General features: G+C 43.3%; 3 protein-coding genes across 3 annotated transcripts; 1 reads left to right on the top strand and 2 right to left on the bottom strand.

The window, feature by feature from the left end:
• Window positions 1–6,247: 6,247 nt before the first annotated feature.
• LOC110528750 (homeobox protein GBX-2-like) lies at window positions 6,248–10,138 on the bottom strand. The gene is made up of 2 exons (XM_036951829.2): window positions 9,092–10,138; window positions 6,248–7,650 (listed from the first exon to the last, which is right to left on the bottom strand). Exons 1-2 carry the CDS (start codon window positions 9,603–9,605, stop codon window positions 7,139–7,141), a joined length of 1,026 nt encoding a protein of 341 aa, XP_036807724.1. The 5' UTR covers window positions 9,606–10,138; the 3' UTR covers window positions 6,248–7,138.
• Window positions 10,139–45,963: 35,825 nt separating this feature from the next.
• Window positions 45,964–100,636, bottom strand: LOC110495609 (dynein regulatory complex subunit 11). Its single transcript, XM_090207599.1, has 19 exons — window positions 99,912–100,636; window positions 97,596–97,923; window positions 97,288–97,410; window positions 96,780–96,974; window positions 94,674–94,745; window positions 92,821–93,029; window positions 90,032–90,116; window positions 89,787–89,936; window positions 84,152–84,227; window positions 77,459–77,565; window positions 74,226–74,324; window positions 67,102–67,169; window positions 65,974–66,056; window positions 62,505–62,612; window positions 57,700–57,899; window positions 56,092–56,178; window positions 51,075–51,252; window positions 47,200–47,438; window positions 45,964–46,372 (listed from the first exon to the last, which is right to left on the bottom strand). Exons 1-19 carry the CDS (start codon window positions 99,920–99,922, stop codon window positions 46,223–46,225), a joined length of 2,568 nt encoding a protein of 855 aa, XP_090063725.1. The 5' UTR covers window positions 99,923–100,636; the 3' UTR covers window positions 45,964–46,222.
• A 2,342-nt stretch (window positions 100,637–102,978) lies between these two features.
• On the top strand, window positions 102,979–112,200 carry LOC118941094 (atypical chemokine receptor 3). Its single transcript, XM_090207600.1, has 3 exons — window positions 102,979–103,442; window positions 108,492–109,328; window positions 109,601–112,200. Exons 2-3 carry the CDS (start codon window positions 108,550–108,552, stop codon window positions 109,944–109,946), a joined length of 1,125 nt encoding a protein of 374 aa, XP_090063726.1. The 5' UTR covers window positions 102,979–103,442; window positions 108,492–108,549; the 3' UTR covers window positions 109,947–112,200.
• Window positions 112,201–144,179: the final 31,979 nt, after the last annotated feature.

Below are 144,179 nucleotides of genomic sequence, written 5' to 3'. Positions count from 1 at the left end.
TGCTGTGGGGAACAGAGAGGGAGGGGGGCAGAGTGGTTACTCTGTAAACAGTAATGTTGTGGGGGGGCAGAGTGGTTACTCTGTAAACAGTAATGTTGTGGGGGGCAGAGAGGAAGGGGAGGGTGGGGGGGCAGAGTGGTTACTCTGTAAACAGTAATGCTGTGGGGAACAGAGAGGAAGGGGAGGGAGGGGGGGCAGAGTGGTTACTCTGTAAACAGTAATGTTGTGGGGGGCAGAGAGGAAGGGGAGGGTGGGGGGGCAGAGTGGTTACTCTGTAAACAGTAATGTTGTGGGGAACAGAGAGGAAGGGGAGGGAGGGGGGGCAGAGTGGTTACTCTGTAAACAGTAATGTTGTGGGGGGCAGAGAGGAAGGGGAGGGTGGGGGGGCAGAGTGGTTACTCTGTAAACAGTAATGTTGTGGGGGGCAGAGAGGAAGGGGAGGGTGGGGGGGCAGAGTGGTTACTCTGTAAACAGTAATGTTGTGGGGGGCAGAGAGGAAGGGGAGGGTGGGGGGGCAGAGTGGTTACTCTGTAAACAGTAATGCTGTGGGGAACAGAGAGGGAGGGGGGCAGAGTGGTTACTCTGTAAACAGTAATGTTGTGGGGGGGCAGAGTGGTTACTCTGTAAACAGTAATGTTGTGGGGGGCAGAGAGGAAGGGGAGGGTGGGGGGGCAGAGTGGTTACTCTGTAAACAGTAATGTTGTGGGGAACAGAGAGGAAGGGGAGGGAGGGGGGGCAGAGTGGTTACTCTGTAAACAGTAATGTTGTGGGGGGCAGAGAGGAAGGGGAGGGTGGGGGGGCAGAGTGGTTACTCTGTAAACAGTAATGTTGTGGGGGGCAGAGAGGAAGGGGAGGGTGGGGGGGCAGAGTGGTTACTCTGTAAACAGTAATGTTGTGGGGGGCAGAGAGGAAGGGGAGGGTGGGGGGGCAGAGTGGTTACTCTGTAAACAGTAATGTTGTGGGGGGCAGAGAGGAAGGGGAGGGTGGGGGGGCAGAGTGGTTACTCTGTAAACAGTAATGTTGTGGGGGGCAGAGAGGAAGGGGAGGGTGGGGGGGCAGAGTGGTTACTCTGTAAACAGTAACGTTGTGTGGGACAGAGAATGTGTGCATATACATAATTACATTTGTAATGTCTTTATTCTTTTGGAACTTGTTTACTGAACTAATGTTTACTGAACTTTTATTGTTTATTTAACTTTTGTTTATCTACTCCACTTGCTTTGGCAATGTTAACACATGTTTCCCATACCTTTAAAGCACTTGCATTGAATTGAGAGAGGAGGGAGGAAAGAGATGGGGGGTAGAGTGGTTTCTCAGTAAAAGGTAATGCTGTGGGGGAGAGATGGGGGGGCTTTCCAGATGACTGGGGTTCTATTGGATATCAGTTTCCTCATATTTAAATACTTTCAAATGCCCATTTAGCAGTTTACTAAGTAACGGCTCCGGAAGTACATTTCAAAGGGCAAGTCAATGTAAAGCGCTGCATTCGGTCCCAACCCAGGCATTGTGTTGTTGGGAATCAGTATGAACTCAGTGTTTATTGTTATGGCCTCAACGAGAGGATAGACACACACACGGTGCACCAGATGAGTCGGACGGTGTCGTAGAGCAGAGGACTGGGTAGCACAGACCGCTCTGCTCCGAGAGACACAACTATTAGGAATGCAAGGGGAGTGGCCGAATGAGGCGTGAACAGTAGCTAGGTGCGGTGATGGTGTGAGCCTGATGCAGCGCGATCCAGAGGACAGATGGCTACAGGGGACCTGGCCAAGGAAACCTTCCAGCAGACTGACCAGTAGCTAGGTATCTGACTGTGTCCCTGTTTGGTTATGACATTTGTCTCCATGGTGAACCATACCGACAGGGCATACTATGGATATAGAGACCGTATAAATGACTAATGCTTTACTCTGGGTTAAGGTTGTCAGTTTCTTCAATAAACTTATCAATTAATGAATTCAATTTAAATATAATTCAGGAAATGCGCAATGAATAAAAAATATATATATTTTTCAATTATTGTGTGGAATTGCAATTAATCTGCTGGATAGACTGAATTTGTTTTGGAATTGTCTCAACCCCAATTCAATCTGAAATGATGTTCAATAAATACATTTTCATCCTCAACACACAATTTCCATAGATATCTAACACTGAAAATAATTAAGAAATAAATCAATTAAAATAATTACTTGAAAACGACGTAGCCTATACACATGTCTTTTTCTCGGTGAAATGGAAATGATCGAATATTATTTTCCCAATAGTTATTTTCATGGTATTTTTTGCTAAAAGTGGTGGACAAATTAGGACAATATAATAATTATATTTCATGCCTGAACCTGAAATAACCAACTTAATGTAAAATGCTGAATCTACAAAGCTATTTTCATTTGCATTTGAAATGACTTCAGTGTGGATTAAATCTTCCCGCAAAACGTAGTTTTAGTGTTTTAATGAAGTCCCTCTTTTGAAGGAACACGTTCTCCAAGCAAATAGTTGATTATTTCTCAATAATAATAATAAACTATTATGCAGTAAAAAAACATGTTTTTAATTTAGATACAAATTAGATGATCACTCTAAAGATTCCTGTGGAATGTTAAAGTTGTATAAAAAAGATGTAGGAACACGTTCAGAAATGTGGATGTGAATGATGTGTTTTCTGACTCTTGCAAATGAAGAATTTAAGTTATTCTGAACATTTACTATATAATGGATTTGATTGAGATGGTAACAATTTATAAAAGAAAATGTATTTGTCCTTAGCAAAGTCAAACCTCTTCAGTGAGACTATTTGCATTGAGGTACATTAAATATTGTTGCAACAATTACTGGTAATCATTGTATAATTAAATCATGAGATGACCTGTATCTTTCTGTTGATATTAGTAGTGTATTAGTTCCTGTATCTTTCTGTTGATATTAGTACTGTATTTGCTATATGTTGGCCTGCACCTACAGTATGAAAGAGATACTGAAGGTGTAACGGCAGATGTCCTCTTCGTCTGAAGAGGACTAAGGATCGGACCAAGATGCAGCGTGGTAAGTGTTCCTGACGATTTATTAAAAACGAACTGAACACTGAAATACAAAACAATAAACGATGTGATGAAAACCGAAACAGTACCATGTGGCGACAAACACTCACACGGAAACAAACACCCACAAACCAACAGTGAAACCCAGGCTACCTAAGTATGATTCTCAATCAGAGACAAATAATGACACCTGCCTCTGATTGAGAACCATACTAGGCTGAACACAAGAACCAACATAGAAAAACAAACAGACTGCCCACCCCAACTCACGCCCTGACCATACTAAATAAAGACAAAACAAAGGAAATAAAGGTCAGAACGTGACGGAAGGAGGGAGAGAGTGTAATGTTTACTGTACATTTTTTATTGTTTATTTCACTTTTGTTTATCTATTTCACTTGCTTTGGCAATGTAAACCTAACTTTCCCATACCAATAAAGCCCTTAAATTGAATTGGGGGAGAGAGAGAGAGAGATGTGTGTGTAGCTTGGTGTATGTGGGGTTTATAGAGTATTCATTTCCAGTAACAGCATTCTCAAGCCAGAGCCTATTAGGTCACGAGAGTCTCATGGCTCGCTTTCCATCAGAATTAATCATTGGGGGTTCATTTGAAGCTTCGACAAGTTGCTGTTAATTTAGTGCAGGGGGGACATGCTAGAGTGAAAAGCGGAGGTCCCAACCAATCCCCCTGGGCCTCATTTATCAGCCAACCGCGACGGCCCGGCTTGATTACAATTTGCAAAAAAATTCATTAGAGTTAGCGGGGCAATTGTCAGATCTCTCCCTCTCACCTCGATACTCATATCGCTTTCTCTGTCAAACATCCTCCTCAAGTAGGCTACACAAATTGCTCAGTGTGTGTTCTTTCAATACAATCTAATCTAGCAAATCTGTATTTGAGTAATTGTGTAATGGACATATTTTGTTGTAAGTATCCAGTAATCAAATGCCTGAGTGGATCTCTGTCGGGGTGTGCACGAGTTTGTGTGGAATAGAAGACAACATACAGACACACACACACTCCTCTAGAGCGGGTCATGAGAGCTCATCTTGTAGCCAGGCCTGTCAGTGATGCTCAGCCAGAGCGCGAGCTGCCGCAATAAATCTGAGTAATTCACTCTTTCTGCTACTATGACGAGTTGGGATTTCAGTTTAATATTCAAAAAATGTGCTTGGGGAATTTCCAACGATGAATCAGTAGGGAAAATACATTTTACGTGGGTTGAATAGAGGCGAGTGTAAACGTTAGGATTTGGATAGGTGGTAGGCCTCATAATACAAGATTAATTCCATAAATTGCCTGTTTTTATGTCAGGATCCATAGCCGATTTCCTCTAGTTTATTTTGAAGATATAACAGCGTTATTTGTGCGTTATCATGGCGTGCGAATTACAAACGATGACTGACATCAAAATATTGTTCAGGTGCGTGACGTGCGACGCTTGCCTGGGTTAAATGATGCGCGTGACAATAATAGCGTTGTTGTTGCCGGGGGGGAATAGCGCGCTGTCTAAATGCTGCCAGAGAGACGGAGAGGGGCTACACGACAGAACGATCGTTAAACTACTGCAACAACATCTTGGAGGATGCTTTAGCTGTGAAAGAATGATGGTTGTCTTATTTGAGGACACTTGTGGGCTTAATCAATACTCATTGGAATAGAAGGTTTTACTTGTGTCATGTATATACAGTATGTCTAGTAGACAATATTATTTAACTCCAAATGTGTTTGTTAAAAACATTTTTTTGACAAATTGCTTTTTAGAACATTGTAAAAAAAAAAAGTTATTTATTTAAATAATATATTTGTCCTAAAATGTGTAGCCTAGTCTATTTAATATCCAACCTATTTCAAGAAAGGCGAATTATAATAACCAATATTGTTTTAAATTCGTTTATATAACACCGATAAATACATTATCATAATGGATTATTTTATAATTTAGCCTAGTGACATTTGAAACGGTTTAATATGTTTAGGGTAGGCTATAGACCTACTGTGGTAGCGCTGACAGATGGAGCTTAACGCAGGCTATTCATGTGCGGAACATGACAGAGACCAACAAGATGTCCTTAGAGATCACAAGGGGAAAGTCCTGCAAGTAGGCCTGCGTTGTATTTTAGTCGCCAATCTTATCAAAATACATTTATGAAATTGTCCACCTCAATAGATGTAAATATTAAATGGCAAAGCAATTGGCGCGCTGGGAGGCTTACACGTCACCTCTTTGTCCCAGTAAATGAGGCGCTCTGGGCCCGGGGCAAGGTGAGGCCGAAAATCAAGGCTGACACCAGGCCGCGACCTTCTTAAACAGCCGTGCTCGTGACGTTTCACTCGGATGGGAATTGGTGTTCCTCACAGCCTTGGAGGAACCTTGGAGTTTCATTCACCCTGGCTGATAGGACCCACCCCCTGTCATAACACGAGATTGCGTCGCCGAGCGAGATCTTCTTACATATTTGTTGTTGGCATGCATCAGGTTGATTTGCTCCAACATTCGCAACGAGGTTGGCCTTAATTCCAGAGGGTGGCTGGAGCAGAGGGGCAGAGCTGTAAAACTGTCACCTCCCTGGCTGACTGCATGGCTCTACTGTCGGAGAGATAAACAGCATTACCTGTAAACCTCACAGTTGCTCCTGCCTCTGCATTTACCTGTAAACCTCACAGTTGCTCCTGCCTCTGCATTACCTGTAAACCTCACAGTTGCTCCTGCCTCTGCATTTACCTGTAAACCTCACAGTTGGTCCTGCCTCAGGAATATCTGCACAACTCACAGTTGGTGCAGGAAAAATTATATAATTCTGAAAGTCATTAATTATAATAGTATAATGACATGGTTATTGCAAGTAATAGTCTTAATAATAATAGTATAAATTGTGTTGTAAATGAAATCTAAACGAAATCGTGTCGTTAATCACCCTTAATTCAAAGATAAAATACATACGCAATTATCTTCCAATTATCTTCCTTAGTGGATTGTGAAAATAATATTTGTCACTTGCAGACAACAAATTGAATAATCCCAAATGAACATTTGATATATTGGTGAAAATAATAATCAACCAAGGAATTCAAATATCATGATCAACTCGAAGCCCAGCACTCAAGAAAGCACCTGTAAACCCGCGCATGCGTAATTTCGCTAAAGATTTCAAATTCAAATAGAATTGCACAAAAATGGAATGACAATAAACAAACTGACAAATTGTTGACAATTGCTAATGGTTCATCTTTAATGCACACTTTATTATTTACTCAATAAGTCATGGAATGTTAGTTACTTTTTGCACAATATTAAATAAATTAGCAGCGTGCTCCTTGACTGTTGAAAAAGTCACAATGAAGAAAAATCATTCAAGCAACCATGGAATGAAACAATGGAAACAAACTCAAACTGAGAACAGAAGTAGGATGGTTTTACAGGGCCACTCTTTGCTTTTTGGAGGAGATGATTGATGGTTGAGATGTCTGAGCATATTTGTAGGCTATGTGTACAATATGTGTACTGGTTTTGGGGGGGGGGGGGGGGGGGGGTGATAAAATTAGAATAAAATAAAAGTGCTCCTTTTGGGACAAAGCTGTTCATTCTGATCTGATTTGCGCCTGCTGCAAAAACAACAATAATACAAGCAAGGTCCTTCAGAATCGGCAGCACAAACCTCAAAGAAAATCTAACAGACGTAAAAGTAGGTTATCTTTTTAATCAACATCTCGGAAATGTACAATTGGATGTATTGTTGTCTTGTTGTAATGTCCTCAATTTGGTCCCATGGCGGTTATAGTTATGGCCCATCTCGGTATTTACACTAGTAACCAAGGTGATACATGTCACCATTTCGAGTTTTTTTGTCTTGGTATTTAATCAGTTTACCATCAGTGGATCGATTCAGCAGTAATGCAGAGGAAAAGCAATGTACCATCAATTCATTTGCTCTCCTCTGTCTTACAAAGATTTACAAAGACTCACCAAAGGATAAACTTGGTTTGTGATTATCAATAGTCCAATTCCAAAATAACGTGTGTGCTGTTTTTCTGTTTTTAAACAGTGTTATTAACTTAATCTGTATTTCGTCCATCGGTTTAACATAAAGAAATGTTATGGTCTGGCTTGCTCTAACTGTTGGTGCTGACTCCTTATTGCAAACCGGCTGACGTGCACGGGGATAGGCACCACGATTTTAGGGTTCCTAGAGGGCTCGCCGGTTTTGGAATTGACGTTACCAGCCTTTACGCGCTTCCACTTGGCCCTCCGGTTCTGGAACCAGATCTTGACTTGAACTTCGCTGAGTTTCAAGGCATGCGCAATCTGAGAGCGTTCCGTTAAAGACAGGTATTTCTTACAATGGAACTCCTTCTCCAGTTCCAAGAGCTGCTCGCTCGTGAACGCCGTTCTCCGCCGCCGGTTCTTACCGGTAGACGTGGTGCTGCCAGTGCCGTTGGACCCGTGGACGCCCTCATCCACGTTACCCTCCCCATCATCTTTCTGACACATCGAGTTACCCGTCATGTTGTCGTCGGAGCTGTAGTCTAAATCGCTGTCCATTGAGAAGCTCTCATCTCTTCTATTGCATTCGTCCTCTTTCGGGTCTTCTTTGCCGTGGGTTCTGGCTGTGTGGGTAAGGAAATAGAACAGGTTAGTTTAGGTTATATTGACCTCAAAATAGAAAAGTAAATGACAATGTGTAACCTATAACGGACTGATATGCAACAGTTTATGAGTTTATGTAATGGATAACCGCAATTATACTTTTAAAGAAATATTTTGCTTTAAAAAAACAAGCAACTTTTCTTCTACATTTGATTCATCACTAACGTTGTGTGTATTGTATCAACATTTCGTTTCATGAGTAAAAACCCACGAGTAGACTTTACATATTGTGTTACAGGAAAACAATAGCCTATTATATTATGGAGCAAATTAGGAACAAATTATATTATGTCTCTGGACGTATTTAAGTGAAGTGAAAGTTATTTTAGTAAACATATATTTAAGTAAATATTTATCGAATTAGGCCCATCGGCTGTATCATGACACATATCATGTATGAAATAGGCCTCGCGCTTACTATAATTCCATTCATTTTAGAGACAAAATCAATTGATTTATATTATACAATATCTTAAACGCACTTCCGGAGTTAAAGCGTTTCTTACATGTATTTCATAATACATACAGACCCTCATATAAATGACTCGGTCGACGTTGAATTCCGATCACAAAGTGTTTCTTACATGTATATCATAATACATACAGACCCTCATATAAATGACTCCGTCGGCTTTGAATTCTGATCGCAGTTTTATAGACATTCAAATACTGCAGGCGCTTTCCCATCCTTCAATTAAAATAGGCTAATTTAGTCATTTAGTTTGCCCCCAGGCACTATTCATTGAAAAGCCTGAAATAAACGTATTTGATATGCGGATATCATGTCAAGCTTCTCACGACAAAATATGTAAGCGTCCATGTAAAGAATTTGTTTAAAAAAAAAAAAGAAGAAATTTTTCACTCAGGGGCAACTGCCACTTTCTCTCACTATACTTTAATCGTTGTCATTTGATGTGAAATGCACAGGATATAGCCTACGCCAACACTGAGGGAGTAGAACTTTTAAGTTATCCTCAAATGGTACTTGGGTCCTTTTTTTGTACATTGATGACGTAGGTCTATTGATAATATTGGTCCGTTAGCTAATAGGCCTAATAGCATAATTAATGAGATAAAGTTTAGAGATCGAATTACTTCTTATAAGGAACCTCGCAAATGTGCACTATTATTTATTTATTTTTATAATAGGCCTAATAAATACGAGTATTCGATTTGAACTTCTCTTTTACAACTTACAAATAATATCTAATTTATCCAAGAACATTAGGTTACATTTTAGTCATTTAGCAGACGCTCTTGTTCAGAGTGACTTACAGTTAGTGCATCCAAGCACAAGACAGCCACACATCCCAAACACAGACTAACGTTTCCTCAATAGAACCTTACGTCAAGTAAACAACCCTGTCCAGCAGAGTCCAGACAAAACAGAGTTTACTGTACCTGTGGATGACTGCAATGGCTCTGAGTCGTGGTAGGAGGGGAGCGTTGCGGACTCCTTTCCTAGAAATGTCTTTCCGTCATCCCCATCCAAACGAATGTCCTGAGATTTATTGAAGGCGGCGTGGAGAGACTGCGAGCCGAACTTCCTCGCCGCCTCCTGGTGCTGCTGTGAAGCCGAGAACCCTCCAGGCAGGCTGGCCATCAGGGTGGAGGTGAGCGCCATGCCCTGAGCCAGGCTAGAGCAGAAAGAGTTCTGGAGGCTGGGGATCTGGTGGTGCGGATGGGTAGCCGAGAGCCCCTGCTGCAGGGCGGACTGGGGTAGGGCAGGGGGCGGCGGAGGGTGCGGTGGGAGCACCACTGACCGGTACGGCATGAACATGGGGTAACCGGTGTAGACGAAGTGTCCCGGGCTGGGCTGAGGGGGACCGCCGATCAGAGAGTCGATACTGAAGGCAGTGGTGCTTCCCAGTGGGCGCTGCATCATCATAAACGAAGGGCTGAACGCTGCACTCATATGATCTGATGGAAGGAATGTCAATCAAGGAAATGTTACTGGAGAAATGGAAGGGAGCGATGACACCTGCAGTCTTCCTTGGGTTCGGAAGTCACCAACTTCACAACGTTGTTATTCGACAGACAACCGACCTTAGAAATGTCGACGTTTTGGTAATCCCGTGATTATTTGTTCGTTTCTCGCGATTAAATAAAACCATTCCATCAACATTGCAGATGGTCGACACACGATACTGGAGAGTGGAGATGTGTCCAGATCAACAGAATTAGCAGTCAACTTGGAGCCGTGGTGGTTTCCGAATATAGCAGAACTCATGTGGCCCCTTTTGGTTTACCTTGCGCTCCGATAGCGGGAGCCAAAGCCCATTCCAAGTGCCAATCAATATCCTCGAGTTGTAGCTGACGTTCTGACCATTTGACAACAACAATCTTATATTCGATGATACTCGGTTTCCGCACGTCTGTCTAACTCACTCTAGAGAGTAGAGTGATGCTACTCCGTTCTACAACATCCAGATGTTAAGCATGGAGTTTAAATTACGCTCCCTCTGTTTGATCGGCTCTTCCACTCGCAAGGACCACCCTCTCATCGCACTCTCGCATTTCATTGGTCGCTGTTAAACTGTTGGGCTAGCCTAGCTGTCATTCGTCACATAGACCTGTGAGGGCTGTCTTCGGTCTGGGTCTAGGAAATAAATGCCAATTATGTGGATTTGTAAAGCGTAGGCTATACACATCCTAAGGGACCATAATGCAAATGGGAATTAGCTAGGCTACACATGCAATATGCACGCACACATATTGACTACAACTGTCTTCCTTACATTAAATGTATAAAACATAAAAATAACTATTTGTACTGAATAGGGTTTCAAAATTATGTGAACTGTCAATAAATTCCCTGGTTTTCCCAAAGTCCGGGTTGGAGGAAATAAGTAGGAAATTCGGAATCTTCCAACCAGGATTTTTGGAAAACCAGGAAAGCTATTGAAAGTTAACGGACTTTTGCCACCCTAGTACTGAATGTGTGTGTGTGTGTATGCGTCTGTTGTTGCTTTGTGTGTGTTGATAAAAAAAATCCTGTTCCACCTTTTCAGAATGACGAAAAGACTGTTCCCTGATATTATGTCCTCTTGTACCTAAAGGAAGCTTAGATCAAACAGTGGAAGGTCCCCATTCACTACCGACCAGGCTACCAATGGGCCTTCAGATGAAGTGAGAGCTGGAGAGGAGATGGAGGTTAGAAGGAGAGATGGTGTGGAGATGGAGAGAGGGAGGGGAGATGAAGATATGGAGGTTAGATATAAAGATGGAGGGTAGATATAGAGATGGAGGGTAGATATAGAGATGGAGGGTAGATATAGAGATGGAGGGTAGATATAGAGATGGAGGGTAGATATAGAGATGGAGGGTAGATATAGAGATGGAGGGTAGATATAGAGAGGGAGGGTAGATATAGAGAGGGAGGGTAGATATAGAGATGGAGGTTAGATATAGAGATGGAGGGTAGATATAGAGATGGAGGGTAGATATAGAGAGGGAGGGTAGATATAGAGAGGGAGGGTAGATATAGAGAGGGAGGGTAGATATAGAGATGGAGGTTAGATATAGAGATGGAGGGTAGATATAGAGATGGAGGGTAGATATAGAGAGGGGGGTAGATATGGAGATGGAGGGTTAGATGGAGTGATGGAGGGTAGATGGAGTGATGGAGGGTAGATGGAGAGATGGAGGTTGGATATAGAGATGGAGGTTAGATATAGAGATGGAGGTTAGAGTGATGGAGGGTAGATGGAAATATGGAGGGTAGATGGAGTGATGGAGGGTAGATGGAGTGATGGAGGGTAGATGGAGAGATGGAGGTTGGATATAGAGATGGAGGTTAGATATAGAGATGGAGGTTAGAGTGATGGAGGGTAGATGGAGAGATGGAGGGTAGATATAGAGATGGAGGTTAGATATAGTGATGGAGGTTAGATATGGAGGTTAGATGGAGTGATGGAGGTTAGATATACAGATGGAGGTTAAAGATGGAGGTTAGATATAGAGATGGAGGGTAGATATAGAGATGGAGGTTAGATATTGAGGTTAGATATAGATATGGAGGTTAAATATAGAGATGGAGGTTAGATGGAGTGATGGAGGTTAGATATAGAGATGGAGGGTAGATATGGAGATGGAGGTTAGATATAGAGATGGAGGTTAGATATAGAGATGGAGTGATGGAGGGTAGATGAAATATGGAAGGTAGATGGAGAGATGGTTAGATGGAGGGTAGATGGAGAGGAAGATGGTCAGATGGAGGGTAGATGAGTGATGGAGGGTAGATGGAGAGGAAGATGGAGAGATGGAGGGTAGATGAGAGATGGAGGGTAGATGAAAAATGGAGGGTAGAGGAGAGATGGTTAAATGGAGGGTAATGGAGAGAGAGAGAGGAATATGGAAAGATGGAGGGGAGATGGAGAGTTTGAGGGTATATGGAGAGAAGGAGGGTAGATGGAGAGATGGAGGGTAGATAAAGACATGGAGGGTAGATGGAGAGATGATGGAGAGATGGTTAGATGGAGGGTAATGGAGAGAGAGAGAGGAATATGGAAAGATGGAGGGGAGATGGAGAGATTGAGGGTATATGGAGAGAAGGAGGGTAGATGGAGAGATGGAGGGTAGATAAAGACATGGAGGGTAGATGGAGAGATGATGGAGAGATGGTTAGATGGAAGGTAGATGGAGAGATGGAGAGATGGAGGGTAGATGGAGAGATAGTTAGATGGAGGGTAGATGAAAATGAGATGGAGGGGAGATGGAGTGATGGAGGGTTGATGGAGAGATGAAGGGTAGATGGAGAGATGGTTAAATGGAGGGTAGATGAGAGATGGAGGGTAGATGGAGAGGAAGATGGACAGATGAAGAGATGGAGGGTAGATGGAAAGATTGAGGGTAGATGGAGAGATGATGAGGAGATGGAGGTTAGATGGGGAGATGGAGGGGAGATGAGGAGATGGAGGGTAGATGGAGACATGGAGGGTAGATGAGGAGATGGAAGTTAGGTGAGGGTAGATGGAATGATGAAGGGTAGATGAAAAGATGGAGATGGAAGTTAGATGCAGGAGAGATGGAGGGTTGATGGAGGGTAGATGTAGTGATGAAGGGTTGATGGAGGATGATGGAGAGATGGTTAGATGGAGGATAGATGAAGAAAAGAAGGGTAGATGGTTAGATGGAGAGAAAGATGGAGAGATGGAGATGGAGGGTAGATGGAGAGATGGAGGGTAGATGGAGAGATGGAGGGTAGATGGAGAGATGGAGGGTAGATGGAGAGATGGAGGGTAGATGGAGAGATGGAGATGAGGATAGATGGGTAGATGTAGGGTAGATGGTTAGATGGAGAGCTGGAGGGTTAGATGGAGAGATGGAGGGCAGATGGAGAGATGACTAGCTGGAGAGCTGGAGGGTAGATGGAGAGATGCAAGAGATGGAGAGATGCAAGGTAGATGGAGAGATGGAGGGTTAGATGGAGGGTAGATGGAGAGATGGAGGGTAGATGGAGAAATGGAGGGTAGAAGGAGAGGAAATAGAGACATGACTAGATGGAGAGCCTTCCATGACACCCTTTTTGGTTCCAGGTAGAACCATTTGTGGAAAGGGTTCTTCAAATGGTTATCTAATGGAGACAGCTGAATAATCCTTTTTAGATTGATAGCACTTGTTGTTTTCTAAGAGTGTACTCACAACCTCTAGTGTGTTGATACAGCTGGAATTAAATGAGTTGAATCAACATCAGGAGAATATATTTAGGAAGCTGAAAGGACGTTGCTGATAGAAATGTTATGTATAGAGCTGCCGTGAGTCCTTATTCTCCATAAGAGAGAATCATACTGTATCGGCTCTACAGTAATGTATTTCTATCGGAACGTTGGTTAATATTGCCCTTACTGAACAAACCCCAGCAACTCCGGCTGGCTAAGCTTTATAATACATGTATAATAATACATATGCCATTTAGCAGAGGCTTTTATCCAAAGCCACTTACAGTTGTAAGTGCATATACATTTTGGTAAGCTTTGATCCATCTAGTAGAATGAGAGCACTGTGAGTGATTTGTGATGTTTAGTGACTGTATAATGTACCAGGTTAATAACATGCATGGACAAACCTCTGCTTGATGTGAGACCTTCGTATGGTGCCGTCCCATCTCTTGTCGCTGCCATAGTTCATTCACTGCTGCTAGCTTCCTATCCAGATATTGTTTGTGCATTTGAATAACAGTCTTGATACGAGTCAGTAGCCACAGTGCCTATTGATGTTCATGATGACCAATAAATGTCCCTCATATGAATAACTCAAGTCACTGCTGTGCAAAAGGCAGCCTCTCATAGCGCCACCATACTTTACTATTAGGTGAGCTGTCAGTTAATATTGGGGGGGTGGGTGCTCCCCCCTAACCGCTAAACCCGCCTAAATCCAGATCCACTCCTTGAGCCAATCCAAGGGAATGTGTGGGAGCCCAGGCTCCCTCCAGCCCCAGCCCCAACCCCCCAGTCCAGGGTCCCCCAGCCGCAACCCCCCCCCAGCCCAGGTTCCCCCCAGCCCTAATGCACCAGCCCAGGTTCCCCTCAGCCCCAACCCCCCAGCCCAGGGTCCCCCAGCCGCAACCCCCCCAGCCCAGGTTCCCCCCAGCCGCAACGCCCCAGCCCAGGGTCCCCTCAGCCCCAACGCCCCAGCCCAGGCTCCCCCAAGCCCCATCCCCCCAGCCCAGGTTCCCCCTATCCCAACCCCCCAGCCCAGGTTCCCCCTAGCCCCAACCCTCGAGCCCAGGCTACCCCCACTCCAACCATGTAGCCCAGGCTCCCCTACTCCAACCCTGTAGCCCAGGCTCCCCCCACTCCAACCTTGTAGCCCAGGCTCCCCCTACCCCAACCCCCCAGCCCAGGGTCCACCCAGCCCTAACCCCCCAGCCCAGGGTCCACCCAGCCCTAACCCCCCAGCCCAGGCTCCCCACTACACCAATTCCCCCAATCCTCGGCTCCAGCTCCGACCCCTCACCCCCAGCTCTCATCTACTCCCACCCCCTTCTCCCTCCAGGGTCATAAGGACACCATCTCATTAAAGGCTGCCTGATCCACAACTGCAATGCAGACATTAAATAGCAGTATTTTTCAATTAGGGCTGACAAATTCAATCAAAATTCCATAGATTAGGATGAAATGAGGCATGGGTCATTTACAAGGGAATTTAATTGCACAGCCATTAGACAATAGTACAGCAGTCACTGTCTCATTATCAATCATGTGGGGACATCAATAGTAAAGGGTTGTAAAGGGGGGGGGGGGGGGGGGGGAGAGGAGAGGGAGATAGAAGTGTGTGTGTCACTGTGTGTGTGTTTGTGTGTGTGTGGACCGTGTGTGTGACCGTGTGTGTGTACACCGTGTTTTTGTGTGCGTGCGCTCTCACTAATACACTGCAGTGCCACCGCTGCAGAACAGCCACTAAACATCCCTCTTTTATACTTATAAATTATCCAGTTTAATTAACAACATGGATTATGATTGGAATATGATTTAATTAAACCTTTCCTGCATGCTAGTGATCACCATCATCCATTATACTGGGGACAGGGGAGTATAACTGCAGACTAAATGAAGCTGAGGCTTGTTAAGGAGCTGCTTACTGCTAGGACTTAGAACAATAACATCAGACTGCTACTACTTCCACAACGAATAGAATGAAATAATACTTCTGAACTGAACTGGGATACAATCAAACAGTGTATTAATCACAACGATGCCAAGAATGGCCCCTACCCTAGCATTTATCTGTTATCAAACGGAGCATTCGCCGTGAGCCTACACTGATATGTGGATTTAAGTGGAGGGGGTGTGGTGGGTAAAGCAATTACAAAGGTGTTTTGACTGAAGGCTGCAGTTGGAGGGAGGTAGAAGGAGAAAAATTGGATTTGAAAATGTTGCCTCCAGCGTTCGACCATTCAACATTATTTAGTTGGAGTGTCTCGGTCGGGCTCAACCTTTTCAGAAAGATCTAAATGTCAGCTATAATTTATTCTGCTCAGTTCAGATTTCTTTGTGAAAACACATATCTTGTTGTTTGCCTTACTTTTCGATTAGACTCCATTACTAGGACTGAAAAAAGTATGGAAAAGCACCAAACTCACCTCCCAGATTGAGTTTCCATTCACGTCCCCCCCAATCCAAAATCAATGAACATTTAGAGTTGCCATAGGATTTTTGATTATTAAAGCTTAAACGAATCCAATTGATTTACCTTTAATAAGTCTGTCCCCGATGATGACCAATCACACAGAAGGAAGCCTGATCCACAACGGCGACTTTGACTAGAGCAGAACCTGGCGTCCGTTCCAAATCGCACCCCTTTTTCCCTATTTAGGGCTCAGAGCGCTCTGGACAACAGTAGTGGAGTATAAAAGGGTGCTATTTGGGATGTACACAGGAAGGAGCCTGTCTTCAGCCAGATCTCCAGAAACACAACAGCCTAGCTATTGATCCTGTAGCCATTCCTCTTCTTTCTCTTTAGGCTCATCACATCATCCATTCTAGTAGCGATCAATGCCCCCAGAGAGGAGAGGTTTAAACTATTCTGACATTCTCTTGTGGCCTTTGTGCATAATCTTTTACCCCACCGCTATTCAATTACTTCAAATCAAAGTTTATTGGTCGTGTACACAGTTTAGCAGGTGTTATAGCAGATGCAGTGACATGCTTATGTTACTAGCTCCTAACAACCCACTGTGCACAGACGTCAATTCAATGTCTATTCCACGTTGGTTCAACATCATTTCATTAAAACGACGTGGAAGCAACATTGATTCAACCAGTGTGTGCCCAGTCGGAATGTAAGAAAAAAAAAGTGAAATCATGAAATCTAGAACGGCGGAACAAATCTGATTAACAGCCCAAATAGCCCTGCAGTAATCAGATGCAATGCGTACTGTAGGCCCTATGTAGCTACACGGGGACAATTTAGACACAATCAACTACCAATGATACGTACAACAGTAGAGATACAGTACCAGTCAAAAGTTTGGACACACCTACTCATTCCAGGGTTTGTCTTTATTTTTTACTATTTTCTACCTTGTAGAATAATAGTGAAGACATCAAAACTATGAAATAAAACACATGGAATCATGTAGTAACCAAAAAAGTGTTAAACAAATCAAAATATATTTTATATTTGAGATTCTTCAAAGTTGTCACCCTTTGTTGCCTTAATGACAGCTCTTGGCATGGTGTGGAGTTGCCATAGGATTTCTGGTCTGGTGTGGTAAAACCAAACAACTGACAGAGTTGGCAGTGAGACTGACAGGGCAGTGAGACTGACAGGGCAGTGAGACTGACAGGGCAGTGAGACTGACAAGGCAGTGAGACTGACACGGCAGTGAGACTGACACGGTTCAATTCCTCTTGGGGAGATTGGCTGAAGCATCAGTGATCAGCACCTTTAGGGGCAGCTTGATCTTATAGCCCAGTGGTTCCCAAACTTTTAATAGTCCCGTACCCCTTCAAACATTCAACCTCCAGCTGCGTACCCCCTCTAGCACCAGGGTCAGCGTGCTCTCAAATGTTGTTTTTTGCCATCATTGTAAGCCTGCCACACACACACACAATACATTTAGTAAACATAAGAATGAGTGTGAGTTTTTGTCACAACTCGGATCATGGGAAGTGACAAAGAGCTCTTATCGAACCAGGGCACAAATAATAATATAATAATATTTAGCCATCTTACATGTAAAACCTTATTTGTTCATCGAAAATTGTGAATAACTCACCACAGGTTAATGAGAAGGGTGTGCTTGAAAGGATGCACATAACTCTGCAATGTTGGGTTGTATTGGAGAGAGACTCAGTCTTAAATAATTTTCCACACACAGTCTGTGCCTGTATTTAGTTTTCATGCTAGTGAGGGCCGGGAATCCACTCTCACATAAGTATGTGATTGCAAAGGGCATCAGTCTTAACAGTGCGATTTTCCAAGGCAGGATACTCTGAGCGCAGCCCAATCCATAAATATGACGGTGGCTTCTGATTAAAATTTTCACAGAACCGCTTGTTGCAATTTCAATGAGGCTCTCATGTTCAGATATTGTTAAGTGGACTGGAGGCAGGGCATGAAAGGGATAACAAATACAGTTGTTTGTATCATCCATTTCGGTAAAGTACTCGCGTAATTGAGTACCCAACTCATTCAGGTGATTCGCTATGTCACATTTGACATTGTCCGTAAGCTTGACTTCATTTGCACACAATAAATCATATAATGATGGAAAGACCTGTGTGTTGTCTCTGTTAATGCAGACAGAGAAGAGCTCCAACTTCTTAATCACAGCCTCAATTTTGTCCCGCACATTAGTTATAGTTGCGGAGAGTCCCTGTAATCCTAGATTCAGATCATTCAGGTGAGAAAGAACATCACCCAGGTAGGCCAGTCGTGTGATAAACCCGTCATGATGCAAGCGGTCAGACAAGTGAAAATTATGGTCAGTGAAGAAAACTTTAAGCTTGTCTCTCAATTCAAAAAACGTGTCAATACTTTGCCCCTTGAAAACCAGCGCACTTCTGTATGTTGTAAAAGCGTTCCATGGTCGCTGCCCATATTATTGCATAGTGCAGAAAATACACGAGTTCAGAGGCCTTGCTTTAACAAAGTGAACCATTTTCACTGTAGTGTCAAAAACATATTTCAAGCTGTCAGGCATTCCCTTGGCAGGAAGAGCCTCTTAGTGGATGCTGCAGTGTACACAAGTGGCATCGGGAGCAACTGCTTGCACGCGAGTTACCACTCCACTATGTCTCCCTGTCATGGCTTTTTCTCCATCAGTACAGATACCAACACATCTTGACCACCAAAGTCCATTTGATGTCACAAAACTGTCCAGTAATTTAAAAATATCGAAAGTCGTCTTAATTCTTGCTCAAAAAACTCCTGTGGCTTATTTTTCAAATGGGCATGTTTTGTTTCTAAATGTCTGCGCAAGAGTGAAGGTTTCATCAAGTTGTGAGATAGTACTTTTGCACATATAACACACCGTGGCTGAGGAAAGGCACTACTCCCAATATAAGTGAACCCCAAATCAATGTATTGTAGTTCTCATCATATTTGCGCCTCTTCGATGGTCCAACGTCCCTGTCTGTTGTTCGGTGTTTTCCCAGGTAAGGGGGCAGTAGCTCTTCGGGTGCATCAGATCCACAACTGTCAGTGTCCATGCTAGCTGGGCTAACAACAAATGTAGAATTACTGATGCTAGCATTGGATGTGCTAGTGGAAGCAGACCAACTTGTTGTTGACAGGTGCAGGTGTAGTACTGCTGGTAGTAACAGTACTGAGAGAGTAACGGTTAATGTGATTGGATGTTCATTATTAAACTAGGCTACCTGTATTTGACATTGTGTTATTTCATTTTTGGTAGTGAAACGAGGCTACTCAGGTGAGAAAAAAACCTCACCCAAATGTATAGCCCCGTTGGAAAATATAAATGGACTGTTTGAAAATGTGAAGATTTCATAAAAAAAAAAAAACATTCCTCCCGGGTGGCGCAGTGGTTAAGGGCTGTGCCATCAGAGACTCTGGGTTCGCCTAGCGTCGTCCGGGTTAAGGAGGGTTCGGCCGGTAGGGATAACCTTGTCTCATCGCGCACCAGCGACTCCTGTGGCGGGCCGGGCGCAGTGCGCGCTAACCAAGGTTGCCAGGTGCACGGTGTTCCTTCGACACATTGGTGCGGCTGGCTTCCGGGTTGGATGCGTGCTGTGTTAAGAAGCAGTGCGGCTTGGTTGGGTTGTGTATCGGAGGACGCATGACTTTCAACCTTCGACTCTCCCGAGCCCGTACGGAAGTTGTAGCGATGAGACAAGATAGTAGCTACTAAAACAATTGGATACCACGAAATTGGGGAGAAAAAGGGCTAAAAATAAATATATATATATACAGTGGGGCAAAAAAGTATTTAGTCAGCCACCAATTGTGCACGTTCTCCCACTTAAAAATATGAGAGAGGCCTGTAATTTTCATCATAGGTACACTTCAAATATGACAGACAAAATGAGGGGGAAAAAATCCAGAAAATCACATTGTGGGATTTTTAATGAATTTATTTGCAAATTATGGTGGAAAATAAGTATTTGGTCAATAACAAAAGTTTGTCTCAATACTTTGTTATATACCCTTTGTTGGCAATGACAGAGGTCAAAAGTTTTCTGTACGTTTTCACAAGGTTTTCACACACTGTTGCTGGTATTTTGGCCCATTCCTTCATGCAGATCTTCTCTAGAGCAGTGATGTTTTGGGGCTGTTGCTGGGCAACACGGACTTTCAACTCCCTCCAAAGATTTTCTATGGGGTTGAGATCTGGAGACTGGCTAGGCCACTCCAGGACCTTGAAATGCTTCTTACGAAGCCACTCCTTCGTTGCCCGGGCGGTGTGTTTGGGATCATTGTCATGCTGAAAGACCCAGCCACGTTTCATCTTCAATGCCCTTGCTGATGGAAGGAGGTTTTCACTCAAAATCTCAAGATACATGGCCCCATTCATTCTTTCCTTTACACAGATCAGTCATCCTGGTCCCTTTGCAGAAAAACAGCCCCAAAGCATGATGTTTCCACCCCCATGATTCACAGTAGGTATGGTGTTCTTTGGATGCAACTCAGCATTCTTTGTCCTCCAAACACGACGAGTTGAGTTTTTACCAAAAAGTTATATTTTGGTTTCATCTGACCATATGACATTCTCCCAATCTTCTTCTGGATCATCCAAATGCTCTCTAGCAAACTTCAGACGGGCCTGGACATGTACTGGCTTAAGCAGGGGGACACGTCTGGCACTGCAGGATTTGAGTCCCTGGCGGCGTAGTGTGTTACTGATGGTGGGCTTTGTTACTTTGGTCCCAGCTCTCTGCAGGTCATTCACTAGGTCCCCCCGTGTGGTTCTGGGATTTTTGCTCATTGTTCTTGTGATAATTTTGACCCCACGGGGTGAGATCTTGCGTGGAGCCCCAGATCGAGGGAGATTATCAGTGGTCTTGTATGTCTAAAATTTCCTAATAATTGCTCCCACAGTTGATTTCTTCAAACCAAGCTGCTTACCTATTGCAGATTCAGTCTTCCCAGCCTGGTGCAGGTCTACAATTTTGTTTCTGGTGTCCTTTGACAGCTCTTTGGTCTTGGCCATAGTGGAGTTTGGAGTGTGACTGTTTGAGGTTGTGGACAGGTGTCTTTTATACTGATAACAAGTTCAAACAGGTGCCATTATTACAGGTAACGAGTGGAGGACAGAGGAGCCTCTTAAAGAAGAAGTTACAGGTCTGTGAGAGCCAGAAATCTTGCTTGTTTGTAGGTGACCAAATACTTATTTTCCACCATAATTTGCAAATAAATTCATTCATTCATTCATTCTCATTTTGTCTGTCATAGTTGAAGTGTACCTATGATGAAAATTACAGGCCTCTCTCATCTTTTAAGTGGGAGAACTTGCACAATTGGTGGCTGACTAAATACTTTTTTGCCCCACTGTATATATATACATTCTGGGGTACGGCATTGCGCGTACCCCTGTTAGGGAAAACTTGTTCTGGCCAAATGAACCACAGGAGATGGTCCTCCAGGATGACTCCAGACTCAGAATCACAACAACACACAGACATTATGTGCATATCTCAGCATAGAATCACAACAACACACAGACATTATGTACATATCTCAGCACAGAATCACAACAACACACAGACATTATGTACATATCTCAGCACAGAATCACAACAACACACAGACATTATGTACATATCTCAGCACAGAATCACAACAACACACAGACATTATGTACATATCTCAGCACAGAATCACAACAACACACAGACATTATGTACATATCTCAGCACAGAATCACAACAACACACAGACATTATGTACATATCTCAGCACAGAATCACAACAACACACAGACATTATGTACACATCTCAGCACAGTAGAACAACAACACACAGACATTATGTACATATCTCAGCACAGAATCACAACAACACACAGACATTATATACATATCTCAGCACAGTAGAACAACAACACACAGACATTATGTACATATCTCAGCACAGTAGAACAACAACACACAGACATTATGTACACATCTCAGCACAGTAGAACAACAACACACAGACATTATGTACACATCTCAGCACAGTAGAACAACAACACACAGACATTATGTACATATCTCAGCACAGTAGAACAACAACACACAGACATTATGTACACATCTCAGCACAGTAGAACAACAACACACAGACATTATGTACACATCTCAGCACAGTAGAACAACAACACACAGACATTATGTACATATCTCAGAACAGAATCACAACAACACACAGACATTATGTACATATCTCAGCACAGTAGAACAACAAGACACAGACATTATGTACACATCTCAGCACAGAATCACAACAACACACAGACATTATGTACACATCTCAGCACAGTAGAACAACGACAACACAGACATTATGTACACATCTCAGCACAGAATCACAACAACACACAGACATTGTGTACATATCTCAGCACAGAATCACAACAACACACAGACACCATGTACACATCTCAGCACAGTAGAACAACAACACACAGACATTATGTACACATCTCAGCACAGTAGAACAATGACAACACAGACATTATGTACACATCTCAGCACAGTAGAACAACGACAACACAGACATTATGTACACATCTCAGCACAGAATCACAACAACACACAGACATTATGTACATATCTCAGCACAGAATCACAACAACACACAGACATCATGTACATATCTCAGCACAGTAGAACAACAAAGGTGACAGTTATTTCAGTCAAGACCTACTATACTGTCTGTACCACAAGATATGAATGAATGTTTTATCTTACTTAGACACAATTATACTGACTTATTAATTTAAAACAGAATTAATTAAATAAAAAACTGTTTAACTTCTTCTGAAAACATTCAGTATTTACCATGAGCAAGATGAAACAATACAGGCCTAATCATTTGCTCCAGACAAAATGAGGATCCAAGTGCAACGGCTCCCTGACCCATTGTAATCGAATTAACCCACAGCGCCCTCTGCAGTTCAGAGACGGAACTGCACACAGAGAACAATGAAACAGCAATCAGAAAATCCTTATTCTAGCCACACTACTCACTTCAATATGAATACAATATGTTAAACTACACTGACATCAGAATAACTAACGCCATCTCAGTCTCAGGACAGGGCCTGTAATTGCTGAGGGACTTTGGAAGAGTCCCTGGTCTGTGGGGGGGTGTCTGACAGTTTTACAGAGCCCTAGGAGGGGGATCAGTGTGTGTGCCAACCACTGCTGTGATGTGATTGAAGCCGTGTTTTCTCCAGACAGCTTGAATAGATGGCACCCTGAGGCGTCTGCGAGAGGTGAGGAGCACTGGGAGAGAGTGAGAGCGACGGGGTGAGCAGGTTAAATACAGGTCTGGAAGTGTCACTGTGAGAAAAAACACAGACAAATCCACAGGTAAACACGGGATAACGTGTATCCCTGTCCCATAGGTACTTATGCAGGTCTGACAGGATTGCACCAGTGTATGTGGTCCGAAACGGGGCTTGGCGGAGGAAAAAGCACAGCTACAACCATCTTGGGGGAGGTCAGGGCCAGGGGTAGTTCCTGACTGGACCAGACCTATGACACTCCAACACATGAATCATATGCCCCTGAAGACAGAGCCCCAGATGTTCAGGGCTCGCTAATGATAGTCATCAGACACACAGCCAGCCTCCCCTCTCTGTGACCATGGAGTCAGACGGTTAAAATCACACACAACAGAACACACAGCCAACATGTACACTCTGTGTGTCCCAAATGGCACCCTATTCCCTATATAGTGCACTACTATGGGCCCTGGTCAAAAGTAGTGCACTATACATTAATGGGAACAGGCATTGACATGACCACCCCGTTTCTCAGAAAAACATATGAAGAACAGACAGAGACAGACACGGGTTCCTCTGTCCAGACGGTCACTTTGGTGTCATGTTAGAACCCCCAACCCCCACCTCCCACCTCCTTACATTCACCACGAGACGAGCGCTTCAGACGAACAGCTAATTACATCATCTAGTGAATGTTCACCTCCAGCCTCCCTCTCCCACCAAAAAGACAGTTATTTAATAACTACAGCCTTAATTACCGTTCCAATCAACGGGACAGAAACAGAACAAGAGTAGTGTCGTCTGACTGCGACTCTGAGGCTAAACTGGGTTAGTGAGAAGAGCCTGGTCTTCATTTCCCTGCTCTCCCTCTAGACCTAGACGGTGTTAACTGTGTCTGCTCGGATTAGGGACTTGAAGGGACACTAAAATCTACTTGTCTCCTTGTCTGGGAAAGAGGAGCAGAGGGTTCTTTCATCCCCAACAAGTGTCTATAAGGTTGAACAATTGATGTCTTTTTTCTCATGAGGTGAAGAGTTCACTGCGTTCTCTTAGGGATGTGATTCTCCTGCGTCTCTGTTGACTAGCCTCGCATCTTTTTAACTCACATTTATTCCTTCATTATATTCAGATTACAAGTATCGTTACATGTCATCTTAACATCTCAAATAAGCCCCTTTTTGAATGAATTGTAGGGCTGAATGGCTTGCCTCAGTCAGTGTTCAGTGTCTGTAGGGCTGAATGGCTTGCCTCAGTCAGTGTTCAGTGTCTGTAGGGCTGAATGGCTTGCCTCAGTCAGTGTTGAGTGTCTGTAGGGCTGAATGGCTTGCCTCAGTCAGTGTTCAGTGTCTGTAGGGCTGAATGGCTTACCTCAGTCAGTGTTCAGTGTCTGTAGGGCTGAATGGCTTACCTCAGTCAGTGTTTAGTGTCTGTAGGGCTGAATGGCTTGCCTCAGTCAGTGTTCAGTGTCTGTAGGGCTGAATGGCTTGCCTCAGTCAGTGTTCAGTGTCTGTAGGGCTGAATGGCTTACCTCAGTCAGTGTTCAGTGTCTGTAGGGCTGAATGGCTTGCCTCAGTCAGTGTTCAGTGTCTGTAGGGCTGAATGGCTTGCCTCAGTCAGTGTTCAGTGTCTGTAGGGCTGAATGGCTTACCTCAGTCAGTGTTCAGTGTCTGTAGGGCTGAATGGCTTACCTCAGTCAGTGTTTAGTGTCTGTAGGGCTGAATGGCTTGCCTCAGTCAGTGTTCAGTGTCTGTAGGGCTGAATGGCTTGCCTCAGTCAGTGTTCAGTGTCTGTAGTACACTGTAAGGTAGAAAGAGCTGTGACAGATATCTGGCCGGAGCGCACGGCACCATTTAGTTCTGCTTCATTGTGTCAGGTAACAGCTTCTAATGAAGACTGAACAACTGTGGCTGAGTTACAGCAGACAGGGAGGGAGAGGGTGGGGGGGAGAAGGGGGGAGGGAAGAAGAGAGTGGTAGACGGAGAGCGCGGAATGAGAGTGAGAGAGATTGAGAGAATGAGAGAGAGAATGAGAGACAGCGGGAGAGAGAGAGAGAGAGAGAATGAGAGAGAGAGAGAGAATGAGAGAGAGAGAATGAGAGACAGCGGGAGAGAGAGAGAGAGAGAGAATGAGAGAGAGAGAGAGAATGAGAGAGAGAGAATGAGAGACAGCGGGAGAGAGAGAGAGAGAGAGAATGAGAGAGAGAGAGAGAGAATGAGAGAGAGAGAATGAGAGACAGCGGGAGAGAGAGAGAGAGAGAGAATGAGAGAGAGAGAGAGAGAATGAGAGAGAGAGAATGAGAGACAGCGGGAGAGAGAGAGAGAGAATGAGAGAGAGAGAATGAGAGAGAGAGAATGAGAGAGAGAGAGAGAATGAGAGAGAGAGAGTGGAGAAAAGCGAGATATATTATTATTATTGTATTATTACAATGTATATTGTTTACATTGTTGCTTTGGCAATATTGACGCAATGTTTTTCATGCCAATTAAGCAGCTTGAATTTGAATTAGAATTTAGATAGAGAGAGATGGAGAAGTCAACAGCAGCATTAACCCTGTTCAGGCAGACAGAGTCAGACGTCTGATGAAGCGGTGTCTCTTACGACTCTCTCCCCGCTCTCGCTGCACGGTGGATCCAACATCATTAGCAGCGAGGGAGACAGTATGTTTCGGCCTGTTCTCCTGGTAATGAGCCCTCTCTCCTCATCCTTCACAGTAATTAGTGCCCAGACTGAGACCCAGTACGCGTCCCAAATGGCAAACCCACTCAACGCTAATGGAGTGAGCCAGGCAGAAAAAGAGCACTATTATGTTGGGCCATGTAGCCACCATATCACAGTGAATGTCCTAACCTAAAACCTCCTTTCTTCATCATTTAGCTCTACTTCTGTTTCCCCACCTCCCTGTCTGTCTACCCATCTCCCTGTCTGTCTCCCCGCCTTCCTGTCTGTCTCCCCACCTCCCTGTCTGTCTCCCCACCTCCCTGTCTGTCTCCCCACCTCCCTGTCTGTCTCACCACCTCCCTGTCAGTCTCCCCACCTCCCTGTCTGTCTCCCCGCCTCCCTGTCTGTCTCCCCGCCTCCCTGTCTGTCTCCCCGCCTCCCTGTCTGTCTCCCCGCCTCCCTGTCTGTCTCCCCACCTCCCTGTCTGTCTCCCCGCCTCCCTGTCTGTCTCCCCACCTCCCTGTCTGTCTCCCCGCCTCCCTGTCTGTCTCCCCGCCTCCCTGTCTGTCTCCCCACCTCCCTGTCTGTCTCCCCGCCTCCCTGTCTGTCTCCCCACCTCCCTGTCTGTCTCCCCACCTCCCTGTCTATCTCCCCGCCTCCCTGTCTGTCTGTATTTTGTAGGACCAGTGTATTGTCTTAGAATTCCGATCAAAGCTGCACAAACCGGATGATTCCCAGCAAGTCTTGTCTCTTCAGCCAAGAGAGAGGCTTCAAAAAGATCTAGCGAGGCTGGTCTGTCTGTCTGTGCACTAGAACATTCCCAATGACATGGTTTAATGGTGCGTTTTCAAGTGGACCTTCACAACATTCTATTGTGTGAATTTCAAATGTTATAACAGACCATGTTCATACCTTCATACTTAAGACACTGTTTATTTTCATTTATGACATACAGACTTCCAGTGGTATTTCTCTCACACTGCCCCAGTAGGGACCAATATGGACCGTCTGAACATGATGTAACCATGTCACTATACAGTAGTATTTCTCTCACACTGCCCCAGTAAGGACCAATATGGACCGTCTGAACATTATGTAACCATGTCACTACACAGTAGCTACATGTGATGTCACACAGGTAACACATGACCTGTGATGTCATGAGGGGAGAAGACAAACTCTTTTACAGTTATTAAAGACAGACGACACTTTCTATTACAGTGTCAAAGTGAAAATGGTGGGTTGTGTTGTCCTGGGTTAAAGGCATGGGTTGTCTGTCTCCCAGGAGTCAAATGGTGGGTTGTGTTGTCCTGGGTTAACGGCATGGGTTGTCTGTCTCCAAAGAGTCAAATGGTGGGTTGTGTTGTCCTGGGTTAACGGCATGGGTTGTCTGTCTCCCAGGAGTCAAATGGTGGGTTGTGTTGTCCTGGGTTAACGGCATGGGTTGTCTGTCTCCCAGGAGTCAAATGGTGGGTTGTGTTGTCCTGGGTTAACGGCATGGGTTGTCTGTCTCCCAGGAGTCAAATGGTGGGTTGTGTTGTCCTGGGTTAACGGCATGGGTTGTCTGTCTCCCAGGAGTCAAATGGTGGGTTGTGTTGTCCTGGGTTAACGGCATGGGTTGTCTGTCTCCCAGGAGTCAAATGGTGGGTTGTGTTGTCCTGGGTTAACGGCATGGGTTGTCTGTCTCCCAGGAGTCAAATGGTGGGTTGTGTTGTCCTGGGTTAACGGCATGGGTTGTCTGTCTCCCAGGAGTCAAATGGTGGGTTGTGTTGTCCTGGGTTAACGGCATGGGTTGTCTGTCTCCCAGGAGTCAAATGGTGGGTTGTGTTGTCCTGGGTTAACGGCATGGGTTGTCTGTCTCCAAAGAGTCAAATGGTGGGTTGTGTTGTCCTAGGTTAACGGCATGGGTTGTCTGTCTCCCAGGAGTCAAATGGTGGGTTGTGTTGTCCTGGGTTAACGGCATGGGTTGTCTGTCTCCCAGGAGTCAAATGGTGGGTTGTGTTGTCCTGGGTTAACGGCATGGGTTGTCTGTCTCCCAGGAGTCAAATGGTGGGTTGTGTTGTCCTGGGTTAATGACATGGGTTGTCTGTCTCCCAGGAGTCAAATGGTGGGTTGTGTTGTCCTGGGTTAATGACATGGGTTGTCTGTCTCCCAGGAGTCAAATGGTGGGTTGTGTTGTCCTGGGTTAATGGCATGGGTTGTCTGTCTCCCAGGAGTCAAATGGTGGGTTGTGTTGTCCTGGGTTAACGGCATGGGTTGTCTGTCTCCCAGGAGTCAAATGGTGGGTTGTGTTGTCCTGGGTTAACGGCATGGGTTGTCTGTCTCCCAGGAGTCAAATGGTGGGTTGTGTTGTCCTGGGTTAATGACATGGGTTGTCCGTTGTCCTGGAGTCAAATGGTGGGTTGTGTTGTCCTGGGTTAATGACATGGGTTGTCTGTCTCCCAGGAGTCAAATGGTGGGTTGTGTTGTCCTGGGTTAATGACATGGGTTGTCTGTCTCCCAGGAGTCAAATGGTGGGTTGTGTTGTCCTGGGTTAATGGCATGGGTTGTCTGTCTCCCAGGAGTCAAATGGTGGGTTGTGTTGTCCTGGGTTAACGGCATGGGTTGTCTGTCTCCCAGGAGTCAAATGGTGGGTTGTGTTGTCCTGGGTTAACGGCATGGGTTGTCTGTCTCCCAGGAGTCAAATGGTGGGTTGTGTTGTCCTGGGTTAATGACATGGGTTGTCTGTCTCCCAGGAGTCAAATGGTGGGTTGTGTTGTCCTGGGTTAATGACATGGGTTGTCTGTCTCCCAGGAGTCAAATGGTGGGTTGTGTTGTCCTGGGTTAATGACATGGGTTGTCTGTCTCCCAGGAGTCAAATGGTGGGTTGTGTTGTCCTGGGTTAATGACATGGGTTGTCTGTCTCCCAGGAGTCAAATGGTGGGTTGTGTTGTCCTGGGTTAATGGCATGGGTTGTCTGTCTCCCAGGAGTCAAATGGTGGGTTGTGTTGTCCTGGGTTAACGGCATGGGTTGTCTGTCTCCCAGGAGTCAAATGGTGGGTTGTGTTGTCCTGGGTTAACGGCATGGGTTGTCTGTCTCCCAGGAGTCAAATGGTGGGTTGTGTTGTCCTGGGTTAATGACATGGGTTGTCTGTCTCCCAGGAGTCAAATGGTGGGTTGTGTTGTCCTGGGTTAATGACATGGGTTGTCTGTCTCCCAGGAGTCAAATGGTGGGTTGTGTTGTCCTGGGTTAATGACATGGGTTGTCTGTCTCCCAGGAGTCAAATGGTGGGTTGTGTTGTCCTGGGTTAATGACATGGGTTGTCTGTCTCCCAGGAGTCAAATGGTGGGTTGTGTTGTCCTGGGTTAATGACATGGGTTGTCTGTCTCCCAGGAGTCAAATGGTGGGTTGTGTTGTCCTGGGTTAACGGCATGGGTTGTCTGTCTCCCAGGAGTCAAATGATGGGTTGTGTTGTCCTGGGTTAATGACATGGGTTGTCCATTGTCCTGGAGTATACTGCTACCTTGGGCTGGGGAAGAAAAGACACTCTGCCTTAGAGGGAGGGGAGGAGGAAGCTATGTAGATAATTACCACGAGCTTCTGTTTTGGACAGCCATAAAAATATACATTCAAATTAACTCCGTCCCAGCCGTCCCACCCCTGCCCATGACGGCCGCGGCTGCCCTGTGATTTCCCAAAGTGCCCTGCTGGAGCTGTGACCTTCGCTGGACGGACGCCAATTAGTGTGGCCTGACGCAGTGTAATTGAGGAGTGGAACATCTGGGGTTTAACGGCGTCTTCATCTGGTTCAGAAACACAAACCGTCTCACAACAAAAGGTCTGGTTGCCCTGTGTATGACCCAGGACCCAGTCAAGTCTACTAACCCTTACTGATAGCCTTTTACAGGTATTTAAAAGTGCTGGACTCTCTCTCTCTGTCTCTCTGTGTGTCTCTCTCTCTCTCTCTCTCTCTCTCTCTTTCTCTCGCTCGGTCTCTCTCTCTGTCTCTCTCTGTCTCTCTGTGTCTCTCTGTCTCTCTCTGTCTCTCTCTCTCTCTCTCTCTCTCTCTCTTTCTCTCTCTCTGTCTCTCTCTCTGTCTCTCTGTGTCTCTCTCTCTCTCTCTTTCTCTCTCTCTGTCTCTCTCTCTGTCTCTCTCTGTCTCTCTGTGTCTCTCTCTCTGTCTCTCTGTGTGTCTCTCTCTTTCTCTCTCTCTGTCTCTCTCTCTCTCTCTCTCTGTCTCTCTCTCTCTGTCTGTCTCTGTCTCTCTGTCTGTCTCTGTCTCTCTGTCTGTCTGTCTCTCTCTCTCTCTCCGTCTCTCTCTCTCTGTCTCTCTCCCTCTCTGTCTGTCTGTCTGTCTGTCTGTCTCTCTCTCTCTGTCTCTCTCTCTCTCTCTCTCTCTCTCTCTCTCTCTCTCTCTCTCTCTCTCTCTCTCAGTGAAGGGTCTGTGGTCTCTATATTCTGGTGTCCATCCTAGCCCTACTTGTCCAACTAAACCACTGTGATGATTGCCTGTCTACTCAACACGCTAAAGGCCCTTTAGGCAGATTTCTGGGATACGTCAAAAATAACATGTGTCCCTTGCAGCAATGCATTTATATTCTTATATGCAGTTGAGTTTCTTTTCCTACCGTAAACATGATTTGGTTATAGAGTCTTCTTTTCAGTGTGTATGACCCAGGGCAAGGTAAATGATCCCAGTGGATGAGACCAGGCACCCCAGGACTATGGTAATGATCTGTCATAGGAGCGAGCAGAGGATGGTAATAGGACTATCACTGAGGGGAAAGGGGAGTAGGGGACCTTCATCCCACTCAACATCTGAAATTCAATTCCATCCCAGACCTGCATGGCTGTCCCCAAGGAGAGAAAGCAAGCAAGCAATCATCCTCATTAACACATTTAATGTGACAAACAACCTAGTTGAATCAAGGAAAAAAGGACATACAGTATCTTAGAGTTAGAGGATCCCACAGTAATGAAATGTAGGCTAGATAGTGAGTATTACGCTGCTGTCGCTGAAGGTTTACATTGTCCCAGAGACCTCGTGTGTTGTCCCACAGACCTCGTGTGTTGTCCCAGAGACCTCATGTGTTCCAGAGACCTCGTGTGTTGTCCCAGAGACCTCATGTGTTGTCCCAGAGACCTCATGTTGTCCCACAGACCTCGTGTGTTGTCCCAGAGACCTCATGTGTTGTCCCAGAGACCTCATGTGTTGTCCCAGAGACCTCATGTGTTGTCCCAGAGACCTCATGTGTTCCAGAGACCTTGTGTGTTGTCCCAGAGACCTCATGTGTTGTCCCAGAGACCTCATGTGTTGTCCCAGAGACCTCATGTTGTCCCAGAGACCTCGTGTGTTGTCCCAGAGACCTCATGTGTTGTCCCAGAGACCTCATGTGTTGTCCCAGAGACCTCATGTGTTGTTCCAGAGACCTCGTGTGTTGTCCCAGAGACCTCATGTGTTGTCCCAGAGACCTCATGTTGTCCCACAGACCTCGTGTGTTGTCCCAGAGACCTCATGTGTTGTCCCAGAGACCTCATGTGTTGTCCCAGAGACCTCGTGTGTTGTCCCAGAGACCTCATGTGTTCCAGAGACCTTGTGTGTTGTCCCAGAGACCTCATGTGTTGTCCCAGAGACCTCATGTGTTGTCCCAGAGACCTCATGTGTTGTCCCAGAGACCTCATGTTGTTCCAGAGACCTCGTGTGTTGTCCCAGAGACCTCATGTGTTGTCCCAGAGACCTCATGTGTTGTCCCAGAGACCTCATGTGTTGTCCCAGAGACCTCATGTGTTGTCCCAGAGACCTCATGTGTTGTCCCACAGACCTCATGTTGTCCCATAGACCTCATGTGTTGTCCCAGAGACCTCATGTGTTGTCCCAGAGACCTTGTGTGTTGTCCCACAGACCTTGTGTGTTGTCCCACAGACCTCATGTATTGTCCCAGAGACCTCATGTGTTGTCCCAGAGACCTCATGTGTTGTCCCAGAGACCTCATGTGTTGTCCCAGAGACCTCACGTGTTGTCCCAGAGACCTAATGTGTTGTCCCACAGACCTCATGTTGTCCCACAGACCTCATGTTGTCCCACAGACCTCATGTGTTGTCCCACAGACCTCATGTGTTGTCCCACATACCTCATGTGTTGTCCCAGAGACCTTATGTGTTGTCCCAGAGACCTCATGTGTTGTCCCAGAGACCTCATGTGTTGTTCCAGAGACCTCATGTTGTCCCAGAGACCTCGTGTGTTGTCCCAGAGACCTCGTGTGTTGTCCCAGAGACCTCGTGTGTTGTCCCAGAGACCTCGTGTGTTGTCCCAGAGACCTCGTGTGTTGTCCCAGAGACCTCGTGTGTTGTCCCAGAGACCTCATGTGTTGTCCCAGAGACCTCATGTGTTGTCCCAGAGACCTCATGTGTTGTCCCAGAGACCTCATGTGTTGTCCCAGAGACCTCATGTGTTGTCCCAGAGACCTCATGTGTTGTCCCAGAGACCTCATGTTGTCCCAGAGACCTCATGTGTTGTCCCAGAGACCTCATGTGTTGTCCCAGAGACCTCATGTGTTGTCCCAGAGACCTCATGTGTTGTCCCAGAGACCTCATGTTGTCCCAGAGACCTCGTGTGTTGTCCCAGAGACCTCGTGTGTTGTCCCAGAGACCTCATGTGTTGTCCCAGAGACCTCGTGTGTTGTCCCAGAGACCTCGTGTGTTGTCCCAGAGACCTCGTGTGTTGTCCCAGAGACCTTGTGTGTTGTCCCAGGAATATGATACACTAGAGGACATGGTTGTAAAAGTGTCTCAATGGAGTTTGACTTTTCATAACAGCAATTACGATCACAGCAGGAAGGAACAGAACTCTCAACTGCTGCCGAGAGAGTTTGTTAAATACCAGAATCTGTCTGTTCATTAATCTCTCATAAATTGATGCACTAAAAAGTCAGACTAATTAACAAATAATTAGCAAATGATCGACAATTGCTGGAAATTCGACTTATTAGCATAACATTAATTGCTTTGTTTTATAATACCCAGCTGGCTAATTGTTCTTTTTTCCACTCCATAATTATTCTGGAATTGAGGTAAGCAGTTCTCTCCTCCCCGCCAACACGATGGAGTGTGTGACTACACTTGCTGTGACACACACACACACACACACACACACACACACACACACACACACACACACACACACACACACACACACACACACACACACACACACACACACACACACACACACACACAGAGAGAGAGAAAGAAAGAGATAAAGAGAGAGAGAGATAAACAGAGAGAGACACACAGGGAGGTTGTGGGCCTGTAGAGGGAGGGCTAATGTCCTTGGACTGGAGGCCATAACAACAACAGGTGAGTGTTACAACCAATCAATTTCTGTCCCCAAACCTCTGATCTGTCATCAAACCAGCAGTAACAATACTGTCCCCAGACCTCTGATCTGTCATCAAACCAGCAGAAACAAGACTGTCCCCAACCAAATAATACTAACCAACCAAATAATACTAAAATCCAGAAAATACTAACAATCCACATAATACTAACCAACCAGATAATATTAACCAACCACATAATACTAACCAACTAGATAATAGTAACCAACCACATAGTACTAACCAACCACATAATACTAACCAACCACATAATACTAACCAACCAGATAATACTAACCAACCACATAATACTAACCAACCACATAATACTAACCAACTAGATAATACTAACCAACCAGATAATACTAACCAACCAGATAATACTAACCAACTAGATAATACTAAATCAACCATATAATGCTAACCAACCACATAATACTAACCAACCAGATAGTACTAACCAACCACATAATACTAACCAACTAGATAATACTAACCAACTAGATAATACTAATCGACCACATAATACTAACCAACTAGATAATACTAACCAACCAGATAATACTAATCAACCACATAATACTAACCAACTAGATAATACTAACCAACCACATAATACAAACCAACCACATAATACTAACCAACCAGATAATACTAACCAACCACATAATACTAACCAACCACATAATACTAACCAACCACATAATACTAACCAACTAGATAATATTAACCAACCAGAAAATACTAACAATCCACATAATACTAACCAACTAGAGAATACTAACCAACCAGATAATACTAACCAACCACATTATACTAACAATCCACATAATACTAACCAACCACATAATACTAACCAACCACATAATACTAACAATCCAGAAAATATTAACTAACCAGATAATACTAACCAACCAGAAAATACTAACCAACCAGATAATACTAACCAACCAGAGAATACAAACCAACTAGATAATACTAACCAACTAGATAATACTAACCAACCAGATAATACTAACCAACCACATAATACTAACCAACCAGATAATACCAATCAACCACATAATACTAACCAACCACATAATATTAACCAACCAAATAATACTAACAAGCCAGATAATACTAACCAACCACATAATACTAACCAACCAGATAATACTAACCAACCACAAAATACTAACCAACCACATAATACTAACCAACCACATAATACTAACAAGCCAGATAATACTAACCAACCACATAATACTAACCAACCAGATAATACTAACCAACCACATAATACTAACCAACCACATAATACTAACCAACTAGATAATACTAACCAACCAGATAATACTAACCAACCAGAGAATATTAACCAACCAGAGAATACTAACCAACTAGATAATACTAACCAACCACATAATACTAACCAACCAGATAATACTAACCAACCCCAAAATACTAACCAACCACATAATACTAACCAACCACATAATACTAACAAGCCAGATAATACTAACCAACCACATAATACTAACCAACCAGATAATACTAACCAACCACATAATACTAACCAACCACATAATACTAACCAACTAGATAATACTAACCAACCAGATAATACTAACCAACCAGAGAATATTAACCAACCAGATAATACTAACCAACTAGATAATACTAACCAACCACATAATACTAACCAACCAGATAGTACTAACCAACCAGATAATACTAACCAACTAGATAATACTAAATCAACCATATAATGCTAACCAACCACATAATACTAACCAACCAGATAGTACTAACCAACCACATAATACTAACCAACTAGATAATACTAACCAACTAGATAATACTAATCGACCACATAATACTAACCAACTAGATAATACTAACCAACCAGATAATACTAATCAACCACATAATACTAACCAACTAGATAATACTAACCAACCACATAATACAAACCAACCACATAATACTAACCAACCAGATAATACTAACCAACCACATAATACTAACCAACCACATAATACTAACCAACTAGATAATATTAACCAACCAGAAAATACTAACAATCCACATAATACTAACCAACTAGAGAATACTAACCAACCAGATAATACTAACCAACCACATTATACTAACAATCCACATAATACTAACCAACCACATAATACTAACCAACCACATAATACTAACAATCCAGAAAATATTAACTAACCAGATAATACTAACCAACCAGAAAATACTAACCAACCAGATAATACTAACCAACCAGAGAATACAAACCAACTAGATAATACTAACCAACTAGATAATACTAACCAACCAGATAATACTAACCAACCACATAATACTAACCAACCAGATAATACCAATCAACCACATAATACTAACCAACCACATAATATTAACCAACCAAATAATACTAACAAGCCAGATAATACTAACCAACCACATAATACTAACCAACCAGATAATACTAACCAACCACAAAATACTAACCAACCACATAATACTAACCAACCACATAATACTAACAAGCCAGATAATACTAACCAACCACATAATACTAACCAACCAGATAATACTAACCAACCACATAATACTAACCAACCACATAATACTAACCAACTAGATAATACTAACCAACCAGATAATACTAACCAACCAGAGAATATTAACCAACCAGAGAATACTAACCAACTAGATAATACTAACCAACCACATAATACTAACCAACCAGATAATACTAACCAACCACAAAATACTAACCAACCACATAATACTAACCAACCACATAATACTAACAAGCCAGATAATACTAACCAACCACATAATACTAACCAACCAGATAATACTAACCAACCACATAATACTAACCAACCACATAATACTAACCAACTAGATAATACTAACCAACCAGATAATACTAACCAACCAGAGAATATTAACCAACCAGATAATACTAACCAACTAGATAATACTAACCAACCACATAATACTAACCAACCAGATAGTACTAATCAACCACATAATACTAAACAACCACATAATACTAACCAACTAGATAATACTTACCAACCACATAATATTAACCAACCACATAATACTAACCAACCACATAATACTAACCAACTAGATAATATTAACCAACCAGAAAATACTAACAATTCACATAATAGTAACCAACTAGATAATACTAACCAACCAGATAATACTAACCAACCACATTTACTAACAATCCACATAATACTAACCAACCACATAATACTAACCAACCACATAATACTAACAATCCAGAAAATATTAACCAACAAGATAATACTAACCAACCAGAGAATACCAACCAACCAGATAATACTAACCAACCAGATAATACTAACCAACTAGATAATACTAACCAACCAGATAATACTAACCAACCACATAATACTAACCAACCACATAATACTAACCAACCACATAATACTAACCAACCAGATAATACTAATCAACCACATAATACTAACCAACCACATAATATTAACCAACCACATAATACTAACCAACCACATAATACTAACAAGCCACATAATACTAACCAACCACATAATACTAACCAACCACATAATACTAACCAACTAGATAATACTAACCAACCAGATAATACTTACCAACCAGAGAATATTAACCAACCAGATAATACTAACCAACCAGATAATACTAACCAACCAGATAATACTAACCAACCAGATAATACTAACCAACCACATAATACTAACCAACCAGATAATACTAACCAACCACATAATACTAACCAACCACATAATACTAACCAACCACATAATACTAACCAACCACATAATACTAACCAACTAGATAATATTAACCAACCAGAAAATACTAACAATCCACATAATACTAACCAACTAGAGAATACTAACCAACCAGATAATACTAACCAACCACATTATACTAACAATCCACATAATACTAACCAACCACATAATACTAACCAACCACATAATACTAACAATCCAGAAAATATTAACTAACCAGATAATACTAACCAACCAGAAAATACTAACCAACCAGATAATACTAACCAACCAGAGAATACAAACCAACTAGATAATACTAACCAACTAGATAATACTAACCAACCAGATAATACTAACCAACCACATAATACTAACCAACCAGATAATACCAATCAACCACATAATACTAACCAACCACATAATATTAACCAACCAAATAATACTAACAAGCCAGATAATACTAACCAACCACATAATACTAACCAACCAGATAATACTAACCAACCACAAAATACTAACCAACCACATAATACTAACCAACCACATAATACTAACAAGCCAGATAATACTAACCAACCACATAATACTAACCAACCAGATAATACTAACCAACCACATAATACTAACCAACTAGATAATACTAACCAACCAGATAATACTAACCAACCAGAGAATATTAACCAACCAGAGAATACTAACCAACTAGATAATACTAACCAACCACATAATACTAACCAACCAGAGAATATTAACCAACCAGAGAATACTAACCAACTAGATAATACTAACCAACCAGATAATACTAACCAACCACATAATACTAACCAACCACATAATACTAACCAACTAGATAATACTAACCAACCAGATAATACTAACCAACCAGATAATACTAACCAACTAGATAATACTAAATCAACCATATAATGCTAACCAACCACATAATACTAACCAACCAGATAGTACTAACCAACCACATAATACTAACCAACTAGATAATACTAACCAACTAGATAATACTAATCGACCACATAATACTAACCAACTAGATAATACTAACCAACCAGATAATACTAATCAACCACATAATACTAACCAACTAGATAATACTAACCAACCACATAATACAAACCAACCACATAATACTAACCAACCAGATAATACTAACCAACCACATAATACTAACCAACCACATAATACTAACCAACCACATAATACTAACCAACTAGATAATATTAACCAACCAGAAAATACTAACAATCCACATAATACTAACCAACTAGAGAATACTAACCAACCAGATAATACTAACCAACCACATTATACTAACAATCCACATAATACTAACCAACCACATAATACTAACCAACCACATAATACTAACAATCCAGAAAATATTAACTAACCAGATAATACTAACCAACCAGAAAATACTAACCAACCAGATAATACTAACCAACCAGAGAATACAAACCAACTAGATAATACTAACCAACTAGATAATACTAACCAACCACATAATACTAACCAACCAGATAATACCAATCAACCACATAATACTAACCAACCACATAATATTAACCAACCAAATAATACTAACAAGCCAGATAATACTAACCAACCACATAATACTAACCAACCAGATAATACTAACCAACCACAAAATACTAACCAACCACATAATACTAACCAACCACATAATACTAACAAGCCAGATAATACTAACCAACCACATAATACTAACCAACCAGATAATACTAACCAACCACATAATACTAACCAACCACATAATACTAACCAACTAGATAATACTAACCAACCAGATAATACTAACCAACCAGAGAATATTAACCAACCAGAGAATACTAACCAACTAGATAATACTAACCAACCACATAATACTAACCAACCAGATAATACTAACCAACCCCAAAATACTAACCAACCACATAATACTAACCAACCACATAATACTAACAAGCCAGATAATACTAACCAACCACATAATACTAACCAACCAGATAATACTAACCAACCACATAATACTAACCAACCACATAATACTAACCAACTAGATAATACTAACCAACCAGATAATACTAACCAACCAGAGAATATTAACCAACCAGATAATACTAACCAACTAGATAATACTAACCAACCACATAATACTAACCAACCAGATAGTACTAACCAACCAGATAATACTAACCAACTAGATAATACTAAATCAACCATATAATGCTAACCAACCACATAATACTAACCAACCAGATAGTACTAACCAACCACATAATACTAACCAACTAGATAATACTAACCAACTAGATAATACTAATCGACCACATAATACTAACCAACTAGATAATACTAACCAACCAGATAATACTAATCAACCACATAATACTAACCAACTAGATAATACTAACCAACCACATAATACAAACCAACCACATAATACTAACCAACCAGATAATACTAACCAACCACATAATACTAACCAACCACATAATACTAACCAACCACATAATACTAACCAACTAGATAATATTAACCAACCAGAAAATACTAACAATCCACATAATACTAACCAACTAGAGAATACTAACCAACCAGATAATACTAACCAACCACATTATACTAACAATCCACATAATACTAACCAACCACATAATACTAACCAACCACATAATACTAACAATCCAGAAAATATTAACTAACCAGATAATACTAACCAACCAGAAAATACTAACCAACCAGATAATACTAACCAACCAGAGAATACAAACCAACTAGATAATACTAACCAACTAGATAATACTAACCAACCAGATAATACTAACCAACCACATAATACTAACCAACCAGATAATACCAATCAACCACATAATACTAACCAACCACATAATATTAACCAACCAAATAATACTAACAAGCCAGATAATACTAACCAACCACATAATACTAACCAACCAGATAATACTAACCAACCACAAAATACTAACCAACCACATAATACTAACCAACCACATAATACTAACAAGCCAGATAATACTAACCAACCACATAATACTAACCAACCAGATAATACTAACCAACCACATAATACTAACCAACCACATAATACTAACCAACTAGATAATACTAACCAACCAGATAATACTAACCAACCAGAGAATATTAACCAACCAGAGAATACTAACCAACTAGATAATACTAACCAACCACATAATACTAACCAACCAGATAATACTAACCAACCACAAAATACTAACCAACCACATAATACTAACCAACCACATAATACTAACAAGCCAGATAATACTAACCAACCACATAATACTAACCAACCAGATAATACTAACCAACCACATAATACTAACCAACCACATAATACTAACCAACTAGATAATACTAACCAACCAGATAATACTAACCAACCAGAGAATATTAACCAACCAGATAATACTAACCAACTAGATAATACTAACCAACCACATAATACTAACCAACCAGATAGTACTAATCAACCACATAATACTAAACAACCACATAATACTAACCAACTAGATAATACTTACCAACCACATAATATTAACCAACCACATAATACTAACCAACCACATAATACTAACCAACTAGATAATATTAACCAACCAGAAAATACTAACAATTCACATAATAGTAACCAACTAGATAATACTAACCAACCAGATAATACTAACCAACCACATTTACTAACAATCCACATAATACTAACCAACCACATAATACTAACCAACCACATAATACTAACAATCCAGAAAATATTAACCAACAAGATAATACTAACCAACCAGAGAATACCAACCAACCAGATAATACTAACCAACCAGATAATACTAACCAACTAGATAATACTAACCAACCAGATAATACTAACCAACCACATAATACTAACCAACCACATAATACTAACCAACCACATAATACTAACCAACCAGATAATACTAATCAACCACATAATACTAACCAACCACATAATATTAACCAACCACATAATACTAACCAACCACATAATACTAACAAGCCACATAATACTAACCAACCACATAATACTAACCAACCACATAATACTAACCAACTAGATAATACTAACCAACCAGATAATACTTACCAACCAGAGAATATTAACCAACCAGATAATACTAACCAACCAGATAATACTAACCAACCAGATAATACTAACCAACCAGATAATACTAACCAACCACATAATACTAACCAACCAGATAATACTAACCAACCACATAATACTAACCAACCACATAATACTAACCAACCACATAATACTAACCAACCACATAATACTAACCAACTAGATAATATTAACCAACCAGAAAATACTAACAATCCACATAATACTAACCAACTAGAGAATACTAACCAACCAGATAATACTAACCAACCACATTATACTAACAATCCACATAATACTAACCAACCACATAATACTAACCAACCACATAATACTAACAATCCAGAAAATATTAACTAACCAGATAATACTAACCAACCAGAAAATACTAACCAACCAGATAATACTAACCAACCAGAGAATACAAACCAACTAGATAATACTAACCAACTAGATAATACTAACCAACCAGATAATACTAACCAACCACATAATACTAACCAACCAGATAATACCAATCAACCACATAATACTAACCAACCACATAATATTAACCAACCAAATAATACTAACAAGCCAGATAATACTAACCAACCACATAATACTAACCAACCAGATAATACTAACCAACCACAAAATACTAACCAACCACATAATACTAACCAACCACATAATACTAACAAGCCAGATAATACTAACCAACCACATAATACTAACCAACCAGATAATACTAACCAACCACATAATACTAACCAACTAGATAATACTAACCAACCAGATAATACTAACCAACCAGAGAATATTAACCAACCAGAGAATACTAACCAACTAGATAATACTAACCAACCACATAATACTAACCAACCAGATAATACTAACCAACCACAAAATACTAACCAACCACATAATACTAACAAGCCAGATAATACTAACCAACCACATAATACTAACCAACCAGATAATACTAACCAACCACATAATACTAACCAACCACATAATACTAACCAACTAGATAATACTAACCAACCAGATAATACTAACCAACCAGAGAATATTAACCAACCAGATAATACTAACCAACTAGATAATACTAACCAACCACATAATACTAACCAACCAGATAGTACTAATCAACCACATAATACTAACCAACCACATAATACTAACCAACTAGGTAATACTTACCAACCACATAATATTAACCAACCACATAATACTAACCAACCACATAATACTAACCAACTAGATAATATTAACCAACCAGAAAATACTAACAATTCACATAATAGTAACCAACTAGATAATACTAACCAACCAGATAATACTAACCAACCACATTTACTAACAATCCACATAATACTAACCAACCACATAATACTAACCAACCACATAATACTAACAATCCAGAAAATATTAACCAACAAGATAATACTAACCAACCAGAGAATACCAACCAACCAGATAATACTAACCAACCAGAGAATACAAACCAACTAGATAATACTAACCAACTAGATAATACTAACCAACCAGATAATACTAACCAACCACATAATACTAACCAACCACATAATACTAACCAACCACATAATACTAACCAACCAGATAATACTAATCAACCACATAATACTAACCAACCACATAATATTAACCAACCACATAATACTAACCAACCACATAATACTAACAAGCCACATAATACTAACCAACCACATAATACTAACCAACCACATAATACTAACCAACTAGATAATACTAACCAACCAGATAATACTTACCAACCAGAGAATATTAACCAACCAGATAATACTAACCAACCAGATAATACTAACCAACCAGATAATACTAACCAACCAGATAATACTAACCAACCACATAATACTAACCAACCAGATAATACTAACCAACCACATAATACTAACCAACCACATAATACTAACCAACCACATAATACTAACCAACTAGATAATACTAACTAACCAGATAATACTAACCGACCAGATAATACGAACCAACTAGATAATACTAACCAACCACATAATACTAACCAACCAGATAATACTAACCAACTAGATAATACTAACCAACTAGATAATACTAACCAACCAGATAATACTAACCAACCACATAATACTAACAAGCCGCATAGTACTAACCAACCAGATAGTACTAACCAACCACATAATACTAACCAAACAGATAATACGAACCAACTAGATAATACTAACCAACCACATAATACTAACCAACCACATAATACTAACCAACCAGATAATACTAACCAACTAGATAATACTAACCAACTAGATAATACTAACCAACCAGATAATACTAACCAACCACATAATACTAACAAGCCGCATAGTACTAACCAACCAGATAGTACTAACCAACCACATAATACTAACCAAACAGATAGTACTAACCAACCAGATAGTACTAACCAACCAGATAATACTAACCAACCAGATAATGCTAACCAACTAGATAATACTAACCAACCAGATAATACTAACCAACCAGCTCAAATTGGCATAGCTTCCTGAGTTTGTCTCAAATGTCATCAGCACAACGTTTCAACTATAAAGCTATGTATATGGTATACATCTATTTTATTACAATAGAACAGTGGAATACAGGAAAGATCTCAAACATTATTTGAAGGTTTCATGGTTTTAAAGTGGATGCTGCCTTGAAAAAGAGTATAGGAACTTTGTGATAGTATGTGACAGGCAGTGAGGTGGAGGGGGGACCCCCCTGAGCATGTGTCCCCCTCCCACCCAGGGAGCTCCTAGCTGTCACTCTGTCCCAGTACAGGGCCCCAGTAGACCAGGGGATCGCAAAGCAAATGAGCCTGTCAGAGCATCACTCCCCCTGGGCTACAGAGGAAGGCTGGTGCTGGGGTTGGGACTAGGAATGGAGCTGGGACTGGGGCTGGGACCTGAGCTGAACATTTTCTAGGTCATATCAGCATTTCTTCCCACCTCTGGCTGAGGACTGTGTGGAAAGACTGGATACATCACCATAAAAAGGAACACTAGGTCAGGGGTTGAGAGAGAAAGTTTGGGTGTATGGAGAACTGGGCCCTCAAGCCAAGAGACAGGGACATAAATAGGAATTGCAAAATAATGGTTAAAAGTCTCCAAGAGTCGACAGTGGTCTTGATTTTATTACTGCCATGACCACAGGGTTGAATCACCCTTGACTCTGTCATCACAAAACACAGAAATTAAAGAATGATTAATCTAATCAAATAATGATTCATTATCATCGCCACAAAATTGCGGAGAGAAATCCAGTCTTATGGAAATTAAGAAATGAAGCATGAAGGAGGAGAAGATGGGCAAAATCAAAAAAAATAAGTCTGCCTGAGATACAGATCAGCTGATAACAACGCTAGTAACCATCACACTGTGAGCAATTAACCAAACACAATGCTGTCTTTCCACATTTGCTAATTATCTGTGCATTAAGACATTGTGAATGTGTTATTCTGGATAAATGCACGGCGTGGTTCACCTCAGTCATACCACAGTAAATAGATCCCAAAGGGATCACCACTGGAGTAAAAACAGCTTGGTCGTCACATAAAAGACTGCTGAAGGGCCTTTTCTTGGGTGAGAAGGCGGTGGTCCACACACATGAATAATTCAATTAGATGTTGGTTTAAGCTACAAGGAGCAGGAAAGGTGACAGTGTTTGTCACGCTCTGTAAACCCACCTGGCAGGAGGAGAGATGGGACGGAGAAGAAGAAGAGAGAGATAAAGAGAGAAAATGAGAGAGCGATGGGATGTGACAGTGAGAGAAAGACAGACAGAAAGGGAAGGTAGAGGATGACTATAAAGACAGGGACAAGAGAGTGTGTGGAGTGTGTAGACCCAGACACCCAAAAGACAAGAGGGGTACAGATGCATGGTTAGGGTTATGCTGTGGTGGACAATGGGGATCTGGTTTCCCATTGACTAATACTTGATTAAAGATGGCCAGTGAAGGGGGGTAGTTGGTCCTTGGGGACCTAGGAGGCTTGCTGGAGCCGGGAAGTGGGTCAGCCGCTTGGCAGGGCAGGCTGGCTTGTTAGCGCTAACTGGGTGTAAACAGTAACACAGGGCGACCTGGGACAAGGTGCTGCTACATTGCACAGTGTCTCTCTGCCTGAAGCCCCCTGGCTGTAACTGGCAACAATGACAATTACACAGGCTAATTAACAGACTCTTATGGCACAGAAGCCACGCAAACCCAACGATGGCTGAGGAAAGGGAGAGAGTGAGAGAGAGAGAGAGTGAGAGAGAGAGAGAGAGTGAGAGAGTGAGAGAGTGAGAGAGAGAGAGAGAGAGAGAGAGAGAGAGAGACGGAGAGTGAGAGAGAGAGAGAGAGAGAGAGAGAGAGAGAGTGAGAGACGGAGAGTGAGAGAGAGAGAGAGAGAGAGAGAGAGAGAGAGACGGAGAGTGAGAGAGAGAGAGAGAGAGAGAGAGAGTGAGAGACGGAGAGAGAAGAAGAAGGAAGACGGACAGGAAATACAAGGCACCGTTGCTGTGTTTTTTCATCATTACGGTTAGAAGCTAACATTTGAGAGGAATCCCTCCATCGTTGCACGGTCTCGTGGTTCTGGGGATGGTTAATGATGATTTGTCTCAGGACAGGGGAGAGAGGGGAGCCCGGGGCTTGGATGCGACGGGGTGTATTTTGGGGGGGTTGTGAGTCTCAGTACGCCCCCCCTCCCACTGCAGCTCAGAGCCCCCAGTTTAAACAACTCAGCGCTCATCAACAAGGCTAATTAGCTTCTAATGGTCAAAATAGTTGGAGACTGAAAATAAACATCCCCTAAATAGAATCTCATGAAATTATACTGCTGTGATCCATTTGGACTAAAATCAACAACACTTATCTTCAATATTTACACTGCGATAATAATGATTTATTTGACATACTTTATATCTGGTCTCATACAAGATAAACAGCTACTTTTGTCATTATGATCATAACACGATCGACTGTTACCGTTATACTGTTGTCATGACATTTACAGTCATAGACTGGTAGTAAATGTATCGTCCATCATATCTAAGAAGTAGGAATGTAAATCACATCCCCTGAAAGTCCCTGTCTGTAGACCTCTCCAATGTTGACGACGTCTATCTCTTGTCTTTGACATTTACTTATTGTTCTTCTTGCTTTTCTCTTCTTTCCCTGTCTTCCTCCCAGTGCCCCGCTTGTCTTTGTCCTTGCCCGACTCTCCCTCCTCCTCGATGGCCTTGGCCGCCCGTGCCCTCTTCTTACCCAAAGGTGTCCTGCCGTACCACATCTGGAAACACATTCGCAGCCATCAATCCACGGTCGGAGGAAATAAAACCTGTTATACAGTGGCATTTCCTTCCTAACTGTAGGAACGCAGCACCCTCATGTGGTGATTGTTGGAGCACGACTCTCAAATGTATATATGGAGTTCATCGGATAATACTGAATTGATATATGATTAAAGTACTGAATTGATATCTGATTATAATACTGAATTCATATATGATTAAAGTACTGAATTGATATCTGATTATAATACTGAATTCATATATGATTAAAGTACTGAATTGATATCTGATTATAATACTGAATTCATATCGGATTATAATACTGAATTGATATCTGATTATAATACTGAATTGATATCTGATTGTAATACTGAATTGATATCTGATTGTAATACTGAATTCATATCGGATTATAATACTGAATTCATAATACAATAATGATAATAGTAATAATACTGAATTCATATCTGATTATGATAATATATGTAAACCAATCAGCACAACAAAGGCAAAAACACGTTTTAATATAATAAAATACCATTTAGCAGAAGCTTTTAACCATAGCCACTTACATATTATTGTTTTACATATGTGTGGTCCCGGGAATCAAACCCACTATCCTAAGATGCAAGCACCACCTACTGCACCACCTACTAAGATACAGAGGACCATTTTAACTGTTATAATGGCAAAATAACCCCTTCCTTCCTCCTACATAGGAGCTTTCCAATTGTTGCCTCTGATTTCGGTGGGAGTAAGGCTATCCTGAGCACTTTGGTGATAAACATATGGAAAAAAGGTGATTAATTGATTGATGCTACTGAACCTTAAAGGCCTCCTCCTCCTCTTTGTAGACGGGGTCCTGTCTGGCCAGTGGAGGGATGAACTCTTCAGCGGTCAGTGGTCTGGTAGTCTGCTGGGCCAGCCTGCGAGGGGTCAGCACCTGCCTCACAGCCTGCAGGATGTGGCCCTGGGTGTAGCCATCTGTCACCTTGGCCAGGGAGCTCAGGTCCAGGTTGGGGGTGAGGCGAGCACCGCCGCCACACAGCAGCTCCCTCCACAGCACTGGAGAACACATCAGACAGGGAGAGAAAGGTTAGAGTTCAAACCAGAAGCGGGCAATGAATACAACATTTTTTTTTATAGATGTGTGTTTACTGGTGGGCCTATCATATGAATTCATTCCACCAGTAGTTTTCATGTCAACTCATTTCTGGTGGCTTTAGGGAATAAAACCTCCACAGATTCTGTCTGTCCATAGCCAACAGGTTGGCCTAGATATAGACCACTATTTATTTTATTTGATTTATTTCACCTTTATTTAACCAGGTAGGCAAGTTGAGAACAAGTTCTCATTTACAATTGCGACCTGGCCAAGATAAAGCAAAGCAGTTCGACACAAACAACACAGAGTTACACATGGAGTAAAACAAACATACAGCCAATAATACAGTAGAAACAAGTCTATATACGATGTGAGCAAATGAGGTGAGATAAGGGAGGTAAAGGCAAAAAAAGGCCATGGTGGTAAAGTAAATACAATATAGCAAGTAAAACACTGGAATGGTAGATTTGCAATGGAAGAATGTGCAAAGTAGAAATAAAAATAATGGGGTGCAAAGGAGCAAAATAAATAAATTAATTAAATACAGTAGGGAAAGAGGTAGTTGTTTGGGCTAAATTATAGGTGGGCTATGTACAGGTGCAGTAATCTGTGAGCTGCTCTGACAGTTGGTGCTTAAAGCTAGTGAGGGAGATAAGTGTTTCCAGTTTCAGAGATTTTTGTAGTTCGTTCCAGTCATTGGCAGCAGAGAACTGGAAGGAGAGGCGGCCAAAGAAAGAATTGGTTTTGGGGGTGACTAGAGAGATATACCTGCTGGAGCGTGTGCTACAGGTGGGAGATGCTATGGTGACCAGCGAGCTGAGATAAGGGGGGACTTTACCTAGCAGGGTCTTGTAGATGACATGGAGCCAGTGGGTTTGGTGACGAGTATGAAGCGAGGGCCAGCCAACGAGAGCGTACAGGTCGCAATGGTGGGTAGTATATGGGGCTTTGGTGACAAAACGGATTGCACTGTGATAGACTGCATCCAATTTGTTGAGTCGGGTATTGGAGGCTATTTTGTAAATGACATCGCCAAAGTCGAGGATTGGTAGGATGGTCAGTTTTACAAGGGTATGTTTGGCAGCATGAGTGAAGGATGCTTTGTTGCGAAATAGGAAGCCATTTCTAGATTTAACTTTAGATTGGAGATATTTGATATGTGTCTGGAAGGAGAGTTTACAGTCCAACCAGACACCTAAGTATTTGTAGTTGTCCACGTATTCTAAGTCAGAGCCGTCCAGAGTAGTGATGTTGGACAGGCGGGTCGGTGCAGAAAGGTGCAGGTAGCGATCGGTTGAAGAGCATGCATTTAGTTTTACTTGTATTTAAGAGCAATTGGAGGCCACGGAAGGAGAGTTGTATGGCATTGAAGCTTGCCTGGAGGGTTGTTAACACAGTGTCCAAAGAAGGGCCGGAAGTATACAGAATGGTGTTGTCTGCGTAGAGGTGGATCAGAGACTCACCAGCAGCAAGAGCGACCTCATTGATGTATACAGAGAAGAGAGTCGGTCCAAGAATTGAACCCTGTGACACCCCCATAGAGACTGCCAGAGGTCCGGACAGCAGACCCTCCGATTTGACACACTGAACTCTATCAGAGAAGTAGTTGGTGAACCAGGCGAGGCAATCATTTGAGAAACCAAGGCTGTCGAGTCTGCCGATGAGGATGTGGTGATTGACAGAGTCGAAAGCCTTGGCCAGATCAATGAATACGGCTGCACAGTAATGTTTCTTATCGATGGCGGTTAAGATATCGTTTAGGACCTTGAGCGTGGCTGAGGTGCACCCATGACCATCTCGGAAACCAGATTGCATAGCAGAGAAGGTATGGTGAGATTCGAAATGGTCGGTAATCTGTTTGTTGACTTGGCTTTCGAAGACCTTAGAAAGGCATGGTAGGATAGATATAGGTCTGTAGCAGTTTGGGTCAAGAGTGTCCCCCCCTTTGAAGAGGGGGAAGACTGCAGCTGCTTTCCAATCTTTGGGAATCTCAGACGACACGAAAGAGAGGTTGAACAGGCTAGTAATAGGGGTGGCAACAATTTCGGCAGATAATTTTAGAAAGAAAGGGTCCAGATTGTCTAGCCCGGCTGATTTGTAGGGGTCCAGATTTTGCAGCTCATTCAGAACATCAGCTGAACGGATTTGGGCGAGTTGCTGTGGGGGGTGCAGTGCTGTTGACCGGGGTAGGAGTAGCCAGGTGGAAAGCATGGCCATCCGTAGAAAAATGCTTATTGAAATTCTCAATTATGGTGGATTTATCAGTGGTGACAGTGTTTCCTATCTTCAGTGCAGTGGGCAGCTGGGAGGAGGTGTTCTTATTCTCCATGGACTTTACAGTGTCCCAGAACTTTTTTGAGTTAGTGTTGCAGGAAGCAAATTTCTGCTTGAAAAAGCTAGCCTTGGCTTTTCTAACTGCCTGTGTATAATGGTTTCTAGCTTCCCTGAACAGCTGCATATCACGGGGGCTGTTCGATGCTAATGCAGAACGCCATAGGATGTTTTTGTGTTGGTTAAGGGCAGTCAGGTCTGGGGAGAACCAAGGGCTATATCTGTTCCTGGTTCTAAATTTCTTGAATGGGGCATGTTTATTTAAGATGGTTAGGAAGGCATTTAAAAAAAATATCCAGGCATCCTCTACTGACGGGATGAGATCAATATCCTTCCAGGATACCCCGGCCAGGTCGATTAGAAAGGCCTGCTCGCTGAAGTGTTTCAGGGACGTTTTACAGTGATGAGTGGAGGTCGTTTGACCGCTGACCCATTACGGATGCAGGCAATGAGGCAGTGATCGCTGAGATCTTGGTTGAAGACAGCAGAGGTGTATTTAGAGGGCAAGTTGGTTAGGATGATATCTATGAGGGTACCTGTGTTTAAGGCTTTGGGGAGGTACCTGGTAGGTTCATTGATAATTTGTGTGAGATTGAGGGCATCAAGTTTAGATTGTAGGATGGCTGGGGTGTTAAGCATGTTCCAGTTTAGGTCGCCTAGCAGCACGAGCTCTGAAGATAGATAGACCACTATAAACCCCCATAAACCAATATAGACCACTATACATCACTATAAACCACTATAAACCACTATGGACCACTATAAACCAATATAGACCACTATAAACCGCTATGGACAATTATAAACCAATATAGACCACTATAAACCAACATAAAACACTATAGATCACTATAAACAACTATAAACCAATATAGACCACTATAGACACTATAAACCACTATAAACCAATATAGACCACTAAAGACCACTATAAACCAATATAGACCACTATAGACTCCTATAGACCAACATAGACCACTATAGACTCCTATAGACCAATATAGACCACTATAAGCCAATATAGACAAATATAGACCACTATAGACAACTATAAACCAATATAGACCAATATAGACCACTATAAACCACTCTATAAACTAATATAAACCAATATAGACCACTATAAATCAATTTAGACCACTATAAACCAATATAGACCACTATAAACCAATATAGACCACTATAAACCAATATAGACCAATGCAGACCACTATAGACCACTATAAACCAATATAAACCAATATAGACTACTATAGATAACCCACCCAGTCTGGAGGCATAGTCAGGTCTGGGGATGAGGATGATCTTCCTATAGACTTTACAGAAGGGCTTGAGGTCTGCGTCAAAGGGCCTCCGGGACGTCCCTACGACCAGAACACGATCCTCAGGCTTCACAGACTTCAGCACCTTGACTAGGTCCTTCTTCAGACGCTTAGGCTCCATCTAGAGAGGGAGAGAGGAGAGAGGGAGGAGAGAGAAAGAGAGGGAGATGGAGAGGAAGTGAGGAGAGAGAGAGGAGAGGGAGATGGAGAGGGGTATGGAGATAGAGGGAGAGGGAGATGGAGAGGGGTATGGAGATAGGGAGGAGAGGGAGAGTAAGTGAGGAGAGAGAGAGGAGAGGGAGATGGAGAGGGGTATGGAGATAGAGGGAGAGGGAGATGGAGAGGGGTATGGAGATAGGGAGGAGAGGGAGAGTAAGTGAGGAGAGGGAGATGGAGAGGGGTATGGAGATAGAGAGGAGAGGGAGATGGAGAGGGGTATGGAGATAGAGAGGAGAGAGAGAGGAGAGGGAGATGGAGAGGGGTATGGAGATAGGGAGGAGAGGGAGATGGAGAGGGGTATGGAGATAGGGAGAGGAAGTGAGGAGAGGGAGATGGAGAAGGGTATGGAGATAGAGAGAGGGAGATGGAGAGGGGTATGGAGATAGGGAGGAGAGGGAGAGTAAGTGAGGAGAGAGAGAAGGAGATGGAGAGGGGTATGGAGATAGAGGGAGAGGGAGGAGAGGGGTATGGAGATAGAGAGAGAGGGAGGAGAGAGAGGGAGGAGAGGGGTATGGAGATAGAGAGAGAGGGAGGAGAGGGAGAGAGAGGGAGAACAAGGAAGAGGGGGTAGAGAGTTATGACCGGCCACATGAGGGCAGCATAAACTTATTTGTAAATTCAAGATGTCCCCATTTTCAACTGCTCACAGCTGTCAACTCATATAACCCATGTTACCCAACAATGGATGTGAGTCCCACTTTAGTTCATTCACAAACAATGCAATAATGGAGAAGGTTACTTGACAATCTGCTATGTAAACATTCTTGTCAAAACAAGTCCCTTGATTACACTGTTTGTCAATGTGCACTGTAGTGTTTTTATTTCTTTCACCTTTCTTTAACCAGGTAGGCTAGTTGAGAACACCTTTCTTTAACCAGGTAGGCTAGTTGAGAACACCTTTCTTTAACCAGGTAGGCTAGTTGAGAACAAGATCTCATTTACAACTGCAACCTGGCCAAGATAAAGCATAGCAATTCGACACATACAACAACACAGAGTTACACTTGGAATAAACAAATGATTCAGTCAATTATACAGTAGAACAAAAGAAAACAAAAAGTCTATATACAGTGAGTGCAAATGTGGTAAGTTAAGGAAATAAATAGGCCATGGTGGCGAAGTAATTACAATATAGCAATTAAAACACTGGAATGGTAGATGTGCAGAAGATGAATGTGCAAGTAGAGATACTGGGGTGCAAAGGAGAAAGATAAATAAATAAATACAGTATGGGGATGAGGTAGGTAGATAGATGGGCTGTTTACAGATGGGCTATGTACAGGTGCAGTGATCTGTAAACTGCTCTGACAGCTGGTGCTTAAAGTTAGTGAGGGAGATATGAGTCTCCAGCTTCAGAGATTTTTGCAGTTCGTTCCAGTCATTGGCAGCAGAGAACTGGAAGGAAAGACAACCAAAGGAGGAATTGGCTTTGGGGGTGACCAGTGAGATATACCTGCTGGAGCGCGTGCTACGAGTGGATGCTGCTATGGTGACCAGCGAGCTGAGATAAGGTGGGGCTTTACCTAGCAGAGACTTGTAGATAACCTGTAGCCAGTGGGTTTGGCGACGAGTATGAAGCGAGGGCCAACCAACGAGAGCGTACAGATCGCAATGGTGGGTAGTGTATGGGGCTTTGGTGACAAAAAGGATGGCACTGTGATAGACGGCATCCAGTTTGTTGAGTCGAGTGTCGAGGGCTGGTATTGAGCAGTGCTAATAACTGGTCTCTTTTTTTACATTTTAGTCATTTTGACTAAAATATCATTACGTTTTAGTCAGGTTTTTGTCGATTGAATAATGATTTAGTCTAGTTATTGTCAAAATGACAAAAACAGTGAGACATTTTAGTCAACTAAATGCCCTTTCATTTTAGTCACATTTTAGTCACATCACATTTGCATTGCCTCATTAACCTATAGTAAACATACATCACTGACTTCTATGTGACCAAACAGACATAGCCTTATCCTACCAACACATATGTATAAGAATGTATAACAATTATCTGGCCGTATGAATTCTTAGTTCAGACTACATAGATATTACATACAGTGCATTCAGAAAGTATTCAGACCCTTTCCCCTTTTCAACATTTTGTTACGTTACAGCCTTATTCTAAAATGGATTAAATAAATGTTTTTCCCCACCAATCTACACACAATACCCATAACGACAAAGTGAACATAAAACAGAAATGCCTTATATTTATAAGTATTCAGACCCTTTGCTATGAGACTCAAAATTGAGCTCAGGTGCATCCTGTTTCCATTGATCATCCTTCAGATGTTTCTACAACTTGATTGGAGTCCACCTGTGGTAAATGAAATTGATTGGACATGTTTTGGAAAGGCACACACCTGTCTATATAAGATCCCACAGTTGACAGTGCATGTCAGAGCAAAAACCAAGACATGAGGTTGAGGTTGAAGGAATTGTCCAAAGAGCTCTGAGACAGGATTGTGTCAAGGCACAGATCTGGGGAAGGGTACCAAAAAATGTCTGCAGCATTGAAGGTCCCTAAGAACATAATTCTTAAATGGAAGAAGTTTGGAACCACCAAGACTCTTCCTAGACTCATCCCCAAACTGAGCATCAAGGGAGAAGGGCCTTGGTCAGGGAGGTGACCAAGAACCCGATTGTCACTCTGACAGAGCTCCAGAGTTCCTCTATGGTGATGGGAGAACCTTCCAGAAGGACAACCATCTCTGCAGCACTCCACCAATCAAGCCTTTATGGTAGAGTGGCCAGACGGAAGCCACTCCTCAGTAAAAGACGGATGACAGCCTGCTTGGAGTTTGTCAAAAGGCACCTAAATGACTCTCAGACCATGAGAAACAAGATTCTCAGGTCTGATGAAACCAAGATTGAACTCTTTGGCCTGAATGCCAAGCATCACGTCTGGAGGAAACCAGGCACCATCCCTACAGTGAAGCATGGTGGTGACAGCATCATGCTGTGTGGATGTTTTTCAGTGGCAGGGACTGGGAGACTAGGGAAAGATCAACAGAGCAAAGTACAGAGAGATCCTTGATGACACCTGCTCCAGAACACTCAGGACCTCAGACTGGGGTGAAGGTTCATCTTCCAACAGGACAACAACCCTAAGCACACAGCCAAGAAAACGCAGGAGTGGCTTTGGGACAAGTCTATGAATGTCCTTGAGTGGCCCAGCCAGAGCCAGGACTTGAGCCCGATCTAACATCTCTGAAGAGACTTGAAAATAGCTGTACAGTGACACTCCCCATTCAACCCGAGTGAGCTTGAGAGGATCAGCAGAGAAGAATGGAAGAAACTCCCCAAATACAGGTGTGCCAAGCTTGTAGCGTCACACCTAAGAAGACTCAAGGCTGTAATCACTGCCAAATGTGCTTCAACAAAGTACTGAGTAAAGGGTCTGAATAGTTATGTAAATGCCATTTTTCAGTGTTTTATCTTTAATAAATTAGCGAAATGTCTAAAAAACAGTTTTTGCTTTGTCATTATGGGGTATTGTGTGTAGATTGATGAGGAGAGACATATATTTTAGAATAAGGCTGTAACGTAACAAAATGTTACTTAACAAAAGTCTCGGGGTCTGAATACTGTCTGAATGCACTGTACACATCAAACAGGCACACACAAGCGCATAGAGAGAGAAGGAGAGAGAGAGACAGAGAGACATAGACAGAGAGAGACAAAGAGAGTCTGAGAGAGCGAGAGACAGAGAGACAAAAAGACAGATAGAGAGAGCGCGCGCGAGAGAGAGAGAGAGACAGAGACAGAGTGAGACACACAGAGAGAGAGACAGAGAGAGAGAGAGAGAGAGAGAGAAAGTGATGTAAAGTATTGGTAAAGTAGTGTGTTGCACCTCCGTCACTCTGAGGTGTCATCGTTATCATCGTTCCACAGACACACTGAGGTCCAGAAGTAGTACAGTACGAGGGCTAATGACTCTGAATGGGAGCTAATGACTGTTTCACCCAGTGATGTAGCCGATCCACTTAACCTCGAGTCCCAATCGAGTCCGCAAGTAGCCTAGTTGTAGAACGGACCGCCACGACAGAAAGACAACAAATGTAGCGCTGGTATTATGAGTCATATCTTTTGAAAGGTAATGGCTACAATAGAGCCATTTTCTCTGAGGAAAAGAGGGAGACTTGGCTAGAAGTCTGAGACAGAACCTGGCTATGAAATGCAGTGGGGAAAGTGTGAGTGTTGAGCGAGCCTACAAATTCAAAAACGTTTCTATACTCGAGAGAGAAAAACATAGCTGGACTGTTGTTTTACTATTCAACTTAATGCTGCTTTTGTTTTTCATTTTGTAAAGCATCTTGTGTTTGTTAACCAGGCAACGGGTGGTATCTAACTAGAAGGCTGGTGGTGACTGGTTAGCTACGAGGAAGCAACAGAGTCGCCTGCGCAATGTGTTTGATCGGAGGCGGAGCCGGAGTGGAGCCTGTCTGCCCAGACTCATGAACAGAACTGGACTGGGCATCTGTTCTGCTAATATTAACAGTACGTATCACTGAATAGCTCTCAATCTGTCTAAAAACTCTTGTTCAGTCCAACAGATTTTAGTCACAGAGATAATTTAGTCTCTTCTTTTTTGTTTAGTTACAGTTTTTTCTGGGTCTATTTAGGCAGTTATAGTCTCGTTAATTGCCACTGAAAAATATATGTTTGCCAAATATTTGATTCACTATTTTTGTTGACGAGATGAACAGTGGTATTGAGATATGCTGCTGTTGTGTAGAGAACATACCTCTTTCTCCAGCTTCGGGACTTTCTTATAAAAGGTTTTCTCTGCATCTCCGATCCATATTACAGAGGGCTGCAGCTGGCGAGCCACCTGCCACAGCAGAACAACACAAAGAAACACACCTCTTTATTTCACACATCAAGGCCAATGTTCAAACAACTCTCTCCCATATGGGAAAATTAGTAACCTCAACAAAACAAACAGTCTAACCAGCAGAAACATCAGTCTCACACAAACACACAAACAAAATAACACCCACACGCACAAGTCGTACATTAACTGGACTATCAGTAACATTTAAACTACAGTGTATCTCCTAACCCTAACCCTAACCCTAACCCTAACCCTAACCATAACCCTAACCATAACCCTAAACCTAACCCTAGCCCAAACCATAACCCTAACCCTGGCCCTAACCCTAACCATAACCATAACCATAACCATAACCCTAACCCTAGCCCAAACCATAACCCTAACCCTGGCCCTAACCATAACCCTTATCCCCAAAAGGTGGACTCTACCAGGGAGAAGAAGAATACCTGGTGCAGAACTCGGAGGAGCTGGCCAAGATGAACATCTCGTATCACGAGGCACAACACGTGGCCAAGGACAGAGAGTGTTGGAAGGAGCTCATTGTTGCCTTATGTCCCATAGGAGAGGAGAGCTAGTAAGTCTTTAGTTAATGACACCACAGGCTTATGGAGAAACAGTATTGTGAACTTGCAGTGTTTCCATGGCTGGCATTGACAAAAACAACTTGGGGTGAGGGAGGCAGCCACACCCAAATGTTACAAGCCTTTTAGAAACCAACACTGTCTCAGCAAGCAGGAAGTGCTGTCAGGACACGCTCCTGATCCCAGAATGCACTTAGAGAGGGTGCCGACCAATGAGGTGCTGACAGGCGAGATTCAGAACAATGTCGCTAGTGGCTATGGGCTCCTGACTTGTTTGCCTCTCAAGACAGCTGCATAGAGAGGTGTCCAAGCGAGACAAATCTCTCTCTCCCTCCATGTCTCTCTCTTCTCTCATGTCCCTCGTCCCCCCTCCATGTCTCAGATGAGTCAGTGGTGCAGAATGTCACAGGGGAACCGTGAACAGTAACTGTGTTAACCGATAGACAACTATGTTGATCTGATAAACGTCAAGCTGACAGAGCAACACATAGCAACATCAAGCTGACAGAGCAACACATAGAAACATCAAGCTGACAGAGCCACACATAGAAACATCAAGCTGACAGAGCCACACATAGAAACGTCAAGCTGACAGAGCAACACATAGCAACATCAAGCTGACAGAGCAACACATAGCAACATCAAGCTGACAGAGCAACACATAGCAACATCAAGCTGACAGAGCAACACATAGCAACATCAAGCTGACAGAGCAACACATAGAGCAGCTCATAGTGCAGCTTATTCCTGACTTCACCAGCAGGCATTTCATTCACAACACTGATACCTAATCATGTACACTGCCAAAGTGTTTTTGTGGGGCATACAGTATGTGTGCATATACTATCTGAATCAAACCAGACAATGACCTCTACCCTCGTACATGGCACCATTTTGCTGCCTTCCTCACTATGTACAGTAGCAGATTGACAAAAACCTTGAAGACTATGTGCAGTAGGTACTGGAGGCAGCTCCTGCCGGGGTACTTCCCAGCCAGGTTTCTGGGGGACAGGTTGAAGAGGTTGGCCCCGGTCTCAGTGCACAGAGCATGGACCAGCATCCTCTTCCCTACGCCTCCAGGACCAGCCAGCAGCAGAGTCTTCATCAGGGGAGCCTTCTGATGGACGGACTGGGATCCTGGGAGGGAGGGAGGGAGGGAGGGAGGGAGGGAGGGAGGGAGGGAGGGAGGGAGGGAGGGAGGGAGGGAGGGAGGGAGAGAGAGAGAGAGAGAGAGAGAGAGAGAGAGAGAGAGAGAGAGAGAGAGAGAGAGAGAGAGAGAGAGAGAGAGAGAGAGAGAGAGAGAGAGAGAGAGAGAGAGAGAGAGAGAGAGAGAGAGAGAGAGAGAGAGAGAGAGAGAGAGAGAGAGAGAGAGAGAGAGAGAGAGAGAGAGAGAGAGAGAGAGAGAGAGAGAGAATGATAACAGGGTAATAACATGTAGATGGTGATGGTTAGGTGGTGGTAAATTTCAATCACAGCATAATGCTAAACTTTTAAAGCTGAACTTTCGCCATGCAGATTGAACAGAGCCGTAAGGTCACTATAGGTGTTTGTAACCCCTGTGAGGTCTCTGAGGGCCTCAGCAGCAGCAGTGCTGCTTAACTGGTATTAACTGATTCAGCCAGGTTAACCTCCTACCACAGGGAACAATAGTTGAATTACCCAGCTGGATGATACTGGGGTTAGTCTGGGCTGGGGCTGAGGCTGGGATGAGCCTGGGGTTGTGCTGGGCTGGGGCTGAGCCTGGACTGAGCCTGGGTGAGGCTGGACTGAGGGTGGGCTGAGGCTGGGGTGAGGGTGTACTGAGGCTGCAGTGAGGGTGTGCTGAGGCTACAGTGAGGCTGCAGTGAAGCTGGGCTGAGGTTGCAGTGAGGCTGGGCTGAGGGTGCAGTGAGGCTGGGCTGAGGGTGCAGCATTGTGTGCTCTCTGAAAATAACCGTGATTAAAAGTCCAGGTTGGATAGAGGCCAGAGGGCCAGGACACAGAACGTGAGAGTAAACACATCCAATCACAACACCCCTGCATTAACCTCTAGACCCAGAGCAGGTGCAGCCGTGTAACCCTTATCCCCAGGAATCCCCTCCTGTCCCTGGGGTAGGCCCAGCCAAGAAGTCCCGCTCCTGCTGCTCTGACCGGAACTCATTAAAACTACAATAGCTGGCAACAGGCTCTGGCCTCTGTTCTCTCTCTCTATGCTGCAGGCTGTTTATAGGGTCAGTTCACTCTCTGTTAGATCAGGTCACAGTGTTAGTTCATTAGGTACACTATGAGCACTGATTAGAAAACTACTCCTCCCATTAAGGTCTAATGATGATCTCTTTCCTGCCTCTAACCCATCTGGGACAGATTAGCCGATCAATTGACTAGTGCAACGTGCACTTGTCCTTTTCCATAGGAAATTAACTGTAGAAGCTTGAACAATAAGGTCAAACACAGGTTAAAAGAAGGAACACTATCATGTTCAAATATTGTCACTTTCTTGTGAAAATAACAGACACCACTGAGAATGAGATAGCAGCCAGTCTGGATAATTGGCTGTGAATCGCTAACAAAGGGAGTACACAGAGATATCTCTCTACCAAGGACACGATCTAGCCAGCCTCCCTCCAATATACAATGCTTATACTTCAGAAAACCAAACCAGTCTCTAAGGAATCTCTGAATCATCACAGAGTAACTCTTGGTGAGAATGAGAATAAAGTTCCGGGAACAACAAAACAAAACAATGTCCTGTTGTGATTCATTTCATAAAAAGAGGTGGAAGCTTAGGCAGTGTTGTGTGTAGACAGTGCAGGTATAAATAAACTGTATGTGACGATGGAGGTGATGGTAGTGGTGGTGATGGTAGTGGTGGTGATGGTAGTGGTGGTGATGGTAGTGGTGGTGATGGTGATGGTAGTGGTGGTGATGGTGGTGATGGTAGTGGTGGTGGTGGTAGTGGTGGTGGTGATGGTGATGGTAGTGGTGGTGGTGATGGTAGTGGTAGTGGTGGTGATGGTAGTGGTTGTGGTGGTGATGGTAGTGGTTTTATTGGTGGTGATGGTAGTGGTGGTGGTGATGGTAGTGGTGGTGGTGGTGATGGTGGTAGTGGTAGTGAGGCATGATGGTGGTGGGAGTGGTGGTGATGGTGGTGGTAGTAGTAGTGGTGGTGGCGGTGATGGTGGATGTGGTGGTAGTGGTAGTAGTGATGATGGTGGTGGTAGTGGTGGTTGAGGTGGTGGTAGTGATGGTAGTGGTGGTAATGGTAGTTGTGGTAGAGGTGGTAGAGGTGGTGGTAGTGATGGTAGTGGTGGTGATGGTAGTTGTGGTAGAGGTGTTAGAGGTGGTGATGGTGGTGGTGATGGTGGTGGTGATGGAGGTGATGGTGGAGGTGGTGGTGGCGATGTTAGAGGTGGTGGTGATGGTGGTGGTAGTAGTGATGGTGGTGGTGGTAGTGAGGGGTAGTGGAGGTGATGGTGGTAGTGGTGGTTGAGGTGGTGGTAGTGATGGTAGTGGTGGTAATGGTAGTTGTGGTAGAGGTGGTGGTAGTGATGGTAGTGGTGGTGATGGTAGTTGTGGTAGAGGTGTTAGAGGTGGTGATGGTGGTGGTGATGGTGGTGGTGATGGAGGTGATGGTGGAGGTGGTGGTGGCGATGTTAGAGGTGGTGGTGATGGTGGTGGTAGTAGTGATGGTGGTGGTGGTAGTGAGGGGTAGTGGAGGTGATGGTGGTAGTAGTGATGGTAGTGGTGGTAGTAGTAGTGGTAGTGGTGAAGGTGATGGTGGTGGTAGTGGTAGTAGTGGTAGTAGTGATGATGGTAGTGGTGGTGGTGGTAGTGGTGGTGGTGCTGGTAGTGGTGGAGGTAGTGGTGGTGGTAGTGGCGATGGTGGAGGTGATGGTGGTAGTAGAGGTGGTAGTGGTAGTAGTGGTAGTAGTGATGATGGTAGTGGTGGTGGTGGTGGTAGTGGTGATGATAGAGGGGGAGATGGTAGTGGTGGTGATGGTAGTGTTAGTGGCGGTGATGGTAGTGTTAGTGGCGGTGGTGATGGTAGTGGTGGTGATGGTAGTGTTAGTGGCGGTGGTGATGGTAGTGGTGGTGATGGTAGTGGTGGTGGTGTTAGTGGTGGTGGTGATGGTTGTGATGGTGGTGTTAGTGATGGTGGTGATGGTAGTGGTGGTGGTGGTAGTGGTTTTAGTGGTGGTGGTGGTGGTGATGGTGATGGTGATGGTAGTGGTGGTGATGGTAGTGGTGGTGGTGATGGTAGTGGTGGTGATGGTAGTGGTGGTGGTGATGGTAGTGGTGGTGATGGTAGTGGTGGTGGTGGTGGTAGTGGTTTTAGTGGTGGTGGTGGTGGTGATGGTAGTGGTGGTGATGGTAGTGGTGGTGATGGTAGTGGTGGTGGTGGTGGTGATGGTGATGGTGATGGTAGTGGTGGTGATGGTAGTGGTGGTGGTGGTGGTAGTGGTTTTAGTGGTGGTGGTGGTGGTGATGGTAGTGGTGGTGATGGTAGTGGTGGTGGTGGTGGTAGTGGTTTTAGTGGTGGTGGTGGTGGTGATGGTAGTGGTGGTGATGGTAGTGGTGGTGATGGTAGTGGTGGTGGTGGTGGTGGTGGTGATGGTGATGGTGATGGTAGTGGTGGTGATGGTAGTGGTGGTGGTGGTGGTAGTGGTTTTAGTGGTGGTGGTGGTGGTGATGGTAGTGGTGGTGATGGTAGTGGTGGTGATGGTAGTGGTGGTGGTGGTGGTGATGGTGATGGTGATGGTAGTGGTGGTGATGGTAGTGGTGGTGGTGGTGGTAGTGGTTTTAGTGGTGGTGGTGGTGGTGATGGTAGTGGTGGTGATGGTAGTGGTGGTGATGGTAGTGGTGGTGGTGGTAGTGGTTTTAGTGGTGGTGGTGATGGTAGTGGTGGTGATGGTAGTGGTGGTAGGGGTGCTAGTGACGGTGGTAGTAGTGGTGGTGATGATAATAGTGATGGTGGTGGGGGGGATGGTAGTGGTGGAGGGGGTGGTGTTGCAGGTGATGAAGGTGGTGGTGGTAGTGATGATGGTGGTGATGGACATCCACACCAGCCCATCCAGGCCTCTGGTAGTCATATTGCCTTTGATTAGGTCTGAGGTGCTGAAAGACATCCTCTTCTTCTCCAGGGTGGGTGGCCTGTTTGTTCAGTAACCCTCCCCTCTTCGGGAGCTACGTCTGGGGGTCCACGACGCTGGCGTAGGGGGATGGGATGGAAATGGGTCTTAACGCCAGGTGACATGAGACGTGTTGGGGAGAAAGATCATGTCCCTTCAGGGTTGGGGTGAACTTCAGTGAGCTGTATTCTACTACCATTAGGATCCCTGGATTAGCATCAGCCCACTAGCTGCTTCTAGATGATCTAGTGGTGTGGAATATTCTATTCTGTTCTGTATTTCTGTTCTGTATTTGTATTCTGTATTTCTGTTCTATTCTGTTCTATTCTATTCTGTTCTATTCTGTTCTACTTTCCTCTAGTATTCTATGTTCTTCTCTGTGCTGTTCTATTCTATTCTGGGTTCTGGACCACAGTTACCCGACTCCCCTGTGTTCTGCAGCTGTAGCATAGTGGTGGCAGAGACAGTGACAGAAAGGCTCAGCCAGGAGAGAGTGGCTGAAGGATCAAAGTGTGAGTGTGTGTGTGTGTGTGTTGCAAGTACAATAAGTATGAATCAGGCTAGCCAGGCTGTGGGGTGATGTGATCACAGTCACAATGATGAGAGTGGATGGGATGGGCTCTCTCTCACTCACCCAGAGGCAGGATCCCATAAAGGGCAATGAGCTGTCTGACGTCTGACAGAGAGGGCATGGGCTCAATGTCTGCCTGGCGCAGGGTCGTACCCAGGTAGCTGAACTCACCTGGAGGGAGGGAGGGGAAGGGAGAGACAAGGGAGGGAGGGAGGGAGGGAGGGAGGGAGGGACAGATGAGGGAGGGAGGGAGGGAGGGAGGGGGAGACGAGAGAGGGAGGGAGGGAGGGGGAGAGAGAGAGAGGGGGGAAGGGGGAGGGAGAGAAGTCAGACATCCATCAGACAATAGTCTTGTTCTTTGAGGTATGGAATTTGCTCTTTGTACATTGCCTGATGCATATCTTCAGACATAAATCAACTCAGCAGAAACCTGTACTAATGCAACTTAGACATTAATTGGCTGTAATTCAGGAGCCTTTAGGCATCAAGGCATCGAGCTATACTGTGGCTAGAAATAAGGGAAGGTATTTAGGCCACTATCATAGACATCAACATCTATTTCTCTGTCCCTCTTGCCGGACTCTCCTCCTCAACCATTCCAAACTCCCTCCCAACATCAAAGGCACTGTATGTGGATATAATTGAAACCAACAGTAACTGGTTTTGGGGAGCCAGGCATGTGTGTCTGTCTGTTCAACATGATAGAGTGTGGTGTCATCCTGACCCTTATTGCAACATGGCCGCAGCGAGACATCTAGGGCGGGAGGCAGGGAGGGAATGAGGCACAGAGTGGGATATTGAGTCATAAATCCCTGTGGAGATGAGGCAGGCTCCCTGTCTGATATCCAGCTGGCCCTACTAGACACTCGTGAGCAAACACACCTTTTCACACACACACACCAAAGCACACAGATACACACCAAAGCACGCAGACACACACACCAAAGCACGCAGACACACACACCAAAGCATGCAGACACACACACCAAAGTACCCAGACACACACACCAAAGCACGCAGATACACACACCAAAGCACGCAGACACACACACCAAAGCACGCAGACACACACACCAAAGCATGCAGACACACACCAAAGTACCCAGACACACACACCAAAGCACGCAGACACACACACCAAAGTACCCAGACACACACACCAAAGCACGCAGATACACACACCAAAGCATGCAGATACACACACCAAAGCATGCAGACACACACACCAAAGTACCCAGACACACACACCAAAGCACGCAGACACACACACCAAAGCACGCAGACACACACACCAAAGCACGCAGACACACACACCAAAGCATGCAGACACACACACACCAAAGTACCCAGACACACACACCAAAGCACGCAGACACACACACCAAAGTACCCAGACACACACACCAAAGCACGCAGACACACACACCAAAGCACGCAGACACACACACCAAAGAACGCAGACACACACACCAAAGTACCCAGACACACACACCAAAGCACGCAGACACACACACCAAAGCACGCAGACACACACACCAAAGCACACAGACACACACACCAAAGCACGCAGACACACATACCAAAGCATGCAGACACACACACACCAAAGTACCCAGACACACACACCAAAGCACGCAGACACACACACCAAAGCACGCAGACACACACACCAAAGCACGCAGACACACACACCAAAGCACGCAGACACACACACCAAAGCACGCAGACACACATACCAAAGCATGCAGACACACACACCAAAGTACCCAGACACACACACCAAAGCACGCAGACACACATACCAAAGCATACAGACACACACACCAAAGTACCCAGACACACACCAAAGCATGCAGACACACAGCAAAGCACGCAGATACACACACCAAAGCACGCAGACACACATACCAAAGCATGCAGACACACACACCAAAGCATGCAGACACACACACCAAAGTACACAGACACACACACCAAAGCACACAGACACACACGTATGCATGAACATTCATATAGCTGTGACTAAGGATTATCCAATTGACTGAAGCCAGACCTAAGTCACCAACATTTTATATGCACAGCGCATTGGGGAAAGTATTCAGACCCCTTGACTTCTTCCACATTTTGTTACGTTACAGCATTATTCTAAAATGTATATATACACACAATACCCCATAAATACAAAGCAAAAACAGGTTTTTAGACATTTTTGGAAAATGTATATAAAATACATAACAGAAATACCTTATTTACATAAGTATTCGAACACTTTACTAGGAGACTCAAAATTGAGCTCAGGTGCATCCTGTTTCCATTGATCCTCCTTCAGATGTTTCTACAACTTGATTGGAGTCCACCTGTGGTAAATTCAATTGATTGGACATGTTTTGGAAAGGCACACACCTGTCTATGTAAGGTCCCACAGTTGACAGTGCATGGCAGAGAAAAAACCAAGCCATGAGGTTGAAGGAATTGTCCGCAGAGCTCTGAGAAAGGATTGTGTCGAGGCACAGATCTGGGGAAGGGTACCAAAACATTTCTGTATCATTGAAGATCCTCAAGAACACAGTGGCCTCCATCAATCTTAAATGGAAAAAAAATGGAATCACCAAGACTATTCCTGGAGCTGGCCGTCCGGCCAAACTCAGCAATCCTCTTTGGAGATGGTTGTCTTTCTGGAAGGTTCTCCCATCTCTGCAGCACTCCACCAATCATGCCTTTATGGTAGAGTGGCCAGACGGAAGCCACTCCTCAGTAAAAGGCACATGACAGCCAGCTTGGAGTTTTCCAAAAGGCACCTAAAGACTCTCAGACCATGAGAAACAAGATTCTCTGGTCTGATGAAACCTGAATGCCAAGCATCACGTCTGGAGGAAACCTTATACCATCCTTACGGTGAAGCATGCTGGTGGCAGCATCATGCTGTGGGGATGTTTTTCAGCGGCAGGGACTGGGAGACTAGTCAGGATCGAGGGAAAGAAGAACGGAGCGATCCTTAATGAAAACCTGCTCCAGAGCGCTCAGGACCTCAGACTGGGGCAAAGGTTCACCTTCCAACAGAACAACGACCCTAAGAACACAGCAAAGACAACACAGGAATGGCTTCGGGACAAGTCTCTGAATGTTCTTGAGTGGCCCAGCCAGAGCCCGGTCTTGAACCCAACCTGAAAATAGCTGTGCAGCGACGCTCCCCATCCAACCTGACTGAGCTTGAGAGAATCTGCAGAGAAGAATGGGAGAAACTCTCCAAATACAGGTGTGCCAAGAAGACTTGAGACTGTAATCACTGACGGTGCTACGGTGCTTCAACAAAGTACTGAGGGTCTGAATACTTATGTAAATGTGATATTTCAGTTTTATATATTTTTTTAATACATCTGCAATCATTTCTAAAAACCTGTTTTTGCTTTGTCATTATGGGCTATTGGATGTAGATTGATGAGGGAAAAAAAGGTAACAAAATGTGAAAAAAATGGGTCTGAATAGTTTCCGCGCTGTGTGCGTGTGTGTGTGTGAGATGTCAGTACTGTACCAATGTACTCAGAGAGCTTGATGTTCAAGGGTCTAATCAAGAAGCCTTCCAGCACCAGCTCTTCATACAGAGACTCAAGGGTTCTGGAGAGAGAGAGAGAGACAGAGAGAGGAGGGAGAGAGAAGGAGGGAGAGAGAGTAAGACACAGAGAGAGAGAGGAGGGAGAGAGACAGAGAGAGAGAGAGAGAGGAGGGAGAGAGTAAGACACACAGAGAGAGAGACAGAGAGAGAGAGAGGGAAGAGGGAGAGAGTAAGACACAGAGAGAGAGAGAGAGAGAGGAGGGAGAGAGTAAGACACACAGAGAGACAGAGGGAGAGAGAGAGAGAGAGGAGGGAGAGAGAGAGAGGAGGGAGAGAGAGTAAGACACAGAGAGAGAGAGAGAGGAGGGAGAGAGTAAGACACACAGAGAGAGAGACAGAGAGAGAGAGAGGGAGGAGGGAGAGAGTAAGACACAGAGAGAGAGAGAGAGAGAGAGGAGGGAGAGAGTAAGACACACAGAGAGACAGAGGGAGAGAGAGGAGGGAGAGAGAGAGAGACACAGAGAGAGAGACAGAGAGACAGAGAGACAGAGAGAGAAAGGAGGGAGAGAGTAAGACAGAGAGAGAGAGAGAGAGAGAGAGACACAGAGAGAGGAGGGAGGGAGAGAGAGACACAGAGAGAGGAGGGAGGGAGAGGGAAAGACAGAGAGAGAGAGGGAGGGAGGGAGAGGGAAAGACAGAGAGAGAGAGAGAGAGACAAAGGGAGAGAGAGACAAAGGGAGAGAGAGACAAAGGGAGAGAGAAGGAGGGAGAGAGAGTAAGACACAGAGAGAGAGAGAGGAGGGAGAGAGCGAGAGAGAGAGAGAGTGTGGAGGGACAGACAGAGTGAGAGAAAAGGGCAATGAAAGTGAGAGATAAACATGAAGTAGAGAAAGGAAAGGACAGAGAGGGAGAGAGAGAATGGTAAGTCGGGTGAGAGGGAGGGAGAGAGAAAGATGGTGTTAAACTGAGGGCGGGGGAGCAGGTCACAAACACACTAATCATTAACCAGGCCTATTGGAGTGGTGGTCACTCCATGACATCATACTCCTGCCCTCTGCCAACCAATCATCTGCTCCATATGGCAGACTGATATTATCAGACACTGACCTGTCAGCAGTCAGATCCTTCTCTTTCTTCTTCTTCTTCTTACTGCCCTTCTTTCCTTTCTTCTTTTTCTACAATGGAGACATATAACTAAGCAGAGGAGGCTGGTAGTAGGAGCTATAGGAAGACAGGCTCAGTGTAGTGGCTGGGATGGAATCAATGTACCAGAGTCAAACATGTGGTTTCCATATATTTGACACGGTTCCATTTAATCCATTCCAGCCATTACAATGAGCCCGTGCTCCTATAGCCCCTCACACCAGCCTCCTCTGGAACTGAGGGTTCTTCCAAAACCACAACCAAGCTGGCCGAGCAGCCAAGGAATGTCCTACAAGATAGTCAGATATGCACATAAGACAGCTGAAAACATTGAGATGAATCTAGCTCATAGCTCCACTAAAACGTCATACAGAGGGAGCCTAAAATGAACAACATGGAAGATGTTGAGTTCAGAAAAAATCATCAGAAAGGAAAAACTGAGTCACAGTCTTTGGGGATAACAACATGTTCCTGGTCTATAATAACACTCCTAGAGAGATGATCTTACACAACCTATGAACCAAAATACATGTGTTGTTTCATTTAGTAAATACACCACCTCCCTGTTGCTATGAGAGAGTGTTCCTCTCACAGAAATATTTAAGAATTCCCCCCTCTCTTTCTTCAGGAATTTTGGACCACTGTGAAACTATGTTTAATCGTAGCCTAGAGTGCTGGCAGCAAACCATAAATGAACACCTCTCAAAGAAGGAGCTATGGTGATGTTGGGTGGTTCAGGATTTGACATTCTTTGTTTACCACAGTACTTTCCTTACAGTATGGACACAAACAAGAGATAAACAGGCCTACTGATTCAATAATCAACACGCTCAGCTACTCTGGCTGAGGTACATCACTAAATATTCTGCCAAATATGTCTTTGGAGATCCACATGAAAAAATACTATAGTATAAACTGGGTGGTTTGAGCCCTGATTGCTGATTGGCCGACAGCCGTGTTATATCAGACCGTATACCAGGTGGATGACAAAACATTTATTTTTACTGCTCTAATTACGTTGTTAGACAGTTTATAACAGCAATAAGGCACCTCGTGGTTTGTGGTATATGGCCAATATACCACGGTTAAGGGATGTATCCAGGCACTCCGTATTGTGTCATGATTAGAACAGCCCTGAGCCGTGGTTTATTGACCATATACCAAACCTCCTCATGCCTTGTTGCTTAAGTATTCACTGTAGGGTTTTTGTGGACTGTAGTATTCACTGTAGGGTTTTTGTGGACTGTAGTATTCACTGTAGGGTTTTTGTGGACCTAACTGTATTATTCACTGTTGTATACTGTAGTATTTACAGTTTACTATATTATAAATACTGCAGTAAAATAAATAGTATATACTGTAGTGTTTTTGTGGACTGTAGTATTTACTGTAGTGTTTTTGTAGACTAGTATACTGTAGTATTTACTGTAGTGTTTTTGTAGACTAGTATACTGTAGTATTTACTGTAGTGTTTTTGTGGACTGTAGTATACTGTAGTATTTACTGTAGTGTTTTTGTGGACTATAGTATACTGTAGTATTTACTGTAGTGTTTCTGTGGACTGTAGTATACTGTAGTATATACTGTAGTGTTTTTGTGGACTGTAGTATACTGTAGTATTTACTGTAGTGTTTTTGTAGACTGTAGTATACTGTAGTATTTACTGTAGTGTTTTTGTGGACTGTAGTATTTACTGTAGTGTTTCTGTGGACTGTAGTATACAGTAGTATTTACTGTAGTGTTTCTGTGGACTGTAGTATACTGTAGTATATACTGTAGTGTTTTTGTGGACTGTAGTATACTGTAGTATTTACTGTAGTGTTTTTGTGGACTGTAGTATACTGTAGTATTTACTGTAGTGTTTTTGTAGACTGTAATATACTGTAGTATTTACTGTAGTGTTTTTGTGGACTGTAGTATTTACTGTAGTGTTTTTGTGGACTGTAGTATACTGTAGTATTTACTGTAGTGTTTTTGTGGACTGTAGTATACTGTAGTATTTACTGTAGTGTTTTTGTAGACTGTAGTATACTGTAGTATTTACTGTAGTGTTTTTGTAGACTGTAGTATACTGTAGTATTTACTGTAGTGTTTTTGTGGACTGTAGTATTTACTGTAGTGTTTTTGTAGACTGTAGTATACTGTAGTATTTACTGTAATGTTTTTGTGGACTGTAGTATTTACTGTAGTGTTTTTGTGGACTGTAGTATTTACTGTAGTGTTTCTGTGGACTGTAGTATACTGTAGTATTTACTGTAGTGTTTTTGTTTTATTATCTTTGACATAGAAGTTTGGGGCTTCTGGAGAAAAACTAAAACAACATATTTGCCATAACCTGTGTAGGTAGGTAGGACTGGGGTCTGAACAGACAGGTTCAGTGTTTCTGCTCTTTTCTATCACCTGTAGGTAGGAAGGACTGGGGTCTGAACGGACAGGTTCAGTGTTTCTGCTCTTTTCTATAACCTGTAGGTAGGAAGGACTGGGGTCTGAACGGACAGGTTCAGTGTTTCTGCTCTTTTCTATAACCTGTAGGTAGGAAGGACTGGGGTCTGAACAGACAGGTTCAGTGTTTCTGCTCTTTTCTATCACCTGTAGGTAGGTAGGACTGGGGTCTGAACAGACAGGTTCAGTGTTTCTGCTCTTTTCTATAACCTGTAGGTAGGAAGGACTGGGGTCTGAACAGACAGGTTCAGTGTTTCTGCTCTTTTCTATCACCTGTAGGTAGGTAGGACTGGGGTCTGAACAGACAGGTTCAGTGTTTCTGCTCTTTTCTATAACCTGTAGGTAGGAAGGACTGGGGTCTGAACGGACAGGTTCAGTGTTTCTGCTCTTTTCTATAACCTGTAGGTAGGAAGGACTGGGGTCTGAACAGACAGGTTCAGTGTTTCTGCTCTTTTCTATAACCTGTAGGTAGGAAGGACTGGGGTCTGAACGGACAGGTTCAGTGTTTCTGCTCTTTTCTATAACCTGTAGGTAGGAAGGACTGGGGTCTGAACAGACAGGTTCAGTGTTTCTGCTCTTTTCTATCACCTGTAGGTAGGAAGGACTGGGGTCTGAACGGACAGGTTCAGTGTTTCTGCTCTTTTCTATAACCTGTAGGTAGGAAGGACTGGGGTCTGAACAGACAGGTTCAGTGTTTCTGCTCTTTTCTATCACCTGTAGGTAGGAAGGACTGGGGTCTGAACGGACAGGTTCAGTGTTTCTGCTCTTTTCTATCACCTGTAGGTAGGAAGGACTGGGGTCTGAACAGACAGGTTCAGTGTTTCTGCTCTTTTCTATAACCTGTAGGTAGGAAGGACTGGGGTCTGAACGGACAGGTTCAGTGTTTCTGCTCTTTTCTATCACCTGTAGGTAGGAAGGACTGGGGTCTGAACGGACAGGTTCAGTGTTTCTGCTCTTTTCTATAACCTGTAGGTAGGTAGGACTGGGGTCTGAACGGACAGGTTCAGTGTTTCTGCTCTTTTCTATAACCTGTAGGTAGGAAGGACTGGGGTCTGAACAGACAGGTTCAGTGTTTCTGCTCTTTTCTATAACCTGTAGGTAGGAAGGACTGGGGTCTGAACGGACAGGTTCAGTGTTTCTGCTCTTTTCTATAACCTGTAGGTAGGAAGGACTGGGGTCTGAACAGACAGGTTCAGTGTTTCTGCTCTTTTCTATCACCTGTAGGTAGGAAGGACTGGGGTCTGAACGGACAGGTTCAGTGTTTCTGCTCTTTTCTATAACCTGTAGGTAGGAAGGACTGGGGTCTGAACAGACAGGTTCAGTGTTTCTGCTCTTTTCTATCACCTGTAGGTAGGAAGGACTGGGGTCTGAACGGACAGGTTCAGTGTTTCTGCTCTTTTCTATCACCTGTAGGTAGGAAGGACTGGGGTCTGAACAGACAGGTTCAGTGTTTCTGCTCTTTTCTATAACCTGTAGGTAGGAAGGACTGGGGTCTGAACGGACAGGTTCAGTGTTTCTGCTCTTTTCTATCACCTGTAGGTAGGAAGGACTGGGGTCTGAACGGACAGGTTCAGTGTTTCTGCTCTTTTCTATAACCTGTAGGTAGGTAGGACTGGGGTCTGAACGGACAGGTTCAGTGTTTCTGCTCTTTTCTATAACCTGTAGGTAGGAAGGACTGGGGTCTGAACGGACAGGTTCAGTGTTTCTGCTCTTTTCTATCACCTGTAGGTAGGAAGGACTGGGGTCTGAACGGACAGGTTCAGTGTTTCTGCTCTTTTCTATCACCTGTAGGTAGGAAGGACTGGGGTCTGAACAGACAGGTTCAGTGTTTCTGCTCTTTTCTATCACCTGTAGGTAGGAAGGACTGGGGTCTGAACGGACAGGTTCAGTGTTTCTGCTCTTTTCTATCACCTGTAGGTAGGAAGGACTGGGGTCTGAACGGACAGGTTCAGTGTTTCTGCTCTTTTCTATAACCTGTAGGTAGGAAGGACTGGGGTCTGAACGGACAGGTTCAGTGTTTCTGCTCTTTTCTATCACCTGTAGGTAGGAAGGACTGGGGTCTGAACGGACAGGTTCAGTGTTTCTGCTCTTTTCTATCACCTGTAGGTAGGTAGGACTGGGGTCTGAACGGACAGGTTCAGTGTTTCTGCTCTTTTCTATCACCTGTAGGTAGGAAGGACTGGGGTCTGAACAGACAGGTTCAGTGTTTCTGCTCTTTTCTATAACCTGTAGGTAGGAAGGACTGGGGTCTGAACAGACAGGTTCAGTGTTTCTGCTCTTTTCTATAACCTGTAGGTAGGAAGGACTGGGGTCTGAACAGACAGGTTCAGTGTTTCTGCTCTTTTCTATAACCTGTAGGTAGGAAGGACTGGGGTCTGAACGGACAGGTTCAGTGTTTCTGCTCTTTTCTATAACCTGTAGGTAGGAAGGACTGGGGTCTGAACAGACAGGTTCAGTGTTTCTGCTCTTTTCTATCACCTGTAGGTAGGAAGGACTGGGGTCTGAACGGATAGGTTCAGTGTTTCTGCTCTTTTCTATAACCTGTAGGTAGGAAGGACTGGGGTCTGAACAGACAGGTTCAGTGTTTCTGCTCTTTTCTATAACCTGTAGGTAGGAAGGACTGGGGTCTGAACAGACAGGTTCAGTGTTTCTGCTCTTTTCTATAACCTGTAGGTAGGAAGGACTGGGGTCTGAACGGACAGGTTCAGTGTTTCTGCTCTTTTCTATAACCTGTAGGTAGGTAGGACTGGGGTCTGAACAGACAGGTTCAGTGTTTCTGCTCTTTTCTATCACCTGTAGGTAGGAAGGACTGGGGTCTGAACAGACAGGTTCAGTGTTTCTGCTCTTTTCTATAACCTGTAGGTAGGAAGGACTGGGGTCTGAACAGACAGGTTCAGTGTTTCTGCTCTTTTCTATAACCTGTAGGTAGGAAGGACTGGGGTCTGAACGGACAGGTTCAGTGTTTCTGCTCTTTTCTATAACCTGTAGGTAGGAAGGACTGGGGTCTGAACAGACAGGTTCAGTGTTTCTGCTCTTTTCTATAACCTGTAGGTAGGAAGGACTGGGGTCTGAACAGACAGGTTCAGTGTTTCTGCTCTTTTCTATCACCTGTAGGTAGGAAGGACTGGGGTCTGAACGGACAGGTTCAGTGTTTCTGCTCTTTTCTATAACCTGTAGGTAGGTAGGACTGGGGTCTGAACGGACAGGTTCAGTGTTTCTGCTCTTTTCTATCACCTGTAGGTAGGAAGGACTGGGGTCTGAACAGACAGGTTCAGTGTTTCTGCTCTTTTCTATCACCTGTAGGTAGGTAGGACTGGGGTCTGAACGGACAGGTTCAGTGTTTCTGCTCTTTTCTATAACCTGTAGGTAGGAAGGACTGGGGTCTGAACAGACAGGTTCAGTGTTTCTGCTCTTTTCTATAACCTGTAGGTAGGAAGGACTGGGGTCTGAACGGACAGGTTCAGTGTTTCTGCTATTTTCTATAACCTGTAGGTAGGAAGGACTGGGGTCTGAACAGACAGGTTCAGTGTTTCTGCTCTTTTCTATCACCTGTAGGTAGGAAGGACTGGGGTCTGAACAGACAGGTTCAGTGTTTCTGCTCTTTTCTATAACCTGTAGGTAGGAAGGACTGGGGTCTGAACAGACAGGTTCAGTGTTTCTGCTCTTTTCTATAACCTGTAGGTAGGAAGGACTGGGGTCTGAACGGACAGGTTCAGTGTTTCTGCTCTTTTCTATAACCTGTAGGTAGGTAGGACTGGGGTCTGAACAGACAGGTTCAGTGTTTCTGCTCTTTTCTATCACCTGTAGGTAGGAAGGACTGGGGTCTGAACAGACAGGTTCAGTGTTTCTGCTCTTTTCTATAACCTGTAGGTAGGAAGGACTGGGGTCTGAACAGACAGGTTCAGTGTTTCTGCTCTTTTCTATAACCTGTAGGTAGGAAGGACTGGGGTCTGAACGGACAGGTTCAGTGTTTCTGCTCTTTTCTATAACCTGTAGGTAGGAAGGACTGGGGTCTGAACAGACAGGTTCAGTGTTTCTGCTCTTTTCTATAACCTGTAGGTAGGAAGGACTGGGGTCTGAACAGACAGGTTCAGTGTTTCTGCTCTTTTCTATCACCTGTAGGTAACACAATATATGGTTTATACTTGGCATGTAGGTTTCTCAAAAATGTCTCACAGATTTGGCACAAATTGAGATATGGGGGAGGGGAATGTGCAGGGCATATGCAAATTGTGGGGATGAACTGACACTAGTGTAGAAATGTAATGACTGTTCTCATATCTACTTAGTTTGTTTGGAAAAGGACAAACAGAACCCAGAGAAGACAGCTGTGAGGTACAATAGAATGACATTCACACCAACAGACAACGAGGCCAATGGTTGATTACTTTCATTTCATTACATTCATTCATAACGCTCATTTTATTTTGAGATTATGGATGTCCATTTTATATTATTCCTACATTAAGCAGTGGTAGAAATGCCACATGGAAGCTATTATTGCTTACCTACGAAATGTGTAATCCTTCATCCCAACCATACATACGTCTGATCATATGACTTGGATTAACCCCATATCTCACCATCACCATCCAAACTATCCAGACCCCACATCCACACGAGTTCAGAGCAGAGCGACTCTTTACCTTCTTGCCACCTTTCTTTCCCTTCTTCTTCTTCTTCCCTTTCTCTCGGTCCACAGCCAGCTTGAGATTCTTCACTTCCTGTCTCATCAGCTCATCGACCTGTGGAGAGATTGTTTTAACATGCACGCTCACCAGTCACCATAACCACTCGGCTTGTCTCATAGTTGGAAATCGTTCACAGATGTGCAGCATTTCAAGCCCGCTTCTGATGTATGCAACAGGGTAAAGGGGAATTCTGTTTCATTTGAGGTAATATTATCTTCAGGTGATGAACTGATTGTTTTTTAAAGGTTAATAATGCATTGTAATTTTTTAATAGGGATGGACTGACATGATTGCATGGGCTAAACTGCATTTTCATTGCAATTTAAAGCGTACTGTTCACTATCTAACAAACATTAGCTTGCTGGCTCGCTAGCTAACGTTACGTGTATGATCTGTGTAGTAATATTAGTTGTATCTCAGAATCCATTTGCACTGCTAGTTATAGCCTAATGTTAGCTAGCTAGCTAACATTGAGCCTAATTGGTTAGCTTTAGCTGTCTTCTGATTCATACTAGAGCATTTCATGCATGGTGGCTAGCTATGACAAACCGTTTGTATTGCCAGTAGTATGGGTTGGGATTATGGTTAATTGTTTAGCTAGCTAGCTCGCTACATGTCTAAACAAAAGACTCCACTTCGCCAGATGATTACATGACCCATGAAGTTAGCCAGCTGTGTCTGATTGTGATTACAGCCACCTATTGGATTTCATGAACACATGTACATGTCTAGACAGTAGGGCCCCATTCACTTAGCTAGATGTGGCTGGGGGTTGGTTTTAGTATTTCTTTCACATGACCCATCAATTTAGAAAATAGTGTATTGGGGGGTTGGTTAGTGTGATTGGGGTTTGGTTGGTGTGTCTGGGGGTTGGTTAGTGTATCTGGGGGTTGGCTAGTGTGTCTGGGGGTTGGTTGGTGTGTCTGGGGGTTGGCTAGTGTGTCTGGGGGTTGGCTGGTGTGTCTGGGGGTTGGTCGGTGTGTCTGGGGGTTGGCTAGTGTGTCTGGGGGTTGGTCGGTGTGTCTGGAGGTTGGTTAGTGTGTCTGGGGGTTGGCTAGTGTGTCTGGGGGTTGGTCAGTGTGGTTCTGGGGGTTGGTCAGTGTGGTTCTGGGGGTTGGTTAGTGTGTCTGGGGATTAGTTGGTGTGTCTGGGGGTTGGTTAGTGTGTCTTGGTGTTGGTCAGTGTGTCTGGGGGTTGGTCAGTGTGGTTCTGGGGGTTGGTTAGTGTGTCTGGGGATTAGTTGGTGTGTCTGGGGGTTGATAAGTGTGTCTGGGGGTTGGTTAATGTGTCTGGGGGTTGGTTAATGTGTCTGGGGATTGGTTAATGTGACTGGGGGTTGATTAATGTGACTGGGGGTTGGTTAGTGCGACTGGGGGTTAGTCAGTGTTTCTGGGGGTTGGTAAGTGTGTCTGGGGGTTGGTCGGTGTGTCTGGGGGTTGGTCGGAGTGTCTGGGGGTTGGTCGGAGTGTCTGGGGGTTGGTCGGAGTGTCTGGGGGTTGGTCGGAGTGTCTGGGGGTTGGTTGGAGTGTCTGGGGGTTGGTCGGTGTGTCTGGGGGTTGGTCGGTGTGTCTGGGGGTTGGTTGGTGTGTCTGGGGGTTGGTTAGAGTGTCGGGGGGTTGGTTAGAGTGTCTGGGGGTTGGTTGGAGTGTCTGGGGGTTGGTTGGAGTGTCTGGGGGTTGGTTGGAGTGTCTGGGGGTTGGTTGGAGTGTCTGGGGGTTGGTTGGAGTGTCTGGGGATTGGTTGGAGTGTCTGGGGGTTGGTTGGAGTGTCTGGGGGTTGGTTGGAGTGTCTGGGGGTTGGTTGGAGTGTCTGGGGGTTGGTTGGAGTGTCTGGGGGTTGGTTGGAGTGTCTGGGGATTGGTTGGAGTGTCTGGGGGTTGGTTGGAGTGTCTGGGGGTTGGTTGGACTGTCTGGGGGTTGGTTGGAGTGTCTGGGGGTTGGTTGGAGTGTCTGGGGGTTGGTTAGTGTGTCTTGGTGTTGGTCAGTGTGTCTGGGGGTTGGTCAGTGTGGTTCTGGGGGTTGGTTAGTGTGTCTGGGGATTAGTTGGTGTGTCTGGGGGTTGATAAGTGTGTCTGGGGGTTGGTTAATGTGTCTGGGGGTTGGTTAATGTGTCTGGGGGTTGGTTAATGTGACTGGGGGTTGATTAATGTGACTGGGGGTTGGTTAGTGCGACTGGGGGTTAGTCAGTGTTTCTGGGGGTTGGTAAGTGTGTCTGGGGGTTGGTCGGTGTGTCTGGGGGTTGGTCGGAGTGTCTGGGGGTTGGTCGGAGTGTCTGGGGGTTGGTCGGAGTGTCTGGGGGTTGGTCGGAGTGTCTGGGGGTTGGTTGGAGTGTCTGGGGGTTGGTCGGTGTGTCTGGGGGTTGGTCGGTGTGTCTGGGGGTTGGTTGGTGTGTCTGGGGGTTGGTTAGAGTGTCGGGGGGTTGGTTGGAGTGTCTGGGGGTTGGTTGGAGTGTCTGGGGGTTGGTTGGAGTGTCTGGGGGTTGGTTGGAGTGTCTGGGGGTTGGTTGGAGTGTCTGGGGATTGGTTGGAGTGTCTGGGGGTTGGTTGGAGTGTCTGGGGGTTGGTTGGACTGTCTGGGGGTTGGTTGGAGTGTCTGGGGGTTGGTTGGAGTGTCTGGGGGTTGGTTAGAATGTCTGGGGGTTGGTCAGTGTGTCTGGGTAAGCACTAAGCATCATCTAATAAATGTAAAATATTTATACAATATTTTTTGTGGACATTATTTTTTTGCTACTATACAAATATGCACTTAACCATTTCACTGTACCGTTTACACCTTCTGTATCCTGTGTGACAAATAAACTGATTCTATTTGATATAGTGTGTGTTTACCAGAGATGGTCATGTGAAGAACAACATGACCTGAACCAAAGTCAGATTAGGATATAGGCCAAGGACGAGATCAAGTGTATTTCCTTATTGTAGGCTACTACTTTCACCACTTTTAGTCTTCACATTTTTGGTTGTTTACTAAACTACTGTTTAGCACATGGTCTCAAGTGAATCCTTAATGAAGGGCTCTCCAGTAGGTACCAAAACATTCAAGGACCATTTTCTCAAAAGGGGGGTTACAAGTTTATCAACTTTCAAAGCAGAATTTATTTTGCATTGTTCCACAACACAAGTGTGTGTGTGTGTGTGTGTGAATGTTTGTGTGTGAGTGTGTGTTGAGACCAATGGCCCAGTCTCTCACCTGAACTCTGACCTCCTCCTCCACCTCCAACCTCTTCTCCTCACGCACCAGCTGGGCATCAAACCTCTGCAGGAAGTTCTGTGTTTCATCACGCCCCTGCCACACGTCTACACACACACACACACACACACACACACACCACACACACACACACACACACACACACACACACACACACACACACACACACACACACACACACACACACACACACACACACACACACACACACACACACACACACACACACACACACACACACACACACACACACACACACACACACAGTAGAGCATGAGGAAGCATGCTGGAGTGGTCAGCAGGGAAAGCAGACAGGACCAGGCAGGTGGAGGAGTGTATGTGTTTTTGTGTGGGACTAAGGCAATGCATATTGTCCTTTCCAAGTTGCTCTGTCCGCTCTCAGGCACCACTTCCTGGTCAGGAAATTAACTTCCTGTTCCTGCTACCGGCCTGTCACAACGCCAAGCAAAGATTTCCACATCAAGCCAGACAGGTGGGGGGAATGGGATCTGAGCCTTCAAAACAACCATTTAAAATGCCGGACACGACTAAACACTGGTACGGCCAAAGGCCATTACAGACAGAAGACCACAGCTGCTCTGCCATCTCTCTTCTAAAATCCTCCGTTGGTCGCTGCATTGGCATGGTAACGGTTGTGGTCAAAATGTGCCATTTTGTGAGACCTTTTTGTTAACATGGTATCACAAGATAATTACCAACATCCGACTTGTTTTCACATTTGACAGATAAATCCCACCCCCCCCCCCCCTTTCGAATGCAGACCTGTCAAGTTCAGGCAGGAGTCAAAGGCCGTTGGTTTGACCGCTTGCGTCGGTGGCACCTCTATATACGACGTCTCTTTGAAATGAGATCTGCTCAGAAGGTCAGAGATCAACCTTTCCTCTCCTCCTCCACAAGGCCCCCTTTTAAAAGTCCCCCGCTTCAAAACATCCCCCAGGCAATCTGATACATGTAATTACCTTTTCTCTTGTCTCGTGTGTGTGTGTTCCCAAAAGTCAATCTGTCTGTTTGTTTAAAGAGGGCATCCTTTCTATGCCTCTGAAAGTAGAAGGGTGTGAAGAGAAAGCAGTGGTGCAAGTGGTAGAAAGGTCAGCATTTAAAGTCCACTATATTGCCATTAGGAGAATTTAAGAGACTTAGGCTGGGTAGAGAAAAAGTCTCACTAGGTCTGAGGATAAGCCAACGGCAATTTAATCAGTTCACTTGACCAAGCTGACTATTGGACAAGCTCACGTCAAGCTCACGACACACACACACACACACACACACACACACACACACACACACACACACACACACACACACACACACACACACACACACACACACACACACACACACACACACACACACACACACACACACACACACACACACACACACACCTGTAAGAAGGCTGCTCTGTCATTGGATACACTGTGTTGGCCATAGATATATATATATATACCACCTGGCTGGTGAAAGACACATTAGAACTGAATTGTGATCAACAGCGTTGTCTTTGCCAAGGCCACAGTCTGCTACACCCACAGTATGTGCTTCGGCTTCCAATATATATCTAGCCATTAGTATGCTGCTGCACACCTTTCTACCACAGAGCCCCTTTTCTGCTTGTTCACTCTGGGAAAAACAAGGTGTTTTGAGCTGAGCTGCAAACAGGAAGTGTGAGTCTGCTAAGTAAAGAATGCTTCCTATTGCACGGTCCTCTGGCCAGGAAATTGAAATGATATCCATGGTTCACATCTAACCGCTGCTCCGTGACGCTGGGCCTGGCTTGTCTGGGCACACAGGAAGAGAGGTCCAGTTCCAATCACACTCCCAGGGTTTGTCCGTCCATGGTTCCCTTCCAGCCCCCAGCCCAGCTGGGATGTATGGGGGGAAGTAGAGGAGGTAGTGGGAAAAAAGTGATATAAACAAAAAAAAGTACCCAACGAGAGAGACGGAAACAAAACAAAACAAAAATAACAGGATAAAGTAGCACACAATGAACGATCACCTCAATGAAACACTTATCCGTGACTAGTGGGACAAGATGCCAAAGTAGAAGTCTCACACTACCGAGAAAATCAAGCGTCTTTTGTTTTCCCAACAAACACAAACTCTCAGAGGAACGGACCTATAGACCTGAACCCTCATTGAATTCTGGGTAAATATTTGCTTCACCTTTTCCGCTTCATTACATCTAAATCAACCTAACGAGCCAGTCATTAAACCATTTTCCAATTACACACACCTGATAAAACAGAGCTGATGTGACAGGACCACCGTTTACAAAGCGCCCTGACGTTTATTATTATTATCTTTAATCAGGCCTTTGACAGGCTGGATGTTTTACATGGGTTTAAGAGCTATATTCTGCTCTTTATTAATATTAATGACAAACTGTGTTTAAGGATCTTTAATGCTGAGGTTTAAGGGAGATGAAGAGAGGGAGGGAGGAGGAGAAGAGAGGAGGAAGAAGGAGGAGGAGTGGGGAGGGAGGAGACGAGAGACAGGAGAATAAGAAAGGGAGAGGGAGTGGGAGGAGAGGTAGGAGAGGGAGGGAGAAGAGAGAGTGGGAGGAGAGGGAGGAGGGAGAGGGAGGAGAGGGAGAAGAGAGAGTGGGAGGAGAGGGAGGAGAGGGAGAGGGAAGACAGGGAGGAGAGAGAGTGGGAGGAGAGGGAGAGGGAGGAGGAAGGCAGGGAGGAGAGAGAGTGGGAGGAGAGGGAGGAGGACCAGCTGCAGTGTTTTAGTTCCTGTCCTTCCCCATTACTGCACTAAGAGGAGAGGTCACTCCTAATAAAAACCTCAAAATCAATCACTCCCCTCTCATGTTGGAGTCTAGACTCCGTCAACCTACATCTACCTTAGACCGGGGCGAGTTTGGGCTAATAAGAGAGACTGGCCCCTGATATAGGCAACACCACTCTATGGCCTTGTAGAGACCGCTGACCTCACTACACAGTACACACAGTACACACACACACACACACACACACACACACACACACACACACACACACACACACACAACGTTATAAACGTTGTGGAGTTCAGGTGGTGAGGTGTAAAGCGCTGGGCCAGCATCTGGTCTTCATTACATCTCAAAGGTCTGTGTGTGTGTGTTGCTTCTAACAGGAATGTAACCTAAAGCCCTGTGTTGTACCAGTTGACATTCTGAGGTGAATCATAACGAGGAGAGAATTGAACACTTTTGACTGGGAATATAATTACTTCCTGCTAACTCTACAGCTGCTGACTGACTATTGGTTGTAGGTTCTGTTATCCTCTTCTTCACCCTCTCAATGCTGAACTAAAGGTGATGCAGAGCAGAGGTGGAGCAGAGACCTTCTACGGTCACTGACAGACTAGGGTTAGACACAAGTAAGATGTTAATTTCTCCAGCTGGTTCTGTTGGTTGGAGCATGATTCTGATCAAAAGACCATTGAGCTGTCCCAAAAAAAGTGGAGTTTGTAAAATCAGTGCTGGCAAGACCAACTTCAATTGAATTCCCACATGGGGCACCTGCTCTGAATATGTGTGTTTAATATTGGACTGTAGGCATCTTTGAATAAAGGCGTTGTTGTGTTGTTATGACACATCTCATTAAGCTGGGAACACTGAGAAGGCTGTATCTTTGTCCTCCATAGGGATGTCAACAGGATATCCCAGTGATTTGACTCTAATGCTCTCATTGTGTAGATTAGGAAGTAGCGCAGCAGCTTGAAAGGGCTCAATTTGACACTGTGGCACAGATATACACACAGCGACTATTCACTCACTTCCCTTCAGCCTCATTCACCTACCTTTCATCCAAGGATATCACAGGCCCATGAACGTTGAATGGGCCGAGATATTGACTGGTCACTTTGTATCAGAGAGGGAGTCAATTCCATTTCAACTACTAAACTGCCTGGAATTCAGAATGGAACTATTGAGTTCCTAGACGTTTAAATGAAACTACTGTGCTATCCATAATACTCCCCACAGCTTTGGGGGATAAGCCTGTGTAATATAATAATCAGGCCATTTCTCCTCTGAATAATGTTTGTTGTTTTGGCACCAACCCTGTAGACCTTTGAGACATGCCCGGGGAGCAGTGGTGACTGATCCCGCATATTTCCCTCAGTGACTTGTGGGTGTTTGTGCAGCAGTGGAACCGCCTGCGAGAAGCCAAATAACACATGCTGCCCCCAGAGAAGCATTCCACCATTCCACCTAGAACCCTTCCACCTCAGGTGACTGGGTCAGATAAGTTAAGTGAAGGGAGGGAGAGGGGAGAGAAAGGAGTGATGAGACCCAGGATGTATGTGGTTGGAGGATGCAGACTCCTCCAGAGAGAGAGAGAGATCCCTCCCTACTCGGGACCGAGAAGCTTCATCTGGCTGCTGAAACGTTGTTGAAAGGGTTTGAGTCTTTAAGGAGTAAAATATTGAAGCCAGGCGAGCTCAAATGGAGAGTTACTCCTGGATGTTTGACCTGTATCTGGCAGCAGCTTCTGTCATTTCTCTTCATTGTTTCTCCATTACTTCAGTACTCAACATTCTGTTGAAATCTCCCTTGGTCGCCTATCAAAATGTGGAAAGAGTCAAACTGACTTAACCAGAAGAGGGGATAGCTGTCAAAGGGCTAATGACTAAACCTGCGAAAAGCTAAAACACCAAAACAAAGTCAGTCATCCATCTCCATTGGGTTTGGAGGAAGCAGGGTGGTTGACTTGAAACAACAATCTGGAGGCTCCAGGTCCAACTGCTCCTCACTGAGTCATTGCGTAAAGACAGATATGGGGGTTGGACACACGCCCCTCCACGGGTCACTGAGAGACAGGAGCCTGGGCGGCACGCATCACTTCCTTGTTAAGGGCCCAGGGCACCATGAGAGACAGGAAATCTGTCAGGTGATCAGATTGATTTGTGGTCCCACACTGATTCAAAAAAACACCAACAACAGGCCCATGGTAAAGATTCAGAAACCACTAGCCTCTCAAGCTGTGACTCCTGTCACTATACACCACTGTCTTCAGTGAGAGATCATGACAGAGAGAAACACTGTGGAAGGTAGACTTCAGATCTGTGCCTATCAGCTCGACCCTTTAGCAATGCTGTCACCACATTACTATGGTCCTCATACCTACTCTCTAACTCACCTTTATACATTACTATGGTCCTCATACCTACTCTCTAACTCACCTTTGTACATTACTATGGTCCTCATACCTACTCTCTAACTCACCTTTATACATTACTATAGTCCTCATACCTACTCTCTAACTCACCTTTATACATTACTATAGTCCTCATACCTACTCTCTAACTCATCTTTATACATTACTATAGTCCTCATACCTACTCCCTAACTCACCTTTATACATTACTATAGTCCTCATACCTACTCTCTAACTCACCTTTATACATTACTATAGTCCTCATACCTACTCTCTAACTCACCTTTATACATTACTATAGTCCTCATACCTACTCTCTAACTCACCTTTATACATTACTATAGTCCTCATACCTACTCATACCTACTCTCTAACTCACCTTTATACATTACTATAGTCCTCATACCTACTCTCTAACTCACCTTTATACATTACTATAGTCCTCATACCTACTCTCTAACTCACCTTTATACATTACTATAGTCCTCATACCTACTCATACCTACTCTCTAACTCACCTTTATACATTACTATAGTCCTCATACCTACTATCTAACTCACCTTTATACATTACTATAGTCCTCATACCTACTCTCTAATTCACCTTTATACATTACTATAGTCCTCATACCTACTCTCTAACTCACCTTTGTACATTACTATAGTCCTCATACCTACTCTCTAATTCACCTTTATACATTACTATAGTCCTCATACCTACTCTCTAACTCACCTTTATACATTACTATAGTCCTCATACCTACTCTCTAACTCACCTTTATACATTACTATAGTCCTCATACCTACTCTCTAACTCACCTTTATACATTACTATAGTCCTCATACCTACTCTCTAATTCACCTTTATACATTACTATAGTCCTCATACCTACTCTCTAACTCACCTTTATACATTACTATGGTTCTCATACCTACTCTCTAACTCACCTTTATACATTACTATAGTCCTCATACCTACTCTCTAACTCACCTTTATACATTACTATAGTCCTCATACCTGCTCTCTAACTCACCTTTATACATTACTATAGTCCTCATACCTACTCTCTAACTCACCTTTATACATTACTATAGTCCTCATACCTACTCTCTAACTCATCTTTATACATTACTATAGTCCTCATACCTACTCTCTAACTCACCTTTATACATTACTATAGTCCTCATACCTACTCTCTAACTCACCTTTATACATTACTATAGTCCTCATACCTACTCTCTAACTCATCTTTATACATTACTATAGTCCTCATACCTGCTCTCTAACTCACCTTTATACATTACTATGGTCCTCATACCTACTCTCTAACTCACCTTTATACATTACTATGGTTCTCATACCTACTCTCTAATTCACCTTCATACATTCCTATGGTCCTCATACCTACTCTCTAACTCACCTTTATACATTACTATGAACCTCATACCTACTCTCTAACTCACCTTTGTACATTACTATGGTCCTCATACCTACTCTCTAACTCACCTTTGTACATTTTGTTTCCCTCCACAACAGTAGGGAGGAAGTTGCTCGGGGGCATTTTCCAGCCCTTCTCCTCCTCCTTCAAGAGACAAGAAATTAATCAATCAATTACATTACATGTATTACAGCTGGACACAGTTTCAAAGCAGGTTCATTCCGTATTATTTTCTCAAAGTCCTATGTATTTTAGGATAGATGAACGGTAGAAAGGAAATAGGACCTTGTCGTTTTTTTTAACCTTTATTTAACTAGGCAGGTCAGTTAAGAACAAATTCTTGTTTTCAATGACACATGCACCTTGTCAGCTCAGGGATTTGAACTTGCAACCTTTCGATTACTAGTCTAACACGCTAACCACTAGGCTACCCTGCCACCCCAGTTTAAGATAATGACAGTGGTCTCAGGTCTTAAGGCTAATTTAGAGGAGAGAGTTGAGGTTTTCAGAAACTCCACATGACTTGGATAGAGTTCAAAGCTGCTCTACAGATGACCTGCCCCCCGCTGTGCTGTGACACCAGATCAGATCCAGAACTATCCATGCTGTGACACCAGATCCAGAACTAACTATGCTGTGACACCAGGTCAGATCCAGAACTAACTATGTTGTGACACCAGATCAGATCCAGAACTATCCATGCTGGGACACCAGATCAGATCCAGAACTATCCATGCTGTGACACCAGATCAGATCCAGAACTATCCATGCTGTGACACCAGATCAGATCCAGAACTATCCATGCTGTGACACCAGATCAGATCCAGAACTATCTATGCTGTGACACCAGGTCAGATCCAGAACTATCCATGCTGTGACACCAGGTCAGATCCAGAACTATCCATGCTGTGACACCAGGTCAGATCCAGAACTATCCATGCTGTGACACCAGGTCAGATCCAGAACTATCCATGCTGGGACACCAGGTCAGATCCAGAACTAACTTTGATGATGTGGATAAACAGTAGCAGACAGAGAGATGCTGAGTGGATGACTTCTAGAACTAGATGTTGTCTTAATGCATAGTCAGGGGTACAACATCAACATCCAGTCCCTTTACACATGCACGCATACGAAAACACACGCGCTCATGCACGCACACGCACAGATTCTCTTCCATTCAATGAGGAGAGTTCTAGACAGGTAGGGAGTGGACTGGGGGGGGGGGGGGGGGTTCTCAAAGGGGGTCTATCAGTTATTCAGACATGGCATGTTTTATGTTCCCTCTCATTCTTTAATACATTCCTCCAGTAGCATTTAATGGCTCCCAAAAGAGGAGGAATCCATTTGAAAATATTGTAGGAATCTTAAGTGCTTCATAATACGCTTCAACGTTGGATGACGACACTCATGGTGCGAGGCAGGAAGCGTCCTTATGGATCGACCAGAACCAGAACCAGGACCAGGACAGGACAGGAATGATCCGAATGTCAGATGTTGCTTTTCAAGGCTGTGAGAACGTACCAGGGTTTTAATAGAGACGGATCAGGTAGTGAGGAACTGATGTCGATCATCGTGCTTTAGACTGGGGGGTTTTAGTGACCTGGTAAACCAGTGTTGATCTATAGACAACACTTAATTTTTTCTCTTTGTAGGACTGTTCAGGATTGTTCAGGACAAGGTTAAGGAAGTCCCATAGAAGTCCAATAACAAACCAGGGCACAACCATAGGGTTTAAAATATAACCGTTCACACCACCATGAGTCAATGTGTAACTTAACCTCCGTTACAGACGTAACGGTCACAGAAAGCAGTACAGAGATGAAGTGTCTATTTGATGAGTTCAACCATCCCATACCAAGCACATCTGGAATACTCCTCTAGGAACCTCTAAAGTGATGTCCCCTTCTAGCCATGCTATTTCTCTGGTTCATGAGCTGTCTCCAACGTAGTCAGGTGGATGTGACATGTTCCTCCACAGCAAATTAAAGGGGCATTTCTTGGTTTTTACGTGTACAATGCTTCCATTCTAGTCTGTGGGATCAGAGCCAGACAATATGAGTGAGGACCTGTCATCCTCTTTCTGTTGCACGGTAACCACTAGTCATGACATCATTCTGATTCTAGAACATTGTAAGGTCCCCAGTGTACAGGATTAGCCTTACTGTAAAACGAGAAGTCTCATGCCCTTTTCAACTTTATCCGTCTCTGGTAAAGGCCTGAGTGACAGACTAAGACACATTGGTTTTATCTCTGAGACGGTCAGTCTGCTTTTAGAGTCTGACAGACTGCAGAGTGCTAGTTTAATCACACACCTCACTCAGATGCACGCTGTGCCATTCTGTCTGAGAGGCTAAAGTGACTCCCAACTACAAAGGAGAGAAGCCCTGCCAAGGCTCAGCTCTGTTCTCCTGAACATCTCTTATCAGTTCTTTTGGCTTTAACCCTACATTATCACCCTCAACCATTATCACAGCTATTCTAAGAGCCCTATTCAAGCAAACTCTGTAACCGGATGTCCAGGACTGTACGGTAAACCCAGTTAAATAGACTTTGATTGAAAACAAGTGACCTCCTTGTCCAATAGCTGTTGCTATTCTGTTCAGGAACACATATTAGCTACTTCAATAAGAGATTTAAAGTCATAGAGAAGTCATTCAACAAATAGTCATGAATAATCTTAATGCTCTATTCAATCCGTATCCAGGAAACACAGTGTTACAGAGAGATTTAAATTTAAAGGCAATGTTCCAGCATTCGCTGAGCCTGCATTCACGATAAACGCTGCACATGTCAGCTCAATCGGAATTTACCTCTACATTTATATTGCGGAATCTATAACGCTTCAGCGATACAGAATGAATATAGCCCTTAGTTTTATTGGCTTGATGTAGGACAACGAGAGACATATTGTTGTTCCACAGGGTATGTTCATGCAAGGGGGATGTGGACTGGGACTAAATCCTTGGCTTGAACAAACCATTTTGAGGAACACTTGACTGAAATCAGAAACATTTCCTCACAGAGTCTTCACAGTCTTCAGCAGTAAACATCTATTTCGTTCCACCACACCCTCAATCATCTGAGATGACAAAGCTCTACCGCTTAGCTTCTGATTTAGTAGCGGAGGTGTATTTTATGGTCTTAATTGTGCACGTCCAGTGGGATTGGGCCTTCATGAGGAAAACAGGTGGAGAGAGGCTGCAACACAGCACATACTTCAATTCGCTTAAGAGGAAAAGCACACAACGATTGTCCGTCAATTACACTTTCTGTCTACTGGTTTGACTTGGAGACTGTGGTCTTCTGAAGGTTTTGGGTGTTTGACTTTGTTTTAACAATGGCATTAAGACCAGACTCAGATCAGTTATGTTTCAGGGGAAGAGAATCAACTCAGCTCTTCTTATCAAAAGCCTGGATAAAGCAATTCTGAAGCTACTATTGGTCATCAAGCCTTGTCTGTTTAATAGCATGAGCCACTATTGGCCAAGCCTTGTCTGTTTAATAGCATGAGCCACTATTGGCCACCATGCCTTGTCTGTTTAATAACATGAGCCACTATTGGCCAAGTCTTGTCTGTTTAATAACATGAGCCACTATTGGCCACCATGCCTTGTCTGTTTAATAACATGAGCCACTATTGGCCAAGCCTTGTCTGTTTAATAACGTGAGCCACTATTGGCCACCATGCCTTGTCTGTTTAATTACATGAGCCACTATTGGCCAAGCCTTGTCTGTTTAATAACATGAGCCACTATTGGCCAAGCCTTGTCTGTTTAATAACATGAGCCACTATTGGCCAAGCCTTGTCTGTTTAATAACATGAGCCACTATTGGCCAAGCCTTGTCTGTTTAATAACATGAGCCACTATTGGCCACCATGCCTTGTCTGTTTAATTACATGAGCCACTATTGGCCAAGCCTTGTCTGTTTAATAACATGAGCCACTATTGGCCAAGCCTTGTCTGTTTAATAACATGAGCCACTATTGGCCAAGCCTTGTCTGTTTAATAACATGAGCCACTATTGGCCAAGCCTTGTCTGTTTAATAACATGAGCCACTATTGGCCAAGCCTTGTCTGTTTAATAGCATGAGCCACTATTGGCCAAGCCTTGTCTGTTTAATAACATGAGCCACTATTGGCCAAGTCTTGTCTGTTTAATAACATGAGCCACTATTGGCCACCATGCCTTGTCTGTTTAATAACATGAGCCACTATTGGCCAAGCCTTGTCTGTTTAATAACATGAGCCACTATTGGCCAAGCCTTGTCTGTTTAATAACATGAGCCACTATTGGCCAAGCCTTGTCTGTTTAATAACATGAGCCACTATTGGCCAAGCCTTGTCTGTTTAATAGCATGAGCCACTATTGGCCACCATGCCTTGTCTGTTTAATAACATGAGCCACTATTGGCCAAGCCTTGTCTGTTTAATAACATGAGCCACTATTGGCCACCAAGCCTTGTCTGTTTAATAGCATGAGCCACTATTGGCCAAGCCTTGTCTGTTTAATAGCATGAGCCACTATTGGCCAAGTCTTGTCTGTTTAATAATATGAGCCACTATTGGCCAAGTCTTGTCTGTTTAATAACATGAGCCACTATTGGCCAAGTCTTGTCTGTTTAATAACATGAGCCACTATTGGCCAAGTCTTGTCTGTTTAATAACATGAGCCATTATTGGCCAAGCCTTGTCTGTTTAATAACATGAGCCACTATTGGCCAAGCCTTGTCTGTTTAATAACATGAGCCACTATTGGCCAAGCCTTGTCTGTTTAATAGCATGAGCCACTATTGGCCAAGTCTTGTCTGTTTAATAACATGAGCCACTATTGGCCAAGCCTTGTCTGTTTAATAGCATGAGCCACTATTGGCCAAGCCTTGTCTGTTTAATAGCATGAGCCACTATTGGCCAAGCCTTGTCTGTTTAATAGCATGAGCCACTATTGGCCAAGCCTTGTCTGTTTAATAGCATGAGCCACTATTGGCCAAGTCTTGTCTGTTTAATAACATGAGCCACTATTGGCCAAGTCTTGTCTGTTTAATAACATGAGCCACTATTGGCCAAGCCTTGTCTGTTTAATAACATGAGCCACTATTGGCCAAGTCTTGTCTGTTTAATAACATGAGCCACTATTGGCCAAGCCTTGTCTGTTTAATAACATGAGCCGCTATTGGCCAAGCCTTGTCTGTTTAATAACATGAGCCACTATTGGCCAAGCCTTGTCTGTTTAATAACATGAGCCACTATTGGCCAAGTCTTGTCTGTTTAATTACATGAGCCACTACTGGCCAAGCCTTGTCTGTTTAATAACATGAGCCACTATTGGCCAAGCCTTGTCTGTTTAATAACATGAGCCACTATTGGCCAAGTCTTGTCTGTTTAATAACATGAGTCACTATTGGCCAAGCCTTGTCTGTTTAATAACATGAGCCACTATTGGCCAAGCCTTGTCTGTTTAATAACATGAGCCACTATTGGCCACCATGCCTTGTCTGTTTAATAACATGAGCCACTATTGGCCAAGCCTTGTCTGTTTAATAACATGAGCCACTATTGGCCAAGCCTTGTCTGTTTAATAACATGAGCCACTATTGGCCACCATGCCTTGTCTGTTTAATAACATGAGCCACTATTGGCCACCATGCCTTGTCTGTTTAATAACATGAGCCACTATTGGCCAAGCCTTGTCTGAGCCCACCTCTCCTTCTTCTTTTCCTCCTTTCTTCTGTTTGCTTCTCCGCTTCTTGTCTTTCTTCTGATCCTTGCGGTCCTTCCCACCCTTCTTATCTTTATTTATGTTGTCTTTCCTCTTCTTCTCTTCCTCTTTCGCTGCTAATTCTGCAGCGACCTATCAGGAACAGACATGAGATGAGCATAGAAAAGGAAACGGAGTGTTTGTTAACTGTCTGTAGGTTAGATGAGGACCATGGGTCATTAGTCTACCTGGTCAGGTGTCTTCTGTGCAAATATGGCTGTTGATCCCCCATCCTCAGCATTGGGGAAGTCAGGAAACTTTCCAGTGGCATCTCTACAATAAATAGCATGTTTTAAAGATACTTCCTGTTCTTAAATTATCATTACAGATGTATCATTCTTGATGAATTGTACTATGTCACACTGAGAGTTAGATGGCAGACCTCCAACAAGGTCACCAGAGGGCAGACCCTCCTAATGGTTAACTAAATGCCTCAGATACTTCCACTAATTATGGGTGGTTCATGTCATGGAGCAGTTATCTCAATGTGGAGAGAAAATAATCACCCGACCAGGAATTGCTCTTTGGAACGCAAAACTATGTATCCCTACTTCCCTTCCAGCTCTCATTATCCTAAACCTTAGAGCAACCCTGTGAACCAACGTTTAGCTTCCAACTTCCTTCAAATCTGGTCCTCTCCTCTTGGCCTCAAAATGTTTGTGTTCTCATCAGACAGGTTGAGGAAGCTGTACCAACAGGGTTTAGATTCTCATCAGACAGGTTGAGGAAGTTGTACCGACAGGGTTTAGATTCTCATCAGACAGGTTGAGGAAGCTGTACCGACAGGGTTTAGATTCTCATCAGACAGGTTGAGGAAGCTGTACCGACAGGGTTTAGATTCTCATCAGACAGGTTGAGGAAGCTGTACCGACAGGGTTTAGATTCTCATCAGACAGGTTGAGGAAGTTGTACCGACAGGGTTTAGATTCTCATCAGACAGGTTGAGGAAGTTGTACCGACAGGGTTTAGATTCTCATCAGACAGGTTGAGGAAGCTGTACCAACAGGGTTTAGAGTTTAGACTACCCTGGAGGGTGTGACCACCTCATCCATCCGTCACGGTGCTTATAATGTTGTCAGCAGCTCAGCCGAGGTCACAGCAGAGGGCAGGGCCGTGGAGGCCAAGCTGGAGCCTGAGACACTGGGGATGCGTCCCAAATGGGCCCATAGGACTCTGGTCAAATGTAGTACACTATTTAGGGAATAGGGTGCCTTTTGGGATGCAGACCGGGGCTGAATGTGGAGGCCAGGGCCATTGTGGGTCATTGCTTCGTCCCCATGGGAGCTGTTCTCTCTCTGTTCACTCCCCAGGGCTCTCCAGCCTGGATGACTTATGTCCATTGTTCCTGCTCTACTGGGTAGGCAGGCAGCATCCACCGCTGGCCAACCATAAATCACCCTGGAATGCACTAATAGGCAGCTAGCAGAGGGGAAGACACACACACATGGAGGGAAGACACACACACATGGAGGGGAAGACACACACATGGAGGGGAAGACACACACATGGAGGGGAAGACACACACACATGGAGGGAAGACAAACACACATGGAGGGAAGACACACATGGAGGGAAGACACACATATAGGGGAGACACACACACATAGAGGGGAGACACACACATAGAGGGAAGACACACACATATGGAGGGAAGACACACATGTAGGGAAGACACACATAGAGGGAAGACACACATAGAGGGAAGACACACATAGAGGGAAGACACACATAGAGGGACAGACACACATAGAGAGAAGACACACATAGAGGGGAGACACACATAGAGGGAAGACACACATAGAGGGAAGACACACATAGAGGGAAGACACACATAGAGGTGAGACACACATAGAGGGAAGACACACATAGAGGGGAGACACACAGAGGGAAGACACACATAGAGGGACAGACACACATAGAGGGAAGACACACATAGAGGGAAGACACACATAGAGGGACAGACACACATAGAGGGAAGACACACACATGGAGGGAAGACACACATGGAGGGGAAGACACACATAGAGGGAAGACACACACAGAGGGAAGACACACATGGAGGGGAAGACACACACATGGAGGGAAGACACACATGGAGGCAAAGACACACATAGAGGGGAGAAGACACACATGGAGGGGAAGACACACATAGAGGGAAGACACACACAGAGGGAAGACACACATGGAGGGGAAGACACACACATGGAGGGAAGACACACATGGAGGGGAAGACACACATAGAGGGGAGAAGACACACATAGAGGGAAGACACACATAGAGGGGAGACACACATAGAGGGACAGACACACATAGAGGGAAGACACACATAGAGGGAAGACACACATAGAGGGGAAGACACACAAAGAGGGAAGACACACATAGAGGGAAGACACACATAGAGGGAAGACACACATAGAGGGAAGACACACATAGAGGGAAGACACACATAGAGGGAAGACACACATAGAGAGAAGACACACATAGAGGGGAAGACACACACATGGAGGGAAGACACACATAGAGGGAAGACACACATAGAGGGAAGACACACATAGAGGGAAGACACACATAGAGGGAAGACACACTTGGAGGGGAGACACACATAGAGGGGAGACACACACATGGAGGGAAGACACACATAGAGGGAAGACACACCTAGCCACTGACTGTGACTCCTTTCCTCCGGCCATATCCTGCACCTAACAGCCATTAGGCCTCACACGAACACTCTGTTTTTGCTCTTGTCCTCACCCTCCCCTTTTCCATTCCAACCTCCTCTTCATGACACGAACAGGGATAGATACATACTGGTGGTGAAGGGTTTGGCAGGAGCCAGGAAGAGTCTATGGGTGTGATAACCTCAGAGACATGGCAGTGAAAGAGGCAGGAGTTAGTTTGGGCAGAGAGAGAAGATAACACAGAAAAGAAACAGCTACTGTGAAAGAAGACAGACTTCCCTGTTGCCTGCCTGTCTCACCGGCACTCGATAAACCACTGTCTGATCTGCTCCTGCAGGGTTTCCCGTAGGTCAGGGCCGTCCACGGCACGCACAGACTCCTTGATGCTGACCAGGGCCCTCTGATACTCAGCCTCATTCTCCTCCTGGACCAGCCTGCGAGTCGTCTCCACCTGCTGGGCCTTCAGCTGGGCCACGCTGGGCCTCTGCTGCTGCTGCTCTGGAGGGACCTGAGGACCAGACACAGCTATAGAGATTAGTGGGGTGAGGCAGGGAGGCAGCTTAAGCCCCACCCTCTTTAACATATCTATCAACGAATTGGTGAGGGCACTAGAACAGTCTGCAGCACCCGGCCTCACCCTACTAGAATCTGAAGTCAAATGTCTACTGTTTGCTGATGATCTGGTGTTTCTGTCTCTGACCAAGGAGGGCCTACAGCAGCTCCTAGATCTTCTGCACAGATTCTGCCAGACCTAGGCCCTGACAGTAAATCTCAATAATGGTGTTCCAAAAAAGGTCCAGTCGCCAGGACCACAAATACAAATTCCATCTAGACACCTTTGCCCTAGAGCACACAAAAAAATGATACATACCTTGGCCTAAACATCAGCACCACAGGTAACTTCCACAAAGCTGTGAACGATCTGATAGACAAGGACCATCAAAAGGAACATAAAATTCGACATACCAATTAGGATCTGGCTAAAAATACTTGAATCAGTCATAAAGCCCATTGCCCTTTATGGTTGTGAGGTCTGGGGTCCGCTCACCAACCAAGACTTCACAAAATGGGACAAACACCAAATTGAGACTCTGCATGCAGAATTCTGCAAAAATATCCTCAGTGTACAACGTAGAACTAGAATTAGGCCGATACCCGCTAATTATCAAAATCCAGAAAGATTTTCTACAACCACCTAAAAGGAAGCGATTCCCAAACCTCCCATAACAAAGCCATCACCTACAGAGAGATGAACCTGGAGAAGAGTCCCCTAAGCAAGCTGGTCCTGGGGCTCTGTTCACAAACACAAACACACCCCACAGAGCCTCAGGACAGCAACACAATTAGACCCAACCATATAATGAGAAAACAAAAAGATAATTACTTGACACATTGGAAAGAATTAACAGTGGCAGAATACCTGACCACTGTGACTGACCCAAACTTAAGGAAAGCTTTGACTAAGTACAGATTTAGTGAGCATAGCCTTGTTATTGAGAAAGGTCGTCATAGGCAGACCTGGCCAACAAGAGAAGACAGGCTATGTGCACACTGCCCACAAAATGAGGTGGAAACTGTGCAGCACTTCCTAACCTCTTGCCAAATGTATGACCATATTAGAGACACATATTTCCCTCAGATTACACAGATCCACAAAGAATTTGAATCCAAATCCAATCCAATCCCAGCAGCAAGATTTGTGACCTGTTGCCACAAGAAAAGGGCAACCAGTGAAGAACAAACACCTTTTATCTGCCTTTTGTAATTTAACTATTTGCACATTGTTACAACAATGTCTATAGACATAATATCACATTTGAAATGTTTTTATTCTTTTGTAACTTTTGTGAATGTAATGTTTACTGTTTTAATGTTTATTTCCCTTGCTTAGGCAATGTTTCCCATGCCAATAAAGCCCCTTAAAGAGAGAGACAGAGAGACAGACAGACAGACAGACAGGGAAACAGATTTAGCACAAAGGGAAGATAAACATAGTTACCATGGCACCAAGGCTTGTCTGGTTATCACCACTGGTACTGATTGGCTGACCTTCCCAATACAGACGTGCCTGTGTTTATTGACTCAGAGTAACCCTGCCCCTTTGTTACCCAACACAGTCCTGGTAGAGGGAACAGTGAACAAGTACACCCACCATTCCCAGAAATATCATCTCCTCCAGCCGTTCTCTCCTGGTCCTCTTCCTCTGACTGTAGCCCCGCCAAACCTGGAACATACCAGAACAACAGGACAGCTAGGACACAACACAGGACACCTAGAACACACCAGAACAACAGGACAGCTAGGATACAACACAGGACACCTAGAACACACCAGAACAACAGGACAGCTAGGACACAACACAGGACACCTGGAACATACCAGAACAACAGAACAGCTAGGACACAACACAGGACACCTAGAACACACCAGAACAAGAGGACAGCTAGGACACAACACAGGACACATAGAACACACCAGACAAACAGGACACCTAGAACACAAAAATACATACCTAGAACCCAAATCAAGACACACATAGAACATAAAATGAGACAAGTAGAACACAACACAAGGGGATAGACAAAAGGGGATTTTATAACCAGCATGCCCATACTGCATTGCATGAACAGCTGAGAGCTGAGCAGAGCCCGACAAATGCCAAACACTCAGGACCCGGGAGCTGGCAGGCAGCTAACATCCAGGAGACAGACACTCAGGACCCGGGGGCTGGCAGGCAGCTAATATCCAGGAGACAGACACTCAGGACCCGGGGGCTGGCAGGCAGCTAACATCCAGGAGACAGACACTCAGGACCCGGGGGCTGACAGGCAGCTAACATCCAGGAGACAGACGCTACTCATGATAACACCTGCCCCGCCCCCCCCCCCCCGTAGAAGAGACCCCTCTCTTTGTCTGGTCTGCTACAATACATTCCACATAGACGAGGAATGTAACTCTACTGCAGGGAGGAATGAGCCTCTATGTATCAGTCACAGTGGTGGTGTCATCTGATATAAAAGTAGTGTCCTGTTCTACCAAGGTGCTGCTTACAAAGTCAGGTTTGTCTAACAGTGTTTGATCGATACCGTCCCTTGTGCAAGACAGGGATTAACATTGACCCAGCGCTCTGACCTGAACATGAACCCCAACAGGTCAGGTCAACAGAACCACTTGTCACTACCTCAGCCATGACACATTATTATAACGATACATGATCCAACCTCTCCATAAAATATCTACACACCCGATTCCTCCGTGAAAGCAATGTGCCCAGCGGCTTTGTTAGGCCAGAGATGGTTTACACTTGGGCCGATGAGAGAGAATGGTGGGGGGGAACTGAAAGGGAGTCTGAATTTTAGGTGTTTGTTTCCATGACCTTGCTGATCATGTAATGTGATGACCCCGCGTTTTGACATCTGGGTGTCAGTACGAGAACATCTAGGTGGTACTCTGGTTCTGAACCAACCAACAACAGAGAGGTGACATTGAGATAACATTGTTCAGATGGAGTCTCCATACAAAGTAAAAGCAGCCATCGATCTGGACTTGGAGTCAGGCCAAGTGTCTAGCAGAGTTTTATACAGATGGTATTCTGTTACCCATCTTTGAGCAATTCATCAAGAGGTGGTTTGGCTTTGACTAGAGAGAGTGGGATGAACTACAACCCTCTGACTAGAGAGAGTGGGATGAACTACAACCCTTTGTGACCATATTAAAGTAAATTTCCAGTGAAAATCTCACTTTTAAAAGTTAACTCATACTCAAATAATGTTGTTAACTCATCCAATACTTGTATTTGTGGACAAAGTATAAATTGGGGGAAAAAACACTTTAAAAAAACAACTCAAACAGACCATTTCAAAAATGCTTATTATTTCCTTATAGAGGATGATGTCATCATCCTGAGGATGAGCTGGCCAGTCAGTGGTCTACTTACATGAATATTTTTAATGCCCACACCATTCCAACACAGAAAAGCTGCATTTTAACATACTTAATAAATGAAAAAGGAAAACTATTTCACTCATGTTGTAATTAACTATAAGTAATATTTCATAGAAATCTGGAAACACTGGACAGTTACTTTAACCCAGTTAATCAGCTTCCCTGACTGTTGGCTGTGTCTTTAGTGGTTCACTCGTATTAAAACATCAGTCAGTACTGTTCAACAGCAATTGGAGATGTTGGCCTGGTATTGAAAGTAAAGTTTGCGGACAAAATATGACAAACGAAACAATAAGTATACTACACTCCTTACCTTCTGAATGCATGTGGCAGCCTGGTCGGGGTCCAGGGTGCTGATGGGTGTTTGGCTCTTGGCCTGGCTCCCTTCTTCCTCAGCCTGCCGTATCTCCTTCATGAAGCGATGCCTGAGCCGACCCTGCCGTGCCCGCTCACAAACCTGAAGGACCCGAACAGCTTCCTCCAGACACATGGTCTGAACCGACACCTCCTGACACAGACAGCAGTATAGACGTAAGAGGGACAGGACCTCAACACTGTGAGATTAATGTTAACCTCCTCCCCAGGCATACAACTTGGGGAAGAAGCATCGGGTGTGTGAGACTAGAGTAATGTTAACCTCCTCCCCAGGCATACAACTTGGGGAAGAAGCATCTGCTGTGTGAGACTAGAGTAATGTTTAATATTTTATTCTACATCCACACTATATATCTAGGCTGAGGTATCCGTATTTATTTTAATGAATTGCATGATAACAATTGTAATAATTTCTTACATAAGGAGTCTGATAGTGTTTCTCTAACCTGCTCAACCTGTTCAATGTGTCCCCCTTTAGCCATGACATGAGCCAGCATCTTCTCTCTGTCCCGCAGCACACGCATCTTCTCTCTCACAAAATACTGAGGGATGGGCACCTCCAGGTCCTCCTGCAAAATATAATATTGCATAAATATTTCTCTGTCGTTGTGTGTGATTCAAAAGGTTGAATCTCTGAGTTAAAGGGGTGAGTTCCAAATACTTTGAAAATGACTGTCAGGATACAGAAACTCCTTTTCCTCATTCCCCCTTCACGTCCTATCACTCAGTCCCCGGTACAGTACCACTGACTCACAGGTGTCAGCTTGAGGTCCTGCAGCACATCATCAAAGTAGTGGAACTCTGAGAACTCCAGCTCCACCATCTCGTTCTTGAGCTCCAGGATTCTACCCATCACGCCGTCCAACACGTGCCTGACCATGCGTCTCTTCTGGGGGTGAACTATCTGGTCGTAGACAGCCTCCAGGCTGCGGAAGATCTGCAGGTACTTCAGGTAGAAGGTGGCCAGGCCCTGGAAGACCTGCAGCCGGTCCTTCAGCGGCCGAGGGGCAGTGGGAGGGTGCTCATCCACCAGAAGGTCCTCCAAGGCTCCATGGGCCTGGACCCACATCCTGGTGTAGGAGCTGAGGAGAAGGACAAGGAGGAGAAGGGGAAAGAGAAGCAGAAGGGAGAGTGAAGGAGGAGGAGGAGAAGGGAGAGTGAAGGGGAAAGAACAGGAGGAGAGAAAAGGTGAAGGGGAAACAGAAGGAGGAGGGGAAGGAGAAGGAGGAGGGGAAGGAGGAGAAGGGAGAGTGAAGGGGAAAGAACAGGAGGAGAGAGGTGAAGGGGAAACAGAAGGAGGAGGGGAAGGAGAAGGAGGAGGGGAAGGAGGAGAAGGGGAAGTGAAGGAGGAAGAGAAGGGAGAGCGAAGGGGAAGGGCATATCGTATGTGGGTGGACATATTGGACATATTTCGAGGGGAGGGTTCTCTTTCTTACTATGTCTGGCTCTTTCTCTATCCCTTTTCTCTCTTACTTTTCTGGACGGATCAAGGCCAAGGTAGAACCGTCACCTGCTTCAGGATAGCTGCCCTTGGCAAAGCTGTCTCTCCAGGTAATGTCTGATAAGTACCATTAAAAGGATTGAAGGATTCTAACACCTATTTCTTGCACTTTGCAGTAGATTGTCAATAACCCTCTCTTTGTCATGCAGTAACTGGCAGGTGGTCTGTCAGTCAAAACCTTCAAACAAGCCTAACACCACCTGGCTAAAACACCTGGGAATGAGAGGGGTGCACTTGTCTTCTTGGTCATAGTTGATATTTACTGTAGGTATAAAAATACCTTCCTACCTCAGCCTAGCTGTTGTAAAAATGTGAGTTTGTTGACACATAGAACAATCAATGCCATGAAGAAAACAAAAATGGCCGCTAGATATCCCTAATGTCACTCCCTAACAGCCATCAACAAATATCCATTATAGGCCTACAGATGTAGGATCTTAATTTGACCCATATTGTCGCAGCAAAATAATCCTGTAGCAACAGGATTTTTAACAGATTTTAACATTTAGTCCATAATCTGGCCAAAAGTAGGCTACAAGAAAAGTGCAATACTGTTAATGTAACTGTGTGTTAATGTAGGGTTTCAGTTAATTTATGTGAATCACAAAGCTCAACTGCATTTCCTGCGGTGCTGGAAAATTCTCAGCAACAAAACAAAGAGTGATCAAATTACGCTCCTACATCTGTAAACATGTAATTATTTTCTCTTTTAACTTTTAACATAGTTGCTGCCTCTGTATATCTAAAAGAGCTGAGGCTTACAATGGTGTTACCATGCTCCTTTCATATTCCTATGAGGCCTATGTCATTACCCCAAAGGCAGCATTTCCATGGCCCACTCTTGTTAAGGGACTGGTTGAATCAAAGCTGCCAGGGGTCAGTGGGTGGGAATGGGGGAGGTGTAGTGAGGACTAGGCTGAAAGGACATTTCTGAGGGGGACATTACAATAAAAATGAGAGGGTGTTGGGGAATTCAACCAGATACCCAACTAGTGCCCAGGCAACAACGCTGTTAAGTCAAAATAATTCAAAGGACCCCCAATGAAACCCAAAAACCTACAAGGTCAACAAATCACAAAGGCTTAAACCGGTCAGGTGACCAGGAAATAAAGGATTAGGCTTTATTTTGTTTGTTTTGTTTCACATGTCCTCAGTGAGTAGACATATATCTGTGAATAAAGCTGTGTGGTAACATTTCAGTAACAACATCTAGGGATGGGAAATATAGCTCAGACTAACTGCTTTTGAAATGCTTAGCCAGGTTGATACAAACATGACTGTCTGTTGTTATGGGAACAGCAAAACACAATGTAGACTTCCTCTCTCTTTCGCAAACTGCTGCTCTCCCATAGCCCTTTTAATAGTCAGGAAATCATAAAGGAAGTAGGACCACAACTGAGTAAGTGGTTGACTCTGTTTAGAGTTGTGCAGTGCCTCTCCTGGAAATGTCTGTGGGTGTCATTTGGATCTTTCCAAGTGTCCTATAGGCCTATATAGTCTAGCCACAACATTGGTTACAGAATTTGCACAATATGAGATACATAATGTAGATAAAACAAAATAGAATACCTGTGTGACATTCTTGAGTGTAATTCCACGAGCTATGTTTCCAATAGAATTGTGAGTTCCGTTTTTCTTGATGCACTATAAGGCTAACCTAAGGTAACCTAAGGTTAATGCACAAGCATTGCATTGGGCGGCAGGTAGCCTAGTGGTTAAAACGTACTAGAAACCGAAAGGTTGTAAAATCGAATCCCCGAGTTGACAAGGTAAAAATCTGTCGTTCTTCCTCTGAACAAGGCCGTTAACCCAATGTTCCTAGGCCGTTATTGAAAATAATAACTTGTAAATAAAAAATTACGCATCTGATAAAATTGAAAACATCTCACTTTAATTTCCAAATTAAAAAAATGGGTATTTAATGATAATAGCTATATTTACGTTATTCTAGGGGAAACACCGCTGTTCTAGATCGGTTCCATCCTTGGGATGTTCAGACTCCGAAACCGTTCGGCAGTCAAAACATGGGTCAGACAGGTGCTTTGGAGACAAGGTTCAAATCTCTATCACACAAAACAGGAGCCAATAACATCGCATTTGATGTGGGAAAATATCGTCACACTCTCAAATAACACAGAATAAGATTATAATTTTAAACACGAATCATTTTAGATTTTTAATTAATAAAATCTCACTGAAGATGCCATACTATACCTATTTTTCAATTTAAAGACTTCGCCAAAAAAGTTATGCGCTTCCCATCGACTGAAGCGTGTTTGCTTTCTTGCTGTGTGCGCGCCAGAGCGTCTAGCAACGAAACGCCACGCCTGCGCAATGAGGTTTGACCAAACGATAGCTCGTGTCGTTTAGAACTATAGCAGAAGAGATGTTGCTCTCACTTTTACCGGCAGCAAATGAATTTATACAGAGCCTTCCTTTCTCTTTTTTCATTCTACATTTTCCCAAGTTGTTTTTCTAAAGTTGTTGACAATATTTAGTCAACATTACCAGCACATGTAAAGAAAGACACGTCACTATATGCACGCTTAGGCAAATGAGCTGGCTGAACAGAGATGTATGGCTTTCTAATGTGCAATATCAGCATACTGTAACATTCTATTTGCAGTGAACGCATCAATAGATCCTAAGGACATCCTTTATCCCGGTGGTCCCCCAAAACAAAGGCTGATTATGAGTGCTATATGATCCGTCATGCGTGCCTTCCATGGTATATTGAATAACTGACTGGTGAGATAGACAGTAACATACAGGTGCTACAGCCTGTTGAAATGAACTTTCCACACGTTCACTAATGGCTACATCAAAAGTAGCAGATAGGCTAATGTTTGAAGTGGAACGGTATTTCAGATAACTTTTATATAAACTCATCTTATCAATGATCCACAGTTAAATGTCATTTTCCGCTGACATGTTTTATATCATTAAAATAGAGGTTTAAGGACACAACATGGGCAGTTATGTAGCCAACTGTAAACTCATAAGGTGGAAGGGAGAGGGGTGCTTTTTACCGAATCTCACTGGATTCCCCTCTGACGGGCCCAAGCCAGGTGGGAACAACCTCAGAAAGTACCCGAATCTGGCGTTGGCTTGCAGGACATCAGAGACTGGCCCTGATGGTTCTGTCAGATGCAGTGAGGATGGACATGCATTGTTCAACCAGGTGCAGCACCCTGGCTTTGTCAGTCAGACACAATCTATCTACTGTATCAAATTCCCTGGCAAACAAACATCCATCCTTCCTTTCTAAAATTACACAATACATTGGCAAATATTTCAATGAATGAAATTTCACATTGTGCTTTTTTTATATGGCATATATGGCATATGGTAAGATGTCTTGCCAAAATCAAGATGACAAGAGCCAAGCTGGCATAGGGCCTATGTGTTTAAACTCACCCCAGTAAGGCAGGTGAACAGGTGAGCTCCTAAAGAACACCAAGCCTTTGAGTTTGAAAGAAAGGTTAAAAAATATATAGTTAAACACCAAAAACATTCACCTACTAAGTGTTCCAACTTTAACCACGTGCAGGTCAAATAAAGGAGTGTCTCTTCTAGATCATCTGTTTGCATGAATTCCTCCATCCTCAGTTTGCCTAGAAGGCAAAGTAATCAAATTTTCACACCAATCTTTTATGCGCGCACTCAGGTCACTCCAAATGGAATTTGGTTAACAGAGAGCCTTATTAGGGAATTTGGTAATGAACCCCTTTATTTTTTATCTACATCAGGTGAACTTGTCGCTTGCATTTACTTTCTACATTTTAGTCATCCTTTTAAAGGAGCAATTAGGGCGAAGTGCCTTGCTCAGGGGTACATCTACAGATGTTTCACCTAGTCAGCTCAGGAATTCGAACCAGCACCCTAAGTTAGTGCTCAAGAGCTCTTAACCGCTAGGCTACCTCCCTCCGTGGATACCAGTTGTATGTCTCTGCATCCAGAATGATAGAGGTAGTTTAGTGAGCCAATGCTAACTAGCGCTAGCGCAATGACTGCTAGCATGTGACTGGATGGTTGGCTGCAACCGTGCTAACGCTAGTTAGTAACTTCCTTCAAACTGCAGGCAGATATAAAAATGGTATGCACAAGTTCATCTGACTCTGGTGAAGTAGATAAAGGGCTTCATTGCCAAATTTCAGAAGTATCCCTTTAAAGATGTGAATACATTTGTTTTTTAAATTCCTTTATTTAGTTAGGCAAGTCTGTTAAGAACAAATTCTTATTTTCAATGACGGCCTAGGAACAGTGGGTTAACTGCCTGTTCAGGGGTAGAATGACAGATGTGTACCTTGTCAGCAACCTTTCGGTTACTAGTCCAACGCTCTAACCACTAGGCTACCCTGCTGCCTGCACATTATTATATAGGCCTATTAATGCTTTCAAAATTATGTTTAAAAGTAGGCATAGACAATAATTCAGTGTAAAACATAGCCCACTGGCTAACAGTTTCTTGTAAATATTTTACATTGATTTTAGTCAATTATCTACCAATATTCTAATGAATTTAGCATAGGCTACTAAATTATAATAATATCATGATAATATATGGCCCTACAGAAAAGCTCGTCAATCTATTATAAGAAATGTCCCCTAAAGAATTCAGCACCAACGCACCACCAGTATCGGAAGGTGATGGAATGCAAAGCAGCATACGCACTCCGTAGCCCACTGACTTTCAAATTGGACGTCAGGCTTTTCAGTACTCGGACACAAATAACTAACTACTATTTATATCTCTATTATGTTGGTGGGAGTGGAAATCCGATGTTTCGCAAATCCGTCGATTCCATTGTTTTTTTTTTGCTGAAACCTCAATGAATCAGTTTTACCAAGCTGCCTAGTTGCCCTAGTAGGCGTTGCTCTCTGCAGTATTTAACAAGTGCACCGGGACAAAGCGAGTTAGTCTCGACAGAGCAGGAACCCGAGAGCTCTTCAGTCAATTTGCTTATAACCTACAGACTTCAATGGGCCTACTATAACCTCAATATTGACACCAGTCTAGGGACTCTCAAAAGCATTCACGGGGACATTCTGTGCAATTTCTGTGTTGACGGAGTTACAAAGGACACCGAAAGGCCTTTTGTAAGTAACCTTTAAATAACACTACCCATAGTGCATTTTATCCTACTTTTTCACTGACAGAAAATAAAATACATTTAGTTCATAGGTTATTATACTTTTTATAACTGGCATGTTATATGTTTGTTATTTGTTAGTTTTTCTTGAGTTTAGAAAACGAATACTTTGACATTACCCAACCATTCCACGGCGCTGAGATTTGTTGTGCTCTGAAGTTGTCATACATTTGTAAAAACGCCCCGGGTCTCACAGTTGGGGGTGTGGATTAACAGTGGGTTCTATCGGATTAACAGTGGGTTATATCCCCGCAGACTGGTCTACATTCAAACAGATCTAGATTGCCCTGTATGTAAGCAAATGATACGGCAATGGATAGACGCACCTAAATTGTGCACAATAACGTTCTTTAAAAAAAATCTTAACATATTGCATTATAGCTGACAGGTAGAGGTATAGCGTGTTCAGGAACTGTGGGTCTGTTTATGTGAATAAATCACGCATCAAATAATTAATGGAAAAGTTCTGTAGTTTATAGTGTGTATTTCCGTTAACAAAAGTCGTTTATAGTAGGACAACATTCATCTACTGTATCTTCAGAAGACTTATGCACAATCACTAAAATCCCACTTAAGACTGACCCATTTTGGTCATTCACATATTCAGCAGGCTATATGCTGGATGGACACCGTTAAGAGCCTACCTTTCAATGCATTCATTTAGTACAGATGGTGGCAGAATTTTCACTGTGAAAAAGAGTGGGGAGAGAGAAATGTGTGTATGTGTGTGTGTGTGTGTGTGTGTGTGTGTGAGGGGGGGGGGGGGTATAGTTCCTTGGAGGAGGAGGGAAACAGTTTAAAGTTGCAGGGTTTCTTCTGAGACAAGAACTAGAAGGGGGATTGAGAGGGAGAGGGAGGATGGAGAGGGGTAGGGAAGATGGAAAAGGGGAAGGGAGAGGGGTGGGAGAGGAGAGGGGGAAGGGAGATGGACAGGGGGAAGGGAGATGGACAGGGAGATGGGGAGGGGAGGGAGGGAGATGGGGAGGGAGATGGACATGGAGATGGACAGGGAGATGGACAGGGAGAGGGGGAGGGAGAGGGGGAGGGAAGATGGAAAAGGGAAGGGAGAGGGGTGGGAGAGGAGAGGGGGAAGGGAGATGGAGAGGGGGAAGGGAGATGGGCAGGGAGATGGGGAGGGGAGGGAGGGAGATGGGGAGGGAGATGGACAGGGAGATGGACAGGGAGATGGACATGGAGATGGACAGGGAGATGGACAGGGAGAGGGGGAGGGAGAGGGGGAGGGAGATGGACAGGGAGATGGACATGGAGATGGACAGGGAGATGGACAGGGAGATGGACAGGGAGGTGGACAGGGAGATGGACATGGAGATGGAGATGGACAGGGAGATGGACATGGAGATGGACAGGGAGATGGACAGGGAGCTGGACAGGGAGATGGACATGGAGATGGACAGGGAGATGGAGATGGACAGGGAGATGGACAGGGAGCTGGACAGGGAGATGGACAGGGAGCTGGACAGGGAAATGGACAGGTAGATGGACAGGGAGAGGGAGTGTATTATGCAGAGAGGAAAAAGCAGAAAAGACAGAGATGGAGAAAGACAGAAAAACAGTGAGAAAGACTGAGAGACTGAAAGACTCGGAGACTGAGAGACTGAGAGACTGAGAGACTGGGAGACTGAGAGACTGAGAGACTGGGAGACTGAGAGACTGAGAGACTGAGAGACTGGGAGACTGAGAGACTGAGAAACTGAGAGACTGGGAGACTGGGAGACTGAGCGACTGAGCAACTGGGAGACTGGGAGACTCGGAGACTGAGAGACTGGGAGACTGGGAGACTGGGAGACTGAAAGACAGAGAGACTGAGAGACTGGGAGACTGAGAGACTGAGAGACTGAGAGACTGGGAGACTGAGAGACTGAGAGACTGAGAGACTGGGAGACTGGGAGACTGAGAGACTGAGAGACTGAGAGACTGGGAGACTGAGAGACTGAGAGACTGGGAGACTGAGAGACTGAGAGACTGAGAGACTGAGAGACTGGGAGACTGGGAGACTGAGAGACTGAGAGACTGGGAGACTGAGCAGCTGAGAGACTGGGAGCCTCAGAGACTGAGAGACTGGGAGACTGGGAGACTGGGAGACTGAGAGACTGAAAGACTGGGAGACTGAAAGACTGGGAGACTGAAAGACAGAGAGACTGGGAGACTGACAGACTGAGAGACTGAGAGACTGGGAGACTGAGAGACTGGGAGACTGAGAGACTGGGAGACTAGGAGACTGGGAGACTGAAAGACAGAGAGACTGGGAGACTGAAAGACAGAGAGACTGGGAGACTGGGAGACTGAAAGACTGGGAGACTGGGAGACTGAGAGACTGAGAGACTGGGAGCGAGAAAGAGAGTGGAGGTTGTGTATAATATGTGTATACTGTATGTTTGTTTGTGTGTGTGTGAGTACGTGAGTGTATGTGAGTGTGTTTGTGTGTGTCTGTGGTTGGATGTAATATTGGGGTGTGGTGGTGAGAGACGCTGTGTCCACACGGGCAGCTCTTTGTGCCCTAGACGGTGCTAGCTGCCCTGGGGCCACTGGGGGCTAGAGGGAGGACAAGGGAACCAGGTGAAGAGCCACTCTGTTTGACCAGTGAAAACACAACAGATTTACAAGGACTGGGGTCCTCAAAAGGGCCGCTGTGTTTTATGGCAGGTGGAGATGCAGCGTTTAATGTTATCCATTCCCAAATGGATGGAGGTGGGATTGACGGCAGTAACAACACCAAGCTTTCTGCAGCTTTTGTTTTTATGTGACCCACCTCTCCCAAATGGGTCAGGCTTTTAGTTTTCATCTGTCAGGGATTTAAGGTCATCTTAAAGACAGCTGTCTATCTACTCATGTTACCCACAATGCTTTTAAGGCTATATGGTAATTCTGTTAGATGAACAAACATCTGGCTAATGTTATAAGCAAATAAAGAAACAATTAAGTTGTTTGATGGTTAAATCCAGTTCATCCATTTCAATTGCATTTATATTAGTTCTATTTGTTTTACAAACATTAGGTATAAACTCTGAACATGTCTGAACATATCGTATAAAGTATAAACTCTGAACATGCCTTATAAGGTATAAACACTGAACAGTCTGAACATGCCTTATGAAGTGCTGTATTCCATGAAGACAGGCAGTAAAAGCCAAGTCGTGAGAGGTTTTATCAGTGTGTGAAGGGCTACCCAGCAGCACCAGTTGCATCCTGTGTTCTCTGGTCTCATCTGATGTGAAGCTCTCTGGCTCGCTTCACATCTCTCTCTCAACAACACGGCCCTCTGACCCCTCACCCTGGAACTGTCGGTTCAAAGGAAAGGGTCATGACATGATGCCGGTTCACTGTTTCTAGTGAAGAACGGGACCGTTCACCTTCCATACCTTCCATAGACAGACACACACACGCACGCACGCACGCACACACACGCACGCACGCACGCACACACACACACACACACACACACACACACACACACACACACACACACACCATCCTGTCCATATCTCAATCGCAGGCTACGTTTCTGTGTCCGTGAAGTTCTCACCGTGAGGTATTCCTGGGTCGCATTGAAAGCGTCAGTACTCTCTTCACTCTCTTTGTGCTCAAGGCTAAGTGAATGTCGTTCAGAGGTCCTTGTGAGGTTGGGAGGTCCTTATTTCACAGTCATAAAAATGGATGTACACAAATACAATGGACTCATAAATGTCCATGTTCCACATGTACCTACAGTATTTAGTGATATTTATTTGATTTAGCTTAAAATGGACCATGCCACAGTTACATTTGAAAGTGGTATAATCTGAAAAGCACTTTATTTTGATTTAGTAATACATCATTTACTGGTTTACTTCAGTTCATAATTCAGTGGTAATACAGGCATAGTTGAAATAGTCCCTCAGCTCCCAGTTTGCAGTAGTCAGATTGGTCTCAGATGTGAGAATCTGTCTGTCTTAGACCATGATAACTCCTCCTTTGGCAGCGATGGCCCCAATCCTGCTTGTTATTTATGTACTAGGAGGAATTCTACTTGTTATTGATGTACTTGGAGGAACTCTGCTTGTTATTGATGGACTAGGTAGGAGGAACTTTGATTGTTATCGATGGACTAGGAGGAACTCGGGAGTCCTGAGGAATGTCTCTGTCTAATGAACTAGAGGGAAAACATTGAGAACATTCCTGGACACAGCATGCGATCGGTCTAACCCCCTGACATCCCACCATGCCGCCTCGGACAGAGGCACCATGCCCATGGGGAGCACAGGGGACATGACCCTCAGATTTATCCTGTAATAAAAAATACTAAAAAGTCTCTTTAACACTACTAGCCACCTTGCAATTGTATGAAGTTGGCTTTAGCTATTCCAGATATGTTCCCAATCCCCCAACCCAGTAACTAGCTACCCAGAAGCCATTTCAGGTTATCAATCTAGTTGGAGTAGCTAGCTTGTCTAAAACCATCTTAGCTGGAATGCTGGCTGGCAAGGTTGGAAGACTTTAGAAAAGCAACCAATAACTAAATGTACTGAATAAGTCACACACCTTTCAATCTGTTACCCAGATTTTAGCATATTTAGTTTCTTTACAGTAATTTACAGTAAGGGTACAGACAGCTCGTAGGTATGCTTAGATATGCAGAAAAATAAATATATATATTTTTTACGTAGAATTAAGCATGGAAAATGCTGTTTCAGGAGTTTGGAAAATGGGAGATTCTCCAACTTCAGGACCACCTAGCCCCCCCCCCCCCCAGACATCATCACATACTTTTTACCCTCAGATTTCGGGGGTCATTGACGCCCCTGGCCTCTTGAGATGTTTTAGATAACGCCTGTTGTCCCTCTAAAGAAATTATTGTTTGACATATTTGGTCCATATGTTTGTGTGGTCACCCAGCAAATGTCTTGTTTTGCAAATGGACATATTTCCCCTCATACAGCCCCTCAGTTGATCCATTTGTTTTGCGCAAACTCTAACCAGCTAACTTCTTGCTTTACAGATTGTGGATTCTGTCTTTTTCACAACACGGCCTTCCCCCTACTGCGGTGAACGCCACCATGAGTCTGAGTGTGAACGAGCTGACGGAGCTGATGGAGATGTGGTCGGAGCTTAACTTCACAGGGGACAACATGTCATCCCACCACGTAGAGGCTCTGCTGTGCCCGGCTGGGTTCAGCCACGCGGCGGTGCTCTACACCCTCTCTGTCCTCTACATCTTCATCTTCCTGGTGGGCCTGGCCGCCAACACCCTGGTGGTGTGGGTCAACCTCCGCTCAGAGAGGAACCGTTTTGAAACCCACCTGTACATCCTCAACCTGGCTGTGGCTGACCTCTGTGTGGTGGCTACTCTCCCAGTCTGGGTCAGCTCGCTGCTACAGCGCGGCCACTGGCCCTTCGGCGAGGCCGTCTGTAAGATCACCCACCTGGTGTTCAGCGTCAACCTCTTCGGGAGTATCTTCTTCCTCACCTGTATGAGCGTGGACCGCTACCTGTCCGTGGCGCTATTCGGAGACGGAGGGAACAGCCGCAGGAAGAAGGTGGTGCGGAGGGTGATCTGTATCCTGGTTTGGCTGCTGGCACTGGCCGCCTCCGTCCCAGACACTTACTTTCTCCAGGCGGTCAAGTCCACACACTCTGACGCCACCCTGTGCCGGCCCGTCTACCCCACTGACAACCCCCGAGAGTGGATGGTGGGCATCCAGCTTAGCTTCATCATCCTGGGCTTCGCCATCCCGTTCCCAGTCATCGCTGTCTTCTACCTGTTATTAGCAAGCTCCATTGGCAACGCCAACCCGCCCGGCTCCAGCGCCAACTCAAACCAGGAGCGCCGCATCAGGTGAGTGTCCCCCTTACACACACACACACAGACAAACACACACACACACACACACACACACACACACACACACACACACACACACACGCACGCACACATGCACACACAAACACGCACACACACACGCACAAACACACGCATGCGCGCACACATGCACACACACGCACGCACACACACACACACACACACACACACACACACACACACACACACACACACACACACATACACTTTATAAATCCAATCAATGATTAATCAATGATTATTTTCAGCCGGAAGATCATCCTGACCTACATTGTGGTGTTCCTGGTCTGCTGGCTGCCCTACCACGGAGTCCTATTGGTCGACACTTTATCTCTCCTCAACGTCCTGCCCTTCAGCTGCAGGCTGGAGAACTTCCTGTATGTGTCCCTCCACCTGACCCAGTGCTTCAGCCTCATCCACTGCTGCATCAACCCCGTCATTTATAACTTCATCAATAGAAACTACCGTTACGACCTCATGAAGGCCTTCATCTTCAAGTATTCCACCAAGACGGGCCTGGCCAAGCTCATTGACGCATCACATGTGTCCGAGACAGAGTACTTGGCCGTGGCGGCGGTGGAGAATAACGTGTGATTGGCCCGCTGGGAGAGGAAAATTGTCCCTGAGGGGAAAATTGTCTTGGACACACAGAGGTGATGTCACACAACTCACAGAGAACTGACTCTCTACCAAACAGACTCTATTTAAGGCCTGCTGAATGGGCTGAACAGTTAACTGACTGAATGCAGTCCCTGGGAAGGACATCTCAAGCACATTAGACGCACTGTAAAAGACCAAGACCAAATATGCTCTGTTTCAGTGTAACTCCCGTTTTGTTGTAATTTCCCCCTTTTTGAGTGAGTTTGGTTAACTTCTCCCTTTCTGAGTGAGTTTGGTTAACTTCTCCCTTTCTGAGTGAGTTTGGTTAACTTCTCCCTTTCTGAGTGAGTTTGGTTAACTTCCCCCTTTCTGAGTGAGTTTGGTTAACTTCCCCCTTTCTGAGTGAGTTTGGTTAACTTCCCCCTTGCCTAGTAACAGGGGTGGGGGGTCTTCTTGAGAAAGCACTTCTTCTGAACTGGAGACTTGGTGTCACCCAAACAGATGGTTCAACGACACCGTAAACACACACACACACACACACACACACACACACACACACACACACACACACACACACACACACACACACACACACACACACACACACACACACACACACACACACACACACACACACACACACACACACACACACTTCCCCCTGCCCTGGTCAGAGCCACAGCGGAGGGAGACGAGGTGCTCTCCCTGCCAGTGTTTATGTGAGCAGGCAGTCAGTCAACCAGACTCCATTACCCTGAAGGACCTGCCACTGAATCAAGCCACTGTGTTTACATGGAAATCAGGAATGTCAAACGGACTGACAGCCGAGACCAGAGTCAAAACTCTAAAGCTCTATTTTATTTTGTATTCTTTATTCTGATCCCCATCAGCTGACTCTTAAGCAACTTCTGGTCTTCACCGGGGCCATAAAAAAGACATTACAAACACGAAAGCCAATCTGTAGAATGTGAGAAGTAGATGTATGTATGTTGATGTGTGTATGATGGTTAGTGAGGTGTCAATGTGAGAAGTAGATGTATTCATGTTGATGTGTGTATGATGGTTAGTGAGGTGTCAATGTGAGAAGTAGATGTATGTATGTTGATGTGTGTATGATGGTTAGTGAGGTGTCAATGTGAGAAGTAGATGTATCCATGTTGATGTGTGTATGATGGTTAGTGAGGTGTCAATGTGAGAAGTAGATGTATGTATGTTGATGTGTGTATGATGGTTAGTGAGGTGTCAATGTGAGAAGTAGATGTATCCATGTTGATGTGTGTATGATGGTTAGTGAGGTGTCAATGTGAGAAGTAGATGTATTCATGTTGATGTGTGTATGATGGTTAGTGAGATGTCAATGTGAGAAGTATCCATGTTGATGTGTGTATGATGGTTAGTGAGGTGTCAATGTGAGAAGTAGATGTATGTATGTTGATGTGTGTATGATGGTTAGTGAGGTGTCAATGTGAGAAGTATCCATGTTGATGTGTGTATGATGGTTAGTGAGGTGTCAATGTGAGAAGTATCCATGTTGATGTGTGTATGATGGTTAGTGAGGTGTCAATGTGAGAAGTATCCATGTTGATGTGTGTATGATGGTTAGTGAGGTGTCAATGTGAGAAGTAGATGTATTCATGTTGATGTGTGTATGATGGTTAGTGAGGTGTCAATGTGAGAAGTAGATGTATGTATGTTGATGTGTGTATGATGGTTAGTGAGGTGTCAATGTGAGAAGTAGATGTATGTATGTTGATGTATGTATGATGGTTAGTGAGGTGTCAATGTGAAGCCAGGAGAATCCAAACACTCCTCTAGATGACGCATTTAGAAAGTATTGGTGCTTAGTATGTAGAATGAAGGAGTAGACTTTCAAATCCACATTATTAGATCATTGTTTATTCTGTAAATATCATAGTTATATATTTGTTGATCTGTAGGTGCAGTGATTTTGTGAAGTTTTGTGAAACGGAATCAATGAAGGTGTGCTTTCTGTGTAATGTTTAAAAATGGCAGTTCTGCTACTGTTTAAAATAATGTACCATTAGTTCTATTTCAGTTATCGTGTTCTTTTTGTTCAACTCGTTTGCATTTATTTCACCACACAAAAGAAAAACAGCCAATGTGTGTACATTTCAGTCACAACCTGCACATCATTTGCAACTCTTTTTGAATTTGCACACGCAGTTTCTTGCCAGTCAGTGGATGTTTTTACGCTCTTGTGTAAAATAACAAATAAATGCACAAAACTTTTTATTATTGCCTCAAACTTCTTTGTCTGAGAGGGGAATATTTGTGTTTTGGAATGTATAGAATGCTCTTCTAGAACAACATGTGTCTGTGTGTGTTCTAGAATGTATAGGTTGTGTTTTCTTCCAGAACAACATGTGTCTGTGTGTGTTCTAGAATGTATGGGTTGTGTTTTCTTCCAGAACAACATGTGTCTGTGCGTGTTCTAGAATGTATGGGTTGTGTTTTCTTCCAGAACAACATGTGTCTGTGTGTGTTCTAGAATGTATGGGTTGTGTTTTCTTCCAGAACAACATGTGTCTGTGTGTGTTCTAGAATGTATGGGTTGTGTTTTCTTCCAGAACAACATGTGTCTGTGCGTGAGTGGCAGAACCTAATCAGTACCAACTGTGCTCCACCCCAGTTATTCCCTGTAGTTTGTGTCTGGATGAAGAGAAACCCCAGGTGTTCACCAAGTCAGTTAACCGTGTCAATGACAGACCTTTCTACCCACCGGGGGCTGAAGCTGCACCAACTGTGTGTAAATGACACTGTCCTGGTAGAACCCTGTTTAACCAGCTGATGGGAAGAAAGAAAAACACATGGAAGTTATTGAACACATCTCTTCTTTTCCACAACATACAGTAACCTTGTTAAAACCGTGTTTATCCCAAAGAACTCTGCATATATGGGGTAGTTTATATGTTTAGCTGCTGCAGATTCAGGACATGAAAGGAGAAATATTGAAATCACATTTAATCATGTTTCTCCAATAACAACAACCAAGACATGATATTTAATAAACACACAAACAAACCACCTCCCTGGTGGGAACTATGCTCTTCCAGTAGGGTTGTCCCCCGTGTCAGGGGCTGTCGCATCCACATTAGCCCAGTGGAGTGTGATGATCCCTGGGGCAACAGACAGACTGACTGACAGTGGCTCCTGACTGGCTCCTGGAGGATTCCTCCAGCCCTGTCTAAACTTGTCCCCTACCCCAGGGGTCTCAGGCTAGGCTTGTTGCGTGGAGTAGCAGGTAGGCAGAGAGGACGCGTTCTGGCAGGAGACAGAATGATGTTTGAAAGCTTACAAGTTAGCTGTTACACGGATTGTTATGAGAGTTGACTCAGAACCTGGTTTAGGGATATCTGGGGACATGAGTATCTGGTTTCCAACTGGTTTTCAGGGTTAACTAGTTTGGCATCTACCCAGCCTGTCCCAATCAAGCACTTTCCACTATGTATAAGATTCTATAGGAGAACATACAGAAAGAGGCATGACAGTCAGGACATTAAGACACATCCAGTAAGACAACAGCTAAGACGAACCCCTGTGCTATTTCACTGTTTCACTCTCCCGTCCAAACATCAATGGGGACTTCCAGAACAACGCCAGAGAGGTCTAAGAGCATCGCACCCTCTCCTGTGTGAGGGCCTCCTGAATGGACTGATCGTGGGAGCAGTGTGCGTCTGAATGCCAAAGGCCTCCGCGGCGGCACAGCCATGTAGCTGAACAAACAGCCTTTCACTGTATCCTCATTCCTCCTGGGACACAGAAAAGCTGGCGGTGTGTGTGTATGAGTGGTTGTGTGTGTGTGTGTGGATTCCTCGTTCTCACGGCCATGAATGTGGCAGTGAAACAGCGATCTGATCCACTGTCAGATCAGTCTCCCAGGAGGTATGGGCTCATTATCCAACCCCACTCCTCCACCCCTCATCACCCCCTCCTTCATCCTCCCATCCTCACCCCCCCCATCCTCCCTCAACCTCCCATCCTCCCTCATCCTCCCATCCTTCCACATCCTCCCATCCTCCCATCCTCCCATCCTCCCTCATCCCTCATCCTCCCAGATCCTCCCTCATCCTCCCATCCTCCCACATCCTCCCATCCTCCCATCCTCCCTCATCTTCCCTCATCCTCCCACATCCTCTCATCCTCCCTCATCCTCCCATCCTCCCTCATCCTCCCACATCCTCCCATCCTCCCTCATCCTCCCATCCTCCCACATCCTCCCATCCTCCCACATCCTCTCATTCTCCCACATCCTCCCATCCTCCTATCCTCCCTCATCCTCCCACATACTCCCATCCTCCCTCATCCTCCCATCCTCCCTCATCCTCATTGGTATCATGAGGATAGTCAGAGCTGAAACAATAGTGGGTAGATAAGACTCTTCATTGGTATCATGAGGATAGTCAGAGCTGAAACAATAGTGGGTAGTTCAGACTCTTCATTGGTATCATGAGGATAGTCAGAGCTGAAACAATAGTGGGTAGTTCAGACTCTTCATTGGTATCATGAGGATAGTCAGAGCTGAAACAATAGTGGGTAGATAAGACTCTTCATTGGTATCATGAGGATAGTCAGAGCTGAAACAATAGTGGGTAGATAAGACTCTTCATTGGTATCATGAGGATAGTCAGAGCTGAAACAATAGTGGGTAGTTCAGACTCTTCATTGGTATCATGAGGATAGTCAGAGCTGAAACAATAGTGGGTAGTTCAGACTCTTCATTGGTATCATGAGGATAGTCAGAGCTGAAACAATAGTGGGTAGTTCAGACTCTTCATTGGTATCATGAGGATAGTCAGAGCTGAAACAATAGTGGGTAGTTCAGACTCTTCATTGGTATCATGAGGATAGTCAGAGCTGAAACAATAGTGGGTAGTTCAGACTCTTCATTGGTATCATGAGGATAGTCAGAGCTGAAACAATAGTGGGTAGATAAGACTCTTCATTGGTATCATGAGGATAGTCAGAGCTGAAACAATAGTGGGTAGATAAGACTCTTCATTGGTATCATGAGGATAGTCAGAGCTGAAACAATAGTGGGTAGTTCAGACTCTTCATTGGTATCATGAGGATAGTCAGAGCTGAAACAATAGTGGGTAGATAAGACTCTTCATTGGTATCATGAGGATAGTCAGAGCTGAAACAATAGTGGGTAGTTCAGACTCTTCATTGATATCATGAGGATAGTCAGAGCTGAAACAATAGTGGGTAGTTCAGACTCTTCATTGGTATCATGAGGATAGTCAGAGCTGAAACAATAGTGGGTAGTTCAGACTCTTCATTGATATCATGAGGATAGTCAGAGCTGAAACAATAGTGGGTAGTTCAGACTCTTCATTGGTATCATGAGGATAGTCAGAGCTGAAACAATAGTGGGTAGGTCAGACTCTTCATTGGTATCATGAGGATAGTCAGAGCTGAAACAATAGTGGGTAGTTCAGACTCTTCATTGATATCATGAGGATAGTCAGAGCTGAAACAATAGTGGGTAGATCAGACTCATGAAGAGTAGTCAGTGCATTCACAAGACAAAAGTCTATGTTCCAACATGCGTAACAGAATAACATTTAGAATGCATGTCCAACACATTGCTTCTAATTGGTACACTATGAACATTGGAACAGAGCATCCAAGGCCAATCAGTGAACGCCTGCATAGGTCATGTGGGAAAGGGCGGAGGTCAGTGGATTTGCATGTTTCACTGGGCTCCACCCTGTGGGGCCTCTACTTCTGATGTTAACTGTTAGCATAGCGCTAATGGACCATTCAACAGCTGCCTGTGTATATGCGTTCTGAGCTGCTAGTTTAAACTTACTTTAACACTGCTCCGTTGTTTGGTAATTAGCTTGTAAAGTGCAAATAGACATAGTGGTTCTCTTATGGGGTGTCCCTGGACTGGTTTTAGGTTAGCTTATTGGTCAGTCTTTATCCAGTGTGGGGAGGACATTCCTAACCCATAGAAAGGTGAAGCTAACTGGGTCAAGGGTCAGTGGAGATGGAGCATTGAGGAATGAACAACCTTCGGTCTATCGGGTCGTCTGGGTACAGAGACCACATTATTATTTCTTCAAATGGGGTCTTCTTGGCCTGGTCCGAAATGGAAGAAAACCCTATTTTGTTCCTGTCATGTAACACCATGTTGGGAAAACAGGCATGTAATGATGGGAAGTGTGATTATTTTTACAGGGAGGTGCTTTTGCCTCTATTCTATGTTCTGTAAATTGTGAAAGTATCAACAGTAATGTTTATAGAAGAGTTATCTGGAGCACAATGTGTCTTGGCGACACAGACAGACAGACAGACACTCAGCGAGGGGAAGACAGACAGAGCCTGTCCTTCCCTGCCCTCCTGTGTGAGGACAATGTTACTGAAAAAAAAGAAATGAAAAATAAATGATTTTCATACTTTGCCTACGTAGAATTTAACCTTTGATTCAATAATAACCAACTGCTAATCTGATTGATGTCTGGACTACAAAAGGAATGCTTGCAGCCTTTTAAACAGAGATTTGGGTGCATTATTACAAAAATCTAATAATTACAGTGTTATTTTTTAGATCAGTGGGGTTATATATAAAAGGCTCCCATTGGAACAAGATACTAGGGCAACAAACTGCACTTGGCATTCAGCTAGATTCACTAATTGGAAAGCCTTGGCCTGGTTTTCCCCTTTCAAACAGTGAAATCCATAATTCATATTTGTCCTGCTGAGATGAAAACAAGCCGACATCCCCTCGACAAGGGGGTAGTCTGCAGCTAGCGCTCAGCATTGTGGGTCAAGGCTCAGTAGCCAAGACAACTTGAGAGGTTATTTTCTTAGATCTAACCTCTCTCCATAGCAACTAGTCTGTAGCCATGGAGATCTGGTGTCATTGTCAGAAAGTAATATTGATGATTTGCATAGACAGAACGTCTACTCCTCAAACTCAAAGCTCTTTACCTATATTAATATGTGGTTAAGTCAACATCATTGTTAGTTAGACACAGCACAGAAGGGTTGAAGCATTACACTACACTGTATTTAAGATGAATCATTCCATTAAATGTCTTTCTGTGTGTCAGGACATTGGGGCCCAGGCCTGGCCAGGCACGGAGGCAGAAGTTCCTTAGTTAGTCAGTTAGGCCAATTCAATTCAAGGGGCTTTATTGGTATGGGAAACATATGTTAACATTGCCAAAGCAAGTGAAGTAGATAATATACAAAAGTGAAATAAACAATAAAATGAACAGTAAACATTACACTCACAGATGTTCCAAAAGAATAAAGACATTACAAATGTCATATTATGTCTATATACAGTGTTGTAACGATGTACAAATGGTTAAAGTACAAAAGGGAAAATAAATAAGCATACATATGGGTTGTATTTACAATGGTGTTTGTTCTTCTCTGGTTGCCCTTTATTGTGGGGACAGGTCACAAATCTTGCTGCTGTGATGGCACACTTTGGTAGTTCACCCAGTAGATATGGGAGTTTATCAAAATTGGGGTTGTTTTCGAATTCTCTCTCTTTCTCTTCTGCCCTTCAGAGGCATGGGAGGAGTAGTGTGAGTAGGGATCTCTCTCTTCTGTCCTTCAGAGGCATGGGAGGAGTAGTGTGAGTAGGGATCTCTCTCTTCTGCCCTTCAGAGGCATGGGAGGAGTAGTGTGAGTAGGGATCTCTCTCTTCTGCCCTTCAGAGGCATGGGAGGAGTAGTGTGAGTAGGGATCTCTCTCTTCTGCCCTTCAGAGGCATGGGAGGAGTAGTGTGAGTAGGGATCTCTCTCTTCTGCCCTTCAGAGGCATGGGAGGAGTAGTCTGAGTGTTTAAGGGCAGGGCCAAGTCTTCTGTTGAAAAGAAAGAGAGGTTTCAAAGAAGCCTACATCACCTTACAACCGCTGTACAGGCAGGAGGAGAGGGAGAGAGGGAGGAAAAGGAGAGGGGGAGAGGCCTCTATGGCCAGGGCTACTTCTGTGAGATTGACATATGTGTGTGAGAACCCCAAAAGGGATTATCTTCATGGTGGAGATCCAGGTTTCTTTCATTCATATTCAAATGATCTAATAATGCAATCACAATGGCACAGTAAATCTGCATTCTAACTCAAAGACACACATCTTTCATAGACACACAATCCACAGCTTTCAGCTCCAAAGAAAACGTGACCAAAAGAATGTTCCAGTGCATTGACCAATTCATTGAATTGCCATGAGCCACACACACACACACACTCTCTCTCTCTCTTTCTGATAGGGGTTCCTCCTCTGGCCAGTCTGGTCCGTTTGTATTGAGGATTCATGTCTCTTCTCATCTGTTGAATCTAGCAGGGACTCAGTAAGGCTTATCTGTCCTGGCCAAACAGTGGCATATTAGATTTACATTTACAGCTCAGCAGCCCATTGTGAGGCCCATTGTCCCTGGCTAGACCTGGGTTATCTACTGAGGATTGTATTCAGCGTCATTAGGGAACGATGCATCAGTAATACTCCACCGACACTCCAGCACAGCAAGGGGCTGTCAGATAAGGGTGAGGGAAGAGTGGATAAAACCCATGCCTCTTCACAACCCCTGGTATATTGGATATTGTATGCAGCTGCGGTATCCTAGTAGGGATAAATTCCCTATATATTCCCTATAAAATCTGAAATATTTATGCAGTAGCAGTTAAACCATTTTCCCAGTGGTTAAATCAATCTGAATGGTTTTGGAAAGGCAATTTAAACTCCTGTTACAAGTTCGGGTGTGTGTGGACAGTAGTTTATGAGGAAAATAAAAGATGGCTCAGCATTTAGATTTTTCTAAGGTTACAATTTGAAACAATCTCCAAGGTATTGGTTTATGTTTAGAGATAAATAGTCCCATTGAAATGGACTGAGCCAGCAGACTCGGCCAAAGTGCTGTCCGTAATTATTTATAGTTTTTTTGCAATTGCTTACACACTTGTTGCGGAATTTGGCTCATTGTGTCAAAACTCTACACACATGCCAAATGAGACACAACAAAATTATACATGCACCATTTAAATTACTATTTCACAGCAGCAACAACACACTGATGTACTTTATACAAAACACTGCTGTCTTTAGTACTTTGTATACCTTTTTCATTTCTCATACAGGCTTTTGTGAAAGATTGTTCCGGTACAGTACATCTACTCACATTTCAATGAACACAGAAATAGAAAGGCTCCAGAAACAAATATATACAGCTTGTTTTTTGCCATTGCAGGTTTTTACAACAACAAAAACACACAAAGAAAAGTAGAATTACAGTACAATAATCAATACAATATATTGCTGTAAACTCACAAATAATTACAGTAAAATTACAGCGCCATGGTAAACAAAAACTAGTATTGTAAGGGATTGTAAGGGATGGGGTGGATGGTTTATGGATCCTGCCTTCTGTTAGGGTCTGGCCACATCATCTCATCACAAGCAATGTCATCCCTGGTTAGGCAACGGGGAAAATATTGCCTTGCGTCCAACCCTGGACTGACACCACCTCAATAACTACGTAAGCCTCTTCCATTGCTTGCAGAAGAGGCAGGCAGGCATGTGGTTGGCGGTCATACACTTTCCAACTAAAATAATTCCTCAATCTGACTGAGAAATGGGGAGTAAAGGGGGCAAGTACACAACTGTGAAGTTATTGTGGTTGGTGAACCAGTCCCTGACCAGAGCAGCTCGGTGGAAACTAACATTGTCCCAGATGACAACAACCTGGGCTGCTCTGGTCCGTCCTGTACAACTGCATTATGTAGTGCATCCAGAAATATGATTATGTGTGTAGTATTGTAGGGACCGAGGGTGGCATGGTGATGGAGAACTCCTTGCAGACTAATGGCGGCCCACAAGGTGATATTTCCCTGTGCTGCCCAGGGACATTCACAACGGCTCTTTGTCCTGTAACATGTCGGCCCTGACGCCTGGTTTTAGATAGAATCCAGCTTCATCAATGAAAAAGAACTCATGAGGCTGTGCAGCTGCATCAAAGTCCAGGACTCTCTGTAACAGAAAATGCAGACACTGTACCGTGAATATGGCGTAACTCAAAACACAGGACTACAATGTCTACATTTTCACACAAGGATGAGGGTGGGGGTGAAGGGTGGGTTGGGACAGACACATTCAGTCAAAACTACAAGCTACAGGCAAGGCATGTTCCCATACAGACAACATACATACTGTACTGTCATACTGTACACAGTACCATCAAAACTGTATTACATGTACTTCACAGCACTCTACCTATTGTTTTTGTTCACTGAGGAGCATAGACCTAATAATGTAGGACTACATTGTACTGTGATGCAGAATGATGTACAACAATTGCATAGGAACAGCCTAGTGTAGACATACCTGTTCTCCAGTCTAAATGTCCGTATTATGGATGCTACCGTGGACTCTCTGCCCAGCCTCCCTCATCGTCAGGCCTTGATTTATGACATGGTCCACTAAAGTGGCCCTAATGTTGTTGGAAATATGCCTCTGTCTATTGCCTGGTCCCCTTATTTGTCCTCGTCCACTTCCTCTTCCTCTCACTATCGCTGCCTCCATGTTTGCAAAGTTCTCACAAAAGAGGTGAGCTTACCGTAGGTCTATTTGTAGTGCTGAGGCTCAGACTAATTGGTGTTCAACTACTGTAGGTGTTTTCATGTGTGTGTGTGTGTGTGTGTGTGTGTGTGTGTGTGTTGCACATTTCAGGTATGTTTTGCATTTTGAATAGAAGTGTTTTCCCAATGATTGCAAGAAATGTCATTCTTGAACAAAGTGTCTAAATTAAGAAACAGTGTGTAGTAAGTGTGTTGCACAATTGCAAACAAAGTGCAAACAAAGCACAAAGCATTTGTACAATTGGTGCCTCTGTTTAAGGCAGGGTTCCAAAAGTGAAGGTTTTGACGCTTTAGTCTCAGCATTCACTTTCAGTGTGGAAGCAATCTGCAAACACTGTAAAACCTATACGAAACCATCCCTCCAAAACCCCAAAAGAAGCACCAAAATGATTCCCATTGCAGTTCTTGTCAGGAGTAGGGCCCCTTCTGGGTTGAAAGAAAGGTGGACTCTCTCTCTCTCTCTCTCTACCATGGTGAAACATGAAAATCCTATTATACTTAGCACAGTCCCACCGCAGGCGCCTGCATTCCCACTGACGGTGCTGTTGGGATAAGGGACTTGAGCCCACACAGGCTGTGCTTCTGTCCTTGGCATGTTGTTTCAAGGGAAGCCATACCTCCTCCAGACCAGCACACTTTCCTTTCAGAAGAGGAGAAATGAGGAGACTACCTGGAGATCTGGTGTTGGAATCACACACTGATCTAGCACTAGCCTTGCAAAAGAAAGTAAGAAAAGTATAAATGTAGTGAGGTGCGTACAGGCGGCAGAGAAGTCAGGCGCAGGAGAGTAAAAACCGATTTACAACGGTGTCGTTTAATATCCATAAACCACCGTCAACAGAACAATACAATAAATGGGTCAAACAAAACCCGGTGAATATCAGCATACCGTGTAAAAGCACAACAAGAAAACAACAACCGACAAGGACATGAGGGGGAAACAGAGGGTTAAATACACAACATGTAATTGCTAGAATTGGAACCAGGTGTGATGGAGGACAAGACAAAACCAATGGAAAATGAAAAGTGGATCAGCGAAGACTAGAAGGTAGTTGACCACCGAACACCGCCGAATCAGAAGAGGGACCATATTCGGCAGAAGTCCTGAAAATAAAAGCTACGTTTTAAATAACTAACTGAATATAGTCTACATAACTAACTGAATATAGCCTACATAACTAACTGAATATAGCCTACATAACTAACTGAATATAGCCTACATAACTAACTGAATATAGCCTACATAACTAACTGAATATAGTCTACATAACTAACTGAATATAGCCACATAACTAACTGAATATAGCCTACATAACTAACTGAATATAGCCTACATAACTAACTGAATATAGCCTACATAACTAACTGAATATAGCCACATAACTAACTGGATATAGCCACATAACTAACTGAATATAGTCTACATAACTAACTGAATATAGCCACATAACTAACTGAATATAGCCTACATAACTAACTGGATATAGCCACATAACTAACTGAATATAGCCACATAACTAACTGAATATAGCCACATAACTAACTGGATATAGCCTACATAACTAACTGAATATAGCCTACATAACTAACTGAATATAGCCTACATAACTAACTGAATATAGCCACATAACTAACTGGATATAGCCACATAACTAACTGAATATAGCCTACATAACTAACTGGATATAGCCACATAACTAACTGAATATAGCCACATAACTAACTGGATATAGCCACATAACTAACTGAATATAGTCTACATAACTAACTGAATATAGCCACATAACTAACTGAATATAGCCTACATAACTAACTGGATATAGCCACATAACTAACTGAATATAGCCACATAACTAACTGAATATAGCCACATAACTAACTGAATATAGCCACATAACTAACTGAATATAGCCTACATAACTAACTGAATATAGCCACATAACTAACTGAATATAGCCACATAACTAACTGGATATAGCCACATAACTAACTGAATATAGTCTACATAACTAACTGAATATAGTCTACATAACTAACTGAATATAGCCTACATAACTAACTGAATATAGCCACATAACTAACTGAATATAGCCTACATAACTAACTGAATATAGCCACATAACTAACTGGATATAGCCACATAACTAACTGAATATAGCCTACATAACTAACTGAATATAGCCTACATAACTAACTGAATATAGCCACATAACTAACTGAATATAGCCTACATAACTAACTGAATATAGCCTACATAACTAACTGAATATAGCCTACATAACTAACTGGATATAGCCTACATAACTAACTGAATATAGCCTACATAACTAACTGAATATAGCCTACATAACTAACTGGATATAGCCTACATAACTAACTGAATATAGCCACATAACTAACTGGATATAGTCTACATAACTAACTGGATATAGCCACATAACTAACTGAATATAGCCTACATAACTAACTGAATATAGCCACATAACTAACTGAATATAGCCTACATAACTAACTGAATATAGCCTACATAACTAACTGAATATAGCCTACATAACTAACTGAATATAGCCTACATAACTAACTGAATATAGCCACATAACTAACTGAATATAGCCACATAACTAACTGAATATAGCCCACATAACTAACTGAATATAGCCTACATAACTAACTGAATATAGCCTACATAACTAACTGAATATAGCCTACATAACTAACTGAATATAGCCACATAACTAACTGAATATAGCCTACATAACTAACTGAATATAGCATACATAACTAACTGAATATAGCCACATAACTAACTGAATATAGCCTACATAACTAACTGAATATAGCCACATAACTAACTGAATATAGCCCACATAACTAACTGAATATAGCCTACATAACTAACTGAATATAGCATACATAACTAACTGGATATAGCCTACATAACTAACTGAATATAGCCTACATAACTAACTGAATATAGCCACATAACTAACTGGATATAGCCACATAACTAACTGAATATAGCCACATAACTAACTGGATATAGCCACATAACTAACTGAATATAGCCTACATAACTAACTGAATATAGCCTACATAACTAACTGAATATAGCCACATAACTAACTGAATATAGCCTACATAACTAACTGAATATAGCCTACATAACTAACTGAATATAGCCTACATAACTAACTGGATATAGCCTACATAACTAACTGAATATAGCCTACATAACTAACTGAATATAGCCTACATAACTAACTGGATATAGCCTACATAACTAACTGAATATAGCCACATAACTAACTGGATATAGTCTACATAACTAACTGGATATAGCCACATAACTAACTGAATATAGCCTACATAACTAACTGAATATAGCCACATAACTAACTGAATATAGCCTACATAACTAACTGAATATAGCCTACATAACTAACTGAATATAGCCTACATAACTAACTGAATATAGCCTACATAACTAACTGAATATAGCCACATAACTAACTGAATATAGCCACATAACTAACTGAATATAGCCCACATAACTAACTGAATATAGCCTACATAACTAACTGAATATAGCCTACATAACTAACTGAATATAGCCTACATAACTAACTGAATATAGCCACATAACTAACTGAATATAGCCTACATAACTAACTGAATATAGCATACATAACTAACTGAATATAGCCACATAACTAACTGAATATAGCCTACATAACTAACTGAATATAGCCACATAACTAACTGAATATAGCCCACATAACTAACTGAATATAGCCTACATAACTAACTGAATATAGCATACATAACTAACTGGATATAGCCTACATAACTAACTGAATATAGCCTACATAACTAACTGAATATAGCCAAATAACTAACTGGATATAGCCACATAACTAACTGAATATAGCCACATAACTAACTGAATATAGCCTACATAACTAACTGAATATAGCCTACATAACTAACTGAATATAGCCTACATAACTAACTGAATATAGCCACATAACTAACTGAATATAGCCTACATAACTAACTGAATATAGCATACATAACTAACTGAATATAGCCACATAACTAACTGGATATAGCCACATAACTAACTGAATATAGCCTACATAACTAACTGAATATAGCCTACATAACTAACTGGATATAGCATACATAACTAACTGGATATAGCCTACATAACTAACTGAATATAGCATACATAACTAACTGAATATAGCCTACATAACTAACTGAATATAGCCTACATAACTAACTGGATATAGCATACATAACTAACTGAATATAGCCACATAACTAACTGAATATAGCCACATAACTAACTGAATATAGCCTACATAACTAACTGAATATAGCCACATAACTAACTGGATATAGCCACATAACTAACTGAATATAGCCTACATAACTAACTGGATATAGCCACATAACTAACTGAATATAGCCTACATAACTAACTGGATATAGCCACATAACTAACTGGATATAGCCACATAACTAACTGGATATAGCCACATAACTAACTGAATATAGCCTACATAACTAACTGAATATAGCCACATAACTAACTGGATATAGCATACATAACTAACTGAATATAGCCACATAACTAACTGAATATAGCCACATAACTAACTGAATATAGCCTACATAACTAACTGAATATAGCCTACATAACTAACTGAATATAGCCACATAACTAACTGAATATAGCCACAGAACTGAATATAGCCTACATAACTAACTGAATATAGCATACATAACTAACTGAATATAGCCTACATAACTAACTGAATATAGCCACATAACTAACTGAATATAGCCTACATAACTAACTGAATATAGCCTACATAACTAACTGGATATAGCATACATAACTAACTGGATATAGCCTACATAACTAACTGAATATAGCATACATAACTAACTGAATATAGCCTACATAACTAACTGAATATAGCCACATAACTAACTGAATATAGCCTACATAACTAACTGAATATAGCCTACATAACTAACTGAATATAGCCTACATAACTAACTGAATATAGCCTACATAACTAACTGAATATAGCCACATAACTAACTGGATATAGCCTACATAACTAACTGAATATAGCATACATAACTAACTGAATATAGCCACATAACTAACTGGATATAGTCTACATAACTAACTGAATATAGCCTACATAACTAACTGAATATAGCCTACATAACTAACTGAATATAGCCTACATAACTAACTGAATATAGCCTACATAACTAACTGAATATAGCCACATAACTAACTGGATATAGCCTACATAACTAACTGAATATAGCATACATAACTAACTGAATATAGCCACATAACTAACTGGATATAGTCTACATAACTAACTGAATATAGCCACATAACTAACTGAATATAGCCTACATAACAAACTGAATATAGCATACATAACTAACTGAATATAGCCACATAACTAACTGAATATAGCCTAAATAACTAACTGAATATAGCCCACATAACTAACTGAATATAGCCTACATAACTAACTGAATATAGCCTACATAACTAACTGAATATAGCCTACATAACTAACTGGATATAGCCTACATAACTAACTGAATATAGCCACATAACTAACTGAATATAGCCTACATCACTAACTGAATATAGCCTACATAACTAACTGAATATAGCCTACATAACTAACTGAATATAGCATACATAACTAACTGAATATAGCCACATTCGGCCCCCTTGAACTTTGCGACCTTGCCACATTTCAGGCTTCAAACATAAAGATATAAAACTGTATTTTTTTTGTGAAGAATCAACAACAAGTGGGACACAATCATGAAGTGGAACGACATTTATTGGATATTTCAAACTTTTCTAACAAATCAAAAACTGAAAAATTGGGCGTGCAAAATTATTCAGCCCCCTTAAGTTAATACTTTGTAGCGCCACCTTTTGCTGCGATTAAAGCTGTTAGTCGCTTGGGGTATGCCTCTATCAGTTTTGCACATCGAGAGACTGAAATTTTGTCCCATTCCTCCTTGCAGCTCGAGCTCAGTGAGGTTGGATGGAGAGCATTTGTGAACAGCAGTTTTCAGTTCTTTCCACAGATTCTCGATTGGATTCAGGTCTGGACTTTGACTTGGCCATTCTAACACCTGGATATGTTTATTTTTGAACCATTCCATTGTAGATTTTGCTTTATGTTTTGGATCATTGTCTTGTTGAAAGACAAATCTCCGTCCCAGTCTCAGGTCTTTTGTAGACTCCATCAGGTTTTCTTCCAGAATGGTCCTGTATTTGGCTCCATCCATCTTCCCATCAATTTTAACCATCTTCCCTGTCCCTGCTGAAGAAAAGCAGGCCCAAACCATGATGCTGCCACCACCATGTTTGACAGTGGGGATGGTATGTTCAGGGTGATGAGCGGTGTTGCTTTTACGCCAAACATAACGTTTTGCATTGTTGCCAAAAAGTTCCATTTTGGTTTCATCTGACCAGAGCACCTTCTTCCACATGTTTGGTGTGTCTCCCAGGTGGCTTGTGGCAAACTTTAAACAACACTTTTTATGGATATCTTTAAGAAATGGCTTTCTTCTTGCCACTCTTCCATAAAGGCCAGATTTGTGCAATATACGACTGATTGTTGTCCTATGGACAGAGTCTCCCACGTCAGATGTAGATCTCTGCAGTTCATCCAGAGTGATCATGGGCCTCTTGGCTGCATCTCTGATCAGTCTTCTCCTTCTCCACTCTGGATGAGCTGAAAGTTTAGAGGGACGGCCAGGTCTTGGTAGATTTGCAGTGGTCTGATGCTCCTTCCATTTCAATATTATCGCTTGCACAGTGCTCCTTGGGATGTTTAAAGCTTGGGAAATCTTTTTGTATCCAAATCCGGCTTTAAACTTCTTCACAACAGTATCTCGGACCTGCCTGGTGTGTTCCTTGTTCTTCATGATGCTCTCTGCGCTTTTAACGGACCTCTGAGACTATCACAGTGCAGGTGCATTTATACGGAGACTTGATTACACACAGGTGGATTGTATTTATCATCATTAGTCATTTAGGTCAACATTGGATCATTCAGAGATCCTCACTGAACTTCTGGAGAGAGTTTGCTGCACTGAAAGTAAAAGGGCTGAATAATTTTGCAGGCCCAATTTTTCAGTTTTTGATTTGTTAAAAAAGTTTGAAATATCCAATAAATGTCGTTCCACTTCATGATTGTGTCCCACTTGTTGTTGTTTCTTCACAAAAAAATACAGTTTCATATCTTTATGTTTGAAGCCTGAAATGTGGCAAAAGGTCGCAAAGTTCAAGGGGGCCGAATACTTTCGCAAGGCACTGTAACTAACTGAATATAGCCTACATAACTAACTGAATATAGCATACATAACTAACTGAATATAGCCACATAACTAACTGGATATAGCCACATAACTAACTGAATATAGCCTATATAACTAACTGAATATAACCTACATAACTAACTGGATATAGCCTACATAACTAACTGAATATAGCCTACATAACTTCCTAGATATAGCCTACATAACTAACTGGATATAGCCTACATAACTAACTGGATATATCCTACATAACTAACTGAATATAGCCTACATAACTAACTGGATATAGCCTACATAACTAACTGAATATAGCCTACATAACTAACTGAATATAGCCTAAATAACTAACTGAATATAGCCTACATAACTAACTGAATATAGCCTACATAACTAACTGAATATAGTCTACATAACTAACTGAATATAGCCTACATAACTAACTGGATATAGCCTACATAACTAACTGAATATAGCCTACATAACTTCCTAGATATAGCCTACATAACTAACTGGATATAGCCTACATAACTAACTGGATATATCCTACATAACTAACTGAATATAGCCTACATAACTAACTGGATATAGCCTACATAACTAACTGAATATAGCCTACATAACTAACTGAATATAGCCTAAATAACTAACTGAATATAGCCTACATAACTAACTGAATATAGCCTACATAACTAACTGAATATAGTCTACATAACTAACTGAATATAGCCTACATAACTAACTGGATATAGCCCACATAACTAACTGAATATAGCCTACATAACTAACTGAATATAGCCTACATAACTAACTGAATATAGCCTACATAAACAGCTGAATATAGCCTACATAACTAACTGAATATAGCCTACATAACTAACTGAATATAACCTACATAACTAACTGAATATAGCCTACATAACTAACTGGATATAGCCACATAACTAACTGGATATAGCCTACATAACTAACTGAATATAGCCTACATAACTAACTGAATATAGCCACATAACTAACTGAATATAGTCTACATAACTAACTGAATATAGCCTACATAAACAGCTGAATATAGCCTACATAACTAACTGAATATAGCCTACATAACTAACTGAATATAGCCTAAATAACTAACTGAATATAGCCTACATAACTAACTGAATATAGCCTACATAACTAACTGAATATAGCCTAAGTAACTAACTGAATATAGCCTACATAACTAACTGAATATAGTCTACATAACTAACTGAATATAGCCTACATAACTAAGTGATTATAGCCTAAATAACTAACTGGATATAGCCTACATAACTAACTGAATATAGCCTAAGTAACTAACTGAATATAGCCTACATAACTAACTGAATATAGTCTACATAACTAACTGAATATAGCCTACATAACTAACTGATTATAGCCTAAATAACTAACTGGATATAGCCTACATAACTAACTGAATATAGCCTACATAAACAGCTGAATATAGCCACATAACTAACTGAATATAGCCTACATAACTAACTGAATATAGCCTAAATAACTAACTGGATATAGCCTACATAACTAACTGAATATAGCCTACATAACTAACTGAATATAGCCTACATAACTAACTGAATATAGCCACATAACTAACTGAATATAGCCTACATAACTAACTGAATATAGCCACATAACTAACTGAATATAGCCTACATAACTAACTGAATATAGCCTACATAACTAACTGAATATAGCCTACATAACTAACTGAATATAGCCACATAACTAACTGAATATAGCCTACATAACTAACTGAATATAGCCTACATAACTAACTGAATATAGCCCACATAACTAACTGAATATAGCCTACATAACTAACTGAATATAGCATACATAACTAACTGAATATAGCCTACATAACTAACTGAATATAGCCACATAACTAACTGAATATAGCCCACATAACTAACTGAATATAGCCTACATAACTAACTGAATATAGCATACATAACTAACTGAATATAGCCTACATAACTAACTGAATATAGCCACATAACTAACTGAATATAGCCTACATAACTAACTGAATATAGCATACATCACTAACTGAATATAGCCTAAATAACTAACTGGATATAGTCTACATAACTAACTGAATATAGCATACATAACTAACTGAATATAGCCTAAATAACTAACTGGATATAGTCTACATAACTAACTGAATATAGCCTACATAACTAACTGAATATAGCCACATAACTAACTGAATATAGCCACATAACTAACTGAATATAGCCTACATAACTAACTGAATATAGCCTACATAACTAACTGAATATAGCCACATAACTAACTGAATATAGCCTACATAACTAACTGAATATAGCCTACATAACTAACTGAATATAGCATACATAACTAACTGAATATAGCCTACATAACTAACTGAATATAGTCTACATAACTAACTGAATATAGCATACATAACTAACTGAGTATAGCCACATAACTAACTGAATATAGCCTACATAACTAACTGAATATAGCATACATAACTAACTGAATATAGCCTACATAACTAACTGAATATAGCCTACATAACTAACTGAATATAGCCACATAACTAACTGAATATAGCCTACATAACTAACTGGATATAGCCTACAGAACTGACTGAATATAGCCTACAGAACTGACTGAATATAGCCTACAACATTGAGTCATTATTGGGGGAAATGGAAGTTGAAAAAAAAAAATCTCTTTTGACATGAAAACTGGATATCTTTTATATTGCCTTGTCATCCCTTGTCATCCCCTGTCATCCAATGCTGGATAGAGTTTCCAAAGCATGTCGAAGTCTGAATGGAATCAAAAGAAGAGAATGGGCCTGGGACAAAGACTACCCATCTGAGACTGAGAAATGGACCTCTTCATACCTTCTTGCATTTCCAATCACCCCGAGCTATGGCGTGCAGGAATGCCATAATATGTCACCATGACGACAAGTAATCTATACTCACAGAAGTGAACATCCCTTGACCCCTGACCTCAAAAGTATGCATGGCATGTTGATGAGTTAGGTCTCCATTTTCATTGTTGCTTTTAGCATGAGCAGTTTGTGTTATGTACAAGGTGAATTTGACAGTCCGACTAAGATCGCTCACACAGCTTTGGCCAGAAAAGGAGTTCACATTTACAGTCTTCTCTCTGAGAGCGGAAACTTAAATGTATACTGGTGAAAGAGTTAAATATGCTGTGAGAGTGAGACGTGACATATCAAAATAGATGTCCCAGAGTTCCGACAATATGTACCATTAATCAGTAAATAAAGGGTACGTCAGTGTTCCAAGATTAAATCGCTGAAGTTAAATGTCAATTTAATTGAAACAATCCTTCCCTGGTAAGTTCCTTCTGATGCAGACTGGGAAACGACTGCCAGGGAAAAAGCCTGAATAGAAATATCTTCTAAAAACAAACCCTGTTTTATATGACAGACATTCCTTACTCAATCTGTGTTTGAGTTTTATCAGCACTGTAACCCTTTCAACTAGGACTGAAAATCATCAGGCATGATGGACTGTCACGGGGTTCCTTCAACTAGGACTGAAAATCATCAGGCATGATTGACTGTCACGGGGTTCCTTCAACTAGTTCCAGAAACATACGTCAAGGGTGTATGAGCTGGATCTATACCAATCACATCATTCAAATGATCCCCCAATAAACCATTACAAAGCCTTCCATCAGATCATAATGTATTCTAAGACCTGTTATAAGCATTCATAACAGCTCATAGCACCTTATATCAGCCTTTATTTAGGCATGAATCTCTAAATGTACATTCGTAATGCATAACAAGGAAATATAACACTGATGTAGAACTGAATAAAGGCGATCTTACATTTACATTTTAGTCATAGTATGCGCTCTTACCCAGAATGCATCTTACAATGTACACGCCCACACACCCAAAACAAGCCACTTGCTCTAAAAACCACATAACTATTTAAGAAAGGGGCATGCAGTTAACCTTTAGATCCACAGAGGTCATGTTAACCGAGAGCAGGTGTGAAACAAAGAGGGCACCGGCTCCACACATTCCAGAATCCTGACCTTGGCCAATAGGAAATGCCATTGGGGTCAAACCTGACAACATGCTTCACTGACCTCCCCTTCCAGCATGGAGCCCTAGACTAAATGTCTCCAGGACGACAGTGTTTAAGAGCTCTCATTGGCCGAGGCCAGATGTCTTTTACTGGTTGCTCCAGTAGACCTACTACTTCAGCTCCCTCAAAATAATCATGCTCCTATTCTTGTAAATCGTAGACAGTTATTCTATGTTTTGGCGTGCCCTCTGTGAAGAAGAAGGGAGAGATGCACTTAATATTTCTCCCTTCACTTGTTCACTTTAAAGGGTAGAGTTTAGTTTGACGGATGAGCCTGTGAAATGTGGGCATGTCAGTGTTGGCAAACGAAGCACGCCATCGTTAAGTAACATGCCATGTTCACGAAACCTTGGCTGGCCAGCGGTTTGTCTTAGTTCTGCCTCGCTGCTCTCTTTTTGTTTTTGTTTTTATGAATGGTTAGTAGTAATTACCGCAGGACTCCCATCTATCCTATGACATGTATAAGATAGAGAAACCTCACCGCTGGGAAAGTACGATAACTTTAAACAGGTCCTATTGAACATCTGTTGGAAAGCATTTGCTAATGTATGTGTATGGCATAAAATCATTTGAGTTATGTTTTGGTCTACCAACCTCAGTTAAAGCCTTTCATGCTGATTAGACCGAAACAGTGACTTCATTTTCAATAAAAAGGTTCAACTTAGGCTAGCAATCTGTTTTTGGGAATGTCTCCAGCACACCTGCACGAGTCTTACTACTGAAGATGTATGAATGAGTGTATCCCTTATTAAATGGACAAAAAGAGGAATTAAAGATCTACAAGGGAGGAGACAGCTGCAGTGAATCATGAGATATTATAGGCAAATGCATCAAATGGTCTTAGCTTCCTCATCCTGTCTGAGGGCCTCTGTAGTGTGATGAACTCAGTGGCTCATTTATTTAGAGCGAGGGGCTGTTGAGCACACAAGGCCAGCTGACGGCAGTGTGTGTGTGTGTGTTTGTGTGTGCGTGTGCGTGTTTGTTTGGGGGTCCTGAACCCTGTCACTCACCAGGGTCACTCATAGACCCGGGGAAAGCGACATTATGATGTGGAATTGAACTGGGGTCCGACTTCCATTGTGGCTTCCTGTCACATAGAGACAAATTATATCTCAAACATGATATCTGTTTTGTGATGGTGTGACTCAGATTGACAAATGACACCTCTATTTACTGAATGCTTCGAGGCAGCGTTGTCATGACACTACACCCTGGAGATGGGCTGTATCTTGTAGTCTTTCTTTATATGATGGAAATGGCCCAGAGGAAACACAGCATTCTGCATTCCACAGTCTGTCTGTCAGACTGCCAAAACAAACAGCATCCTGGTGCTAAAACATGGATGGGCATCGTTCCTATTCATTCTCTTCTCATCACAGGCATTTTTCAGCTGACTGTGGGGTAAGGTTGATCAGATAACTGGCCTTAAATTATTTTCCTGAATACTGGTATGTGTCTGAATGCGCGTCCTTGCTTTGGTATCTAGTGAGATATGACTGGGAACTACCCAACTGTGCTATTTTGTGTGTTTTTTCACGTTGTTTGTAACTTATTTTGCCCATAATGTTGATGCTACCATCTCTTATGGCTGAAAAGAGCTTCTGGATATCAGAACAGCGATTACTCACCTCGAACTGGACAAATATTTTTTCTTTAGTGATTCTGACTCGAAGGATATAATGCTGCTCCCGGACAAGCCCCAAATCCCCATGAAGAAAAGAAGGAGATACAGGGGGCGCAGATCAGGGTGCCTTGTGAGAATTAGTCTGTGAGTGGGTAACCCGCCTCTACCATCCGTTCTATTGGCCAACGTGCAATCACTGGAGAATGAACTGGATGAGCTCCGTTCGACAATATCCTACCAATGGGACATTAAAAACTGTAATATTTTATGTTTCACCGAGTTGTGGCTGAACTACAACATGGATAATATACAGTTGGCTGGGTTTTCCTTGCATCGGCAGGACAGAACAGGTACGTCCGGTAAGACGAGGGATGGGGGTGTGTGTCTATTTGTCAATAACAGCTGGTGCGCGATGTCTAATATTAAGGTCTCGAGGTATTTCTCGCCTGAGATAGAGTACCTCATGATAAGCTGTAGATCACACTATTACCAAGAGAGTTTGCATCTATATTTTCCGTGGCCGTCTATTTACCACCACAAACCAACGCTGGCACTAAGACTGCACTCAACGAGCTGTATGAGGCCATAAGCAAACAAGAAAATGCTCATCTAGAAGCGACGCTCCTAGTGGCCGGGAACTTTAATGCAGGCAAACTTAAATCAGTTTTACCTAATTTCGACCAGCATGTCACATGTGCAACCAGAGAAAAAAAACACTACACCTTTACTCCACACACAGATGCACGCACAAAGCTCTCCCTCACCCTTCATTTGGCAAATCTGACCATAATTTTATCCTCCTGATTCCTGTTTACAAGCGAAAACTAAAGCAGGAAGTACCAGTGACTTACTCAATACGGAAGTGGTCAGATGGTGCAGATGCTACGCTACACGACAGATGCTATGCTGTTTCGCTAGCACAGACTGGAATATGCTCTGGGATTCATCCAATGGCATTGAGGAGTATACCACCTCAGTCACAGTAAGTGCATCGACGATGTCTTCCCAACAGTGACCGTGCGTACACATCCCAACCAGAAGCCATGGATTACAGGCAACATCCGCACTGAGCTAAAGGCTAGAGCTGCCACTTTCAAGAAGCGGGACACGAATCCGGACACTTATAAGTAATCCCACTATGCCCTCAGACAAACCATCAAACAGGCAAAGCGTCAATACAGGAATAAGACTAAGGTAACAACATATCTGCCACGCTGATCCTCAACACTGGGCCCCTCAGGGGTGCATGCTTAGTCCCGTCCTGTACTCCCTGTTCACCCACGACTGTGTGGCCAAGCACCACTCCAAACACCATCATTAAGTTTGCTGATGACCCAATGGTAGTAGGCCTGGTCACTGACAACGATGAGACAGCCTATAGGGAGGAGTTCTGAGACTTGGCAGTGTGCTGCCAGGACAACAACCTCTCCCTCTACGTGAGAAAACATGCCCCCATTCACATCGATGGGGCTGTAGTGGAGTGGGTCGAGTGTTTAAAGTTCCTTTGTGTGCACATCACCAACAAACTATCATGGTCCAAACACACCAAGAAAGTTGGGAAGAGGGCACGACAACGCCTTTTCCCCCTCAGGAGACTGAAAAGATTTGTCATGGATCCCCAGATCCTCAAAACGTTCTACAGCTGCACCATCGAGAGCATCCTGACTGGTTGCATCATTGCCTGGTATGGCAACTGCTCAGCATCCGACCGTAAGGCGCTACAGAGGGTGTGCGTATGGCCTAATACATTACTGGGGCCAAGCTTCCTGACATCCAGGACCTCTATACTGGGTGGTGTCAGAGGAAGGCCCAACAAATTGTCAAAGACTCCAATCACCCAAGTCTGAGACTGTACTTTTATTTATTTTTTTCACCTTTATTTAACCAGGTAGGCCAGTTGAGAACAAGTTCTCATATACAACTGCGACCTGGCCGCCCAGACTACCGCAAGAGAAATGGTAGCGGAGTGCCAACTTTAGGTCCAAAAGGCTCCTTTACATCTTCTACCCCCAAGCCATAAGATTGCTGAACAATGAATCAAATGGCCACCCAGACTATTTGCATTGACCCCCCCCCCCCCCACACACCTTTGTTTTCACACTGATGCTACTCGCTGTTGTCATGACGTTGGCCTGGGGGTTAGGTTTATGACAGTCATAAATACCTCTTCCCCCCTTTTTCCTCTTTCTACCCTACTGAGGATACATTTGCAGAACCCTTGGTTAACATAGAGATTCTGGGAACATCAGAAGGTGGGGGGGAAATGAACTATATTCTGGTAATCCGACCAATTGAGCTTATGCGGTGGTACTTAATGAATATGATGTCAGTTCGGTTGTCATCTGAGACATTCTCATCAATGATAAGATGACATAAACTCTACAGTGAAAAGTCTACACATCAGAGTTATCGGATTCACATGGAATTGTTGTTCAATTTAAATGTTTGAATATGAAATTATTCGTGTTGGGATGAAATGTGATTTTAGCTTCTAAAATGTGAGATTTGGGTTTTCATAAGATTGGCCTCTGCTCAATCAGTGGCCCCTGTGAAGGGACATGGGCTATAAAACTTTTCAAACACGCCCTCCTCTCCCTTCCTATATAAGCCCTTGACGACAATATAACCTCCTGTTCCGAGGACGTGAGGACGACGGTCCTATGTCAGAATGGTTCAGATAATAACTACAAAACGTGAGCTTTGGTTGCGAATGGTATGAACTTTGAACTCTTATCCACAACAGAAGTGATACCTCCTAGCCGTTGAGTTAGCAACAGCAGATGCAAACGAGGGCAAGGAAAGAACAGACAGTATCCCGTCTATCACCCAACAACGTTACTACAACGTATCCAATTGACAACCAGAGACATTCTTTAAAGGACTCGGTTGGGCAACACGGCCTTCCATCTACCACCAACCTACCAAAGCGCAGAGTAATTATTTATTGCATTTTCCTTTTCCAAATGGGTGGTAATTTAGAATGCATATGATACTGTATTTACGATAGCACAGCTTCTTTCCTTTGCTCCTCAGTCTTCCCGCTCTTTCACTCAAACCCAGCCCTTTTGTGTAACAAGCTGTCATATCTGTTCCGCCTGCTAGGGACGTTTTCCTTTATGATGTAATTTCTAATCAAGTTATGATTTAATTATGTGTATGTGTAATTCTGTGTGATTAGTTAGGTATTTAGTAAATAAATAATTAAACCCAATTTTCTATTGCTGATTCAAATTCTTAGCCAGGGTTCATGCAGATGACCAATAATTTACAACTTTCAGATGAGACTGAATTAAGGTGAGGATTAATATTGACTGCTACTGATGTAAAATATTACTATGTCTTTAAGAGTTTATTCGGAAGATAACAGCTCTATAAATATTATTTTGTGGTGCCCGACTCTCTAGTTAATTACATTTACATGATTAGCTCAATCAGGTAATATTAATTACAGATAAATGATTTTATAGAATAGCATGTCATATCACTTGATCCGGCATAGCCAAAGACACAACACTGTTCGTTATCTATGCATAGTCATTTTACCCTTACCTACATGTACAAATGACCTTAACTAACCTGGACCCCTGCACATTGACTCGGTACCTGTACCCCCTGGATATAGCCTCATTATTGTTATTTTATCGTGCTACTTTTTGGATTTTTTGATTTTTTTACTTTAGTTTACTTAGTAAATATTTTCTTAACTCTATTTTCTTAAAACTGCATTGTTGGTTAAGGGCTTGTAAGTAAGCATTTCACTGTTAGGTCTACACCTGTTGGATTCAGTATTTCACTGTTAGGTCTACACCTGTTGTATTCAGCATTTCACTGTAAGGTCTACTACACCTGTTGTATTCAGCATTTCACTGTAAGGTCTACTACACTTGTTGTATTCAGCATTTCACTGTAAGGTCTACTACACTTGTTGTATTCAGCATTTCACTGTAAGGTCTACTACACCTGTTATATTCAGCATTTCACTGTAAGGTCTACTACACCTGTTATATTCAGCATTTCACTGTAAGGTCTACTACACCTGTTGTATTCAGCATTTCACTGTTAGGTCTACTACACCTGTTGTATTCAGTATTTCACTGTTAGGTCTACTACACCTGTTGTATTCAGCATTTCACTGTAAGGTCTACTACACCTGTTGTATTCAGCATTTCACTGTTAGGTCTACTACACCTGTTGTATTCAGCATTTCACTGTAAGGTCTACTACACCTGTTGTATTCAGCATTTCACTGTTAGGTCTACTACACCTGTTGTATTCAGCATTTCACTGTAAGGTCTACTACACCTGTTGGATTCAGTATTTCACTGTTAGGTCTACACCTGTTGTATTCAGCATTTCACTGTTAGGTCTACTACACCTGTTGTATTCAGCATTTCACTGTTAGGTCTACTACACCTGTTGTATTCAGCATTTCACTGTTAGGTCTGCACCTGTTGTATTCATGTGACAAATAACATTTGATTTGATTTGACTAAACACTGTAAGACTCTTCCTGAACCATGACATGAAAACTATAGGCTACCATGGTGTTGAGGGACCAAAGTCTTATATTACACTGAACAAGCTGGAATAGTGGAAACAACAGACAGTGGTGCAAACACTCCACAGACTGATCCTGAAACAGTCTATGATTCTGAGAAAATATGTTGCTTTAATTCTAATGCTTCTCTGGGTACGATATTCTGTTCCCAAAAAGTATACTTAGCAAAACAAAATGTATGAGGTGAATTAAACAGAATCTAAACTATTTATCTGATTATACTGTGTAACTGGATACTTGTTTTGTTGGCATTTTGCATCATTTCCTTTCCCATTGTGCTGGTATGCATGCAGGTATTTTCTATTCAATTGCATACCACACATTAATAACACCATCATTATCATTACCCCAACACTGAAATGTACATGCTATCCACTCAACCACATGTCTTAATGGGTGGATTCAGACAAATGATTTTGATATATGGGAGTGGTAATATGGAGTGTCGTCTCTGGGGTAGTTAATTCACCATTTAAAAAAAGCACAGTATAACCATGGCAACCTAAGGTGATTTTCGATGATCTTTTTCTCAGTCCTTGTATTTGTTGTTCCCCTGTGGTGATAGTTTAGGTTCACTGAAAGATCGCGGTAACAAAAAGACTGGTGAGCTATTTTAGGTAATTGTCTGGTGACGTGTCACTCATTCAACCATCTCATCACAGACACGACCTACAGTAAGGGCTAGATTCAATTCATATCGCTAAGAGGAGCTCAACTTTCAGTTATGTGCAAAGAAAGCCAGAAGCAATTAAGCTCAGGAATATAAATGTTGTTTATCACAAGGAATAAAATGACCAGTTAGAGCTAGGGTTAGGGTTAGGGTTGAGGCTAAGGTTAGGGATGAACCAGGATATGGATATGAAGCTAGGGTTAGGGTTAGGATTGAGGCTAAGGTTAGGGATGAACCAGGATATGGATATGAAGCTAGGGTTAGGGTTAGGATTGAGGCTAAGGTTAGGTTTGAACCAGGATATGAAGTTAAGGTTAGGATTAGGATTGAGGCTAAAGTTAGGTTTGAACCAGGATATGGATATGAAGTTAAGGTTAGGATTAGGGTTGAGGCTAAGGTTAGGAATGAACCAGGATATGGATATGAAGTTAAGGTTAGGATTAGGATTGAGGCTAAGGTTAGGTTTGAACCAGGATATGGATATGAAGTTAAGGTTAGGATTAGGGTTGAGGCTAAGGTTAGGGGTGAACCAGGATATGGATATGAAGCTAGAGTTAGGGTTAGGGTTGAGGCTAAGGTTAGGTTTGAACCAGGATATGGATATGAAGCTCGGGTTAGGGTTAGGATTGAGGCTAAGGTTAGGGATGAACCAGGATATGGATATGAAGCTAAGGTTAGGATTAGGGTTGAGGCTAAGGTTAGGGATGAACCAGGATATGGATATGAAGCTCGGGTTAGGGTTAGGATTGAGGCTAAGGTTAGGTTTGAACCACGATATGGATATGAAGCTCGGGTTAGGGTTAGGATTGAGGCTAAGGTTAGGGATGAACCAGGATATGGATATGAAGCTAAGGTTAGGATTAGGATTGAGGCTAAGGTTAGGGATGAACCAGGATATGGATATGAAGCTCGGGTTAGGGTTAGGATTGAGGCTAAGGTTAGGTTTGAACCACGATATGGATATGAAGCTAGGGTTAGGGTTAGGATTGAGGCTAAGGTTAGGTTTGAACCAGGATATGGATATGAAGCTCGGGTTAGGGTTAGGATTGAGGCAAAGTTAGGTTTGAACCAGGATATGGATATGAAGCTCGGGTTAGGGTTAGGGTTGAGGCTAAGGTTAGGGATGAACCAGGATATGGATATGAAGCTAAGGTTAGGATTAGGAGTGAGGCTAAGGTTAGGGATGAACCAGGATATGGATATGAAGCTCGGGTTAGGGTTAGGGTTGAGGCTAAGGTTAGGTTTGAACCAGGATGTGGATATGAAGCTAAGGTTAAGATTAGGGTTGAGGCTAAGGTTAGGGATGAACCAGGATATGGATATGAAGCTCGGGTTAGGATTAGTTGATCCCAAGTTTTATTTCTCAAGCCGTATGACAGACCTCGGGTGGAAAGCGCTAGTGGAAGTTATTAGCCCTTTGATGTTTCATTTGTCTCAGGATTCTGTACCCTTATGTCTTCCTGGTTGGGGACAGTCTATGGAGAAGACCCGTTCATAATTATACATATTTGAAATCCATCAAAACGCCTCAGCAGAACAAAGCATCACATTTTCCATGTACCAGCTTCCTCTCTAGGAGCAACATTTACCCCCAAACTGTAAACCTCAACATTAACCCCATTAAATCCAGCCCCCAGTCAGAGAATGAAGTGGCCCATCTCAGCGTGGTCAAGGGAGGCCGTCATCATTAACTCTACTTGTCTCTCTCTGGCTCGGTGGTCTTTCTCCCACTCATCTGTTCTCTTAGCCTGTAATTAATAACAGTACGCTAACAGGGCCTCGCATGGTCCCATCCATCACTGTCTCCAGACTCAACCACCCAGCCACCCTCAAACCACGGCTCAATAGGACACCTACAAGAAACCCTGTTGGAGGAGAAAGGAATGGAGAAAAGGACCTCGGGCCGTACACATTCTCATTCATCATCACACACACCCACACACAGCCAGCCAGTCGGCGGTCGTTGGAGAAGGGGATGGATGAAGTGTGTGTGTGTGTGTGTACGTGGTTGTGGCGCCTTGCTTCACCACAGAGAAACCCGATAGGGGTGCTGATTAGAAAGAACAATATCTAACGCCTGTAGTGGCGGTGGCCTGACCAAACCACTAATGTGAACCAGCACTAACACACTGAGGAAACTCAACCTGACACCTTTTCAACCTCTGAGATGACACCTCCTAACAAACTGAGGAAACTCAACCCGACACCTCTTCAACATTTGAGATGACACCTCCTAACACACTGAGGAAACTCAACCCGACACCTCTTCAACATTTGAGATGACACCTCCTAACACACTGAGGAAACTCAACCCGACACCACTTCAACATCTGAGATGACACCTCCTAACACTTGCCACAAGGAACTTTCTCTGGCTTTTACAAGAGACTGGTTCAGACGGATTGGCTGAAGGGGATGTGTGGGGCTCCAAGCCTGTTGAGGAAGCTCTTGTTCAGATATTATATATAATCTAACTGGTATTTGAGACTGTCTGGACTTTCAGTTGACTATCATTAACACCACTCAGGTGGTGTAGAATACGGCCAGTCCATCTACATCTGCCAGTTGTAAAGACCAGTCTCTTTTCAGCCCCCTGCCACTGATCAATCCCATGTCACTGTGGCAACCATGCTACTATAGTGTCTAAATAGAGGGCTCTGGGTCTGTAAACACAGTGGAGCCAGGCTGTCAGTCTAAGTACCATTAATGGTGTGCTAGCCATTGGTTATTGGTTTCTATACTGCTGCCACTACACATTAACTACCATAGACACCTCAATGACCAGGTTAGACCAGGGGTATTAACTACCATGGACACTTCAATGACCAGGTTAGACCAGGGGTATTAACTACCATGGACACTTCAATGACCAGGTTAGACCAGGGGTATTAACTACCATGGACACTTCAATGATCAGGTTAGACCAGGGGTATTAACTACCATAGACACTTCAATGACCAGGTTAGACCAGGGGTATTAACTACCATGGACACTTCAATGACCAGGGGTATTAACTACCATAGACACTTCAATGACCAGGTTAGACCAGGTGTATTAACTACCATGGACACTTCAATGACCAGGTTAGACCAGGGGTATTAACTACCATAGACACTTCAATGACCAGGGGTATTAACTACCATGGACACTTCAATGACCAGGTTAGACCAGGGGTATTAACTACCATAGACACTTCAATGACCAGGGGTATTAACTACCATAGACACTTCAATGACCAGATTAGACCAGGTGTATTAACTACCATAGACACTTCAATGACCAGGGGTATTAACTACCATGGACACTTCAATGACCAGGTTAGACCAGGGGTATTAACTACCATGGACACTTCAATGACCAGGTTAGACCAGGGGTATTAACTACCATGGACACTTCAATGACCAGGGGTATTAACTACCATGGACACTTCAATGACCAGGTTAGACCAGGGGTATTAACTACCATGGACACTTCAATGACCAGGTTAGACCAGGAGTATTAACTACCATGGACACTTCAATGACCAGGGGTATTAACTACCATGGACACTTCAATGACCAGGTTAGACCAGGGGTATTAACTACCATAGACACTTCAATGACCAGGTTAGACCAGGGGTATTAACTACCATATATACTTCAATGACCAGGTTAGACCAGGGGTATTAACTACCATGGACACTTCAATGACCAGGTTAGACCAGGGGTATTAACTACCATGGACACTTCAATGACCAGGTTAGACCAGGGGTATTAACTACCATGGACACTTCAATGACCAGGTTAGACCAGGGGTATTAACTACCATGGACACTTCAATGACCAGGTTAGACCAGGTGTATTAACTACCATAGACACTTCAATGACCAGGTTAGACCAGGGGTATTAACTACCATGGACACTTCAATGACCAGGGGTATTAACTACCATGGACACTTCAATGACCAGGGGTATTAACTACCATGGACACTTCAATGACCAGGGGTATTAACTACCATGGACACTTCAATGACCAGGGGTATTAACTACCATGGACACTTCAATGACCAGGTTAGACCAGGGGTATTAACTACCATAGATACTTCAATGACCAGGTTAGACCAGGGGTATTAACTACCATGGACACTTCAATGATCAGGTTAGACCAGGGGTATTAACTACCATGGACACTTCAATGACCAGGTTAGACCAGGGGTATTAACTACCATGGACACTTCAATGACCAGGTTAGACCAGGGGTATTAACTACCATGGACACTTCAATGATCAGGTTAGACCAGGGGTATTAACTACCATAGACACTTCAATGACCAGGTTAGACCAGGGGTATTAACTACCATGGACACTTCAATGACCAGGGGTATTAACTACCATAGACACTTCAATGACCAGGTTAGACCAGGGGTATTAACTACCATAGACACTTCAATGACCAGGGGTATTAACTACCATGGACACTTCAATGACCAGGTTAGACCAGGGGTATTAACTACCATAGACACTTCAATGATCAGGTTAGACCAGGGGTATTAACTACCATAGACACTTCAATGACCAGGGGTATTAACTACCATGGACACTTTAATGACCAGGTTAGACCAGGGGTATTAACTACCATGGACACTTCAATTACCAGGTTAAACCAGGAGTATTAACTACCATGGACACTTCAATGACCAGGTTAGACCAGGTGTATTAACTACCATGGACACTTCAATGACCAGGTTAGACCAGGTGTATTAACTACCATGGACACTTCAATGACCAGGGGAATTAACTACCATGGACACTTCAATGATCAGGTTAGACCAGGGGTATTAACTACCATGGACTCTTCAATGACCAGGTTAGACCAGGGGTATTAACTACCATGGACACTTCAATGACTAGGTTAGACCAGGTGTATTAACTACCATGGACACTTCAATGACCAGGGGTATTAACTACCATGGACACTTCAATGATCAGGTTAGACCAGGGGTATTAACTACCATGGACACTTCAATGACCAGGGGTATTAACTACCATAGACACTTCAATGACCAGGTTAGACCAGGGGTATTAACTACCATAGACACTTCAATGACCAGGGGAATTATTTACCATAGATACTTCAATGACCAGGTTAGACCAGGGGTATTAACTACCATAGACACTTCAATGACCAGGGGTATTAACTAACATAGACACTTCAATGACCAGGGGAATTAACTACCATATATACTTCAAT

This window comes from Oncorhynchus mykiss, chromosome 18 (assembly GCF_057628025.1).
Source record: "Oncorhynchus mykiss isolate SJ-2025 chromosome 18, ASM5762802v1, whole genome shotgun sequence".
Classification (NCBI taxonomy): Eukaryota; Metazoa; Chordata; class Actinopteri; order Salmoniformes; family Salmonidae; genus Oncorhynchus; species Oncorhynchus mykiss.
This window is presented reverse-complemented; position numbering and strand designations above follow the sequence as displayed.

Bases quoted from the DNA above. Each gene is read 5' to 3' on its own strand.
- LOC110528750 (XM_036951829.2), bottom strand. From the start codon at position 9,605: ATGAGTGCAGCGTTCAGCCCTTCGTTTATGATGATGCAGCGCCCACTG. The intron at 7,651-9,091 runs GTACAGTAAACT...TTACCCACACAG, and splicing joins GCCATTGCAGTCATCCACAG to CCAGAACCCACGGCAAAGAA.
- LOC110495609 (XM_090207599.1), bottom strand. The intron at 97,411-97,595 runs GTGAGTCAGTGG...TATATTTTGCAG, and splicing joins AGGACCTCAAGCTGACACCT to GAGGACCTGGAGGTGCCCAT. The intron at 77,566-84,151 runs GTGAGTTAGAGA...GTGTGTGTGTAG, and splicing joins GGGAAACAAAATGTACAAAG to ACGTGTGGCAGGGGCGTGAT.
- LOC118941094 (XM_090207600.1), top strand. From the start codon at position 108,550: ATGAGTCTGAGTGTGAACGAGCTGACGGAGCTGATGGAGATGTGGTCG. The intron at 109,329-109,600 runs GTGAGTGTCCCC...GATTATTTTCAG, and splicing joins AACCAGGAGCGCCGCATCAG to CCGGAAGATCATCCTGACCT.